General features: G+C 38.9%; 4 protein-coding genes across 6 annotated transcripts; 2 read left to right on the top strand and 2 right to left on the bottom strand.

Moving 5' to 3' along the window:
• Positions 1-8,485: 8,485 nt before the first annotated feature.
• Positions 8,486-107,336, top strand: AFF4 (AF4/FMR2 family member 4). 2 transcript variants are annotated; one of them, XM_030318027.1, is made up of 21 exons: positions 8,486-8,819; positions 42,246-42,372; positions 45,525-46,319; positions 48,074-48,118; positions 52,068-52,154; positions 76,215-76,251; positions 77,989-78,037; positions 80,404-80,458; positions 80,899-80,936; positions 81,579-81,741; positions 82,422-83,339; positions 87,757-87,845; positions 88,447-88,687; positions 93,754-93,848; positions 94,276-94,339; positions 94,457-94,593; positions 94,854-94,925; positions 96,037-96,130; positions 96,938-96,981; positions 98,177-98,397; positions 101,528-107,336. In XM_030318027.1, the coding sequence occupies exons 2-21, from the start codon at positions 42,250-42,252 to the stop codon at positions 101,653-101,655; spliced, it is 3,495 nt and encodes a 1,164-aa protein (XP_030173887.1). In that variant the 5' UTR covers positions 8,486-8,819; positions 42,246-42,249; the 3' UTR covers positions 101,656-107,336. The 2 variants fall into 2 exon arrangements, with proteins under 2 accessions (XP_030173887.1, XP_030173897.1); XM_030318037.1 differs by lacking the exon at positions 52,068-52,154.
• On the bottom strand, positions 98,316-110,292 carry LEAP2 (liver enriched antimicrobial peptide 2). Of its 2 annotated transcripts, none has more exons than XM_030318057.1 (3): positions 109,104-110,292; positions 108,747-108,886; positions 98,316-98,378 (listed from the first exon to the last, which is right to left on the bottom strand). In XM_030318057.1, the coding sequence occupies exons 1-3, from the start codon at positions 109,158-109,160 to the stop codon at positions 98,345-98,347; spliced, it is 231 nt and encodes a 76-aa protein (XP_030173917.1). In that variant the 5' UTR covers positions 109,161-110,292; the 3' UTR covers positions 98,316-98,344. The 2 variants fall into 2 exon arrangements, with proteins under 2 accessions (XP_030173917.1, XP_030173909.1); XM_030318049.1 differs by lacking the exon at positions 98,316-98,378 and adding an exon at positions 108,171-108,455 and having other exon boundaries at positions 109,104-110,273.
• A 4,122-nt stretch (positions 110,293-114,414) lies between these two features.
• On the bottom strand, positions 114,415-115,696 carry LOC115515844 (cytochrome b-c1 complex subunit 8). Its single transcript, XM_030318011.1, has 3 exons — positions 115,596-115,696; positions 115,282-115,449; positions 114,415-114,613 (listed from the first exon to the last, which is right to left on the bottom strand). Exons 2-3 carry the CDS (start codon positions 115,433-115,435, stop codon positions 114,519-114,521), a joined length of 249 nt encoding a protein of 82 aa, XP_030173871.1. The 5' UTR covers positions 115,436-115,449; positions 115,596-115,696; the 3' UTR covers positions 114,415-114,518.
• Positions 115,697-117,801: 2,105 nt separating this feature from the next.
• On the top strand, positions 117,802-121,311 carry GDF9 (growth differentiation factor 9). The gene is made up of 2 exons (XM_030317981.1): positions 117,802-118,380; positions 120,035-121,311. The coding sequence occupies exons 1-2, from the start codon at positions 117,987-117,989 to the stop codon at positions 120,997-120,999; spliced, it is 1,359 nt and encodes a 452-aa protein (XP_030173841.1). The 5' UTR covers positions 117,802-117,986; the 3' UTR covers positions 121,000-121,311.
• Positions 121,312-122,630: the final 1,319 nt, after the last annotated feature.

Below are 122,630 nucleotides of genomic sequence, written 5' to 3'. Positions count from 1 at the left end.
TTATTAAAGGATATTATAAATGATATGAATCAACATCCAGATGAAGAGATACATAGGGCAAGGTATGGGAAAAGGGCATAGAGCTTCCATGCCTTCTTCTGGTATGCCACTCTCCCCAATATCCAACCCAGAAGCTCTCAGAAACAGTCCTTTGAGGTTTTTATGGGGCCTTCATTGCATAGTCATGATTGATTAAGTCATTGGCCATTGGCTGATTGGCTGAGTGAGCGGTTGTGGGGTGGGGCTGACAGTTTCAACCTTCTAAATCACATAGTTGGTCCTCCTGGCAATCAGCCTCCATCCTTCAGTGAAGCCCAAAAGTTACCTCATTAATAAACAAAAGACACCTTTATCACTCTCAACACTTAGGGAATGCTAAGGGTTTTGGAAACTGTGAACCAGAGCTGTGGCTATATAACTATATATATAGGAAATGCATTTTGGTCATTCACATATTAATACATTTAAATTATAAACCACAATACCACACGTCTAATAAGCCATTACCTAATCCAAGTCTTAAAATTTCACGCTCATGTTTTATAGTTTTAGCTCTTACAATTAGGTCTGATTCATTTTGAGCTAATTTTTGTATATGGTGTGAAGTAGGGGTCCAAATTCATTCTTTTGTAAAAGGAAATGCAGTTGTCCCAGCAGCCTTTGTTGAAAAGACTATTTTTTTTAATTTGTGTTTTGTTTTAAGTTTATTTTTTTTATTTTGAGAGAGAACGAGTGGGGGAGGGGCAGAGAGAGAGGAAGAGAAAGAGAATCCCAACTCAGGGCTTGAACTCCTGAACCGTGACAATATGACCTGAGCTGAAGCCAAGAGTTGGACCTGAAGCCCTGAAGCCAAGAGTATAACCTGAAGATGAGTTAGATAAGATGTGTTACAGTTGATAGTACCAATATATGAGGAGCAGAAAAATCTCAGTTGAATAGATTTACAAACCTTTTGAAAATGTAAGGTGTTTAAAGCCTTGTGGCAAATATTTGAATTTATCATGTGTTATTGAATAAACAGTGTCAACAGTGATCTTTATTTGCTCTTCTGCACTTAAGCATCATAAATTCCAGGATTTTTTTTTTTTTTTTTTTTTTTTTGGAAATAAACCTGCATAACCTGACCTGCTGCTACGACACAGCAAATTGATGGCTTAGTAGTGGTAAAGTGTTGTTGTGATTGCTTGAGCTCAGGACACAGATGGAATTTTTCTTTAATTGATGTTAAGATAATAAAACATAAAGTTTAACATATTGAGGCGCCTGGGTGGCTCAGTCAGTTGAGTGTCCGACTCTTGGTTTCAGCTCAGGTCATGATCCCAGGGGTGTGGGCTCGAGTCCCATGTCAGGTTCCATGCTGAGCGTGGGGCCTGCCTAAGATTCTCTCCCTCTCTTCCTTTGCCCCTCTTCCCAGTTCATACACTCTCTCTCTAAAATAAAAAAGGTAAAAAAATTTAACATCTTAACCATTTTTAACTGCACATTTCAGTGGTGTTAAGTATATGCCCACTGTTGTGCAACCATTACCACCATCACCAGTATCCCTCTGCAAACCTCATTTTATCTTGCAAAACTGAAACTCTATACCCATTAAACAAAAAAATCCTCATTCTCCCCACCCCCCACCCCAGCCCCTGGCAACCACCATTCTACTTTCTGTCTCTATGACTTTAACTACTCTTGGTACTCACATAAGTGGAATGATACAATACTTGTCTTTTTTGTGATTGGCTTATTTCATTTAGCATAACATCCTCAAGGTTCATCCATGTTATAGCATGTGTCAGAGTTTTCTTCCTTTTTGAGGTTGAATAATATCCTGTTGTGTAAACATACCACATCTTGCTTATCCATTCATTCATCGATGGACACTTGGGCTGCTTCCACCTTTTGGCGATTGTGAATAATGTTGTGAGTTGCACGTTTTCATGAATGAGAACTGCCCTCGACCACCGTTGAACACAAAATAGTTTGGGAATTAGCTTTTACTGAAGACTCAGCAATGCTTCTTAATGAGTTCAACCTAAAATTACAAAGTAAATTGTTGATATGTGAAACTTCTTCCATAGTAAAGTTATTTCAGCAACAGTAACTTTTTTGGGGTACAAGTAATGTCAAATTGCTTCATACACTTCCTGTGCTGTCAGAGTTACAAGGAGAAGTAAAATGTGCATTAGCACACACGTTTGCCGCGTGTATCTTTTCTGAGCTCAAAGTGCATTCCCTACAGTGTTTTCTGGACTTCAGATGTAAAGGAAATTTTCATATTTCAAAATCCACTTAACCCTATGATTGAGACTCTCCTATTCAATCTTCAATTAGAGGTGATTGCTTCTCAACGTAATGATATATTCTAAGGCATAAATCAAGAGAAGAACCTAGTAAAAATCTATACATTTTTTCCAAGAAATGAATACTCTTGTTAATATCACATGCCAACAGATCGATATCAGCATTTAGCAGCACCTATCCGTGTGAAAAGATGTTTTCAAAAGTGAAATAGATAAAACTTCGTTACAGATCAGTATTAGCAGAAGAATATTTGAAAGCACTTTTTTAAAAGTTTATTTTGAAAGAGAGAGAGTGTTTGAATGTGAGTTGGGAGGGGCAGTGAGAGAGAGAGAGAGAGAGAGAGAGAGAGAGAGAGAATACCAAGCAGGCTTTGCACTGTCAGCACAGAGCCCAATGTGGGGCTTGAACTCATGAACCATATGATTATGACCTGAGCTAAAGTTGGTCACTTAACTGACTGAGCCACCCAGGTGCCCCTGAACATACTTTTTTTAAATGTAAGTTCCACACCCACCATGGGGCTTGAACTCGAGACCCCAGGATCAAGATTCACATGCTGTACTGATTGAGCCAGCCCGACACTCCTGAAAGCACTTTTGATGATAGGAAACTCTAACTTTGAATCCTAATCAAGAGAAATGTTATCCTCACTCCCTAGCAAAAAATTATTCTCATCAGTAGACTTGAATTACAAAACTTGCTCAATTACTATACTTTGAACTTCATCAAAAACATTTATGGAAAAAATTAAATCTATTGTTACATACTTACATAAGATCCTTGATTTTGCCGCTTGGCCTGCAAAGCCTAAACTATCAACTATCTCACCTTTATAGAAAAAGCTTGCCAACTCCAGAGAGAAAAGAAGGAGCTTAAAGATCAAGTCTTAGGGTACTTCTGCTTAGAAGTCAGGAAAAGGTAAAGGATCTCTTGCAAATGAGCCTGAAAAGCAGCAGCCAGGGGGGTAAGTGGGAAATTCTGCAAGTGAGGCATCTTAAAATATAAGAGAAGAAAATGTTTCAAACCAGAGAGAATGGTCAACTGTGTTAAATGCTACTAAGGTAAAGGCAAAGATTCAACTTTTGAAACTGGCAGTGTGGTCACTGTTGATGTTCTTGGTGAGTGGTTTCAGTGCATGGTAGTAGTGGACAAGACAGAAAGGAAAAGCTCCAGAAGATTAAATAGCACACCCAAAGTATTTAGCATTGTGCCTACCACATAGTATGTAGAGTAATTATCGAACCAGATATTGTTGTTGGTACCTCACCCATCTCCCCTCACCTCTACCATTTAAAAAAATTTTTTTAACGCTTATTCATTTTTGAGAGAGAGAGAGACAGAGCGCGAGTGGGGGAGGAGCAGAGAGAGAGACACACACACACGGGATCCAAAGCAGGCTCCAGGCTCTGAGCTGTCAGCACAGAGCCCGATGCGGGGCTCGAACCCACTGACCACGAGATCATGATCTGAGGTGAAGTCATCTTCAACATAACTACGATTCAGGAACATTTTAACCAAAAAGAATAATTGCAAGAAGCTTTATTGTTCATTTCAGGAACTTCTCAAAATCCCTTTTAAATGAACACAAAATTGCTCAACTTTTCAGTAGATGACATTATTTTCTAACTTTTTTTTTTCTCATAGTACTGAATCTTTTCTATTTTTGCAGTAGATGACTTTAGATGATGGCCTACACTGTGTGGTAAGCCAAATAGTGGCCCTCAGAAGATGTTCATGTACGAATCCCTGGAATCTTTGAATATGCCATGTTAAATGACAAAGGGAAGTAGGGTCAGATAGAATTAAACTGCTAATTCAGTTGACCTTAAAATAGGGAGATGATTTTGGATTATCTGAGTTGGCCCACAGCAATCACAGGCGTTCTCAAAATAGAAGAGGGAGACAGAATAGGAAGAGTGATGTGATTTAAGAAAGTACTCAACCAGCAATTGCTGACTTTGAAGCAATTTGAAGGGGAACAGGGGCACAAGCCAAGGGGTGTGGACATTCTCTAAAGGTTGGAAAAGGCAAAGAAAGGGATCACCTCCTAGAGCCTACAAAAAGAAGCAGTCTTGCCAATACCTTGGTCCTAACCCAACAAGACCTGTATCAGACTTCTGACTTACAAAATTATAAGATGATAAATTTGTGTTACTTTAAGTCCCTAAGTTTGTGGTTGTTTGTTATGGCAGCAATAATTAATATACTCTCCAAGACTCTTAAAAATCTTTGCTGTGTCCACTAATCCTAACCTATTAGATCATGATTCTCACCAAACTCGAATCAAGCCTCTGAACTGAAAAGCCCCCCAAACTGATAAATACCGCAACTTCCCTGCTCAGAATGTTACTGAATGTTACTGAGACTGTCGGGGTACTGGTCTCTCTTACCAGTAAATGATAAACTCAGCTTTGCCTTATCACCACCTTGTTTGGGTGGTATTTTTGGGGAAGAGCATTTAACAATTGTTTTATCCATGTGCCTAGAATAGTACCTGATATATGTAGGTGTTACGTATATGTAACATATACGTTACATGTTTGATACATAATGAATAAATTACGAGTTTCTAAAATAATATGGAATAATATTTGTGTAGATGAAATTGTGACTTGGTATTTCCTATACATAGATGTGACTTTCAGAAAATAATTTTAGGGATGCCTGGCTGGCTCAGTTAGTAGAGCATGTGACTCTTAATTTGAGGGTTGTGAGTTTGAGCTCCACATTTGGTGTAGAGAGTACTTAAAAATAAAATCTTTTTAAAAAACACATTAATTAAAAAAAAAGGATAAGTTTTAAAGTCTGAACGAAATCTTGCACATGGATGTTATCAGCTTTATTCATTATCATTAAAAAATGGAAACTCAAATGTCCAACTCATGCATGGTTAACCAAACTAGGTTATATCCATATAATAGATTACTACTTAGCAATAAATGGGAATAAATTACTAATACATGCAACAACAATGGTGAATCTCAAAGGCATTATGCTAAGTGAAAGAAGCCAGACTTAAAAGGCTACATACTGTATGGTTCCATTTATGTCATATTCTGGAAAAGGTAAAATTTTAGAGACAAGAAAGCATATGAGTGGTTGCCAGGAACCCAGGTTGAGGTGAGGGGTTCATTATAAAGGAGACCAAGAGAATGTTTTGGTGTAATGGAAATGTTCTATGTCCTGATTGTAGTGGTAGTTTATACAATTGTACACATTAAAAAATATGCATTTTCTTTCTTTAAAATTTTTAATGTTTTTTATTTTATTTTTTGAGAGACAGAGAGGGAGTGTGAGCAGGGAGGGGCAGAGAGAGAGGGAGACACAGAATCCTAAGAAGGCTCCAGGCTCTGAGCTGTCAGCAAGAGTCCGACATGGGACTCAAATCCACAAATGTGAGATCATGACCTGAGCTGAAGTTGAAAGCTCAAGTGACTGAGCCACCCAGACACCCTTGCATTTTCTTGTTTGTGAATTATAAAACACAGAAATCTACTCAGAATTGCTACTGAACAATATATGTTGAATACTTTGTTAAAATCTTGCATGTTAATAAAACAATCATACATTTCTGGGGTGCCTGGGTGGCTCAGTAGGTTAAGCATCTGACTTTGGCTCAGGTCATGATCTCACAGCTAGTGAGTTCAATCCCCGTGTCAGGCTCTATGCTGACAGCTCAGAACCTGGACCCTGCTTCAGATCTGTGTCTCCCTTGCTCTCTGCCCCTCCCCCACTCACACTCGGTCTCTCTCGAAACTAAAAATAAAATAAAATAAAACAATCATACATTTCTTTCATTTTTTTTTCTCTTATAGCTTTATGGTCAGTATTTTCTACTATTTCTTTATTCTGTGCAGTTGACTTACATTGTTCTGGAACATTAAAATAGAGACATTCACTTTGTTAAAATGGATGCATCTGATTAAATGACAAATAACATTTATTCCAAAATAAGTTAAGGAAACTTCTTGTAAAGTTTATTAAATATCAATTTGCATCTTCATACTTCTTTAATTACTGTGTAAAATGACAATCTTTCTTTTACTTCTCTCCATCCCCACTATCTTCCAATATAGCCTTGTAAATCTTCCAAGGCAAAACTTGAAAGAAAGCAAATAAAATTGGCACAACTTCTGCAGAGGACAATTTGACAGTATCTATCAAAGTTAAAAATACCTTTTGATCTAAAGGTTCCAGGGTAAGGATTTACGTATTAGTTGCCCATCGTATGGGGTAATTAGTTATCAGTTACGGCCTAGTTTGTAATAGCTTTGGCTTGGCAACAACCTAAATGCCCACTTATTGGGGACTGACTAAATAAATATTTGCATACAATGGAAATACTGCCGCTGGGAAGAATGAAGCAGTTCTTCATGCAGTGATAAGTGATGATGGCCAGAAGCAGAAAAATGTTCACCTTTAGCCCAGAAGGCTGACCTATAGCTTACATGGTTTTGATAAGGATCAAACATGCACTGACTCCTGCATTCTTAAAGCGTCTCATGAGTGCCTGTAAATCTCACCAACAGTTAATATTGAGGTGAATGTTAAGCACCAGAGAAATCTTCTGAAACTAGTTTTAGGAGTAGAAATTTGAGGAAGACATATATGATCTAATACTCCCTGCAGCTCCCCTCCCCCTTGAGCACTAAGCATGTAGCCACTGCCTTCATACAGCAAAGGTACGGCTCTTTCTGCCCACAGGTTCTGACCCCAGGTTGTAATAAAAGCACCTTCTTGCACCAAAAGCCTCTCAAGAATTCTTTGTTGGCTTGTGGCCCCACATCCATATGGAAGGATACCCAGGATATTTTAAGTGAGAAAAGGAAGGAACTTAACAGTATATACAATACATTATCTTTCCTGTAAAAAGTATGTTATCACTATATTTTCATGTTTATTTATAACATATCTTGGGAGGGATACACTAGAAAATGCCAAATGATTGCCTCCAGGACTACCATAGTTAAAGGGCAGGGATGGGAGGAGTAATTATTTTTCACTCTATTTCATCACAGTTCTTTTTGAGTTTTGCACTAATAATTTCCTCATCTATAGAGATACATAGATAATATCTATATAGATATAGAGAGTGAGGCTTAAAAATAATAGGTGGTCAGTTAAGAATTTTAAAAAGGAAAAATTATACTTTTATTGATGCTGAATTACCAGTGTTAAGGGCTGACAAAAACATTTTCATATGCACATTCCTTATAAGAGTTTATCATAAAGCTCCTCAAAAACCTTGCACCTTACCAAAAGCAATCTTTAACACGCTTTTTTCTAGATTAGTTGGTAGAAAGTAACCTCCCACCCCCTTCACGCTCCTCCCAGCTTCCTGAGGCTTCTGTACAGAAAGAAAACAAGTAAGAGGCAGGAGATTATAAAGTGTTCTTCCAATGGTGAACCAGAGGTAGTGTCTCTGAACAGTTACCAAACTGCGTTCCATGAGACCCTTTGAAAATCCTGTCTGGTCTATAACTATTATTTTACTCTCAATTAAATTATAGTTTGCCCTGACTGGCAGAATGTTAAGAGATGAAGGAAAGCGTTGAAAATGATATCCTGAAGAACAGTATTACTGGCAGAAAATGTTTGGATGGCGAACAGAAAGGGCTGGAGAGGCTTCATGGAAGAAGTTCAAGCGTGGTTCTAAGCATCCTCCTGCAATAAGTCCCTGGAGACTTCCTTTCTCCGCCGACCTGTTGAGGGCCGCTGGACTCCGGGCATCAACGTCAGCACCGGGAAGTCGGTCGAAGGGGCTTCGGGTTCGCCAGACCCTCGCCAGGGGCGCACGACCTGACCCCCCGCCCCTCACCTGAGTCCCAGAACCGGTAGACCCGGCTCGGCCCGTCCCCGGTAGCGGCTACGTGCACAGAAGGGTGTGCGCGTCGCGGATCTGCAGGCCGGGTCCTGCCCGGCGGCCCTGCCCTGTGCGGCCGCGGGGCCTAGGAGGTCGGGTCTAAGCCACCGGGGCCGGTGCTCCGCCCGTCCGGGGTCGTTCGACCCCCACAGCCGCGCACGTCACGGCCCCCGTGTCGCCTCCGGTCACCGCAGGCCCAGCAGGGCCCCGCTTTTCTGGCGGGGCGGGGCGCGGCGTCGCCACGTGACGCCTCGCCCCCGCCCGGCCCTGATCACATGGGTGGCACGGCCGCTGCGTCAGTCACCGTCCTGGCTGCGGGAGTCGAGCCGCCGTCGCCGCCGCCGCCAGCGGACGGGGCGGGGATCCCGGTGCCAGGTCTTCGTCGGCCCGCCCCTGCCGCCTCAGTCGGCCGTCCCGGGCTGGGCCCGACCGTCATGGAGCGGGGCGGGACCTCCGCCTGTTCCGTGTGAGGCGCGTCGCCGCCGCCCCCGCCTGCGCCTTTCCAGACCTGCCGAACCCCCGCCGCCGCCCGGAGCCCCTCGTCCTTGGCAGTCTGTCGCCGCCCCCGGGCGGGCTCGAATGCGCGTCCCGTGAAGGTGCAGGCCCGGCGCCGCCGCTGCCGCAGCTGGGAGATGGTTTGGGCCTAGCGGAGCAGGGATTGGAGGTGAGAGGGGCCGACTGACTGACGGAGGGCCGGGCCGGGCCTGGCCGCGGGGTGCGGGGTGGGGGTGGGGGAGACGGTGAACTGGGTCCGCCTTGGGGGCTCGGGAGACCCTCCAGGCCGGGGCTGCTCGATCCGGCTTCGCCCTTCTTCTTTCCGTTTCACCCCCACCCCCGGCCTGGAAAAAAAAAAAAAAAAAAAAAAAAAAAAAAAAACATAAGGCTAACCATCCTAACAAAAATTTCCAGAAATCCATCTTTTCACCGTTTCTCCTTTCCGCTTTCGTTTCTTAATCCATTCCAGCCCTCAGAAAATTTAGCGACAGATTCGTGATTTTTTAAATATCCTCTTCAGTTTCAAGTTATTTGTAGAGAAAATAGGCCTAGATTTCTGGCTATCATTACCCAACTAGTTCTCGCTTTCCTTCTCGCGATCCTGCGCACGTCTCTCTCCCCCTCTCTCTCTCTCTCTCTCGCTCTCGCTCTCTTTCTCCCTCTCCCTCTCCCTCTCTCTCTCTCGCTCTCTCCCCCCCCACCTCTGCAAAAAAAAAAAAAAAAGGAAAAAAATTTTCCACCTTCGGCTAGCGAAGGGGATTGACTAAAAATGGGAAGGTGGGGGTGTAATACTTGAATAGCCGCCCCCCCCCCGCCCCTAACTTCGCAGTCGGTCTGTTACCTAGTTATCCCGATAGCTCGGGTTTGGATATTGATGTTTAGGCCTTTCCTCCAGCTGCCTGTGCCCGGGGTTAATCTCGTAATTGACGTCAGTGCTTTGTTCCTTCCACTTTGCTGTTCCTTCCACTCTTTGAGGGTGGATCTTGGAGTATAGGAGTTTGAGGACTATCTTTACTGCTTTTTCTCTTACAGTGGTTATCATTTATAGGAAGTTGAAAGTACAAATCTGAAATGCTCGTGCATGGAGTTGCACTAAGACGAAGAGTTCCATTTAGGGTTCTTCTCGTAGTCAGTTGCCATTCAGAGTGGCTTTACAGAAATTTTAAACTAAGGCCAGTCTCTTTTTCAGTGACCGGTATGTCTTGAGGGAACCTAAGCAATAAGTGCCTGTGAATAAGATGTTTGCAAATGTGACATTTAAGATACATGTTGATTTTTAGGACTCATGTGTTTAAAAAGCTCAAAGCTTTGTTTCCATATTGATTCTGCAAAGCTTTGTGAAGTGCTTTTGTCATTTCACTGTACTTTGATTTATCAAAATTGAAATATTTATGTAAATTTTCTTAATTTGGCATTTGATAAGAGCCTTTGTGGCCTGCGAATCTGCCTGGATCTTCTTTGGTCATATGTGCATAAAGACGTGTTGGCAAGTGGCCACTTGTCTTTTAACAAAGCTGGCTTCTTTAAAATTTTCTGGTTTATTTTCCTTATCACTGCATTTTTCAGTGTCTAAACATTAAAAAAAATCCTCCAGAAGTTATTTTTAATGATCTTTTAGAGTCAATTTACCTGGGAGCAGTGATTTTTCTTTTTTTTAAAATATCAGCAGTTTCATTCAGTTTGTGGTGGCTTGTATGCTGATGACTTTAGGTTTTGTTAGCTCTGCAGGAACAGTAGGCAAATTCTACTTTAAATATAAGTTTGCATCAGGTGTGGACAAGATAGGAGGTCTGTGAATGACCCAACCTTTACTGTATGGTTAACACACACACACACACACACACACACACACTCACACTCACAAAGAGCTTAGCTGTATTAATTGGAAAGCACTCCACAGTTTTGGGGTGTAGAGATGATTGTACAGTGCTTTGGTAAAGCTCTGTAATTAAGAATTCCTAAAGATAGAATATTTTCATTCAGATTACTTTCTCTTTGTCATATGACATACATTCTCTGTGCTCTTGAATTGTATGCCTTTTGTAATAGCTGATATATTCTCCTTTTGTATTGTAATTTTCTGATAGGTCTCTTGTAGTGTGTTTAGAACAAGAGCTATGTTTTTATCTCTCCAGTATCATCAGTATTTTACACAGTTGTTAGATTGAATGTGAATGTGATATCCAATCTAAGTTTTCACAAAGGGATAATCTAAAGCAAACTGTATGAGCAAGTGATCAATATTTGAAGGGGAGAAAGTAACTATCAGCTACAGAAGATGACAGAAGGTGAAGGCTTCTAAAAGTTATGTATCTTACCTTTTTTGAAGAGCTAAGGTAAATGTCATGGTTTATGTGTACCTGAGAGGAACAAAGAAAACAGGTATTTCTTCTTTTGTGGCCATCTACTGGTTTAGAATGGAGTCCAAAATGTATGAGGGCTTTTCTTTGTAGTATTTTTCATAAAATCAAAGAAGTACTCTTACAGGTATTAAAGGCACACGTAGACAGTAACCCAGAAGTACAGTACATATTGTAAAAGTTGATGACTTAGGTTTTATTTTTTACTTTAGCTCTATTCTCCAGGTATTTTATTATGAAAACTTTTTTTAGGTAAACTGTACTCAAATTAAAAAAAAATTCTTTTTAACTTTCCTATGTCATGTAAAGGTTTCCCAGCTTTTGAACTCCCAGCCCTCATTATATTTTGCCCATTTCCTTTTTCATTTCCTCTGATAAGTTGGAACGATTATATTTGATTTCTGGGAGGGTGTGTGCCAGTGTCAGTAAGTGTGAAACGAGGTGTAGTCAGTGATTAAAGCTAACCAGACCTGTTACTTTGGTGCTTTTTCCTTTGGTTCAAGAAGGTACCACTACTTGTAACTTTTTATACTGAATATCTTGGTTGCTTGAAGTGATAACTCTAGTAAATGGAAGAGGACATGATAAACATGAGCGTTATGGAGTTTTGGCTGATCATCTGCATTCCTGTCTGTCTTGATGTTCATTTTCACTAGCATCACATCCTGAGAATTTTAATGGTATTGGCACACAGAAAATATTAGAACCAGTGAATTCATTTCCAAAATATTACAAAAACATTTTAATATTGAGACTACTTATTAATCCTGTTTTTTTTAATGTTTATTTTTGAGACAGAAAGAGAGAGTGAGAGTGCAGGGGAGGGGCAGAGAGAGAGGGAGACACAAAATCTGAAGCAAGCTGCAGGCTCTCGGCGATCAGCACAGAGCCCGATGCAGGGCTCAAACCTGTGAACCTTGAGATTGTGACCTGAGCTGAAGTTGGACCCCTAACCAACTGAGCCACCCAGACACCCCTTAATTCTCTCTCTCTTTTTTTTAAAGCTTATTTATTTTGAGAGAGAGGACTAGGGAGAGAGTGTGTGATGCAAGCACGCACACAAGCAGGAGAGGGGCAAAGAAAGAATCCCAAGCAGGCTCAGCCCTCCCAGAACAGAGCCCAATGCAGGGATCCATCCCATGAACCTGGAGATCATGACCTGAGCTGAAATCAGGAGTTGGGTGCCTAATCAACTGCGCCACCCAGCCTAATTCTGTTTTTGAACAAAGCAATTTTATTTAAAATCATCTTTCAAATGGCTAAAATACAAAACTCAAGAAACAACAAGTATTGGTGAAAATGTGGAGAAAAAGGAATCCTTATGCACTCTTGGTGGAATTTCAAACTGGTGCAGCCACCGTGGAAGACTGTTTACTTAAAAAATTGAAAATAGAACTACCCTGCAATCCAGTAATCACACTACTGGGTATTTACCCCAAAACTTTGAAAACACTAATTTTGAGGGATACATGCACCCCTGTGTTTATTGCAGCATTATTTGCAATAGCCAACTATGGAAGCACCTCAAGTGTCAATAGATAAATGGATAAAGAAGATTGGTATATAGATACAATGGAGTACTATTCAGCCATAAAAAAGAATGAAATCTTGCCATTTGCAACAGTATGGATGGATCTAGAGAACATGATGCTAAGTGAAATAAGCCAGAGAAAGACAGATAGCATATGATTTCACGCCTATGTGGAATTTAAGAAACAAAACAAACGAAGGAAAGAAAAAAGAGACAAACCAAAAAATAGACTCAACTACAGAGAACAAACAGATGGTTACCAGAAGGGAGGTGGGTGGCAGGAATGGGTGAAAAAGGTGAAGGACATTAGGAATGCACTTGAAAAAAATTTTTTTTTTTTAAATATAATTCCAGTATAGTTGACACAGTGCAATTGTCTTGATGAGCTCTAAGTAACGTATGGAACTGTTGGATCACTATATTGTACACCTGAAACTAATATAGCAGTGTATGTTAATGACACTGAAATTTAAAAAAAAGTAGATATAGTCAAAAAATTAAAAAAAAATGAAATTTACCTGCTTCATCATGTATATATTTTATTAAAAAATCTGTAACCTGAGGAATGTTCTGAGGGAAGGCAATTTTACCTCTTTCGTGGTGCCAAATGAACCATGGCGGTGGCTTTTAGGAGGGTAGACAAAGCTTATTATTGGGTACCGTTTTAAATTATTTTTATAATTTCCTAGGATAGGTAAAAAGAACCTTGGGCATTGTTTTTCCAGAGTTGTAGGTGTGTGGCAGGGGAAATCAGGGATTGACATCAATACATTGCTCTGGAAAGCCAGTATGGTTTGACTACCCAGATATTGTCATGATCTACCTTGGGACTGTGCTACTCGAGGCTACTTTAGGACTGAATGGGTCTCGCATGATTTTGTTAAGTTAGAGCTGGCTAGTGAGTTACAGTTTTTCACTTTGACTTTTTCTTTTCTTGTCATTATGGTAGCAACAGTTTTATGGAGAGGTGAGTATAGGCCAGTGCTTTGCATTGACAGGACTTCCCACCTCTTTGCAATTGTTTCCATTTCTTCCATCTGAAATAACACTTTTCCTCTCTTGTTCTCTACCCTGTTAAAATTTCACTGTCTGTTAAGGCACAGTGGAAGTACCATTGCCTTCCTAAAGTTTTCCATGATTCCTCTGGATACTCCAACTGGGACCTACCTTTTTTGAATCCCTGCATCACTTTGTATCTTCCTTACTTGTTATGTTAACTAGGGGACTGTACCCTGCTGAGTGACATCTGGCACCATGTATCAGGGAAGACATACTGGTAAAATAAGGACTGTGTAATACTATTTCCTTATATATCTCTAAAAAATAAGGATTAAAACAATAATCCAACTTTTCAGTAAAGAAGTTAATACTAATTTCTTAGTGTCATGATGTATTTAGTCAGTCTTCAGATTTCTCTGATTTTTGCACTTACTCATTTCTATACAATTGGTTTGATAAAGAAGCCATGTTTTTTGCCCTATGAGATTTCTCACAGTCTAAATAGTGCTGGATGCATCCCTGTGGTATTATATAGTATGTTCCTCAGTCCCTTGTTTTTTCTGTATATAGTAGTTACGTTTAGAAGCTTGATCCAATTGAAGCTTGACTTTTTATTTCATTTTTTTAATGTTTATTTATTTTGAAAGAAGGTGAGCCAGGAAGAGGGCAGATGCCTAACCAAGGCCACCCAGGCACCCCTTGAATTTTTATTTTTACTTTGTGTTTTTAAAATTTATTTTGAGAGATAGAGAGCGAATGCGTGAGGGGCAAAGAGAGAGGGAGAAAGAGAATCCCAAGCAGGCTCTGCACTGTCAGTGGGGCGGGGCTTGAACCCATGAATGGCAAGGTCATGACCTGAGCCTAAATCAAGAGTTGGATGCTTAACTGAGTCACCCAGGTGCCCCTGAATTTTTATTTTTATTTATTTATTTATTTTTAAAGTTTATTTTCAGAGAGAGAGAGAGAGAGAGAGAGAGAGAGGGAACAAGTTGAAGAGGGGCAGAGAGGGAGGGAGAGAGAACATCCCAAGCAGACTCCACACTATCAGTTCAGAGCCTGATGCAGGGCTCTTTCCCATGAACCATGAGATCATGACCTGAGTGGAAATCAAGAGTGGGAGGCTCAACCAACTGAGCCAACCAGGCACCCTCTGAATTTTTACTTTTAAATAAACTGTGTTCAAAATGGGGTTTGAACTCATGACCCCAAGATCGAGAGTTGCATGCTCTACTAACTGAATCAGTCAGGCACCCCAAGGCTTGAATTTTTTTTTAAATGGCAAGATTACTTCATGGGTAGTGTTGTGTACTTCCTCTGCAGTCTTTTTTTTTTTTTAATGTTTATTATTTTAAGAGAGAGACAGAGTGCAACCTGGGGAGGGGCAGAGAGAGGGAGACGCAGAATCTGAAGCAGGCTCCAGGCTCTGAGTTGTCAGTACAGAGCTCCACACAGGGCTTGAACTCAGGAGCTGTGAGATCATGACTTGAGCCTAAGTGAGATCCTTAGCAGACTGAGCCACCCAAGTGCCCTGTTTTGTTTTGTTTAATGTTTTTATTTTTGAGAGAGTGTGGAGAGCTCAAGCTGGGGAGGAGCAGAGAGAGGGGTATGGAGGATCTGGAGGGAAGCAGGCTCTGTGCTGACAGCAGAGAGCCCAGTATAGGACTTGAACTCACAAATAGTGAAATCATGACCTGAGCTGAAGTCCCACGTGCTACTAACTGAGCCACCCAGGTGCCCCTCCTCTGCACTCTTAAACTTTATGCCTGTCTTCTCATCCTGTTCGTGAAATTGCTCTTGCCAAGGCCGCCTGTGACTTCTTTATTGCCAAATTATATAGTTACTGCTTACTCCTTTATCTCTTTGTCTACTTACTTTTGTTAACCATTTTCTCCTTGATACTGTTTTCTTCCTGGACTCTTACGACTTTGTCCCTTTCTTCCTACCAGTTGCGTTCTTGCAGACTTAGTTCTCTGCTAATGCTTTGATATTGAAAGTTCTTGATTTTAGCCTTGGCCTTCGTTTTTTTTTGTTTTTTTTTTTTAATTTTTTTTTAATGTTTATTTATTTTTGACAGAGAGAGAGAGAGAGAGACAGAGCATGAGCGGGGGAGGGGCAGAGAACAAGGGAGACACAGAATCCCAAGCAAGCCCCAGGCTTCCAGCTGTCAGCTATCAGCACAAAGCTGGACGTGGGGCTCCAACTCACAGACCGCAAAATCATGACCTGAGCCGAAGTCAGACACTCAACCGACTGAGCCATCTAGGCACCCCCTAGCCTTGGGCTTTTGTTTTCACTCTTCTGGATGATCTCATCCATTTGTATAGCTTCAGCTACCATCTCTTAAGTGTTTTGTGGGAACCAGAACTCTTATTCAACTGAATACCTTCCTTCGGATTGTTTAGTAGGCACTTTGTTTTGGTTAGGCGAGTGACACATATCTAACTTAAACTAAAAAGAACTTGTTGAGAACATACCACATATCCCATGAATTGTAAGAAAGGCAATCAACCCACAAGAGGACAGCTAGAACTCAGGAGCAGCTGGATCCAGGGGCTGCAGATGTGGTTAGGAGTATCTCTTTATTACTCTCTAGATGTTCTTTCTCTATTCAATTTGCCCGTGGTGCAGATGAAATTTAACACTTAACTAATACCTTTTGAGTTTTAAATTTCATATCTGCTGCTATCAGAGAGAGGCTGCCTTGATTCTAAATCTCAATTCCAGGAAAAGGACTCATTTGGTGATATGTCCACCTGTGGAGCACAACTTTGGCTAGGGAGCTACATTGTAATAACATGTTCTAACTGGGGCACCTGGGTGGCTCAGTCATTTAAGCTTCCAACTCTTGGATTTGACTCTTGGTTTTAGCTCAGGTCATGATCTCATGGTTTGTAAGATTCTTTTTTCTCCCTCTCTGCCCATCCCCAGTACTCGTGCATGTGCACATGCGCATGCTGTTTCTGTCTCTCTCTGCCTCTCTCTCGTGTGTATGCATGCTCTCTCTCAAAATAAGTAAATAAACAAACAAAAAAACCCAATATGCTCTAACTGCAGCATTCCAGAGAGAAGTGGAGTAAAGGGCACTCTAAAACATAGTTGTCCCCCTCATTCATCCCATAGCTATTTAGTGCACACACAGTCCTACTTTTATATATGCATATATATGTGTATATATATATATATATATATTAATGTTTACTTATTTACATTGAGAGAGAGAGAGCACACATGCAAGCAGAGAGGGGCAGAGAGAGAGGGAGAGAGAGAATCTCAAACAGGCTTTGCATTGTCATTGCAGAGGCTGATGCAGGGCTCGATCTCATAAACCATGAGATCATGACCTCAGCTGGAATCGAGAGTTGGATCGTTAACTGACTGAGCCACCCAGGCGCCCCTGTTGAATATGTATTTTTTAACATAATATAGCTATCTGCATACAACAGCAGATACCCTCATCTCTTCAGTAGAGACAACCCAATTTCCATCCAAAGGCCCTTGTTCTCTGAGTCCAGATTCACACGGTGATATCCTTTGTTAATTGGTCTAGCTAGATCTGCTTTGTCACATATTTGAAAGTTGTGGGCTAAATACTAAATTTGATCATCCCTGAGATAACTGATACATAGTTGTGGAAAAACAACAAAAACACCAACAAAACTAAAACTGTTTGGTGTGGAGGAGAGAGGAAGGTAGCATTGTTCCAAAACTTACACCATACGTTGCTAGGCAAGTACAGTGTAAGGTAAATGGCAAAACCAGCAAGTATGTGGGCCTTCATCTGTTGACTTCCTTGCAAATGGAGTGAGTTCTTTGGTAAGCCAAATGAAAATTTTCAGTTCTGTCAACTAGGATTGTTTTCCTTGTCTGTTGTTTCAAGTTAAGGTTAACACTGAGAGGACATCTGGAAGGAGTTTTAAGGGAAGGCAGTTCTGTGTTGCCTTAGCATAAGGATCAGTAAGCTATGGTTAGTCGGCCCAGTGCTGCCTGCTTTTGTATGGCCTGTGAGCTAAAAATGTTTTTTATATTTTTAAATGGTGGGAAAAAAATATTGTGGCCTGTGAAAATTATAGGAAACTCAAATTCAGTGTCCGTAAATAAAGTTTTATTGGGACACAGACGACACACCCATTTGTTTCTGTGTTGTTTGTAGCTGCTTTTGCTGCTACAAAGGAGAGTGGAATAGCTGTGACCGTAGGGCCTGCAAAGCCTAAAATATTTACTCTGTGGCTTTGAAAAAGCTGGTCATCTCCTGTCTTAGCAGATCCCTGGTGGATAGCTGAGATTGAGTATTGTTTTAGGATTCAATGTTAGTTTACATGGTCCCTATTTACTGTGGTGGTAGTTAGGGTTTTTTGATTGTGGAATGTGTGTGTGCATGTGTATGAATAGATATAAATAAATTTTAAAAATACATAAAAAACAGATGTGGTCTGGGCATTGGCTTAGCTTAAGTTAGGGATTCAGACTTCACTGGTCACCTGTACCTTGAAGGTATGGTGAAGGGGGGCAAAAATTTCCAGAAAAGCTGGGGGAGAGGTAAGGCTGGAAGCTCATCAGATAGTTTCTGTGAGTGTTCATCATGTACGAATTAATTCTTCTACTGCTTCTCAGTCAATCCCCTCACCCCCAAATCCTGCTCTTTTCCTTGCCTTGGGTAACGTACCACTGTCATCGCCTTTTCATGAAACCTCCAAGTTGTCCTTGATTCCTCTGTTTTACTTCTCACATCTGGCTGGCCCCAAGAGTCTACTTCCTTAACATCTTTAAATTTAAATGCTTTCTCTATATTATCTGTATTCCTAGTATTACTGCCTTAATCCAGGTTTTCACTTTTCACTGAATTATTGCAGCAACCTTCTCGTTTGCTTCCTGACTTCCCTCTAAACTATAAATCTGATTTTGTCTCTTAAAACTTTTTAGTTGTGTTTCATTTTTTGTACTGTTCTTCTAACTAGGGATTCTTCTGTAACATCTGAAGCACTGCTTTGTAGCCAGCTACTCCCTTGGGAGTTTGTTGCTGTGTTTAGATGTTGTTTATTACTGTGTTTGTGCCAAGTTATAATGCATTGTACTAATGATTTTGTGGTGGTTCAGACAAGGAAAGAAGGTGAGTACAACTGGATCGTGTCATGGTAGGTTGTTAATTTAAGCAGGCCAAACCAGTAAGAACCCTGGCATAGTAGTTAGTGTCATGTCTTCACTGTGAGATGTATCTGGTGGATCCCATCTATGTAATTAATCAATATGAAAGAGTTTGTTTACAGTATAAGTGTTTTGTTCCAAATCTCAGCAGTCATTATATTACATACACATTTACTGTAGATTTCAGTTAAGTTACTTAAACCACAAATAAGATAGATTGCAAAAGTTAACAAGTGAGGACTCTTTATTTTATTCTTTTTTTTTTTTTTTAAGTTTATTTATTTATTTTGAGAGAGAAAGGGAGAGAGGAAGTCCAAGCAGAGTCCTTGTCAGTGCAGAGTCTGATGCTGGGCCTAATCTCACAAATGGTAAGATTATGACCTGAGCTGAGATCCAGTTGGACACTTAACCGACTGAGCCACCTGGGTGCCCCAGCAAGTGAGGACTCTTTAAAATTTTTTTTATTGTTTTTTATTTATTCTAGAGAGAGAAAGAGAGTGAGAGACACGGAGCAGGAATGGGGGGAGGGGCGGAGCGAGAGAGGGGCACAAAATCTGAAGCAGGCTCCAGGCTCTGACCTGTCAGCACAGAGCCCGACGCGAGGCTCAAATTCACAAGCTTGAGATCGTGAACTGAGCTGAAGTTGGACACCTAACCAACTGAGCTACCCAGGTGCCCCTATTATTATTATTTTTTTAATTTTTAAAATGTTTTAAAATTGATATTTAAGGACCTCTAGCTGGCATGGTAGTATATGGTTGTATTTCCCTAAACTAGCAACTATAAATACTTGGAATTATTATTTTTTTTTTTTTTATTTTTTTTTTCAACGTTTATTTATTTTTGGGACAGAGAGAGACAGAGCATGAACGGGGGAGGGGCAGAGAGTTACTTGGAATTATTAAATCCATTTAGTATAACATATTTATAAGCATTTCCTGTGTTAGTATTATCGAAGTCATATTGTAGAAGTGGTTTGTAAATATGAAACTAGACCTGAGATTACATATTTCTAGGATCGATTACAACATTGTTCGTGAATTATTATGAATACATCATAATCTTATATTAATGTTATTTTATTTAAAAAATGTTTTTAATGTTTATTTTTGAGAGAGAGAGCACAAGCAGGGGAGGGGCAGAGAGAAAGGGAGAATCTTGCAGAATCTGAAGCAGGCTTTAGGCTCTGAGCTGTTAGCACAGAGCCTCATACAGGATGTAAACCCAGGAACCTCAAGATCATGACCTGAGCTGAAGTAGGAGGCTTAGCTGACTGAGCCACCCAGGCGCCCCATGTTATGTTAATGTTACTTTAAATTTTATTTTGTATTTAATTTTTAAAGTTGTTTCTGTTTTACAGTTAGGGAAAACTTAAGAGCTATAAATATAATGAGTTCATACCTAATTTTATGTTTTAGTATTTTTTTAATGTAATAAAGTCGTCACTCAAGATCTGGGAGATTTCATTTTCTTTGCAGAGGTCTCTTTATATTTTCCAGATCTGATAAACAATCCCACAGGTCTGGTCTGATTTCATGTATCTCTCCAGTCTTAACTTTTATTTTGTACTCCCCCAACCCTATTTTCCACCTGTACTTGATACACCTGTATTCCCTGGTTGTGCTGTGCTCTCTCTTCTTGGCTGTTGCACTTTTTCTCTCTGCTTAGAACCAACCTCCCTCTTTTGCCTTCCTCCCTTTCCTTCCTCCTTCCCTACTGCCATCTTTCTCTAGTCTGGGTAGCTGCACCCAAATCTTGGAGATGAAGAGTACTTTTATTTATTTGTTTTTTTTTAAATATTTTTTTAACGTTTATTCATTTTTAAGAGACAGAAACAGAGCGCGAATGGGGGAGGGGCAGAGAGAGAGAGGGAGACACAATCTCAAGCAGGCGCCAGGCTCTGAGCTGTCAGCACAGAGCCTAACGCGGGGATCAAACCCATGAATGGCGAGATCATGACCTGAGCCAACATTGGACACTTAACCTTAAGACTGAGTCACCCAGGTGCCCCAGAGTACTTTTATTTTTAATATCCTTAGCATTAGTGCAGTGTCTGGCACAGTATATGCTCTGGTTAAGTAATTGGTGAATGAACTAGGAGTGTTAACATTGTACCTTATGTGTTGTATAGGTCTATACTGAAAGATAGTTTTTATTTATTTATTTTTTTTAATTTTTTTTTTAATTTTTTTTTAACGTTTATTTATTTTTGAGACAGAGAGAGACAGAGCATGAACGGGGGAGGGGCAGAGAGAGAGGGAGACACAGAATCGGAAGCAGGCTCCAGGCTCTGAGCCATCAGCCCAGAGCCCGACGCGGGGCTCGAACTCGTGGATGGCGAGATCGTGACCTGAGCTGAAGTCGGACGCTTAACCGACTGCGCCACCCAGGTGCCCCTGAAAGATAGTTTTTTTTTTTATATAAATTTTTTTTTCAACGTTTTTTATTTATTTTTGGGACAGAGAGAGACAGAGCATGAACGGGGGAGGGGCAGAGAGAGAGGGAGACACAGAATCGGAAACAGGCTCCAGGCTCTGAGCCATCAGCCCAGAGCCCGACGCGGGGCTCGAACTCACGGACCGTGAGATCGTGACCTGGCTGAAGTCGGACGCTTAACCGACTGCGCCACCCAGGCGCCCCGAAAGATAGTTTTTAAAATGACAATTGTAAAACCTTCAAAATTCCTTCTGACTTTTGTCTGACTGTTACAAGTCTGAATTAGAAAATATTTTGAAAGTATGTTTACTCTTCTTACTTACAGTTTGATCTTTCAAAGTAAATATTCTTTGTGCCATGATAAATAACCCGTAACTTCTAAGTTATTATTAAAGAGCAGTAGCCTTAAATGGCCTTAACCTTCTTAAAGCAGTATTCCTGTTTACATTTAACTGGAACCTTATTAACAGAATATAGAGTTAATAAAGTGGGTTAAGTTACCAACTCTTGATTGTAGCTCGGGTCATGATCTCACTGTCATGGGATTGAGCCCTGCATCAGGCTCTGTACTGAGCTTGGAGCCTGCTGAATCCCCTCTCTGTCTGTCTGTCTCTGCCCTTCTTCTGTTCAACTGCATGCTCTCTCTCTCTCAAAATAAATAAACTTAAAAAAAAAAAAAAAGAAACGGGGTACTTTGTTACCATCCGTTTTTTCACATATGCAAATGATGATGAAATTACTGAGAAATTCCTTTTAGTGTGCACTCCGAGGATCTTTTGCTGTATAATGTTGTTAAACTTTTGCTTAATGTGGTATATGCATTTTTAAGTAAAAAAATTGCTTTTATTTTGCAGTTTGGACTTGTATTCTTTTCTCTTGGCTTCCTCAGGTACTGCAAATGAAAGCAGTCTTACAGTGCTCTGTTGAACAGATAATTTCTTTTTGGATGTTGTAGACTGAAATACTCAGTTTTTACACCTTCCCACTTTGCCAAGTATGATTCTGAGATTTTACAGTCTAGCACTTACATTTGGTGAACATTTGAGAGTACAGGGTTTAAGTAAAAAATAGAAATTGATCATTTCTGTATGTTTTTTTTTCTTGAACATATGTTGTTTTACTTTTAGATAAACTCTTGTAGAAAAATTGCTTTAAAAGCAACAGAGTTCATTTAATATCACTATTAATGCCTTTATTGGATTGATAATATATTGAATACAGTATAAAGAAGACCTACTCTCTTATTGTTATCAGATATAACTGAAAGTCTTAGGAAATAGGAGACTATCTGTGGATAGAAAATGATGGGCCACATCATATTTTGAAACCCAACTTTTAGTGAGTATTACCACTGACTCTTAGGGCAATAACACTACAGTTGTGACCTTTATGAAACTCATCACGTGTTTTGAGTATGTCTCCTATGCCTGCCACTGTGTTAATCACCACAGGGGTTAAAGAGTAAGTGAAATGATGTTTATGTGGCTCTTACTCTCTAGAGACTTATAATAAGGAGGTGAGTAGGGAGAGTCCCTAGAATATCAGTAAATAATCCTAATGTAATGCAAGTCTTAAGTGCCAGATGAGATACAAAGAAATTCTTTGGAAAGTAAGTGATTTTAGTGACAGAGGAATCTTGGAGGGCTTTTTGGAGGAAGTGGGGTATGCAGTGAACTTTGAAATGGATGTGTTTAGAAATGGGGAGAAGGAAGGATATTCTAAGTAGAGGGACTAGTTTTTGAGTAAATATGTAGATCTGGACGTGTGTAGGTTATTTTTAGGCTCAGATAAACCCTGAAGGTTTTATAGAAATAGGTAAGAATTTAAAAAGCTGTGGACAGTTTTAAATCCTGGGATGAGAATTTAGGATTAGGATTTTCCATAGAGCTTGGAGTTTTTGATTTTTAAGCAGAAGAATGTTTTAAGTACTTCTGTTTCATAAAAATATGAAAGTAATTATCAACTCATATATTACAGAAGTTTCCAATAGGAGACCTTAGTGGGTTTTAGATATTGCATGCTTTGAAAGCAAGAAACTGAATCAAAAGATTTTTCTCCTTTTTTTTTTTAATTTTCAATTTTTTTTTAAAGTTTATTTTGAGAGAGACAGAAACAGCAGGAGACAGGCAGAGAGAGAGAGAGAGAGAGAGAGAGAGAGAGAGAGGATGAATCCCAAGCAGGCTCCATGCTGTCAGCACAGTCCTATTGCAGGGATCAAACTCACAAGCCATGAGATCACAATCCAAGCTGAAGCCAAGATTGGACGCTTAACCAACTGAGGCACCTAGGTGCCCCAAGATTGTTTTCTTTCTAAAAGGAACTGTAGGGGCGCCTGGGTGGCGCAGTCGGTTAAGCGTCCGACTTCAGCCAGGTCACGATCTCGCGGTCCGGGAGTTCGAGCCCCGCGTCAGGCTCTGGGCTGATGGCTCAGAGCCTGGAGCCTGTTTCCGATTCTGTGTCTCCCTCTCTCTCTGCCCCTCCCCTGTTCATGCTCTGTCTCTCTCTGTCCCAAAAATAAATAAACGTTGAAAAAAAAAAATTTAAAAGGAACTGTAAACTTTGACTTTTAACCATCGTTTCCACCCATTCATTCATCTTTAAAGATGAAAATAGACTTCTCAGTTTATTTGTCCATATGCTTTTAGAATTTGGTAGTAACTTTTTGAGAGAAGTTTAAACTAGTTAAATTTGGTTTACATATTTCTCAAGTATTAGTAAAAGCCCAAGAAATATAATTTTACTTGGTTTTGGTTCTGAAAATGGTTTTGGTGTGTAAAACTGTGCAGGACTACTGGGAGAAGGAGCATTTTAGGATTATTATTGAGAGAAATATCTAGAAGGAAGCAGCTGGTTATAAGTAATATGAATAGTCATATTCTTATGTTCACATTTAAGTGTTGAGCATACTTGTGTGTGTAATAAACATTTCTTGAATTCAGACTTAAAATTATCTAGATTTTTTAAAAAAAATCTTTAAGTAGGCACCACTCCCAGTGTGGGGTTTGAACTCACAACCCTGAGATGAAGAGTCGCATGTTTTACCAGTTGAGCCAGCCAGTTGCCCCTGTCTAGTATTTTAAAAAGAATACATTTATCAGTAACCCACTTGGAAAATACTGTTTCAAATGACTTCTTGAACAATTGAATGTGTGTGTAATGACATAATAAACATTGGTTGTGGTATTGTTTGACCTCTAAGATGAGGAAATAAAGTTTTGCTTTATTAGGAAAAGCTTCATAGAGAAAGTGAATTGAGTTATAGTCATAGAATCAGAGTTGTATAGCTTGGCAGATAAGTAAAGACATGTGTTTCAATTCTGATCTAAAATAATTAATGCATACGTTAAGTGTCTGCTAAATTAAAATGTTGCAGATGGTGTCTGATTTTAGTGTAATATGAGTCTTAATTATTCCAGTTTTGAAATACTGGGATTTTGTGATGTTAGGTGAAGAATCTCATGTTCTCTAAGTATTATTTTATAGTGAGATAATTGCTCCTTTCTAACCAGGCCCTGAAGTTCATTAGTTTACTTACTGAAGTGATTGTCCACTAGGTTATGTTCTAGGTATGCAAGGCTGAACAAAACAGACAACATTCTCTGATCATGACCTAGTGGGAGAGGAAATATTAATGAACATCAAAAGAAGTGTATACTTAATTATAATTAGGTACTCTGAGGGAAAATGGAATTGTCTACATGAATTTCCTAATGCTGAAAAAAGCACCACAAGTTCAAGAAGCTAAAAAAAGAAAAGATGATTGGTGGGCACTGGGAAGGGAGGTTATTCATAAGATATAAAATAAATCTGATGAGATAGGTGGGAGTCACGTCAAGTATGAAGTTACATCATTGCTTTGTAGGCCATTTCAGGACCTTAAAGTTTTTCCTAAGGTAAATGGAAAGCTTACTAAAATTTTTAAAGCAGGGGTTGGGTGATATGATCTGGTTTGTGTTTTAAAAAGATCACTTTGGAGGCACTTGGATGGTTTGGTGGTTGAGCTTCTGACTCTTTTTTCTTTTTTTTAATGTTATTTATTTATCTTGAGAGAGAAAGAAAGAGAGGGAAAGTGAGTGCGAGCTCATGATAGGACTCTCTGGGGAGATGGGGAGGGACAGAGAGAGAGGGAGAGAGAGAATCTCATAAACTATGAGATCATGACCTGAGCCAAAACCAAAGTTGGATGCTTAAATGACTGAGCCACCCGCGTGCCCCTTGAGCATCCCAGTCTTGATTTTGGCTTAGGTCATGATCCTAGGGTCATGGAATTGAGCTCCACGTTGGGCTCTGCTGAGTGTGGAGCCCACTCAAGATTCTCTCTGTTCCTCTGCCCCTCTCCCCCACTCATGTTCTCTCTCTCTCTCTCTCTCTCTCTCAAATTAAAAAAAAAGCTACTTCCTTTTCCTCTAAAAATAATTAGATCACTTTGCTGTATGAAATATGGATTAGAAAACAAGGGAACCAGGAATCCAACTGTAACATTTGTTCAAGGAGATAAAGTAATAGCTTGTTTTGACTAGTGGCTGAGCAGAAAGAAGTGAATAGATAAATTAAAAATATATTTTGGGAGGCTGTGGTTATGGGTTGGTTGTGGAGAGAGGTTAAAGGGAGGATTGAACAAGAGCAGTTGGTTGATAGGATGAGGATTACTGGAGCAGGAATTCCTGGCAGTAGGGAAAAACAGATTAAGGAATCAATTCGGGATGTATTTAAGATTGAGATCCCTCAAAGAACATGATCAACGAGGTTCTCTATCTCAAAGAGAAAAATTTGATAATGGTGCATATTTGGGTATTTGTATTGTAGGTATAGGTGGTTTTTTTGTTTTTTTAAGTTTGTTTATTTTAAGAGAAAGAGAGAGAGGGACAGAGAATCCCACGCAGGGTCTGCACTGTCAGCACGGAGCCTGACACTGGGTTCCATCCCACACACCTTGAGACCATGACTTAAGGTCAAGAGTCAGATGCTTAAACCACTGAGCTACCCAGGTGCCCCTGTGTACACATAGTATTTTAAGCCATGAGAATGTAAGGAGAGAATGTAGACTGAATCAGAATAAGACCCATGGCTGAGCACAGAGAAGCATCAACTTCTAAGAAGTCTGGTAGGTAAAATGGGAGGAGACCGAGGTGGTGGGAAAACTGTGAGGGCTGGAGTTGCAGAAACCAAAAGTATATTAAGGAGGAGGGAGCCTGTATGTTGATGTCCTGCATTTGACGTTGTGGTCAAAGTTGAGTGAGCTCCAGAGGTGTCCGGAGGGATTCCAGTATTTGCTGTAGTAACCTCATCAGCCTGCCAAGACAGTGAATATTCGACTTCCACTTGAAGTAAATCAGTTTAGATATAAGACATTTGCTGTATGACATCATAGGTGAAGAAACATACGATATATTTTGGAAATACTGATCTATTCATTAAATCTGACTGGGGACACACCTGCAACTAGAGGAACAGCTTGCGTGATCTGTGAAGATTTCTTTGATGCCTAGAATGTGTGTGATCACCTTTCAGGATTCAGTGTTTATAACAGATAACCTGGTGGTTTTGTACTGTAATGCCAATAGGGCATTTCAGAAGGTGGACACAAAAAAGAAGGAAGAACAGTTGAAGCTTCTCAAGGAGAAACATGGAATCAACACAGATGAACAAAATAAACATTTTCTGCATTTTCATGTTGGACTAAAACCTATAAATGACCACCGTCACCCTTTTTTTTTTGTTTTTAATTAATACTGAATGTTGTGGTTTCTTGAGATTCAAAATGACATGCTTGAAATTTTGATACATGTTATGTTGATACATGTTAGAATTATTATGTGAATAAACTTGCAGCTTTTTGTTAAAAAAATATATTAAGGAGCCATTAGTGGCTGGATGTGTTGAATGGTAGGTCAACTAAGATGATTAAGTGTCTGTTGGATTTAGTAATATGCAAATCACTAGTGATCTTGGCAAAGTGGAGTGTGGGAAGTTGAAAACAGAATGTTGGGAAGTTGGAAACAATAGAAGGTTGAATAGTGATTGGATATGTTTTGGAAAACAATTTGTCTGTATCTACTAAAATTGAAGATATCATGGGCTCCTGCGTGGCTCCATCAGTCAAGCATTTGACTCTTGGTTTTTGCTCAGGTCATGGTCTCACAGTTTGTGGGTTCAAGGCCTGCATTGGGCTTTTTACGATCAGCACAGAGTCTGCTTTGGATCTTCTATCTCGCTTGTGCACATGCTCTCTCAAAACTAAACAAACATTAAAAAAAAACAACATTGAAGATGCTTGCATCCTAGAAATTCCACTTGTAGGTGTCTATTCTAGAAAAGCTTTCACTCATTGGCATAAGAGAAATGCAGAAAAAAATGATCACTACAGCTCTGTGTTGGCAGAAAGAGGGGAAACTATCCATCAACTGGACAGTGGTAAGTTGTGTGAATAACACCTTGGTGAAAATAAATGTGCTATAGTAACATGTATCAACATGGATTAACCTCATAACATAATGCTGAGAATTAGAAAGCCTCAGTCTTTAGAATATACCCTTTTTAAATGTTGAAAAATATGCAAAACAGTGTTAAGGATATATACATAAGTTATAAAAATATAAAAGGAATTTATGGGAATGATTATCACCAAAATCAGAATAGTGGCTCTCACTTGTAAGGTGGAGTGAGTACAAGAGATGTGATCCAAGGATGGTATACAATAGCCTTTCACTCTATTGGCAATGCTGTATTTCCTGAGGTGGTTCATGACTAACACAAGTGTTTATTGCTTCTTACCCTATTTCAGGTAACTTTTTATGACATGAATGGTTGCAGAGGAAGTAGACAAACACCAAGAGTCCTTTTGAGAAGCTTGGCCATGAACGAAAATAGAGAAGAGAAAAGATAGAATGGTAGCTGGAGAGAAAGATGGGATCAAGGAAGCCTTTTTCTTTTTCTTTCTTTTTAAGTTTATTTGTTTTTAGAGTGGGAGAGCATGAGCAGGGGAGGGGTGGAGAGAGAAAATCCCAAGCAGGCTCTGCGCTGACAGTGCAGAGCCTGATGGAGGGCGCGAACTCACGAACTGACTCACGAACTGTGAGGTCAAGACCTGAGCTGAAATCAAGAGTCAGAGACTTAACCGATGGAGCCACCCAGGCACCCTGAGTCTGTTTCTTTTTTTGAAGAAGAATTTGATCTCAAGGTTCGTGAGTTCAACCCCTGTCAGGCTTTACACTGGCACCGTGGGATTGTAGCCTCTCTCTCTGCCCCTCCCCCACTTGGGTGCACGCTCCCTCCCTTTCTCTCTCTCTCTCTCTCTCTATCTCTCTCTTTCTCTCAAGTGTATATAAACTTTTTAAATAAAGGAAGAATATGCTTGGATGCTGGTAGAAAGGATTCATTAGAGAGGGAGAAGTTGAAGTTGCTAGAGAGAAGTCAGTAACTGATAAAGGTCTAGAACGTAGTAAAATGGACATACTTGTTCTTTAACAGAAAAGAGATACTTTTTTCTTTTTTACCCAGAGGAAATAAGAGAATGGATTCAGATGCTGGTAGTTTGAAAGTTCATGGTTGATTGATGAGAAAATTTCTGTCTCTTGTTTAATTTTCTGTTTTTAATCTCTGTTCACTAAGACAAGGCCATTTGTGGAATGCAAGTTAGGAGAGAGAGTCCTAGGACTCCATGAAAATACTTGTGAGAAGTAGGAAAGAACATTCATCTGTGAAAACTAGTAAGATTTTGGGAATCTTTGAGGGCCTAGTTGAGAGTGAGTTATGAAAAATGATTATAAGAAATTCTGCTTATGTATAAAGATACAACGAAGAAAGCACAACCAGAATGGAGTTATCTTTGCTTCCGTGTTTTTCATGGCAGTATTTTAAATCTAAAGGCTGTAGAAGTCTTATTTCTGACTGTGGGGCAAGATCCTTCTCTGCAAAATACTGTTTTGGGACCTGATGGTTTGTTACTATCGGCTTTGCTCTCCAGGTGTACAATATTTGTTTCCCTACCTTTTAGGAAATAACCTCTTCAGATTCTCACAGAAAAATCCTGCCAAAGGAGGCCAAGGGAGATTTCAGTACACATGAGGCTTTTTGCTTTAATACAGTGCATTGTGATAAAATTACAGTTTAATAGCATTTGTTGTAAACTGGATTCTAAAGTGATCATGCTCTTAGCTCTAGTCTCATTTAGATTTTTAGAGTTTAAATAATTTAATAATCTGGTAGTTGAACAGCTCCGTTTGTCAGCAGTATAGATGTTCTGAGACAATAATTGAAAAAAACATTGTAGGTTCTGAACATCATTTGAAAGAGGCAAGTTAAAGGTCACATTTTGCTTTTAATCTTTTTAAAATTTAAATTTGAAACGTTCTAAGACTGCATGTGTTTATTAAAATATTATAGAAGGTGGCTTTCTGCTTCATTGGGAATGCACGTTAAACCTTTTTTTTTTACTGTGTGCTTATTGTAATTTTTTTATTGTGGAAAAATATCCATAACATAAAAGTTATTAGTCATTTTAAGTGTGTAGCTCAATGGCATTGAGTATATTCACAGTATTGTGAAACCATCACCATTGTCTGTTTACAGGTCTTTTTCATCATCCCAAACAAAAACTGTATACTCATTAAACATAATTCCCATTCCTCCTTATCCCTAGCCCCTGGCAACCACAATTCTCCTTTCTCTTTCTGTGAATTTTCTGTGCACCTCATATAAGTGGGATCATATACTATTTGTCTTTTTGTGACTGTCCCATTTCACTTTGCGAAATATCCTTAAGGTTCATCCATGTTGTAGCATGTCAAAATTTCATTCTTTTTTAAGGCCAAATAATATTCCATTGCATATATGTACCACATTTTGTTTATCCACTCATCTTTTGAATGACACTTGTGTTGCTTCTACCTTTTGACTGTTGTGGATAATGGGGCTATGAGCATTGGTGTACCTGAGTCCCTGCTTTCAGTTCTTTTGGGTATAGACATAGTATAATTGCCGGATCACATGAAATTCTTTTATGCTTTTTGAGTAACCACCAAACTGTTTTCCACTCCATCTGCACCACTTTACATTTCCATCAGCAATGAATGCTCAAGCATTCTAATTTCTCAACTTTCTTAACAGCAGTTTTTGTTTGTTTGTTTGTTTGTTTGTTTTGGTAATAGCCATCCTAATGAGTGGTGAAGTGGTATCTCATTGTGGTTTTGATTTATGGTTCCCTAATGACTAATGATGTTGAGTGTCTTTTCATATATTGCTCATTTAAAATTTTTTAAAAATGTTTTTATTTATTTTTGAGAGTGAGAGAGAGGAAGACAGTGTGAACGGGAGAGGGTCAGAGAGAGACGGAGACACTGAGTCAGGCTTCAGGCTCCGAGCTGTCAGCACAGAGCCCAATACAGGGCTTGAACTCAAGGGCCATGAGATCATGACCTGAACCGAAGTTGGACGCTTAACTGACCGGGCCACCCAGGTGCCACTGTTGGTCATATTTTATTTCTCTTTTCTCTTTTAAAATTTTGTTTCCAGTGTAGGTAACAAAGTATTATTTATTGGCCATTTTAATATCTTCTTTGGAGAAATATTTAAGTCCTTTGCCCATTTTTCAGTTGAGTTGTCTTGGCACTCTTAATGAGAATCAGTTATAAATGTAATGTGTTTCTGGACTCTCAGTTCTATTTATTTGATTTATAGATTTGTAGTAAGTTTTGAAATTGGAAAGTGTGTGTGACTTCCAGCTTGCTCTTTTGCAAGATTGTTTTGTCTGTTCGGGATCCTTTATATTTCCATATGAATTTTAGAATCAGATTGTCAACTTCTGCAAAGAAGTCGGCTGGGGTATTGATAACTGTGTTGAATCTGTAGAGGAGTTTAGGGAGTATGTCCATCTTAATAGTTAAATCTTCCAATCCACAAATATGAGATGTCTTTCCATTTCTTTAGGTCTTCTTTCATTTCTTTCAATAACATTTTATAGTTTTCAGAGCATGTTTTCTTGTTTTTTGTTAAATTTATTTCTGAGTATTTTATTCCTAGTGACAATATTGCATGTGAGAAGAAAGTATATTCTATTATTGAGTGGAGTGTTTTATATGTATCTGTTAGGACTAGTTGGCTTATTGTATCGTGTTCAAGTTCATTGTATCAAATCCTGAGAGACTGTAATGTTTGTCCTTATTTATATTCTTTATCTCTTTAACACCAGATTATTTTAATGGTAGGAGACCTCAGTTGTTTGTGATAGGGAAAAGGCAGTTTAAGCAGAAAGTTGGAGGCCTCTGTTATTTAAGGAAATGCACTGGCCTACAGACCATCAGTAGTAAGTCCACAGATATAGAGGAACACTTGAGAAATGAGAGTAATCAAGGATCCTTTTCAAGCTGTTAATATTCCATTATTATTTTTTTAAAAAAATAATAGCATAAAATTCACTTAAAAAATTTTTTTTAACATTTATTCATCTTTGAGAGACAGAGAGAGACGGAGCGTGAATGGGGGAGGAGCAGAGAGAGAGGGAGACACAGAATCTGAAGCAGGGTCCAGGCTCTGAGCTGTCAGCACAGAGCCCAATGCGGGACCCGAACTCACTGATGAGATCGTGACCTGAGCCAAAGTCGGAAGCTTAACCGACTGAGCCACCAAGGCGCCCCATAAAATTCACTTTTTAAGGGTACAATTGAACAGTTTTTAAATCAGTTTATAGAATGTGCAGCCCTCATCACAGTTTAATTGTAGAACATTTCCATCACCCCAAAACGATCTCTTATGCTCACTTGGAGTCACCCTTCGTTTTTTGTTTTATCCTTTATTCTTGTGTAATGGTAAATGCTCAGATACATTCAAATGCTTCTCTCATCTAATTATTATCATCAGAGTAGTATGCGCATTTTATAAAAGATAAAAGTGAAATTTAGGGAGGTTACTGAACCTAAAATGTATGTCTAATATATAATCAGAAATAACAATCATTTATCTTTACGTATCTCATGTATTAAATTACCATGCCTCAACTGTTGATAGCTCAATTGAAGTTTGGAACTTAGATTACTTTAAGATATTTAAGAAATTAGTTAATAGGTAATTGCCTATGTTGGTTTTTGCTTACTAGACATTTTTGAGAATCTTTATTAGCAAGGATACCACTCTACATCTAGATTATCAAATAGTCCTTGCTTATAACTAAACGACAGATATCACTTGACAATTTGAGGTACTGTGCATTGGGAGATAAAGGGTCCTGTTGAAAATTGATAACCTTTGCCTTTCCCGTGATGATTATGGAAAAATAAGGGAGGACTTCTTTTTGGCCCCAAAATATTCATCCAGTAAATAGTTATTACATACATGCCTGAGTTATTCTTCATACTCTTCTGATATTGTTATTCTTTTTTTTTTTAATGTTTATTTATTTTCAGAAAGAGAGTGCAAGTGAGAGCACTCACGCTCACAAGCAGAGGAGGGCCAGAGAGCGGGGAGAGAGAGAATCCCAAGCAGGCTTCATACTGTCAGCACACAGCCCGACATGTAGGGCTTGATCTCATACTGTGAGAACAGGACCTGAACTGAAATGAAGAGTCAGACATTTAACACACTGAGCCACCCAGGTGCCCCTGAGATTGCTATTCTTAATCCGTCATTGCCCTTCTTTTTTCCCAAGAGGTCCTAAGAATCTTCAGAGAAATATGAATGTCTGAGAGGTGACCTCTTTCTAATTTGCATGGTTCCTCTCTAAATACGGTTTGACTTGACTGGGGCTGCTAGTGGTGGATGAGTCTTTTGTAACAAGTGAAGTGGGTGGCGGGGGCTGCCAGTCAAACTGTTTCCTTCCTTAAGTCCTCCAATCCTATGTTGTCCATAGTTGAACTCATTTTTGGTCTCTTTGGATACTGGATAAGTGAGAATTAAGATCTAGATAGCATAATATCTGTAGTATAGGAATTTAAAATTATTTATTTAGCTTAATTATAGTTACCCCACAGAAATAAAGAATGGAAAACTCCAGAGAGGCTGAGCATTTCCAGATCAAGATGAAAGAAGGAAGCAGAAACAAGTCCAGAGAGTACTGACAAATTTCTGCAACTGCAGTGCAGTTTATGTATTGTGAAGAGATTGAAAAGAGTTTAGGCATAACCTGCCAGTACAGTTTGGTGGTGATCTTGGAGGAGGAGGCAGAAGACTTGAAGCGGTACTCAGTAGAGTGAGGATGCACACGTCAGTGTAAGATTTAATCCTAACCGGGGCGCCTGGTGGCTCATGCGGTTAAGTGTGACACTTCAGCTCAGGTCATGATCTCATGGTTTGTGAGTTCGATCCCCGCATTGGGCTCTGTGTGGACAGCTCAGAGCCTGGAGCCTGCTTCGGATTCTGTGTCTCCTCTCTCTGTTCCTCCCCGACTCGCACTCTGTCTCTGTCTCTCTCTCTCTCTCTCTCTCAAAAATAAATAAAGATTAAAAAAAATTAAAAAAAAATGATTTAATCCTAACCTGGTATTCCTCAGTTAAGATATGTGACAAATTGAGAAAGCATTGTTATCACATAATTAAAAGACTGTCACTTTAATAGGAAAATGGACAAAAGACATGAATAGGCAGTTCACAAAAGAAGAAGTATAATGGCTAACACACAAAAAAGTACAACCTAGCTATCAGAGAAATTCGGTAGAATGCAGTTGACTGTAAGATGGCCAAGAACTGTCTATGTGTCGTTCTCCGTTTTATCCCTAGCTTCTAGCCCAGTGCCTAGCAATAATGGATAGGCTCATGTATTTTATGAATGAATGAAATAAACAAATGAAATTGGATTTTTTCCCTCTTAGATTGGTGACACAATTTAAAAAGACTCATGCCCTAGGATTGAGAATGGCATGATTAAACGGCAGTCTCATTATTTTGTTGGTAGGCAGTCCATTGATTCAGTCTTTTTTTTTTTATCTTTATTTATTTATTTATTTATTTTTTAATTTTTTTATTTAAAAAAAATTTTTTTTAACGTTTATTTATTTTTGAGACAGAGCATGAACGGGGGAGGGGCAGAGAGAGAGGGAGACACAGAATCGGAAACAGGCTCCAGGCTCTGAGCCATCAGCCCAGAGCCCGATGTGGGGCTCGAACCCACGGACTGCGAGATCGTGACCTGAGCTGAAGTCGGACACTTAACTGACTGAGCCACCCAGGCGCCCCTAATCTTTATTTATTTTTGAGAGGGAGACAGAATGTGAGCAGGAGCAGAGAGAGAGGGAGACACAGACTCCGAAGCAGGCTCCAGGCTCTGAGCTGTCAGCACAGCGCGATGCAGGGCTTGAACTCACAAGCCATGAGGTCGTGACCTGAGCCGAAGTCAGACCCTTGGCTGACTGAGTCACCCAGGCACCCCTAATTTTTTTTTTTAATTTTTAAAATATTTACTTATTATTGAGAAACAGACAGAGCATGAGCATGGGAGGAGCAGAGAGAGGGGGAGACACAGAATCCGAAGCAGGCTCCAGGCTCTGAGCTGTCAGCACAGAGCCTGACACAGGGCTCGAACTCACAAACTGCGAGATCATGACCTGAGTGGAAGTCGGACGCCTTACCCACTGAGCCACCCAGGTATCCCTTTTTTAAATTTTTTAATGTTTATTATTTATTTTTGAGAGCAAGAGAGCACACAAGCGGGGGAGGGGCAGAGAGAGAGGGAGAAACAGAATCTGAAGCAGGCTCTAGGCTCCGAGCTGTCAGCACAGAGCCCAATGCGGGGCTCAAACCCACAAACCTTGAGATCATGACCTGAGCCAAAGTTGGACACTTCACTGACTGAGCCACCCAGGCACCCCTGTTTGTTTGTTTGTTTGTTTGTTTTTGGTGTGTGTGTGTTTTAATGTTTTATTTTGGAGAGAGAGAGAGAGAGAGAGAGGGAATGAGTGGAGAGGGTAGAGAGAGGGGGACAGAGGATCTGAAGTGGGCTCTGCTCTGACAGCGGTGAGCCTGATGTGGGGCTCAAACTCATGGACCACAAGATCATGACCTGGGCTGAAGTTGGGTGCTCAACTGACTGGGCCACCCTGGTGTCCCCGATTCATTCATTTTGGAAAGCACTTTAGTGATATAAATTAAAAGCGATATAGCATGTACCCTCACAATAGTTTCACATACATACACATTCACTGTAATGTCTGAAATACTAAATTCTGGATATAGCCCAACAATCTCTCAGGGGATTTCTGGTTAAACAAATACTATACAGTCAATAAAAGAATGAAAATTCATATGTATTGATGTGGAACTATGTTCATTGTTTACTAAATAAGAATCGTGTGTGTAATAATTTCTTCATGTGTATGATTATATGTGGCTCCTCACAGTATTATTTCAGGAAAGTGAAATTGTTGATGACTTTTAATTTCTAATTTATATTAAGTTTTGAGCAAAGAGTATTTGAGCAACAGTATTGCTTTTGTAATTGGAGAAACAAAACCATTAAGGTTTATCTCTTTTGAAAAATGTGTAGGTGGAAGAATACTCCTTATTCATGTTTATATGAACAGCCAAAACATTTGCTGAGGACCAATAAAGAAGAGATAGCTAAATAGGAAGACATCCTATGTTTTATATATGAAAACTGTATATTCACATTTCAGTGTCCTGGTGTTTAGCTTGTGAGAATATTAGTTGTTACATTCTGATGTTAGTCGAGTTAGTTGAATCTAATTCTTATGGATATACTCAACACCTAACAATTCTAGTTTACCCTGAACAAAGAATGGTCAGTCATACTATACGTTGTGTCGCATCTATGTATTCTCACGAAGCAGCAATTATGGAAATTCCTCCAAGTTCATTGGCAAAGACCTGCCTCATTTGTTTATTATTAAAAAACTGTGGTTTAACTATTTAGTTAACCATTTTTCCTCTTCTTGGTCATTTCGTTATTTTCAATTGTTTTACCATTAACAGAAGTGCTTCACTAAACATCTTTGTAGCTTATGGCTGTACTGCTAATTCTGTGGGTTATATCCCCACAAGTAAGGTTGCTCAATTAAAGGGTTTATTTTTTCTGAGTTTGAAACATCACTTTACCATTTTAATGACTGTCATTTTAGAAAAATACTTGGCTCTTGTTAGTAAATAGAAGATTTTAAATAAAACATTCTTTTCTCATTGGATTGGATTTTTTAACTGTTAATATCCGATGTATCTTTGAGTTTATTTCTGGGTTTTGTTTTGCAGAGCATTTAGTTCATTTCTGTGTACTACAATGCTGTTTTGATAATGGTGATGACTTTATAGTAAGTTTTACTATCTACTGTGACAAATTCTTCTTGTTCTCTATCCAGTACTAAGTATATAATAGATGCTTCTTGTGTATTTATTAAGTTAATAAATAGATTTAATAAATAATAGATATTAATGTTTAATATTAATATTTTAATGTTTAATATTAATATCTTGTTTTAGGTTGGCACCCTTGTTACTTTAGGGGAACTGAAAGTTGGCATGTTCATAGTGTCCCCTGTTAGCCAAGAATGCTATTACACTTTCTCAAGTGTAATAAACAGTGACATAGAGGACGAGTTGAGGATATTTGGATGATCAGTTTGAACTTGGAAATATGAAGCAGGGGGGGCACATGTTAGACATGAGAGAAATACTTTTTTTTTTTATATTATATGAAATTTATTGTCAAATTAGTTTCCATACAACACCCAGTGCTCATCCCAAAAGATACCCTCTTCAAAGCCCATCACCTCCCCTACCCTCCGTCCCGCCCCCCATCAACCCTCAGTTTGTTCTCAGTTTTTAAGAGTCTCTTATGCTTTGGCTCTCTCTCCCACTCTAACCTCTTTTTTTTCTTTTTTTTCCCTTCCCCTCCCCCATGGGTTTCTGTTAAGTTTCTCAGGATCCACTAAGAGTGAAAACATATGGTATCTGTCTTTGAGAGAAATACTTTAATCTTTAGAGAAGAGACAGTTTGATAGTAAATTCCAAGGGTGAAAATGCTGGAAAGTACCCATAGTGCTCTCCTGTATAAACTTTATCACTCTTTTCCTTCTATCTTTTATTTTAAAAAATTTCAGGGGTGCCTGGGTGGCTTAGTCTGTTAAGTGTCCAACCCTTAATTTCAAGTCAGGTCATGATCTCATGGTTTGTAAGATTGAGCCCCTCATCAGGCTCTGCACTGACAGCGTAGAGCTTGCTTGGGATTCTCTCTCTCTCAAAATAAATAAACATTAAAGGAAATTTCAAACCTATATAATAAAGTATAACATATGTCTGTATTCCCTTGATCTAGATGTACCAGTTGTCAGTATTTTTACTGTAATTGCCAATCCTGCTCTACTGTTCAGTTCTTGTCTGTTTTTCCCTCCTGCCCTCCCTCCCTCCTTTCTTCCACCCTCCCTGTGTGTGTGCACGCTTGCATACACACATACACAAACTTTCTCTCACTCATTCACTCTCTACACATGCTAGATCTATATTTAGATGGGTGCTAAACCATTTTAGACTTGTAGACACGATGATGACATTTCACCCACATATGCTGTGTACGTCCTAAGAACCAAGGACATTCTCCTACATTACTAAATACAGTATTCATAGTTCAAAAACTGAACATTGATAGGATTATCTGAAATACTGTTCATACTCAAATTTCCCAATAATGTCCTTCACAACCATTTTTCTCTCCCCAGAACTAGTGTCTGGGAAATGAAGAATCACATACAGCCTTTAGTTGTTGTGTCTCCTTGAATATAGAAGAATATAAAAGTAACCCCAGCCTCTTTTTGTGTTTCTTTTCATGATACTGACATCTTTGAAGAGTCCAGGCCAATTTTGCAGAATTGTTCTCAACTTAAGTTTTGTCTGCTTGTTCCTGATTAGATTCAGGTTAAATTTTTAGCAGAAAGAATACCTAGGTAGTGATATGTCTTTAGTGCCTCATTTAGTGCCGCACATGATGTTATTTTATCCCATTATTGATAATGTTAACTCTGATTACTTGATTAAGGGTATTGTTTACTTCTCTATATTAAAAATGTTTTTTCCAATTAATGGTCTATGGGGTCATACCGAATATTCTATTCCCCCCAATTTTTTCCCCAGTGGTTTTAGCATCCACTGATCGTTGTTTTGTTTTTTTGAGAGAGAGCAAACATGCGTGTGCAAGCGGGGGCGGAGCAGAAGGAGTGGGAGAGAGAGAATCTTAAGCAGGGCTCAATCCCACAACTGTGAGATCGTAACCTGAGCCAAAATCAAGAGTGAGATGCACAACCTACTGAGCCAAGCAGGTGCGCACCTATTGGTGATTTTGGTCTCAATTATTACTTCACTGTTCACAAAAAAAGTGATTTTCTAATTCTTTTATTTCTTCTATATTGATTAGTTGACATTGTTCTATAAAGAAGGCATTTACTCCCTGCTTTATTTCTCGTTCTTTTATTTTTTGCTATTATTACTGTAGACTGAGGGATTCTTTTGTTGTTGTTGTTCATTTGCTTATATTCCATTTTTGTCTTTATTTTGATGCTCATGTTTCTAAATCTGACTGATGGGAGCACCTTCTGGCTGCTTCTCGTGCCCTTTTCATATGTCCCCATCTGTTTTTGTGCATTTTCTTGCTGTTAAAACAAGATATTTTAAGGTCTATTTGTACTTTATCTGCTGTAGCCTTGGAATGAGCTATTTCTCCAAGAAGTCTTGTTCCATTTTCGTAGGAAATGATATTAGAAATCAGAATTTGGGTACTGAAGGTGCTTCTTTTTTCTGGGATGTCAGTGCTCACAGACGCTTTCAGTGAACAGAGCTGGAGACACTCTCAATAGACAGGCAGGCAGGCAGGCAGGCAGATAGATATAGATACAGATTTTTAAAATAAAAGCCTGTGTTCATTGTAGTGCTACTAGTTCCTAGTCCTCAAAGGTTCTTTTTCTTTTTATTCCTTTCTATATTTATAATCTCTCTTCTTTCATAGTAACATGCCTGGATCCCTAGAAGTCACGGTATATTTACTCATTTGCTCAATCTTGAAACAATGAAATTGCTATACCATTATGCTATACCATAGAATGCTGTTTGAAATAAACATATCAACTTAACATAAGTACTTGATAGGTACTTAAGAACAGTTTACCTTAAGCAATTAAAAAATTTAGAGAACTCTCCTTTCTACTTGCTATTATGCTTTTAAAAATTATTTTATCTGGTAGTCCCACAGATTTTGTTTTGATGTAGCAATTTGCTAATTTTAACAATCCTTTTTCATTCTGGTAGTTGCAAATCTCCTGAGGGATATGCTATATAATAGTTTGCCTGTGCAGCAGAGATATACTTCTAATTGACTTATATTTAAATTTCATGTTAATTTTAAGGGAGCTCAGATTACTGGAATTATTGTTTGTGGGAAACTTTATCTTAGGCAGAGGTATTGATGTTCAAAAACACAGGAACAATTGTGGATCCAATAAATTAGATGTGAAAGTAAGGCTGATCAGAAAAAAATTTGAGGGAATCTGGGTGGCTCAGTCACTTAAGCGTCTGACTCTTGGTTTTGGTTCAGGTCATGATCTTGCGGTTTGTGTGTTTGAGCCGTACGTTGGACTCTGTGCTGACATCATGGAGCCTGCTAGCAATTCTCTCTCTCCCCCTCTCTTTCTGCCCCTTCCCTGCTTGCTCTCTCTGTCTCTCTCAAAATAAATAAACTTTAAAAAAAAGTTAAAAAAAATTAGAGAATAAGAGCTATAACTGGGATATTAGTTCTTATAAGCAATCATTTAATTTTGTTCTGCTTCTTGGCAGTCTTATTAAAAGGGAATATGCAGTTGGATGACTTACATTGTTTAAGAAAACATTTTTGTATTGGATTATTGGAGGACTTTTATTGTGGGAATCATATCTATTTGTGTAATAAATGTACAAGTGTTTTTTTGCATGATTATTTTAGCACTTTAATTAAATCATGGTTTAGGGAAGGCATTTCTTTTTTTAAAAAAATATTTCAGGAATCGAATTCAGGAAGTGTAAGGGAATTAGTATTTAACACATTCCCTAGACTCTTAGGATACAGATCACTTCATATGCTGTAGCACCATATGAAGAGGTGTAAAGGTTTATAGCATTGTCTCTGAAACCTGATTGTTAGTGATATACACTTATTAATTGGTTCAAGTGTATTGTAGAATAATATTATGTTCTTCGGTTTCGCTCTCTGAATACTGAAGTGTAGATGTTTTCTGGTATTTATTTATTTATTTATTTATTTTTTTCAACGTTTATTCATTTTTGGGACAGAGAGAGACAGAGCATGAACGGGGGAGGGGCAGAGAGAGAGGGAGACACAGAATCGGAAACAGGCTCCAGGCTCCGAGCCATCAGCCCAGAGCCTGACGCGGGGCTCGAACTCACGGACCGCGAGATCGTGACCTGGCTGAAGTCGGACGCTTAACCGACTGCGCCACCCAGGCGCCCCTCTGGTATTTATTAAAGAAAGAATCAAATACTTTTTGTGGTTCTGTATGGCACTAAGTACCAGGGGGACCAAAGAAAGCACATATTACTTCAGTACCTCAAAATGGCTTATATTCTTGTCTAAGTTTATTAGAATATTGTACACATAGAAACACCTTAATACACATTTCGAGCATTTAGAATATTTTTTTGAACATTAATTTGCTTTGATACTAAATTGTGCAAATCACAAAGTTTTATTTTTGAATGTTTACTTGCACTGTTCTGACCACTTATAAAAATCTTCAAGAATATATTGGTTTTGCTGTCCATTCTAATTTTACAATTATAATTTATTTCCCATCTTGATTTACTTCAATTTTCTGATTAGATTAGATTTATGAATTATAAGGCTAGAAAGGCTCTACACATACAATCTGGTTTTTCCCTTTGGTGTCTTCCAGGATTTCCCACTCCCTTTAAATAAAACCAGGATAGCTGATTTACTCTATCCCCAGGGAAGAATGTTGCAGAGTCTCTGGTAATACCTTGTTCCGGGGCTCAGCATCTTTTACGTTGTTAACCAAAAGTCCCTGCTGCTATAAATAACGACATTTAGTTAACTAAGCAAGCAAATGGCAAGAAACAAGGGAGAGGCAAATATCTCTGAAAGAGAACCTAAGAAACAACAGATAATATGTACCCATTTACAAAATTTTAATTCATCTTCTTTGTTTTGTTCCTAGTGAAAATACAAAATGCTGTAATCTTTATAGAAATGACCCCCTCATTTTCCCCTCCAGCCCAAAAGACTGACTCTTTTTCAGTACAATTTCGACTACTATTACTAACCCAAGTTATTTTTAGAGTCTATTGCTGAAAGCCTCAGTTTTGCCATTTATTGAGGTATTTTTTTTTTAACATTTAATTATTTTTGAGAGACAGAGACAGAGCGTGAGCAGGGGAGGGGCAGAGAGAGAGGGAAACATAGAATCTGAAGCAGGCTCCAGGCTCTGAGCTGTCAGCACAGAGCCCGATGTGGGGCTCGAACTCACAAATTGTGAGATCATGACCTGAGTTGAAGTTGGACGCTTAACCAACTTAGTCACCCAGTGCCCCTGCCATTTATTGAGGTATTAATTGAAATATTAATGTATTTAGAGCAGAAATGTCATTTTTTAGGGAATCTAGAGCAACAGCAAAGCGAGGTCAAACTGTCATAAGGATGGACACCAAGGAAGCTGTGTTTGAGACAAAAAGGAATCAAGATAAGGAGATGCAAAGTAGAGAAAAGCACTGGATACCTGGGGGAAGGGAGTGGTAGGTGGGAGTGGGTTGTGTGCCTCTAATGGCAAAGAATAGTTAGATTTCTGAAGAGGAAGCCATGAAAGGCTTATAGGAAATGCTAAGGATTTGGGTTTAAGTACTACCTTCCATAAGTTTTAGCTGACTTTTAGCTAGCTGAATCTTTAAAAATTGATGAGGTTAAATGTTTCAATGGGGTGGATCCTAATACTCTGGGCTAGTGTTTCCTGTCTCGATAGCTATGCAAGACACTTGGTATTAGTTGGTAAAACCATTACCAGTACCCAGCTTCAGCACTAATGCCTGTTATTACTTGGAACTTGAAAGGGAATCTCTGATTGAAGCTTTAAACTCACAAAGTGAGTACAGAACATTTAATTTTTCTTTTTGTAATACAAAGATTGTGTTTCTCTTCTTAGCAACATGAACCGTGAAGACCGAAATGTGCTGCGTATGAAAGAACGGGAAAGGCGGAATCAGGAAATTCAGCAGGGCGAAGACGCCTTCCCACCTAGCTCTCCTCTCTTTGCTGAGCCATACAAAGTTGTAAGTTGTCCTTTGAATGTTCCCCCCCGCCAGTAGTGTGACAGTTTTCCTTTGAAGAAAGTGTTTAAAATTGAATTTTTATAGTAGGAAAGAGTTACTAATATGTATACCATTTAACATTTTTTCCTTTCCTCTAAATCAGAATGTCCTTTTTGGGGATAAACTTGTCATTGGAGTATAACATGCAGAAAGGTGCACAAAACAAGTGTTTTAGCTGAAAGAATTTTCACAACATGAACACTCTTATATAATCAGTATCTAGATCAAAAAACAATATTGTTAGCATCCTAAAGTTGTCCTCAAACTCATACCTCCTTCCAGCTCCCCTTTGCTATCTCATAGTCTTAAATGTGGTCTGGATTAACTCAAGCATTTATCTCTATATTCTTGGCTTTACCACTAATCCTGGGCAGACATTTCACCTTTCTGAATTAAATTAATATTTTGTAAATGGATACGCATCATCTGCTGTTTCCTAGGTTCTTTGGGTATAACATCAATCAAAGACACTTATTTCAGATATTCTTTGTGTCTGTCTTGTTTCTTGCCATTTGCTTACTTAGTTAACTAAGTATCAATGACTATTAGTATGTTTGAATAAATGTGTTTTCACTATCAGTCTGGTTCCTTTTTCTGTTACCGTATACTAAGTTATCTTCCTTTTTTATGTGGTTAATTACCAGATTCCAATTTATGTTAAAAGCATGTTGTCAGAGACGTTCAATAAATTGAACCAATTGCTATTTTTATAGCTATCATCGTACTTGATTTGGGATTGTATAAAACAGTACATATCACTTCTGATTGACTCTAACATAGCTGTAGTGGCCATAAATGTCTCTAATACTTGATTTGCCTTTGGCTTTCATTTGATCTAGCCTTACATTTTTAAAGGCTTAGGCTATGTATGGTGGCTGTAATAGTATATATTGTCACAGTAATGACCATTGTGGGTTTGCAGTATGAGATTGAGAGTGTATTAAACTCTTTTTTCTGATGAAATATAAATATAACACATAGTTTGACTTTGTTCTTAAAACATTTGGTGTTTGTAGAAGCCATTTATGAGATCTGTAGAAGCCATTTTTTTAGTTTTTAAGGTTATACTGATATCATTTATATGAGTGTGACACAAAACCTGGGGTTTGGAATTAGAGATTAAAGACATTTTGGAAAAAACAAGAGATTGGTCCAGAATCTTCAAATCATACTACCATTTATTTTATAATTACAATGTAATGAATTGGATTTGATTCCTGATCTCGATGCTGTCTATATATTTGCCTTTCTTGTTTAATAGGGGTCAGACTGATTTTCACATAATCTAAAGTTATTATCAATTCATGCCAATCTCAAAATAAGTAGTAGTGGTTGATTTCTTCTTTAATGTAATCAGTAAGGTTACTCTCATTCTTGCGTATGAACGTGAATGAGTCCTAAAGCTTGTAGACATCTTGGACTTTATTATCTAAGAATGATTTTAGTATTAATTTTAAGTGTTTATGTATTTATTTTGAGAGAGAGAGAGAGAGCGCGTGCACCTGCAAGCAGAGTAGGGACAGAGAAAGAGGGGAAGAGAGATAATCTCAAGCAGGCTCCACACAGCACAGAGCCTGAGGTGGGGCTCGATCTCCTGAACTGAGAGATCATGACTTGAGCTGAAATCAAGAGTCGGATGCTCAACTGACTAAGCCACCCAGGTGTCCCTCCAAGAATGATTTTCAAAACTTAAAGTGTGTACCATTGACTTCAAAACTTGTGTTTGTTGGTCAGAATTAATAGAATTAATATTTGAAACTTTATCAATGGCTTTTCCATTCTTAATTTTTTTGTTGACTTTTGTTAGTCACAGTAACAGAAGAAATTAAAATTTTTAAAAATGTCAGTTGGATATAACTCATTTCATTAAATTTTTGTTTCTCTTTCTAACTGTAACATTGAACTCTTAAGTAATATAATGTTTTCCTAGGTTGCTAAAATAATGAGTGTTGGCTCAGCAGCTGACCTAGAACTGAATGACATAAAGGCACATTACTTTTCAAAAGATTTTTACTACTATTCCAATATATTTATTGGTGAAATGTGGATTTTTTTTCCCTTCTGGAATCTTTTCTTCATATTTCTCATTGTCCTTTATTTTTATTTATTTATTTATTTATTTATTTATTTTTATTTTTTTTCAATATATGAAATTTATTGTCAAATTGGTTTCTATACAACACCCAGTGCTCATCCCAAAAGGTGCCCACCTCAATACCCATCAGCCACCCTCCCCTCCCTCCCACCCCCCATCAACCCTCAGTTTGTTCTCAGTTTTTTTTGTTTGTTTGTTTGTTTTTTTAAAAATTTTTTTTCCAACGTTTATTTATTTTTGGGACAGAGAGAGACAGAGCATGAATGGGGGAGGGGCAGAGAGAGAGGGAGACACAGAATCGGAAGCAGGCTCCAGTCTCTGAGCCATCAGCCCAGAGCCTGACGCGGGGCTCGAACTCACGGACCGCGAGATCGTGACCCGGCTGAAGTCGGACGCTTAACCGACTGCGCCACCCAGGCGCCCCTGTTCTCAGTTTTTAAGAGTCTCTTATGCTTTGGCTTCCTCCCACTCTAACTTTTTTTTTTTTTTTTCCCTTCCCCTCCCCCATGGGTTTCTGTTAAGTTTCTCAGGATCCACCTAAGAGTGAAACCATATGGTATCTGTCTTTCTCTGTATGGCTTATTTCACTTAGCATCACACTCTCCACTTCCATCCACGTTGCTACAAAGGGCCATATTTCATTCTTTCTCATTGCCACGTAGTTCTCCATTGTGTATATAAACCACAATTTCTTTATCCATTCATCAGTTGATGGACATTTAGGCTCTTTCCATAATTTGGCTATTGTTGAGAGTGCTGCTATATCTCAATGTCCTTTAGAATATTTGTGTTTTAGCATGAATGTTTTTCACTTTCAGTGTTTTGGTTTTTTTTTTTTTTTTGTCACTATAAAAATTATATGTTTGGAGTTTGCTTTTGAGATGTTAACCTTAAGATATGACATGAGGTTTCTCTTTGAAAAATCCCTTTGCATTTGAAGTTTGGAAAGTCCGTTTAGAAGCATCTTGTATTTCTGGTTGTGCTAATTATATAATTTTATTTTGCAATTTTTTTGTAGACTAGCAAAGAAGATAAGCTATCAAGCCGTATTCAGAGTATGCTTGGAAATTACGATGAAATGAAGGATTTCATAGGAGACAGATCTATACCAAAGCTTGTTGCAATTCCCAAGCCTACAGTACCACCAACAGCAGATGAAAAATCGAATCCTAATTTCTTTGAACAGAGACATGGGACCTCTCATCAGAGTAGCAAATGGACTCCAGTAGGACCTGCTCCCAGTACTTCTCAGTCTCAGAAACGGTCCTCCGGCTTGCAGAGTGGACACAGTAGCCAGCGGACCAGTGCAGGCGGCAGTGGTGGCACTAATAGTAGTGGCCAGAGGCACGACCGTGACTCATACAGCAGTAGTGGGAGCAGCAGTCGGAAAAAAAGCCAGCATGGATCGGAACACTCCAAATCACGCTCTTCCAGCCCTGGAAAACCCCAGGCTGTTTCTTCATTAAGCTCCAGTCATTCCAGATCTCATGGGAATGATCACCATAGCAAGGAACATCAGCGTTCCAAATCACCTCGGGACCCTGATGCAAACTGGGATTCTCCTTCCCGTGTACCTTTTTCAAGTGGGCAACATTCGAATCAGTCTTTCCCACCTTCATTGATGTCAAAGTCCAGTTCAATGTTACAGAAACCCACTGCCTATGTGCGGCCCATGGATGGACAGGAGTCCATGGAACCAAAGCTGTCCTCTGAGCACTACAGTAGCCAATCCCATGGCAACAGCATGACCGAACTGAAGCCCAGTAGCAAAGCACATCTTACCAAGCTGAAAATACCTTCGCAACCATTGGATGTAAGTCACACATTTAAAACTTCTATTTATTTTTTAAATGTTTATTTGAGAGAGGGAGCAAGTGAGGGAGAGAGAATCCCAAGCAGGGTCCATGCTGTTAGCCCAGAGCCCGTTGCAGGGCTTGATCCCATGAACCGTGAGATCATGACCTGAGCTGAAATCAAGAATCAGATACTGAACTGACTGAATCACCCAGGCGCCCCTAGAGCTTTTACTGTTACGACTCTGTGAAGCAGTTTGTCTCTCTGTTGTTGTTGGGGTTTTTTTTTTAATGTTTATTTATTTTGAGACAGAGAGAGTATGAGCAGGAGAGGAACAGAGAGAGGGAGAGAGAGAGAGAGAGAGAGAGAGAGAGAGAGAGAGAGAGTGCCAAGCAGACGTTGCGCTGTTAGCACAGAGCCCAATGTGGGGTCAGTCTCAGGAACAATGAGATTGTGACCTGAGCCAAAATCAAGAATTAGACACTTAACTGACTGAACCACCCAGGCGCCCCTCTCTGTTTTAATGAGAAGGTGTATATAAGTTTAAAAAAAGACTTGTCATTGACTCTAAAGTGGATCCACAGACCTGTTAACTTCCCCTCTTGGGCAGTAGAGAAAATGCCATTCACTATTTTGAAATATTCAAATAACAGTTACAGAATAAAAGCACGATCTATGAGATCAATACCTTAGATTTCCTCCTTTTGATTGTATGAAATAATACATATTGTGTTTAAAAAAATTAACTTGTTTTCTCATTGTGATACTCATGAATGAGATGTGGGCAGTGGTTCATTGTAGGGAATGTTAAGATTTTTGAGGATCCATCCAGTTGGTAATGTTGTGTGGTTTGGTTTCCATGATCTTTTCTCTGGTTAAACTTAAAGGTTTGAGGCAGCTGCTCTAAATTCATAGTGGTGGTTTGAAATTTACAGCATTATAACTGTATACCAAGCATCAGAATAACCAAAGAAATTGAGCATTCGTTGTGAAATAGAAGTTTTATCTTTTAATGTAAATTTTAAAATAAAATTTTCAAAAGTAGTGTCAGTAACTGAAAGTCATAGTTTATAGCTTAAAACGTGGTTGAAGGGATCAAGGATAGGTAAGGTGCCATTTTGAGAACATTGAAACATTTTTCCTATGGACTTGGGAAACTGTTGTTCATGGCATGTGTCATCTAATCATTCCTTGCAAGAGAACAGTGAAGTGGTTGTTCTTTCTTCAGATGACATGATCCTTGGAGGTGGATTTGAGTTCACACTCTAGCTCTCTAATTCCTGATTGTGCTTTAGAATAAACAACTTTTCCATAATTTATGAAAAGCTATATAAAATGTCCATTCTGTCCCAGACAAGTATTCTTTCAGTAATAATTGGTTTTATTTTGTTTGAAATGATACATTTCAGTATCTTGGAATATTTTGTATATAAATAAACTTTAAATTTTTGATAAGTTTCTCACCTGAAAAATAACATTTAAAAATTTATTTCTAATCTAAGAAAGATAGGACTTTTTAAAACTTCTGAAAAATACAAAGTTCTTTACATCCTGTACAGTTGATGATTAAAATTTTTTAGAGCTTGAAAAATTGACATTAAAGGAACTTTGTCCAAAGGTTCTAATTAGTGTGGTGATTTAGAGTAGTGGGATCAATAAATATGTCTTTAAATTTAATTCACTTTCTAGCAATATTGTTAAATCTGTACAAAAATGATACAAATCTAATAATAAATGACTCCAAATTTAATGTGTGTTTCTTTTCCTCTTAAGGCATCTGCTTCTGGTGATGTGAGCTGTGTGGATGAAATTCTTAAAGTAAGTTGTTGATTTTTTTTTTTTTATAGTTTCAGTCTTTTTTATTTATGATGCTCTGCTATCTTTTTCTCTCTTCTCCCCAATATTTCTCAAAGGATGTGAAGCAGGAAATTGCTTACATGCGTAACCTCATTATGTCCTTAAAAAGTAGTTGACTCTATTTTGCTTATTTTCATACTTAGTTTCTGAATCATTTGGTTTGTTTACTGTCTGCCCTCAAAGAACTGGTTTTGTTTGTTTTTCATTTTTAAGTAAAGCAAATTCCAGGTTTAATACTTTGCCTTGAAAAGAGGAAGAAAGCAAATATAATTGCACTTTCTAAGGCTGATCAGTTAATTTAAGTGCTAAAAAACTCAGTAATTACCAGTCAAAACATTTCATTGAAAATACTTGCTTTGTAATTCTTCTGTACATACTGGTCAAATCCTACAATGAAAGACCTCTGAATATTGCTCATTTTGAGTGTTGAGTGGAATATGTTTAAAAGTGACACGTGACCAAAATGTGTATTCCTCTTTTGGGAAAAGAAAAAGTTGTCTGTCGGAAAAAGAGAAAGTCCAGGAAATTAATGAGTGACAGTGACTGCTTTTGGCTCAATAGAGAAAAACTGTTAAGTTACATATTACTTGTACTTTTTGCATAAGCTCCTGAGTTTTTGTGTCTATACGTGCATTTCACTGTGGATACTTATGAAAGACTACTTGCTTTGCTGCCTCCACTTTATTCTCTCCTTCCTTTCTTCAGCCCACTGCAGTCTTTGATATACTTCTATCATTCTGCTGAACCTGTTTGTCTAAGGTCATTATCTTCCCCTTCACTGGGGCTTTCATTTGAGTTCTCTGCTGTTTCTGCTGTTTTAAAGAATTTTTATTTTTTACTTCTGGAAACCTGATTCTTCCTTCCCTTGACTGTTACTATGCTTCACTGTTTTTATTTCCTTCCACCCTTGTCTCATTCTCTGCCTTTTGGAAACCTTTGTGTCTTCTCTTCTTTTATTTTTTAAATTAAAAATTAAAAAATTTTTTTATTTTAGAGAGAGAGTGGTAAAGGGGGTCTGGGGAGGAGGGAGGGAGGGAGGGAGGGAGGGAGGGAGAGAGAGAGAGAGAGAGAGAGAGAGAGAGAGAGAATGAATCCTTAGCATGGAGCCTGACATGGGGCTCGATTCCACAACCCTGGGATCATGACATGAGCCAAAATCAAGACTTGGATGCTCAACCAACTGAGTCACCCAGGTGCCCTTTTTATCTTTTAAATATGGGTCCTTTTTTCTAGCTTCTCCTTTTCTTTTTGCTCTGTCTTAATTTTCCTTTATTGTTAATGGCTTCAACTATTAGCAGTTCAGTCTTTATCTCCTGCTTAACCTCCCTTGGGTTGTGGTTTATGTCTCTTCCTTGCCTTGTAGCTGTGTGTCCATTTGCATTTCTCCCTGTTTTTTTTTAGATTCATCATGTCTAAAGGCGGATTTATTAGACTTCCTTCTATTAGTGGTACTACCATTCTCATGTGCTTATAAGTGTAAAATCTTCATTGTCTCTCATTTTCTGTTTAATCACAAAACTACATGTACGCTTTGAATACTCCTTGGAAATACCATTCCTTTATTTCCATTTCTGCCACCTTGAGCTTCAAAAATTGCAATATACAGTCCTTGCTTTGCCTTTCTGCCTTGAGTCTCCCTTCTCCTCTGTCATCTATATTGCTACCAGATTCTCTCTTTAATCCATTGTCTTCATAAGTTAATTTCCTTTTTAGAAGTTTTTAGTGAGTCTCTAAGCCCCATAGAAAGAATAGTGTCCAGCTTCAACATTCTAGACCTTCTATAGGCCGGTTCTAACCTCTTACGCTATTGATTCACCACTTTTGCCAAATTGGTTTCACTAAGGCATGTACTTACTTGCTCTTTTACCTTTTTAAAGTAAACTTGGTGAAATATGTTTCTCCTTAGTCTTCAGTCATATATAGATTATATTTTTTTCTTAGAATCCCAGTGAAATCCTTCTTTCCCCTATGTCAGACCATCAGATCACAAAAATAAGTCTTTCCTTTGAATCTCACATAGTGTGCATTTTTCAGTTGCCATGTATATAAAAAGTTTAACAGCATTTATCTTTTCTCTTGCATCCTCAAAAATGCATGATATAATACCTGGAAGAATCTTAGATTTCTTATATTTAATTACTCTTTGATGTTACTGACCATTTATTATACATTTTGTATATACAGGGCTTGGCACATGGCCTTGGGTTTAATAGGTGCTCTGACATTTAATGATGGAGTTACATAGATTTTCTGTTGAGAGTACTTTGGTATTTGAAGTGTAAAATGCACACTGAAAACCTAGAGTGCATGAGTTTCTGTTTCCTTTCCCTGTATGCAGTGTGTAAGGAACTTCTGGTCCTGACTGCCTTCATGTTTTCTTGATATTTGTAGTCCTCCTGTTTCTAGGAACTCCATCATGAACTTAAAGAAAAAACGTTTTAATCTAAAAATGATACATGTTTATTGTAAAATAAAAAAAGATTAATTCAAGGCTTACTAATTGAGCACCTGCCATTATCAAGCCCTTCGGATACAGTGGTGATAATAATGATAGTATTGCACCCTTTGAATTGATGTTCTAGAGTAGGATATTGGAAATAATCAACTATGTAATATTATTTGAGAACATGAAATGCCATTGAAAAATAAAGCGTTGTAAGAAGATAAAGAGCAATTACAGTGCAGGTGGCTGTTTTATGAGGTTCAGGTAGTATAGACTGTATCACATGCCCATGTCCCTTCCTCCTCCTGTCATTCTGTTGCCCACAGGTAGCCAGAGATTTTTTTTCATATATGAGCATTTACTAGCACATAGACTATGATTTGTATTTATCATTTAACAATATATTGTGGACATGATTTCATATCAGTAGTTAAAATTACTCATTTTACTGTCTGCTTGGTGTTCCATTGTATGACTGTCTGGTAATTATTTCTGTGCTGTTGGATATGTAGGTTGTTTCCATTTTTTAAGCATAGGCCCCTTGAACATGTATTTTTACCTAACGTATGTGGGTATAGCTACAGAGTAAATTCCTAAAAATTGTACCACTTTTAATTTATTGTATTTTCTCAGTCTGTCTGATGGCTTACTTTGAGCTATATGCCAGAAATAAAACACTCCCTCCTTATTCTAAATCTGATTATCTCTCTTTCCCCTGCTCTTCTAACATATACATTGTGATCTTATCCAAATCTCCACTTGAACATAGTTGGCATATGATTAAACAGAAGGCATTGAACAAAATCATACTTATGGCCTTGCTTGTCTGTCTTCCTTTTCATGTGCTTTTGATATCTCTCTTCTGATTTCCTCCACCTGACCAAAACTTCCTATCAGTCAATAGGTTCTGCAGCCAGACTTCCTAGGGTGCAACTGTGTGTCCATTACTTACTACGTGTGTGACTTTTAATGGACAATTTCTGTGCTTCAGTTTCATCCTACGCAGAGTCAGGGTAATAACAGTATCTACCTCCTAATATCATTGTGAGTATTAAATGAGGAACAGACAGGTAAAACAGCACAGTAGGTGGCCCATTACAGGCACACAGTGTTACCTCCTTTTCTTATTATTACCCCTGTCACAGCTCTCACAGCCGGCTCTTCCTCAGTAGCATTGTACTGTGTGCCTTGTGTTTGATCACAGGCTGACTTCTGTGACATTTCACAGGTTTCAGCATCCTAACTCCAAGCTTCTTGAAGCCAGGGAGTGTATATTATTTATCTTACTGTTTCCTACCCCCATAGTGCTTTGCACACAATTGTGCTTAATTAATACTTACCGATCAAATATGTATACTTTTGGAGGAGCTACCATGAAACCAGCATTTATAATATAAATCTGGTTTTTAGCTATGTAACTTTTATCCTTGAACTGGTTGAAAACAAACTGTAATAATTACATTTCAGGAGATGACGCATTCATGGCCTCCCCCTCTAACGGCTATTCATACACCATGCAAAACAGAACCTTCCAAATTTCCTTTTCCAACTAAGGTAAGTAAATAACATGTGTCTTTGATTCTGTTAGAAAACTCTCAATGGCTTCACTAAAATCATATGAATTCAAAATTGTCTTGCCATTCCCATTCTAGTGAGAGACAATAAATAAGTGAATAAATACATAAGTTCAGATAGTGATAATTGCTATGAAGAAAATAAAACAAGATAACGGAATCAAGAGCGACTTGGATTAAGAAGTTCTTGAAAAAGCTTTGGAGGCAATTGGGAAGAGAATTAAAAGGCATCAAAGTTTGTTGGAAACTGTTATGGTATTCTAAGCTGCAGGCGTTAAGGCTTCTCAGACTGTCTGAGGAACTCCTTTCCAAATTGGACGTAGCAACTGTAAATATGTGCTATGGATGGAGGTCCCTCAGACAACAGTTACAAGCTCATCTACAATCAGCAGATATGCTTTTTTTTTTTTTTTACATTAATTTATATTTACACGAACAATAAAAGAATATATTTTCCTTGTGGAAGTTTGATCAGGACCCCTGATAATAGCTTTCCCCAATTTTGCCTCCTCCATCTTACCGGAGCTACTTTCATACATACCTTTGCAAGTCTTTTCATATGCATTTACATACATATATATGTGATCATTACATGTAAGCACTTTCTCATGTACTTTATTTCTGCACCAGTTTATTGTTCTGTATTTTTAATCAGCAACAGGTCTGAAAGACCTTTCCATGTTATTATGTATCTTTATTGTATACTGATAATATATTATATATAGAGGTATTTTACTTCTTTTATTTGTATCCATGGTATAAATGTATCTTAGCTGAATTATTTTACTTTGGTATCTAAGTTGTTGCCAAGTTTTCATTTCTATAAACATTGCTTTAGTGGGTATCTTTTTCATGCCTTCTTGTGTGCATGAGGTTTTTTTTGGGTGAAAAGTAAGAAGTAGAATTATTGATTATATATTTAATATATATTCTTAAATTCCCTCCATATCAGTTGTACCAGTCAGTACTCTCACTTGTATTCCCTATTATTCCTCACATGCACATCACCATTTGTTATTTTAAGCACCAGTCTTTTGAGTGCAAGATGGTATTCCGTTTCCAAGATTACTCATGGGGTCCATCTCTTTACACATTTGTCATCCATGTGATTTCTGTGTGGATGAATTTACCTGTTCCTCTGCTCTTTGGCTTGCATCCTTCACTTAAAATATTTTAGGAGGATTTCTTTTTGTGTTTATTGTTTTGTGAATTCTGGATTTAATAATTTCTTCTATATGCTGTAAATGTATCTCCCAGTTAGAGTCTTTTTAAGTATTGTGGTCCGGAAGATGTTAATTTTGATGAATATGTAGAATTTTCTCTTTCACGAAGCTTTTATTTTTTAATGTCTTATTAAAGAAGCTTTCTCCTTTCCCGGGATCATAAGCACACCCTCATTTTTTGTTTTAACGTAATTGCAGTTTTTAATAATTAGAACATTTCCATCACTGCCAAGTCCCCTCACGTTTCTTTGCAATCTGCTTCACCCCCACCACTGGCCCTCACAATTACTGATATATTTCATGTCGCTACAGATAAGTTTTGCTTTTTCTAGAATTTCACATAAATGGAAGCCATGCAGTGTGTATTTCTTTTGCATATATGTTTGCCTTCTTTTGTTCAGCATGTATTTTTGGAATTTGTCCATGTTCATGAACATATCAGTAATTTGTTCTTTTTTATCCCTGAGTTTCTTTTTATTTGTGTTGTATGAAAATACCAGAATTTGTGTATCCATTTACCTGTTGATGAACATTTGGGTCTTTTCTAGATTTGTGCTATTAAGAATAGAGTATCTATAAATAGTGACTTACAAGTCTTTGTATGGACTTAAGTTTTCTCTTTTCTAGGGTAAATACTGGGATATATGGTAAAAAGTCAAATTGCTGAGTCATATGCTGAGTTCATATTAAGTTGATACTAACCTAATATTTTCCAAGGTGATTGTATCACGCTTTTACTTCACCCCACTCGCATCCCTCAGGAGTATATGATAGTTTGATTTGTTCTGCATCCTTGTGTGCATTTGGTATTGTCTATTGAGTTTTAGCCATTTTACTGGGCACGCAGAGGTATCTCCTACTAGTTTTAGTTTGTAATTTCCCTGATGGCTAATGATGTTGAACCTCTTTTTATGAGCTTATTGACTATTCTTTTGGAAGTGCTAGTTCAAATCTTTTGCCATGGGGGTGGGGGTGTGTGTGTGGGGGGGGGTGGCCCAGCTAGGTAGGGAGTGTTATTTGTAGTTTTCTTTAATGTCTGTATTTGATTTTGGTATCTGGGAGTGCTGGCTCTTTAAAAGGAACAGGGAAAAGTTCTCTTCATCTTTATATTCTGAACTGGTTTGTGGAATTTAGTATTAATTCTTCCTTGAATGTTTTAATACACTTCAACAGCGATGCCATCTGGGCCCATAGTGGTCTTTATTGGAAGGTATTAAATTATAATTTCAAAATTTTTATTAGATGTAAGAGCTATTCAGATGTACTGTTCCTTGTGTCAATTTTATAATTTCCATTTCCTCTAAGTACTCAAATTTGTTGACATAGAGTTATTTGTAAATAATATAAATATTCTTCTAATGCCTCTAGGATATCTAGTGGTCATTTTTTCCCTTTATTGGTGATTTGCATTTTCTCTCTTTTTTTCATTTTCCTTGATTAGACTAGCTAGGTTTATGAGTTTTACTGATCATTTCCAAGAACCATAGTTTACTTTTTTCAGTTTTCTATTTCTTTGTTTATTCCTTGTCTTCATTCTACTTATTGTGAGTTTCATTTACTTTTAACTTCTTTTTTTATTTTATTTTCTTTTTTAATTTAAATTACAGTTAAGTAACATACAGTGCAGTACTGGTTCCAGGAGTACTTTTCTTTTAACTTTTTCAGATGAAGGCTTATCTACTATCTATAATCTTAGATAGTAGATTGTAAAACCTTTCTTGTTTTCTCTAAAACTACAGTTTACCTCTGAGCCCTACTTTAGGTGTATCTCACAAATTGTGTTATATTGTTTGTATTATCATTCATTGCATAATATTTCTTTATTCCTGTGTGACTTCTTCCTTGATCCATGGGTTATTTAGAAGCATGTGGTTTTATTTTCAAATATTTGAGGATTTTCCACATACCCTTTGTTACTAATTTTCTAATTTATTTATGTTCTTGTTAGAGAATATATGCTATATAATACCAATTTTTAAAAATTTATTAAATGTTTTATGGCCATTATATGATCCTTCTTGGTGACCATTATGTATACTATATAGAATATGTTCTGTATATATCAGATCAAGTTAGTTGAGAGTGATTAGTCGTCTACATTTTTACTCACTTTCTATTCTATCAAGTAATGAAAGGAGAGTGTTGACATCTGCACCTGTATTTATGGATTTTTCTGTTTCCTCTTTGAGTTTTATCCATTTTGGGTTCATGTGTTTTGAAGCTTTGTTTATTAGGTATGTACACATTTAGGATTGCTATATCTTGCTGATAATTTGATCCCCCCTCTTTTTTTTTCCATCATGAGGTGTTGGTTTTTATATCTGGTATTAATACTTGTTCTGAAGTCTACTTTGTCTGAGATTCATATAGCCATTCATGCTTTCTTTTAATTTACTATTGACAAGGTAACGTTTTCTATTCTTTTATTTTTAATCTATTGGTGGCTTCATATTTATTTTTAAAATTTTTTTTTTCAACGTTTATTTATTTTTGGGACAGAGAGAGACAGAGCATGAACGGGGGAGGAGCAGAGAGAGAGGGAGACACAGAATCGGAAACAGGCTCCAGGCTCTGAGCCATCAGCCCAGAGCCTGACGCGGGGCTCGAACTCCCAGACCGCGAGATCGTGACCTGGCTGAAGTCGGACGCTTAACCGACTGCGCCACCCAGGCGCCCCATGGTGGCTTCATATTTAAATGACTTTCTTAAATGTTTATTTTGAGAGAGAGTGTGTGCACACACAAGTGTATATGTGCAGGGGAGGGGCAGAGAGAGAGAGAGAAAGAGGGAGAAAGAATCCCAGGCGGGCTCTGTGCTGATAGCAGTGTAAGGCTCCATCTCCTGAATCGTGAGATTATGACCTGAGCTGAAATCAAGAGTCAGATGCTTGACTGACTGAGCTACCCAGGCGCCCCTGAAGTGAGTTTCTTATAGTCAGCATATAATTTTGGGTCTTGGTTTTTTAGTTTTCTGGTCTCTAGCATTTAATCTTGGAGTGTTTAAACCATTTCCTTTTAATGTAGTAATTGATATTGATATTGTAGGGGTTTTTTTTTGTTTTGTTTTTTGTTTTTATGGTAGGGTTTAAATGTACCTGACAATGTTAAATGTACTATTTGCTATTTGTTTTCCATTTGTCCCAACAATTCTTTCCTTGTTCTTTTTTTGAGGTTCTTTTGGATTGAATAATTATTTTTAATATTCTATCTTGAATTATTTAATAGGTATACTTTTTTTTAATTATAAAATTAAAGCTTGAGTTTATCAAAAGACTTTGAACTTAATTTCATATTTCTGGCTTATGAATGCAAGTCCATTCATAATTTTTTTTTAGGTGACAGTTTTATTAAGGTACATAACATGCATACCATACAGTTACTTCATTTAAAACATACAGTTAACTGGTTTTTAGTATATTCATAGTTATGTAACTATAACCACAATTATTTTAGAACATTTTCATCACCACCAAAAGAAACCCTATACTACTTAGCAGTTACCCTTCTGTATCCTCCAGTCTCATACCCTAACCCCAAAGCAGTCACTACTCTACATTATTTCTCTATTCATTTGCCTCTTCTAGACATTTCATATAAATTGAAGTATACAATATGTGGTCTTTTATGACCAGATATTTTTACATCTGGCATGATTTGTTTATGTTATATATCATTATTTTGTTCCATTTTATGGCTAAATGTATATTTCATTTTATGGATATATCACATTTTGTTTATCTTTTTATCAGTTGTTTGGCATTTGGGTTGTTTTCAATTTTTGGCTATTATGAAAATTGCTGCTATAAACGTGAGTGTAGAAATGCTTGTGTAGACGTATGTTTTCAGTTGTTTTCACTTGGTTTTATATACCTAGGAGTAGAATTGCTGGGTTATATTGTAACCGTGTTTAATCTTTTGAGGAACTACCTCATGTTTTTCCAAAGTGGTTGCTACATTTTATATTTCCACCAGCAGTGTATGAGCCTTACAGTTTCTTCAAATCCTGGCCAAGTTGTTATTACCCTTCTAGCTATTTTAAGTGGGTGTGAAGTGGTTTGTCCTTGTGGTTTTGATATTAATTTCCCTGATGGCTAGTGATGTTGAGAATCTTTTTATGGGCTTCTAGGGCCTTTGTGTATCTTATCTGGAGAGATATCTGTTAGATATTTTGCTGATTTTTAATGTTTATTTATTTTTGAGAGAAAGATAGAGTGCAAGTGGGGGAGGTGCAGAGAGAGACAGAGACACAGAATCTGAAGCAGGCTCCAGGCTCTGAGCTGTCAGCACAGAGCACAATGCAGGGCTCGAACTGTTGAACTGTGAGATCATGACCTGAGTGAAGTTGGACTCTTAACCGACTGAGCCACCCAGGTGTCCCATATTTTGCTGATTTTTAAATTGGGTTGTCTTTTTATTATTCATCGGAGTTTTTTCTATATCTTAGAGTGTAGTCCCTTGTCAGATGTATGATTTGCAAAAGTGTTCTCCCATTCTGTGGGTTGTCTTTTTTGCTATCATGATGGTGTTTTTTAAAGCCCAAAAATCTTTTAATTTTGATGAAGTCCAGTTTATCTTTTGTTGTTTTTGTTTGTGTTTTTGATGTCATATCTAAGAAACCAGTGCACAGTTCAAAGTAATGAAGATTGACATCTATATTTTCTTATATGAATTTATAGTTTTACCTCTTATATTTAGGTTTTTGATCATTTCGAGTTAATTTTTATATTTGGTGTGAGATAAGTGTCCAACTTCATTATTTTGCATGTGCATATCCAGTTGTCCCTGCACCATTTGTTGAGAAGACTGTTCTTTGCCCATTGAATCACGTTGGCACCCTATGGAAAATAAATTGACCATAAATGTGAGGGATTTTTGTGTACTCTTGCGTTCTTTTTCACTGATCTGTCTGTTCTTATGGCAGTGTCACACTGTCTTGATTACTATAGTTGTGTAGTAAATTTTGAAATCAGGGAAGTGTGAGTTCTCTAGACCTGTGTATATGTGTGTGTGTGTGGTTGCTCAAGGGCTTACAACATCATACACAATTATTTTAAAACAGTATGTCATTTCACATACGGGTTAGTTGCCTTGCAACAGTTTAACTTCATTTCCCTCTTTTTTATTCTTTCTGCTTTTATAATACATGTTGCTTACCTATATGTTATAAACTTCACAAAACATTATTATTTCTTACATTTTAAACAGCTGAGTATGTTAAATGACTTTTTTAAGGATTAACGATATCAATATACAGCACATATTTTAAATTTAAATTTGATATTTTGACTTACATGTAAACCTGTGAAACCATCATCATAGTACAGTTAATAAATCAGTTACCCTCAAATGTTTCTCTTTAAATTTTTTTAATTTTAATTTTAGTTTATTTATTTGTTTAAAAAATGTTTATATTTATTTTTGAAAGAGGGAGTACACAAGCAGGGGAGGGATAGAGTGAGAGAGGGAGACACAGAATCCGAAGCTGGCTCCAGGCTCCAAGCTTTCAACACAAGAGTCTGACGCGGGGCTTGAACCCACGAGCCATGAGATCACGACCTGAGACAAAGTGGGTTGCTCAACTGACTGAGCCACCCACGCACCCCTAAATTTTTTTTTTTTTTAATTTTTTTTTTCAACGTTTATTTATTTTTGGGACAGAGAGAGACAGAGCATGAACGGAGGAGGGGCAGAGAGAGAGGGAGACACAGAATCGGAAACAGGCTCCAGGCTCTGAGCCATCAGCCCAGAGCCCGATGTGGGGCTCGAACTCACGGACCGCGAGATCGTGACCTGGCTGAAGTCGGACGCTTAACCGACTGCGCCACCCAGGCGCCCCTAAATTTTTTTTTTTTTAATTCCAGTATAATTAACATAGGATTATATTAGTTTCAGACGTACCATATGGTAATTCAACAATTCTTTACATTACTCAGTGCTCATTATGATAAGTCTACTCTTAATCCCTTTCACCTATTTCACCCATCCTCCTACCCATCCCACCTCTAGTAAGTATCTGTTCTCCATATTTAAGAGTCTGGGTTTTTTTTTGTCTGTCCCTTCTTTGTTCATTTGTTTTCTTAAATTACAAATATGAGTGAAATCATGTGGTATTTTATCTTTCTCTGACTGACTTTATTACCATTATACTCTCTAGATCCAGCCATGTTGTTCACATGGCAAGATTTCATTCTTTTTTATGGCTGTGTAATATTCCATTGTATGTATATACCATCTGTTCTTTATCCATTCATCTATTGATGGATACTTGGGCCACTTCCATGATTTGGCTGTTGGAAGTAATGCTGCAGTATACATAGGGGTGTGTGTATCTTTTTGAATTAATGTTTTTGTACTCTTTGGGTAAATACCCAGTAGTGTGATTACTGAATCGTAGGGTAGTTCTTTTTTTAATTTTTTGAGGAACCTTCATATTCTTCCCACAGTTGCTGCACCAGTTTGCATTCCCACCAACAGTACACAAGAGTTCCCTTTTCTCCATATCCTCACCATGTGTTTCTTGTGTTTTTCACTACCACCTCTGGGACTGGCTCCTGTCTACCCCAGGCATGCACACACATGGCGGCAGCTCAGTCTGGAGAAAGTCTTTTGAAACCTCCGATTTTTAGCTCCTAAGGCTGTTTGCAAAGTAAAACTGGTGCTCTCTGTATTTCTCTTTCCCCAGTCCCTAGTCTGGAGAGGTTTTTCTCTTGTCCTAACAGTGCTGCAATCCACAGCTTCTCTTTCTCTCCCTTTTTCTCTCCACTCAGGGGGATCCCTCCCCTCCATGCCCACATTGTTTTATCTCCCCCATTTCGCATATATGCACATCTGTCCCGCCAAGCTGTCTCCATCTACCTCTGGAGATTTTTCTGTCACTCCACAGACTGATTTCGTGGGTGTTCCAAGTGTTCTGACCTCAGTACTGCTGTGTTTGAGGGATGAGGGCAATCCTGGTCCCCCTCATTCTCTGCCATCTTAACTCTTGTGTTTTGGATTTTAGCCATTCTGACAGGTGTGAGATGATATCTCATTGTGGTTTTGGTTTGCATTTTACTGATGATGAATGATGTTGAGCATCTTTTCATGTGTCTGTGGGCTATCTGTATGTCTTCTTTGAAGAAATGTATGTTCCTGTCTTTTGTCCATTTTTTAATTGGATTATTTGCTTTTTGGTGTTGAGTTGTATAAGTTTTTTATATATTTTGGATACTAACCCCTTATTAGATATGTCATTTGCAGATATCTTCTCCCATTCAGTAGGTTGTCTTTTTGTTTTGTTGATTGCTTCCTCTGCTTTGCAGTTTTTTATTTTGATATAGTCCTAGTAGTTTATTTTTACTTTTGTTGCCCTTGCCTTAGGAGACATATCTAGAAAAATGTTGTGACTGACAGAGTCAGGGATATTACTGCCTGTGTTCTCTTCTTGGGTTTTTATGGTTTCAGGTCTCACATTTAGGGCTTTAATCCATTTTGAGTTTATTTAAAATACACAAAATTGGTGTGAAAGTGGTCCAATTTCATTCTTTTGCATGTAGCTGTCCAGTTTTGCCAGCACCATTTGTTGATGAGACTTTTTTCCCGTTGCATATTCTTGGATCCTTCATTGTAGGTTAATTAACCATATAATCATGGGTTTATTTCTGGGTTCTTTATTCTGTTCCATTGACCTATGTGCCTTTTTTTGTGCCAGTGCCACACTGTCTTGATTACTACAGCTTTGTAGTGTATCTTGAAACCTGGGGTTGTGATACCTCTAGTTTTGTTCTTTTTCAAGATTGTTGTGACTGTTTGGGGTCTTTTGTAGTTCCATACAAATTTTAGGATTATTTGTTTTAGTTCTGTGAAAAATGCTATCAGTATTTTGATAGGGATTGCATTCAATTTGTAGATTGCTTTGGATAGTATGGATATTTTAACAGTATTTGTTCTCTGAATCCGTGATCATGGAATATCTTACCATTTGTTGGTGTTGTCTTTCCTCAGTGTTTTGTAGTTTTCAGAGTACATGTCTTTCATCTCCTTGGTTAAATTTATTCCTAGGTATTTTATTATTTTTGGTGCAACCGTAAATGGAATTGTTTTCTTAATTTCTCTTCCTGCGACTTCATTATTAATGTATAGAAATGCAACAGATTTCTGTGTATTGATTTTGCATCCTGTGATCTTACTGAATTCATTTATCAGATCTAGTAGTTTTTTTGGTGGAGTCTTAGGGTTTTCTGTATATCATGTCATCCTGCAAATGATGAAAGTTTTAATTCTTCCTTACCAATTTGGATATGTTTTATTTCTTTTTCTTGTCTGATTGCTGTGGCTAGGACTTCTAGTATCTGTTGAATGAAAGTGGTGAGGGGGGACATCTCTGTCTTGTTCCTGATCTTAGAGGAAAAACTTTGTTTTTAAAAGTTACCATTGAGTATGGTAGCCAATTTGACAATAAATTTTATATTAAAAAAAAATAATAAAGGACCACAACACAGGTAAAAACAAACAAACAAACAAACAAAACTTACCATTGAGGGTGATGTTAGCTGTGGGTTTTTCCTATATGGCCATTATGTTGAGGTATGTCCCCCCTTAAACCTGCTTTGTAGAAGATATTTTAACTGTGCTTTTTATTTCTTTTTTTAAATGTTTATTTCTTTATCTTGAGAGAGAGAGTGACCACAAGTGAGCAAGGGGCAGAGAGAGAGGGAAGGGATTGAATCCCAAGCAGGCTTCCCTCTGTCAGTGCAGAGTCCAACATGGGGCTTGGTCTCATGAACCGTGAGATCATGACATGAGCCAAAATCAAGAGTTGGACACTTAACTCATTGAGCCACCCAGGCACCCCTGCAAGAAGATTTTTACCATGAATGGATGTTGTACTTTGTCAAATGCTTTTTCTGAATCTGTTGAAATGATCATATGGTTTTTATCCTTTGTTTTGTTGGTGCACCCCAAAGGTTTACTTATGATCCTTTACAATGTTCTCTTCCTTGTACTCTCTCTACCCTTCCCATCCCTAGTCAAACACTAATCTGATTTCTATCGCTATACATTAGTTTGCATTTTTGAGAATTGTACATAAATAGAATAATAATATATGTACTCTTTTTGGCTCTGGTTTCTTTCAGCACAGTTATTTTGAGATTCATCCATAGTATTGCATGTGAAAATCATTATTTTTTATTGCTAAGTAATGTTCACGTTTTATAATTTTACCATTTGTTTACCCATTCATCTACTGATGGACATTTGGGCTATTTCTGGGTTTTAGTTAAAAATAAAGCTGCTGTAAAAATTTGTGTACAAATCTTTATATGGGCACATGCTTTTATTTCTCATCAGTAAATACCTTTGAGTAGATGGTTAATATACATTTAACTTTTAAGAATAGCTCATATCGGGGCGCCTGGGTGGCGCAGTCGGTTAAGCGTCCGACTTCAGCCAGGTCACGATCTCGCGGTCCGTGAGTTCGAGCCCCGCGTCGGGCTCTGGGCTGATGGCTCAGAGCCTGGAGCCTGTTTCCGATTCTGTGTCTCCCTCTCTCTCTGCCCTTCCCCCGTTCATGCTCTGTCTCTCTCTGTCCCAAAAATAAATAAACGTTGAAAAAAAAAAAATTAAAAAAAAAAAAAAAAGAATAGCTCATAATGTTTTCCAAAATGATTGAACCATATTGTATTCCTACTAGCAATATATGAGAGTTTCAGTTGCTCCCCATATTTAACCAATGCTTGTTATGGCCAGTCTTTTTAAATTTTAGGCCTTGTAGTAATTGTGTAGGAGTGCCACCTCATTGTGGTTTTAATTTATATTTCTCTAGTGACAAATGATGTTGAGCATCTTTTCATGTACTTATTTGTCATTTGTATATCTTCCTTGGTGCACTTTAAAAAACTTTTGCCCGTCTTTTATTGGATGTTGTCCTCTTCTTAGTGAGTTTGAGAGTGTTTTCTATTTTCTGGCTTCAAGTCCATTATCGGATAAGAGATTTGTACATCCCTCCAACCCCAGTAAGTAGCTTCCTTTTTCATTCTCTTAACTATATCTTTTGAAGAGGAGAAGTTGCTAGTATGGATGAGTTCCAATTCATGAGTTTCTTAGTTTACAGATCATGTTTTTTGGTGTCTAAGAAATTTTCCCTAACCCACATTCTCCTATGTATTTTTTTAAACTTCTTATAGTTTTGGGCTTTACATTTAGGTCTGTGATTCATTTTAAAGTAATTTTTGTATATGGTACAGGTATGGATGAAAGTTTATTTTTTGTGTATAGCTGTCCATTTTCATCATCAGTGTTTAAAAAACTTGTTTCTCTGCGTGGAATTGCCTTAACACTTGCACTTGACTATATATGTGGTGCATTTCTGACTGTATTCTATTTCATTAATCTCTTTGTCTATCATGATATCAGTACCAACCTGTCTTGATTATCTGACATGAATAATATAAACGATAGTGATGTAAATCCTCCAATCATATTACCATTTTTCAAAATTATTTTGATTTTTCAAGGTCCTTTGCATTTTAGTATGAATTTTACAACCAACCTGTTATTTTCAGCATAAAAGCCTTCTAGGGTTTTGATAGAGATTACATTGGGTTTATGAATCAGTTGGGGAGAATTGCCATCTTAACAGTATTGAGTCTTCTGGCCCATAGCACTTATCTTCTTCTCTATTTACCTAGGTATAATTTAATTTGTCGTTATTTTATAGTTTTCAATATCTAGGTGTTCCACACTTTCTATCAGAGTTACCTCTAAGCATTTCATTTTTTAATGCTATTATAAATGGTATTTTGTTTAAAAATGTTCAATATATGTGGGGCCCCTGGGTGACTCAGTTGGCTGAGTATCTGACTCTTGGTTTTTGCTCAGGTCATGATCTCACAGTTTGTGGATTCGATCCTTGTGTCAGGCTCTGCGTTGACAGCAAGGAGCCTGCTTGTGGTTCTCTCTCTCCCCTTCTCTCTTTGCCCCTCCCCTGCTCATCTGTCTCTCTCAAAATAAACTTAAAAAAAATTTTTTTTAAGTTTATATACTTACTTGTCTTTTTTTTTTTTTTTTCAACGTTTATTTATTTTTGGGACAGAGAGAGACAGAGCATGAACGGGGGAGGGGCAGAGAGAGAGGGAGACACAGAATCGGAAACAGGCTCCAGGCTCTGAGCCATCAGCCCAGAGCCCGACGTGGGGCTCGAACTCACGGACCACGAGATCGTGACCTGGCTGAAGTCGGACGCTTAACCGACTGCGCCACCCAGGCGCCCCTTATTTGTCTTTTTTAATGTTTATTTTTGAGAGAGAGAGACAGAGCGTGAGCGGGGGAGGGGCAGAGAGAGACGAAGACAAAAAGTCTGAAGCAGGCTCTAGGCTCTAAGCTTTCAGCACAGAGCCCAAAGTGGGACTTGAACTCACAGACTGTGAGATCGTGACCTGAGCTGAAGTCGAATACTTAACTGACTGAGCCACCCAAGCACCCCAAAATAAATACACTTAAAACAAAAACTTGGAAATTTTTTTTCAGTATCTGCTTTTCCTGGCTAGTTTATAAAGATACATTTCATTTATTATTTTATTTTTTATATTGAAACCTTGATGAATGTATTTAGTTCTAGTAGCATTTTTGTAGCTACCATAGAATTTTTATTTAGACAATCATGTCATGTGTGAATAAAGGGTGTTGTTACAACTTTAGTTTCAAACCAGATGCCTCATTTCTTATTCTTGCTTTATTGTGCCGGCTAGAACCTTTAATAAAGTGTTGACTGGAAGTGGTTAGAGTAACTTTCTTGCCTTGTTTTTCATTATAGAGGGGAAAGTATTCAGTCTTTCATCATTAAGTATGATTTTAGCTGTGGAATTTTCACAGATGTCATTTATTAAATTGAGGAGGTTCCCTTCTATTCACATTTGCCTGAGTGTTCTTATCAGTAGTGAATTTTGGATTTTGTTGAATGCTTTCTTTGAATCTATTGATGTAATCATATGATTTTCCTTTTTGGTTTGTGATATGGTAAATTACATTGATTAATTTTAAAAATTTAAACCAGTATTGCCTTCCTGGTAGAAACTTCACTTGGTTATTATATATTACCTGTTTTATATGTCGATTTGATTTTCAAAACATTTTAAAAAGAATTTTTACAAAAAAAATTTACATCTATGTTTTTGGTCTGTCATTTTATTTTCTTATTATGTCTTTGCTGGGTTTTGGTATCAGAGTAATGCCAGCCTTATAGAATGAGATGGGACATAACTCCCTCCTCTATTTTCTGGAATAGTTTGTATAGAATTGGTATTATTTCTTCTTTACATGTTTGTTAGAATTCACCAGTGAAACCCTTTGAGTTTTGGGTTTTGTTTATAGTATAGTGTTTAACTCAATATTATATTTACTAATAGATTTAGGGCTATTCATATTATCTGTTTCTCTTGAATGTGTTTTGGTAGTTTGTATTTTTTCAAGCAACTTGTTCAGTTTATCTGTTGATTGTGAAAGTTGTTAAATTTATGGGTATAAAGTTTTTGATTTTTGATAATATTTCTTTATTATAATTTTTATATCTCTTATGATGCCACTTCTCTTATTCCTGTTATTGGTAATTTGATTCTCGTATTTTTCTTCTGGCTTGAGGTTTTTCAGTTGTATTGATCTTCTAAAAATCTGCTTTTTCTCCTTCATTGGTTTTGGTTTTTGTTGCATTGATTTCCATTGTCATCTGTATTACTTTCTTGTTCTGCTTTCATTTTATTTATACTTCTTTTAAAAAATATTCTTAAAGAGGATGCTAAGGTTATTGATGTGAGATCTTTCTTACTTTATAATACACGCTGTTAGTGCTATAAATTTCTCTCTGTGTAACATTTTATTTGCATCCCACAAATTCTGAAATGTGTTTTCAGTTTTATTCAGGTCAAAATGTGTTCTGATTTCCTTTTTGATTTCTTCTTTATTCCGTGGATTATTTTGAAGTGTCATTTTGTTTTTGAATATTTGGAGATTTTGCTGTATATTTTCTGTTACAGAATATATTCTGTTACTTGTGGCTTAATTCCATTTTGTGGCTTAATTCCATTTTGGTCAGAGAACGTGCTTTGTGTGACTGGAATCCTTTTACATTTATTATAACTTACTTCATGGCCCAGAGTATTACTTCTTTTAGCAAATGTTTGTGTACTTTGAATACATATTTTGCTGTTGTTCATTGAAGTGTTTTGTAAATGTCAACATCAAGTTGGTTTATAGTATTCAGTTTTCTATTTTCTTACTCATTTTAATTCTACTTGTTCTATCATTTATTGAGACTTATAGTTAATCTCCAATAAGTTTGAATTTATGATTTTGAATTTTCTCTTGTTTCTTTCTTCATATTTTTAAGAAGTTTTTTTTTTAGGTGCATAAACATTTGGGATTGTTATTAATTCTACATGAATGATAACCTTTATCGTTAGGAACTGACTCCTTTTAATTCTTACGATAATCTTTGCTATAAAATTTACTTTAATATTAATATAACCAGTGTAGCTTATTTTTTTAATAATTTTTTTTAACATTTATTTATTTTTGAGAGAAAGAGAGTGTGTGCGAAGGGGAGGGGCAGAGAGACAGAAGATCCAAAGCAGGCTCCATACTTTGAGTGCAGAGCCAGACACAGGGCTCAAACTCATAAACCCAGCGTGAGATCATTACCTGAGCCAAAATCAAGAGTCAGCCACTTAATCTACTACTGAGCCACCCGGGTGCCCCTGGAGGACTCCCTTGTAACTTTTTTTTTTAATTTTTTAAAATGTTTTTATTTATGTTTGAGACAGAGACAGAGCTTCAGCAGGGGAGGGGCAGAGAGAGAGGGAGGCACAGAATCTGAAGCAGGTTGCAGGCTCTGAACTGTCAGCACAGAGCCCGACACAGGGCTCGAACTCACGGAGTGTCAGATCATGACCTGAGCTGAAGTAGGACGCTTGACCGACTGAGCCACCCAGGCGCCCCTTAACGTTTCTTTTAATGCTTGTCTGCTTGTGATAGATGAATGCTTTCAGCTTTTGTGTATCTGACATTTTTATTTTACCTTTTTTCTTCAGGTATTTTTGCTGATTATAGAATGCTAGGTTATAACTGTTGTCCGTTGTCTTCTGATTGCATTGTATATGAGATATCATTTATTGCCTTTTTTCTTCCTTTGTATATAAGGTGTCTTTTTTTTCCTTCTGGCTGCTTTTAAGATTCTTTTTGTCTCTATCACTGATTTTAAGCTGTTCACTTTTGAGTTGTCTTGGGTCTTTTCATCTTTTTTTTTTGTGCTCGGGGGTGACTTTTAGCTTCTTGAAACTTTGGGTTTATAGTTTTTATTACATTTGGGAAATTTTTGCCATTATTTTCTCAAGATATTTCTCTGTACTCCCTCTTCCCCTTTTCTCCTTTACTTCTAGGACTCCATTTACATATATATTAGGCCTCTTGAAGTTGTTCCATAGCTCATGAATGCACTGTTCATTTTTTAAAATCTTTTATCTTTTGTTGTTTCATTTATGGGTAGTTTCTATTGTTAAATCTTCAGTTTCAGTAATCTTTTGTTCTGTAGTGTCCAATCTGTTGTTAATCCCATTTAACATATTTTTGATCTCAGACATTATGGCTTTCATGTCTATAGATTTGATGTTTATGTGTTTATTTGTCAAGCATATATTTATTAAGTTCTTACTATGTTCCAGGTAAGAGATTTGACAATGTATTTTTTTATTGCTGATATAAACACTTTTAGTTATGGATAAAGAAATTGTGGTTTATATACACAATGGAATACTACGTGGCAATGAGAAAGAATGAAATATGGCCTTTTGTAGCAACGTGGATGGAACTGGAGAGTGTGATGCTAAGTGAAATAAGCCATACAGAGAAAGACAGATACCACATAGTTTCACTCTTATGTGGATCTTGAGAAACTTAACAGAAACCCATGGGGGAGGGGAAGGGAAAAAAAAAAAAAAGAGGTTAGAGTGGGAGAGAGCCAAAGCATAAGAGACAGTTAAAAACTGAGAACAAACTGAGGGTTGATGGGGGGTGGGAGGGAGGGGAGGGTGGGTGATGGGTATTGAGGAGGGCACCTTTTGGGATGAGCACTGGGTGTTGTATGGAAACCAATTTGACAATAAATTTCATATATTGAAAAAAAAAATTAAAAAAAAATAAACACTTTTAGTTAGAAAGCTGAGGGTAAAAGAATGATTGCAGAGGCCCAAAAGATATTGGAGATGATGAACATATAAAAGAAGATTTTCTTTTGACACATTGTAAAAGGGAGCTGGGAAATGTGATGGTGCCAGGAAGGGTATAGTGATGTTGTCAGGTGAGTATTTTTATAAGATAAGGATTTTTTATATATCATATATATCATCTGTGCTGATCATGATGTTTTAGTAAAAAAGGAAAAACAAATGATACCTGGGAAAGACAGCTGGTAACCTTAAGAAGTCTCCATTAGAGAGGTTGAGATTCAGTGCTGTGATGGAGGATATTAGCTTTAGAATAGAGCACAATTAGGTCTTTCTTTATCATAGGAAGGAAAGCAGATTAGATGGGTGTAGTTGGAGATAGGTTGGTAGATTTTCCAATGATAGTTTGAAGCATACTAAAGCTTTTGACTGACCTTGCACATATTTACTGTATGTTTGAAACACTACCTGGTAGTATTATAGATAGTACTTCAGAGGTATAGCATTGAATCTTTTTTTTTTTTAAGTTTATTTTATTGATAGAGAGGATGTGAGCTGGGAGAGACAGAGAGGAGAGAGAATCTCAAGCAGGCTCTGCACTTTCAGCACGAGGTGGACACAGGGCTCGAACTTACGAACCATGAGATCATGACCTGGCCAAGATCAAGAGTCTGTCGCTCAACCGACTGAGCCACCCGGGTGTCCCTAGCATTGAATCATTTAGATGTTACCCTTGTTCTAACTAAGATTGGTATTTAACAAACGCAATTAGAATAGTATGTGCCAATGCCTAGAATAGTTCCTGGCATATATAGCCATTCAGTAAATGTTTGTTTACTGGATTTGGATATAAATATTCAGGTAATGTGTTTGAAATAACTTCAGTTAGCTACTTAGTGATGATTGCTTTGGTTGAGTTGCTTTTATAAGTCATGTTTTGCTTTTTTATAGTTAATCTCAGTCTCTGAATTTTTAATGAATACACCTTTGTGTGTAAAACAGTTTAAAGCTTCCTACATAACTTTAATAGGTATTCATTCTTTGTGTGTTAACCATATGAACTGGGTCCACCGAGAGGACAGAAAAGGGAGAAAGTTTTGATACTTAAGGAATTTGGAGATGGCATCCTAAGGATGATGGCACCAACTGGGCTTTAAAGGAGAAGTATAAGGGTGCTAGAAGCACAGGAAGGTAAGGAGCACCCAAGAGGGCGAATTTCACACTCATTAACAGATGTGAAAGAGCAGTTCACATGTGGCTAGTGGTAGAGGAGAAGTTGAGTTTAGGAACATATTTGGAGAGCTGATTTATTAAACCCTTATCATTCACTTAAACATCCTTGATCTGTGCCATTTAAAAACAGCACAACAAATAAATCCCTCTATTCCATGTTATTCTCCATCCAGTCCTCCTCTTTAGAGTTAAACTTACTTAAAAAGTGGTTCAAATTTGCTGTCTGTATGCTTTCCTTCACTTACTCCTCAACCTAGTCTGATCTTGCTTTTACACCTCACCGAAACCATTTTCATTATGACCACTAGTGGCCCATTTTGTAAATCCAGTTAATGTTCTTTATTTCTTTATTTTCATCAGGGTTCTCATAAGCATTAAATATTGTTTTAGCCTATGGGGCACCTGGATGGCTCAGTCGGTTAAGCGTCTGTCTTCGACTCAGGTCATGATCTCATGGTTGGTGGGTTCGAGTACCACGTTGGGCTCTGTGCTAACAGCTCAGAGCCTGGAGCCTGCTTCAGATTCTGTGTTTCCCTCTCTATCTACCCCTCCCCACCTCGTGCTTTGTCTTTCTCTGTCTCCCCAAAATAAATAAACTTAAAAAATTTTTTTAAATAAAAAAAATACTGTTTTAGCCTATTTCCTCCTTATCTCCCACTGTACGTTGCTCATCCAGAGTTACTTTGCTTCTCTGGTTTCTCCTTTTTCTCCTCTGTCTTTGTCTCTACCGTTAAGTTTTCCTGGCATTGTGCTTGGTGCTATACGAGAATACAAAAGAAGAAATGTGTTTTGCCTCAAGCTGCCCAATATTCCGTTGTGAAAACAAAATAATAAAAAGAATGAAAAAAATTACATATTAGTGTTTAAGTGCATGCACAGTTACACACTCCATTCTTAGACTTAGATTGTCTTCTCTTTGTACCCTGTTCCTCTTTACACAGGTGTTCCACATATTTTTATCTTCATGACAATTTTTATCTTAATTCCAGACTGTATTTGAATTCCAGATACATACATCTAGCTACATACCTGACACTTCTTAGATGTTGAGTTTCAGGTGCCTTTGAGACATCTTCCAGGGGGAACTTCTGATTCTCCCTGCTAGTTCAAACCAAAAGGAAAGTAAAGAGGAAACAAGCATGATCCTCTTCCTGTTTCCTGTCTTAGTGAAGCTAGGAATGCCTTGTTAGAATTATGCTTGGCACTTCCTTCCCTGTCAGACACTCTAAACTATCACCAAGTCGTAATGATTTTGCCTCTTTTAATGTATTTTAGTTCCATTCATTTTTCTCCATCTTGATTCTTGCCACTGTGGTAGGTCAGTGGTCTTCAGAGTGAAAAGCATTTCCTCCAACATTGTGTGTATATTGGAGATTGGGGACTGGGAGAAGGGGATGAAAATTTTATAGTTGTTTTTAGTCCTAAATTTCTCTATTTTTAAGTCTGCAAAAACAAAATCAAAGTAGTATTGCTTCTCTTGATCTCAATGGCAGTTGGTCACATTTTATTTCTGAGGTATTCCGAGAGAAGTCTAGGTTTTCTCATTATGGAAAAGTTGATAGACTTGCTCTCCTTTATTTGCTCTTACTGGCTCTAGTATATTACAGTTTTAAATGTGCATAGTTAAGGTGATTTACACGGTATATTAACTGGTTTTAATTCATCTAATCTTCACTAATGCACAAGTGGCTTAAAAGATATACCTGCAGTGAAAGTGCTGAGTGAAAATAACAGTGAGATGCATTTCTGAGCAAACAAGAACATGACAGAGCTGAGATTTATCTTCTTCTGGTATGAACTCTTTATCTGCCGCTGTACAAAGTAGAAACAAAGATGCCATAAACAGAAAAGAAGGGGGGTGCCTGGGTGGCTCAGTCGGTTAAGCGTCCGACTTCAGCTCAGGTCACGATCTCACGGTCCATGAGTTCGAGCTCCACGTGGGACTCTGGGCTGATGGCTCAGAGCCTGGAGCCTACTTCCGATTCTGTGTCTCCCTCTCTCTCTCTGCCCCTCCCCCGTTCATGCTCTGTCTCTCTCTGTCTCAAAAATAAATAAACGTTAAAAAAAATTTTTTTAATATAAAAAAAAAACAAAAGAAGGAAACATCGGATTATCAACAGTAGTTTGAATATGCATTTATATCATTAATCTTGCTTTTGAGTGTATAACATACCTTGAGATAGTTGCTAATGAAACTATGAAAGCATCATGGTTCATACTCACTGGTATTTTGAGTTGTGTAATAATTCAATTCAGTCCTTAAACATCCAGGTTTAGTAAAATTGTATTATAAACCTATTTTGAGGTTTCTCCCAGTGTTCTGTATCTTTGTCCAAAACCTTGGTCTTTCTGCTGTAGTTAAAAATGGCTGAAATCCAATAAAGAGCAAATCTACTAAAAGGCACTTCTTTGTCAGGAAACACTGTTGAGGCAGGCTTAGAAAGCAAAGCTTAAGATTCAAGAAATAAATATTAGAATAAATCATTCAGTGTACAAAGTTAGCTCTGTAGAGATGGGTGGAAGTGCCAGTGATTCTAGTCATCTTTTTGTTAGATTCTTTTCCAGTTATTTACTTGAAGAGCTACTTTTTTGTGCATCAAAGAAAGATATAACAGAGACAGTATAAATCCTAAAGTATAATGTAAATAATTTATCTCCCTCCCTCCTCCTTTTTAAATGGGGCATACAGTACTCCTGAATCTTTTACACTAACACAGAAGCTTGTATTTTTTGCACTAACAAAAAAATTCACTGGTTGTTTCATGACATAAGTTACGTCACATAAAAATGAGTTATACCCCTTCCCCCAGCCTCCTTCCTCAGCCTGCATCCCTCCCTCCTTCAAGTCCCCAGTTTAAAAAAAATTTTTTTTTTTTTTTTTTACATTTATTTATTTTTGAGAGACAGGACACAAGTCGGGGAGGGGCAGAGAGAGAATGAGACACAGAATCCAAAGCAGGCTCCAGGCTCTAACTGTCAGCACAGAGACTGACACGGGGCTCATTCACAAACCGTGAGATCATGACCTGGGCCGAAGTCGGATGCTCAACCGACTGAGCCACCCAGGCACCCCTCAGATTTTACTAAACAGATGTGGTTTATGTGTATTAAATGTTCTTTAATATAATCTATAAAGCCTGCGTACTATATGATATAGGTTTTCATGTCTTGAGTCTCATTTCTCTTGAGTCTCATTTCTCACTACCCTTCTGTACTTTTTCCTCTTGTGGACTGCCTTTAAGTCCTTTACACTACCAGTGCTCCCTATCTTTTCTGGCCTTTACATGCTGTTCTCTCTACCCTGTACACTTACCTTTCCCAGTTTACTTCCTACCTACACTTCACATCCCAACCTGAATGGTACTTGCTCAGAGAAGCCTTTGTTCATTTTCCTGACTAGATCTGTGTGTGTGTCTCTCTCTCTCTTTCTCCCTTTCTCACTCACATTCATTCACATGCTTTCTCTCTCCCACACACACACACACAATTATAAGCTCTTAAATAATACTGTGTATGTTATTTACCTTTCATTGCACTTCTTACAATTGCCATTTTCCCTTTATTTACATGAATAGTTGCAGAGATAGTCATTAACATTTTTCAGAAGAGTGTTAAGCTCCATGAGTAGAAGGCCTTTGTGTTTTTTTCCTCTTCACTTTGTTTTCCAGTACTTAGACATATGAATGGATATCGTGTGTGTCAAAGAGTTTGAGTTTAATCCCTAGGAAAAACAAAGAGCCATTGAAGGCCCTACGAAAAAAAGTAGTGATGACTCATACTAGGGTTTGGGCTTCAGAAAGGTTGACTGGAGACTATAGTTGAGTGAAGGAGAAAGATTAGAGCTAGAAAGTTCCATTAAATGGCCTTTGTAGATGAAAAAATGTGAGGACCTGAAGTCTTTGCAGCGTAGATGAAGATGAGATAGTGTGCATTTAGTAGATGTTATGGGGACAGAATCCACTAGACTTTGAAGATCAGTAGACTGACTATTGTCAGAGGTGTTAGGGAAAGGAGTGAGAGATTACTTGAAAGTTTGGGCTATTAACATTTAGGCTCTTTACCAGGTAAATGAGTATAAGATAATTGGCAATTGAAAGGGGTGGAGAATTATTTGTATCTGCAACATAATTCACAGGGGTGACCTTGGTCACTGCTCTATTGGCAGGTTTTTTAGTAGCTTTATTGAAATATAATCCACATGCCATGCTTTTCTCCCATTTAAAGTGTACAGTTAAATGGTTTTGAATATATTTACAGACTTATGCAGCCATCACAACGGTGAATTTTAGAGCATTTTGATCATCTCAAAAAGAAACACCCTGTTTATCTATTACCACTTCCCTCTGTCTCCTTCTCAGCCCTATGAAATCACTCATCTACTCTCTGTCTCTATAGATTTCCTTTTTTCTGAACATTTCGTGTAAATGGAATCATACCATATGTGGTCTTTTGCAAGATTCTTTAACTTAGGATAATGTTTTCAAGGTTCTTCCAAGTTATAGAATATATCAGTACTTCATTTCTATTTGTGGCCAAATATTCCATTGTATTGTTATATATCACATTTTACTTATAAACTCATCAGCTGATGAACATTTGAGTTGTTTTAAGCTTTGGGCTTTTGTGAATAATGGTGCTGTAAACATTTGTGTAGAAGTTTCTGGGGGGACATAATGTTTCTTTTCACTTGGTTATATACCTAGGAGTAGAATTGCAAGGTCAAATGGCAACTGTATGCTTCATCATTTAAGGAACTTCCAGAATGTTTTCCAAAGCTAGCTGAGCCAGTTTACATTCCTACTAGGCTTTCATTTTTCTCTGCATCCTTGTCGATACTTGCTGTTATCTGTTTTTGATCCTAGTCATCCTAGTAGGTGTGAAGTATTACCTCATTGTGTGTTTGATTTGCATTTTCCCCATGACAAACGATGTCAGACAACATGTTTTCATGTGTTTATTGACCATTTGTATGTGCTTATTAACCATTTTTATATCTTCCTTGTAGAATTGTCTATTCAGATGCTTTGCACATTTTTTTCATTGGGCTGTCTTTTTATCATTGAATTGTAAGAGCTTTTTATATATTGTAGATAGCAGTCTCTTATCAGATACATAATTGTTCATATTTTCTCCCATTCTGTGGGTTGTTTTTTTTATTTTCTTGATAGAGTTGTTCTTTGAAGTACAAAAGTTTTTAATTTTGCTGAAATCCAATTTCTCTATTTGTTTCTTTTGTGTTTTTGATGTTTTTGGTGTCATATGTAAGAGTTCTTTGCCAAATCCAAGGTCATTAAGATTTGGCTCTAAGTTTTCTAAGAGTTTTGTAGTTTGAGCTCTTACATTTAGTTCTTTGATCCATTTTGAGTTATTTTTTTTTATATTGGCTGAGGTAAGCATCCAACTTCATTTTTTTTGCTTATGGCTAGTCCGTTGTCCTAACACCATTTGCTGAAAAGACTGTCATTTCCCTTATAGATGGTCTTGGAATACTTGTTGAAAATCATTTGACCATAGGTGTAGGTTTACAGTATTATTTTTAACAACAAAACTGTATTTTAGCATTCATACTATGTGGATTTCTCTTTCACAGGTAACTCTGTCATTAAAGCAAGATTGTGCTCATTTTTAAGTGGGCTTTTAGGGATGTTTGTGTAATTTTAATACTATGTTGTGTTCCAAAGACTTAACCTAGAAAAATGCACAATTTCCATGTGTGAAAAAGGTTTTCTGATTATGAAAGTTGAGTTTGGAAAGGCATGTTTCTTTCACTGACAGTGAGATTTTGGCTTTCTTTTTACTGGTGCTTCCTGAGTGCCAGACATTGTACTAGTGTATGGCATACAAAGTGGTATATGACAGTCTTTTCCTCAAGTTGCTAATTGTGTGTAAAATACTGGGAGTGGGAAAAGGAAGGCAATATAGTGACATGTGAATGACCGTGTGAGGTTTTTAGTTCATAAAAGTGGTATCTTTTGACTCTATATAGGTTGTACAGCTGTTTTTACTCTAGTGTAGGTTTTTAGTATTACTTTTTTTTAATTAAACATTTTAAGACCAAGAATCTTAAATGGAAATAATTTGCTTTCCCGAAGCTCTAAATTATGATATGAGCACCATGGATGCTGCTGAAAAGAAATGAATAATAAAGGTAGACTGTTAGGTAGCTTGATGTTTTTTGTGTTCAGCTCTGGGAGAGTTCATTACTGACCAGAACAATTGCTGAGGCTGATCAGATGGGATCATTAAATTCTTTGTGTTTTTTCTTTTATGCATTCTTAGGAACTCAACAGGATCTTTCATTGAATTAGCTGGAATTGAATAGTTTAGTTTAAAGCATTTTTTACTAATGAACCCTTCTCTTAATATCACTATATAATTTTGTGTCCCTTAGGAATCTCAGCAGTCCAATTTTGGCCCTGGAGAACAAAGTGAGTATTTCTTTTCTTCTTGGTTTTCATGTTAAGCTGTTAATTGAACATTCATTTCTCATGGTCACATCATATATTGGTTTTATAATTCCTTCACGTGTCTTATCCCAGTTTTTATTATCTGATAGTTTGTAATGAGTTAAACTGAATCTTGGTATACTTAAAAAATGAAAAATTATAGAGGCGCCTGGGTGGCTCAGTCGTTGAGCACCCGGTTCTTGATTTCAGCTCAGGTCATGATCTCACAGTTCGTGGGATCGAACCCCACTTTAGGCTGTGTGCCGACAGCATGGATCCTGCTTAGATTCTCTCTCTCTCCCCCCTCTCTCTGTTCCTCCCCCCAAAATAAATCAACATTTTTTAAAATGAAGAATTATAGATCCTTGGAGATCAAATTGACTAAGTATTTCTTGAAGTAATAAGTTCAAAGTTCATGAATTCAGTTTGATGGACACCTGATAAACCCAAGAGCATTCCTCTCTCTTTCTCTATCTTTCATGAAGATAGTTGGTTCTGTGAGTGTTACACTATATGCAAGGGAAAGGGTCATTGTCACTTATTGTAGTTCTTCTCTGCCTACGTCTGTATTTATCCTTCCCGGGTCTTTAGGTCTGGGACGAACATCTTCTGTGTGTTACAGAATCCCCCTCTACCTCCTGTCTTTTTGTTTCTGAGAAGAACTTGAGGGGATGGTAGCCTTAGGGAATTTAAATGTGATCCCAAGAGATGATGGTTACGTGAATTAATGAGTGGTAAGGCCAGGAACTTTATGAATGTCTGGGCTTCCTCATATAGCGCTATAATAAAATAAATGGTTTTGCCAAGAACAGTAACTTCTTTAATAAGGTAGATTTACATTGGTAATCAGTTTTGGGATGTAAAAATGTGGAACTTTTTGATGCTTAGTTTGTTGTCTTTAAAGGTCTTAAAGCAAAGAGATGAAACTATGGAGAATATTCCTTTTTAACGTTAGCAAACTTTATTTGTATATCCACTTCTTGGTTTTACCTTAAACTATAGTTATAAGAATCTTTATCACTCTTTAAAGATATGAAGAAAATAGCCCTAGGCCAGAAAGTTTACATTTTCTCTCTTAACAACTTTTCAGAATGTCTCCTCCTTAGTTCTGTCCTCCTCCCCCTATAACTCAGTATTGGCACATGAGATCATAAGTTGCACATACTCTGTATTACCTATATTTTTCACTTAATTTATTTTAGAGCTGTGTCTATATCAGTATAAATTCTTGCTCATTCTTTTAACATTACCTCATTCTTTTTAACATTAAAATTGTGTATTTTATGATAATACCATTTATTTAACTATTCTCCTCTCGATAGATGTTTGTTTCCAGTTTTTGCTGTTACAAAACATATTATGATAAGCATCTGTGTTTCAGTGTGTGTTTATGTATTTTTCCAGATATACCTGTAAGGAAAAATTTTTTTCATTATAATTGCTACAAAAGTGGATATGTGCATTTACAGTATCAGTAAAGATAATATTGCCAGATTGCCTGCCAAAAAGATTGTATGGGTTTATAGTTGGACAAGCAGCATTGGAGCTTACCTGTTTCCACCAGTATCTTGTATTATTGGACTCTAAAGTGTTGCCAGTTTGGTGGAGGAAGAATTCTAAATGTTTTGATTTACATTTCTTTGAGGGTATACTGATACATATTTTACAATCTAAATAGCCACATTGTAGTTGCTAATTTCTGCATTCTCTTTGTTCTAGAAAGATACAATCCTTCTTCTAAAACTTCAAATGGACACCAGTCTAAATCGTAAGTTTATTGCTTAATAAGTTTATCCATTTTGCTAAAAGTCTATGTGTAGTGTCTGCATACCAGAATACTTAGAAATGTGTCCTTAATCTTTTAAGGAAGGGGTATGCAAATGTTTATGTAAAGGGCCAGATAGTGAAATATTTTAGGATTTAGGGGCTAGATGGCTTTTGTCCCAACTAACCAGCCCTGCCATTGTAGCATGAAAGCAAATATAGACTCTGGGTGTCGTTGTGTTCCAATAAAACTTTTTTACAAAACAAGTAGTAGTCTTTATTCGACTTGTGGGCCATAGTTTGCCTTCCCCTCCTCTGAGATTACAGATTTTTCTCATCTCTTAGAGATGTGTGTATTTGTGTTTGTGTGTAGGTTGATAGTTTTTAATAAAGAAGACCAAAAAATACAGGATTCTTCTTTGTAAGCCCTCCATTTAACTGCTAAATGTAGAATATTAAATCAGCATAGTTTGTACTATATTTGTTTTCCTACTTCTTTAGTAGAACCAGGAATATATATCAAAATGTAATCAGGCTAGTATATTGGGTGATAATAAATTCCATCTTCAAAAGTGAACTCCTGAATTCCTGAGACCACAAGTTAACTCCATGATTAAAACAAAATTCTAAAGAAATGGTGGCCACAGTGCTAGCTTTCTAAACTACAACATACAGTCTTGATAACCTCAGCCTCTTCAGCTGAACAGAGGAAGAACTGAGTGAGAATAACTTATGTGAAATGCAACAAGTCCCCCTCACTGTTAAAGAATTCAAATTATATTCATATTTATCATACTTATTCATATGCAAAGAATTGATAAGGGCCTACCATATATGTGTGTATTACTTGTTGCTGAGGGAGCGAAAGCATGCAGGACCTTGAGCAGTCTGGTAAAAGCTTTGACATATCCACATGTGTGAGCAGATTCATTGAGCTGCCATTATTAAATCATAAGGGCTAAGAGAATTCAGAGCAAGTACATTTCCTTATAGGATGTCATTCATAGACATGCACCAAGCCCTTGTCCAAAAGAAAACTCTTTTTTTCTGTCCCGCTTAACCAGGCCAGCCTTAAAACATTTTTCATAATTCTGTAATTATCTGGGTACTTTGTTTCAAGGTGGTCTCTTATATGATAATCTGAATTTGGGGTCAGATTTAGAAACTCAGGTGAAGTTTTTGAGGGGAAAGTATTAATAGTTACTGAAGTGAAAGAAGATTTCCTTCCCACTGATTGGAGAGTGTCATGAAATTTTAAGAAGAAAGGTAATGGAACTGCTGGTAATGAGATATTAAACATTTTTCTAGTCGTAGTTTTCCCTAAGCTTTGTATTAATTTTTGCTCTTCTGTAAAAAGGCAAGGAGTGTTTTGTGGGTCATTACTCAGATTTTTAATTTTAATTATGATTTTTTGGCCTTAAGGAAAAAAAATTTTAATGTTTATTTTTGAGAGAGAGAGAGAGAGAGAGAAACAGAGTGCAGGCGGGGGAGGGTGAGAGAGAGACACACACACAGAATCCGAAGCAGGCTCCAGGCTCTGAGCTGTTAGCACAGAGCCTACCGCAGGGCTCGAACCCACAAATGCGAGATCATGACCTGAGCCAAAGTCTGATGGTTAACTGAGCCACCCAGGAGCCTCTAGGCAATTTTAAATTTGTAATTTTACTTTGAAAAGTGAATTTCAGAAATTGTCAGTTCATGTTTTTTTAATTGATTTGAATTTTGATGAAGGAGGGTTTGGAACCTGGAATTTGTTTTTAATTCATACACTGTCATTTCTATTTTATAGGTAAGGTTTTTATCCAAAATTGTTACTTTTCCAGAGGGCATTCTTCTTTCATAGCAAGACATTTATGAACTAGCACTTTGACTTAGTGTTCTGGTTTTCACAGTTACCTAGTTGTATGAATCTCTTTGTGATACATGAGGGACAGTGAAAGAGAATTGGTGATATTTTCATTTTATCTTCCTTCTTTTTAGGAGTTATATCTCTCTAGTGGACTGTTGAGTATGAGTATGGTAATTTGATTTAATATGAATGAGTGTGTGTGTATGTAATTAGAGAAAAATAGAGAAAACAAGTAGAGAGAAGTTGTAGAATGTGGTTTATTTAATTAGAAAAGAAGGATATGCATTTTACTTATGGAAAAGTGAGAGCTTGTGAAAATGTTAAATTCCTACTTTTCTCACTTTGTACTCTGGATGTGAACCAAAACAGAGTAAAATTTACTGGTTCTTTTCTTTGTTTTTTAATTAAATCTTTGGCTACTACAGTGATTATTTCTAGAATGATTAGTAAATATTTAATACTCTGGTGTGCCATGATAAACTGTTACAAAAATACTAATTCTTTCTGCATTTTCCCTTTAGTATGTTAAAAGATGACTTAAAACTAAGCAGCAGTGAAGACAGCGATGGGGAGCAGGTATGTCTACTGCTTTATGAGTTTGCCAGTTTCATACACTGTGTTTTCATTGTATTTTATAAGAATTATGGTTGAATGATATATTTATGAGCCATTTATTTAAAAGAAGTTCCTTACTGCTTTCTGACAGTGTAATGTTGTTTTTCTGCTCTGTCTTTAAATCTCCATTTTTTTTAATTGGCTCTTCTTTAATAGTTATGGTGGATCAGAACTTACTCATGAAGCATAAGATTGTTGACAAGAACTATTAACAAATCTTTTCATCTTAGCCTGGTAATTAGTTATTCTTTAGGTAAAAACATTATGTCCTAAATGTTAGGTAAACATTGATGCATACATTAGAACTGCTAGTGTTCCTGTTAAGAGTTCAAATATTGTTCACATTAAGCAGATAGAATGTTGTTTATTCATTCACAGATTTCCTCTCGTTTTACTTTTAGGATTGTGATAAGACAATGCCAAGGAGTACACCAGGAAGGTATGCATCCTTTTATTTTGTTTTATTTGTAGAGGTGGGAATTACCTGATAGAATTGTAGTGTTATAATAATTGACCTTACATGGGCACCTGGGTGGCTCAGTCAGGTAAGCGACTGACTTCGGCTCAGGTCATGAGCTCGGCTCACAGTTCATGAGTTGGAACCCCGTGTCCAGCTCTGCGCTGACAGCTCAGAGCCTGGAGCCTGCTTCAGATTCTGTGTCTCCCTCTCTCTCTGTCCCTCCCCTGCTCACACTCTCCCTCTCTGTCTCTCTCAAAAATAAATAAACATTAAAAAAAAAATTGACCTTACACAGTAAATATTACTGTGGTGGTGATTGTACAGTCGTGTAAATTAACTAAATATCATCAGATTGTAAACTTAACATGAATGAATTCTGTGGTATGTAAATCATACCTCAAGAAAACCGTTTCTAAAAGGTAAGTACCAGTGGCTGAGCAGCATATTAGAAACTTTTTATGAAGTATTTATTTCATTTATAAATAAAGTTCTGGCTTCATAGAATTGTAACAGTATAACAGTAAACATTTTATAAAGTTGGTTTTCAGATTTGGATGTTTTCCTGTTGTCATTGTGGAAAAAAAACCCAACTTTCTCATTTATATGTTTTCTTTCTTTTAGTAACTCTGAACCTTCACACCATAATAGTGAAGGAGCAGATAACTCCAGGGATGATTCTAGCAGCCACAGTGGATCTGAAAGCAGCTCTGGATCTGACTCTGAGAGTGAAAGTAGTTCCAGTGACAGTGAGGCAAATGAGCCATCCCAGAGTGCATCTCCTGAGGTGAGAGGGAGACATGGGTACCACCTTCCATGGGTCTCTCATGGGCTCTGTTGATGGCCATTTAAGACTTGATTCAAATCTAGGTGGCTAGATTTGGCCACTGGGGGGCTCAGTCATTAAGTATTTGACTTTAGGTCACGTTATGATCTCAGGATTTCTCAGTTCAAGTCCTGTATCAGGTGAGCTCCAGCCCCACTTCGAGTGAGCCCAACCTCTCCCTCCCACCTCCCCGCCCCCTCTCTCTCTCAGCCCCTTGCTCACTTGTGCCCTCTGTCTTTCTTTTTTTTAAATTTTTTTTTCCTTTCAACGTTTTTATTTATTTTTGGGACAGAGAGAGACAGAGCATGAACGGGGGAGGGGCAGAGAGAGAGGGAGACACAGAATCAGAAACAGGCTCCAGGCTCCGAGCCATCAGCCCAGAGCCTGACGCGGGGCTCGAACTCACGGACCGCGAGATCGTGACCTGGCTGAAGTCGGACGCTTAACCGACTGCGCCACCCAGGCGCCCCCTTTTTTTTTTTTTTAATTTTTTTTTCCTTTCAACGTTTTTATTTATTTTTGGGACAGAGAGAGACAGAGCATGAACGGGGGAGGGGCAGAGAGAGAGTAGTTCAATCAAAAGTATGAAAAACAGATGGCTCTGTGCTCTTAGACATTGTATTTTTGTTTCTGTTTTTCAGCCTGAACCACCACCAACAAACAAATGGCAACTTGATAATTGGTTGAATAAAGTGAACCCACATAAAGTGTCACCAGCTTCTTCTGTGGACAGTAACATCCCCTCATCTCAAGGCTATAAAAAGGAAGGCCGAGAACAGGGCACCGGGAATAGCTACACTGATCCAGGGGGGCCTAAAGAAACAAGTTCTGCTACTCCTGGACGAGACTCCAAGACTGTCCAAAAGGGATCAGAAAGTGGGCGCGGGAGGCAGAAGTCCCCTGCACAGAGTGACAGTACAACACAGAGGAGAACTGTAGGCAAAAAACAACCCAAAAAGGCTGAGAAGGCAGCTGCTGAAGAGCCCCGGGGAGGCCTGAAGATAGAAAGTGAAACCCCTGTAGACATGGCTACCAGCATGCCTTCCAGCAGACACAAAGCAGCCACCAAAGGCTCAAGGAAACCCAATATAAAAAAGGAGTCCAAATCTTCCCCTCGACCTTCTGCAGAAAAAAAGAAATACAAGTCAACGAGTAAATCTTCCCAGAAATCAAGGGAAATCATAGAAACAGATACCTCATCCTCAGATTCGGATGAAAGCGAGAGCCTTCCTCCTTCCTCACAAACTCCTAAGTACCCTGAGAGTAACAGGACTCCCGTGAAACCCTCCTCAGTGGAGGAAGAAGATAGCTTTTTTCGGCAACGAATGTTCTCTCCTATGGAAGAGAAGGAACTTCTTTCACCCCTCAGTGAGCCTGATGACAGGTATCCACTTATTGTGAAGATTGACCTGAATCTCTTGACCAGAATACCAGGAAAGCCTTACAAAGAAACAGAGCCACCCAAGGGGGAAAAGAAAAATGTGCCAGAAAAGCACACAAGAGAGGCTCAGAAACAAGCCTCAGAAAAAGGTTCCAACAAAGGCAAGAGGAAACATAAGGTTTGTAAAGGGTTTTTGTTGTTTTGTTTTTAAACATCAGAACCTGAAATGCAGTGGAAATCTCGGTAAGCCAGAAAATACCTAGTTGAGTTATAGCTGTGAGAGAAAATAGAGGGGAAGCCCAAGACCCAAGTGAAGCTACAGACAGAACAGTCCTTCAGGACCACTGTGCCTCTGCCTGGCTCCTTTAATGAAGCAGGATAGTTTCTGATCAAGTAAGAAATGAGCCAGTGCTTCTGTTCAGAGTATGTACTGGCCAGCGTATAGATGAGAGTGAAGCAGGGATTGCAAACAGGCCTTCACAACATTGTTAAAATTTTGATTTTAAATGTCTTTAGTTGGGATATATATTTTCCAGGTTGTCACATTCTCTTTAAAAAAATTTTTTTTAAATGTTTATGTATATTTGAGAGAGAAAGAGAGCAGGGGAGGGGTAGAGAGAGAGGGAGACACAGAATCTGAAGCAGGCTCCCGGCTCTGAGCTGTCCACACAGAGCCCGAAGCAGAGCCCAAACTCCCAAACCACGAGATCATGACTTGAGCAGAAGTTGGACGCTTAACGAACTGAGCCACCCAGGTGCCCCCAGGCTGTCACATTCTGTAACACTCTCTTCTATCTTATACCCAGACCAAGTCACACTCTTTAAATTACTAATTCCAGATAAAAAAAATGGGCTCATCAATTTTGGACAAATTCTAAAGAATTTCACCAATCCTCTGTACATACCTGTGCCCCAGCTTTTTTTTTCCTTTTCGACCACCCATGTCTGCAGGTTTAAAACTAAGCACATCTGCTGGCACATGGCCAACTCTTGTCCTTAAAGTCTTTTGTGATAATTTGGATTTAGAGATGATGCTTAGTATATAATGTCAGCCTTTTTAAACTGAGGAAATGTGAAAACTCACAGAAGTCTTTGATTGGAGGATAATGACATATAATGAAAAGAGCTGAACAACTTATGAGTATAGACAGATTCTTTGGGGGAAAAAACCAGCTTGATCTTTCAGGTCTAGTGAGACATTTTTAGAGGAAAGAAAATCTTAATGATTTATATTAAAAAAATTTCTTTTGAATGTTTATTTATTTTTGAGAGAGAGAGGGAGACACAGTATTGGAAGTAGGTTCCAGGCTCTCAGCTGTCAGCGCAGAGCCCCACACGGGGCTGGAGCCCACACACAGTGAGATCATGACCTGAGCCAAAGTCAGACGCTCAACTGACTGAGCCACCCAGGCTCAGGTAGAGCCACCCAGTCTACCAGGTAGACTCAGAGCAAAACCCCAATCCCAGTTGACCGTGGCAGTCTCACATCAGAGGATAGAAAGAATAAAGCATTTTTTAAAATGAGTGAACTGGAGGTTTTTCCTCTGTTTTTTTTTTCTTAAAACCACAGTACAGAAGTGCAGATGATGATACATATTTGGACAAACTAGAATAATACCCTTTTTTTTAATCTTCAAAAGTATACGATTTATAAAAATATGAATTTCTAGAAAAATGAAGCTTACTATTTTCAGTGCTATAGCTAATGAGTTTCCATTATTATAGTATAGGGAAGCTTTTTAGACCAGTAAGTTTAGGGCTGCTGCCCCTGTAGAGCTGCAACCTCAGATTGCTGGACTTGGGATTTAATTCATAGAATTACATGAAATAAGAGCTTATAAATAAATGATGGACTCTGCTCTTTAGAAGACTAAGGTGCTTCTTATGGAACTAAAAAATGGTCCTTTTATGCTTAAAAAGTATTACATGTTATGAGATTTGATATAATATAGAGATAGAATATGTAATGTCCTTTTTACTCTTGTTTAAAATTCTACAATATATAACTTACAACAAAATCCCCTTCTTCTAAAAGAAATTCTCCATACTCCTCCCCTTCCCCACATCTCATTGGCATGTTATATTCCTCCCAAGTTTTGGTTTTTTGGTTGTTTTTTTTTTAAGAGAGCAGGGGAGGGGCAGAGAGAGGGGAAGAGCATCTTAAGCAGGCTTCATGCTCAGCACATAGCCCGACACGAGGCTCAATCTCATGACCCTGAGATCATAACCTGAGCTGAAGTCAGAAGTCAGATGCTGACTGAGCCACCTGGGAGCCCCCCAAGTTTTTTTATATCAATACCTGTAAGTCAGATTTTGATTTTATAAAATCAGAATCAAGTTAGGAAACTTAGTAATGGTTTTTTGAGTGTCCTGACTTTGGTAAAATTGTCAGGGGTAGTTTCTGAAGATAAATCAGATGGTACTGAGAGGAGTCCCAGCTAAGAGTAATGATGGATTTAGATTATTTTTCTCATGTTTTTTTGTTTGGTTTTGTTTTTTTTTAATTTTTGTTTTTAACATTTATTTATTTTTGAGACAGAGAGAGACAGAGCATGAACGGGGGAGGATCAGAGAGGGAGACACAGAATCTGAAACAGGCTCCAGGCTCTGAGCTGTCAGCACAGAGCCCGACACGGGGCTCGAACTCACGGACCGCGAGATCATGACCCGAGCCGAAGTCGGCCGCTCAACCGACTGAGCCACCCAGGCGCCCCTGTTTTGTTTTGTTTTTAATGTTTATTTATTTTTGATAGAGAGAGACACAGTGCAAGCGTGGGAGGGGCAGAGAGAGGGAGACACAGAATGCGAAGCAGGCTCCAGGCTCTTGAGCTGTCAACACAGAGCCCCATGCGGGGCTCGAACTTCTAGGCTGTGAGGTCATGATCTGGGCTGAAGCTGACTGCTCAACCGACTGACCCACCCAGATGCCCCTGGTTTTGTCTTGTTTTTAATGTTCATTTATTTTTGAGAGATAGCATGTGTGCGAGCAGGGGAGGAGGGGCAGAGAGAGAGAGAGAGACAGAGGATACGAAGCAGGCTCCACACTGACAACAGAGAGCCACACGTTGGGGCTCAAACTCATAAACAAGAGATCATGACCCAAGGCAAAGTTGGACACTTAACCAACTGAACCACCCAGGCACCCCCTCGTGTTTTTATGTGTCCACTTTCAATCTTTTGTGTAAGGGAACAGATTTCTTTGTTACAGTAGAATGTTTGCAATCTTGGGCCCTGATACTTGAAGCAGTAAGAAAATTTACAACCACTCAGGAAAGTAGCTTTGGTAATTATAGATAGGCTAATAACTTTTGTTTTAGCAAAAAGAGTCTTTTAAAATCATCAGGTTTGGCTATAGTAAAAAATATGGACAGTAGCAAGTATTGGCAGAGATGTGGAGGAGTTAGAATTTTATATGGTGCTGGTGGGAATATAAAATGATGTGTAGCCACTTTGGAACACAGTATCAGCAGTTCCTCAAAAAGTTAAAGGTAGTGTTACTTAATTTTTTTTAATTTTAATTTTTTAATGTTTATTTATTTTTGAGAGAGAGACAGAGTGCAAGCAGAAGAGGAGGAGGAGGAGGAGGAGGAGGAGAGAGAGAGAGAGGGAGAGATACAGAATCTGAAGCAGACTCCAGGCTCTGAACTGTCAGTACAGAGCCCGACGCGGGGCTTGAACCCACGAAATGTGAGATCATGACCCAAGCCAAAGTCGGATACTTAATCGGCTGGGCCACCCACGCACCCCAGTGTTACTTTATGACCCAAAAATTCCAAGAGTATATACCCAAGAGAAAGTATATACCCAAGAGAAAAGAAAACATGTCTACCCCCAAATTTATACTTGAATGTTCACAGGAGTATTGTTTGTATTAGCCAAGAAGTGGAGACAACTCAAATGGCCATTAAGTGATGAATGGGTAGATAAAATGTGGTATATGCATACAATGGAGTATATTCAGGTATGAAAACAAATGAAGTGCTGATACATGCTAAAGCATGGATGAACTTTAAAAATATACTAAGTGACAGGAGGCAGACACAAAAGACCACATATATGATTCCATTTATATAAAATGTCTACAATAGGCAAATCTATAAAGATGAAATACATAGATCAGCGATTATTAGAGTCTGGGAGTGAAGGGAATGGGGGGAATGCCTGCTATAGGGTAGAGGGGTCTTTGAGATGTTGAAAATGTTCTAGAATTATTTGTGGTAAGGTTGTACACTTCTGTGAATATACTAAAAGTCATTGAATTGTGTACTTTTAAAGAGTGGATTTTATTGTATGTGAGTTATATCTCAATTATAATTTCATTCTTCCTGCAAAATCATTAGGATAAAAAGATGTCATCTCAAGACTCTATAGGAAATGTATTTCAGTATTTGGGCTCTGTTTATCTAAATAGGAGACTTCTCCACCTTGAAACTCAGTTTATTTAGCATGGCTTACATGAATTTTTTCACTTCTTATTTCTTTTCTTTTTGAAACTTACCAGGGATGAACTATTTGAGGGTGACTTGTGCTGGAAACTGAAATTAGGTGAATAAAAATCAAATGTAGTAGTTGCTTTTTTCCTATTTTTCATCCAGAATGAAGATGATAACCGAGCCAATGACAGCAAGAAACCCAAAACAGAGGACAAGAATTCAGCAGGTCACAAGCCATCCAGCAACAGAGAGTATGTCCCCCAAACATGTTACATGTGTGTTAATATGTGCATGTCATTTGCTGTTGTGTACTTCCTGATGTGCTCTTAGAATGTTCCTTTTAGTAAGTATATGTCCTATCCATGCATATGTATACATATACCAGCTAGTGGGAGATTTTATTTTTAGCTAATTGGGTCAGAAAGTTTTTAAGATTCAGTCTGTTCTTTCTTTAGTAGAGTAGGGTTGAATATAGGCTAAGAATTAAACTAAAGTGTTACCACTTTCTGGCTAAATGACAAGCTTAACTGTAACTTGCAAGAGACCAATTTCTAACTTAGGAACTTATTAATATCTTCATCGTTCATCTTCTCATTTATGTAATCAGTATTTATTGAATACTTGCTGTGTGGCAGGCCAAGATTTAAGCGCTGGGTGTACAACCAGAGGGTGGAAAACACATGAGGTGGCCTGTCCTCATGAAATGTACACTTTTATTTTGTTTTATAGAAATCATGTGTTTTAATTAACTCAGGGAAAAATAAATTTGTCTTGAAAGCAGAGAGAAATAGAAAAAAATCCATCATAGCTACATGACTGTGGAGAAATAAGGGCATTTGTTTGGTTTGGCAGGTCAACTAAGCAAAATGCTGCAAAAGAAAAGGATTTGTTGCCTTCTCCTGCTGCACCCGTTCCTTCAAAAGATCCAAAAACAGAGCATGGCTCTCGGAAGAGGACTATTAGTCAGTCATCTTCTTTAAAGTCAAGTAATAACAGCAACAAGGAGAATAGTGGCAGCAGCAAAAACAGTTCCTCCACATCAAAGCAGAAGAAGACTGAAGGGAAGACTTCCAGTAGCTCTAAGGAGGTCAAGGTAAGCCACTAGAGGCCTGAGCCTTTTGGAAACCAATCCCATTGCCATAGGAATTCTCCAAGGTGACATTGTACTTTGAAAATCTTGTAAACTTCTCCTTAAACTTGTAGGCCTATGTGTTTTCATTTCAAAATGTCATAATCTTGATAATGAACGTATGCAGTGATCTCAGACCGTGAAAGCAATAAGTCACCTGCCAACATGCATATTAATTAAGACAAACGCTTAATTGGAAAAGTTGGTTTTGGAAGAAAGTAGCTGATTATGATCTAATTATAAATCACTCCATTTGCTATGATCGATTGTGTATAGTTTGTAATTGGCTTTGGATTTTTTAGAATTAGATTTTACAAGCAAGTTATATTACATAAAGTGATAAGGCAACTAATTTGGCTTTGATTCATGAAGGAAATTCTTTAGGTAAATTAGCATTGGAACTATTCCTAGAGCGTGATCATAACATAGGGCTTTTTTTTTTTTAAGTTTATTTTGAGAGAGAGAGAGTAAGTGCAAGTGGGGGAGGTGCAGAGAGAGAATCCCAAAGAGGCTCTGCACTGACAGTGGGGGCCCAGACCCATGAACCATGAGATCTTGACCTGAGCAGAGTCAGATGCTTAACCGACTGAGTCACCCAGGTGCCCAATAGGGGAATATTCTTAATGTTCATGGATGGAGAATTGGATCATAGAAGCTTTCTCAAGGCTATACCTTATTAGAATCTTACCCTTAGTTTTTTTACGAGGTTATTTGCATTACTTTCTGAACTGTTTTGATTGGGAGCAAACTCTGACAAAATTAAGAAAATACCTTGATTTTTTTTCTTAATGTTTATTTATTCTTGAGAGAGAGAGAAACAGAGTGTGAGCAGGGGAGGGGCAGAGAGAGTGGAAGACACAGAATCCAAAGCAGACTCCAGGCTCTGAGCTATCAGCACAGAGCCCGATGCAGAGCTCGAACTCACGAACTGCGAGATCATGACCTGAGCTGAAGTAGGATGCTCAACCGACTAAGCCACCCAGGCGCCCCCAAATACATAGATTTTTAAGAATATAGTTCACTGGATTGTTGTTTGTGACTTGAGTAGGCAAAGGTTTGAGAGCTGAAAAAATTGCATTAAAAGTAGTTACTCGTGCTTATTAAATGTAGTAGTTAAGTCTTTGAAATTGAGGTAATTTTAATTGTGAACAACATCTGAAATTGAGATATACAGAAGGCTTTTTCCGCAGTTGGACACCCTTCTGTAATGGTTTAGAGTATAAGTCCTAGTGTCCTTAAGGGACCTGACTGTCCTCTTGACCTCCTTCACCGTCCCACTTCTGTGTCAACTTGCTGACTGGCTCTTTTTCTATTTTCCATCCTTTAGCTGTAGGATTTGAGGTCTGTATGCTTATTTCTTGAAACCTCTTACCTCTCTCTTTTTAAATGTACTCTTTAAGTGAGCTCACCCACTCATATGGCTTTTGTGATCTCATAGGTAAAAACTCTTATGTCTTCCTTGTTGGTTTGTCAGGTCCTTGAAAGCAGGGATTTGTATCTTATTTTGTGTTTTCTCCATTGTTTAACTTACTGGGTAATCAGGAAATATTTGTTGGATCAAGTGTAGTTATTTGGTATTCTGTTGTTGGTGACAAAATATAAAATATAGGCCCTGACCATTTTGATTCCAACACCTTAGGGCATTTTTAACAGTTATTAAAATCGTTAATGTTAGTCTTGGCAATTTCCAATTTAGGCAATTATATATGGGTTTATTAAAGAACACTCTATAGGCACATCTGGAGGACTCACTCGGTTAAGCTTCTGACTTCAGCTCAGGTGATGATCTCATGGTTCGTGGGTTCAAGCCCTGCATCGGGCTCTGTGCTGACAACTCATAGCCTGGAGCCTGCTTTGGATTCTGTGTCTCCCTCTCTCTATGCCCTTCCTCTGTCTGTGCTCTCTTTCAATGTCAAAAATAAATAAACATTAAAAAAATTTTTTTTAATAAAAAGAATCTGGGGGCGCCTGGGTGGCGCAGTCGGTTAAGCGTCCGACTTCAGCCAGGTCACGATCTCACGGTCCGTGAGTTCGAGCCCCGCGTCGGGCTCTGGGCTGATGGCTCAGAGCCTGGAGCCTGTTTCCGATTCTGTGCCTCCCTCTCTCTGCCCCTCCCCCGTTCATGCTCTCTCTCTGTCCCAAAAATAAATAAACGTGGAAAAAAAAAAAAAAATTTAAAAAATAAAAAGAATCTGTAATTTAGTTAGAAAATGTACTTTTTCTTGTTATCACTTTAAGAATAGATAATATGGAAAAACAAAATTACATATAATTTTTGTGTTTCTACATACTTGCTCCTGTTATCAAATATTTGAAATATGTTGGCATAAAGTTGTTGATTACAATCTCTTATGCTTTTGGTATTTGTAACATCTCTTATATTTCTCTTTTGTTCTTGATATTAGTTCTCTATGCCATTTCTTTTTTTTTTTCCCCTTGATTAGTGTCATCAGAGGCTTATTAGTTTTACTTGTCTTTTCAAAAAAGAGCCTTTGTTTTTGTTGATTCTCTGTGGTTTACTTTTTATTTCTATTTTGTTAATTTTTAGTCTATGATTTCCTTTCTTTTTGTTTTGCTGTTTTGTTTACTGAGGGTTTTTTTTTTTTTAAGTTTATTTATTTTGTGAGAGAGAGCACAAGCAGAGGAGCAGAGAGAGAGAGGGAAAGAGAGAATCCCAAGCAGGCCCTCCTCCCCCTGTCAGCTCGGAGCCCAGTGCTGGGCTCGAACTCATGAACCGTGAGATCAAGACCTGAGCCGAAACCAAGAGTTAGATGCTTTATTGACTGAGCTACCCAGGCTCCCTCTGTTTACTTTTTTTTTTTTTTTAATATTTATTTTTGAGAGAGAGAGACACACACAGACAGAGTATGTGTGGGGGAGGGGCAGAGAGAGAGGGAGACACAGAATCTGAAGCAGGCTCCAGGCTCTGAGCTGTCAGCACAGAGCCTGACATGGGGCTTGATCTCACGGACTGCGAGATCATAACCTGAGCCAAAGTCAGACTCTTAACCAACTGAGCCACTCAGGTGCCCCTCTGTTCACTGACTTTTAAAGATGGAAACTTAGCTCATTAATTTTTAAATTAAGTTTAAGCCTTTTTTCTTTCTCTAACATAAGCAGTTAAGCTATATATTTTCCTTTAACTACTGTATATGTGCATCCTAGAAGATATGGAATGATTTTATAACTCAGTTTAAAATTTTTTCTAATTTCCAGTGTGATTTCATCTTTGACACTAGAGTTCTTTAAAAGTGGATTAATCAATGTCCAAACATATGGAGATTTGCTGATTATCATCTGGTTAGTGTTGCTACATTAATTGCATTGGGGCTGGAAAATTGTCTGCATGGTAGCAGTCTTTTGAAATTTGTTAAGATCTGCTTTATGAGAGGGATGCCCGGGGGGCTCAGTTGGCTAAACGTCTGACTTCAGCTTAATTCATGATCTTAAAGTTCGTGAGTTTGAGCCCTGTTTCAGGCTCTCTGCTGTTAGGGTGGAGCCTGCCTCAGATCTCTCTCCCTCTCTTTCTGCCCCTGTCCTACTTGCACACTTGCTCTCTCTCTTTCAAAAATGTAAACATTAAAAAAAAAAGATTTGCTTTATGAGAGTATAGTATATGGTAGATTTTTGTACTGTTCTGTATTTACTAGAAAAGAATGTCTATTCTGCATATATTGTGGACAAGGAATCTGTGTAATTCACATTGATTAATCCTGTTTTCAGACCTTCTTTATGTTGATATTTTGGTCATTTTGTCCTCTTGTTCCTTTTTCCACAAACTTACAAGATTTGTTTATTTCTTCTAGTTCTGCCAGGTTTTTTGAGTTGAGATACATCATCATATATCATCATCACCATAATGATTATTTTAATTCTTTGAGGTGCATGCTGTATTGGGTAGAACTGAAAAGTTATTATCATTTAAGAAAAAAGAAATGGTTAGGTTACATGGTTCATTTTCAGTAGATTTTTAAGCACAAGCGGTAAAATTATATATTAATTGGGTTTACTAATGTTGGAACATTCATCCATTTGTAGGATAAATTCTACTTATTTATCTACTTATCTATCTACTTATTAACTTATTATGTTTTATTATGGAAAAATGTGTATAGGGAAGTAGTTGGGAAGACAGGATCAAAGGCCCCGCATAAAGGGCTATATTGATAGAGGGTAGAATAAAGTTAAGAAGCCTAGACTTGTAAAATGGGACTGCTTCAGGGGCGCCTGGTGGCTCAGTCGTTTAAGCATCTTACTCTTGATTTCGGCTCAGTTCATGATCTCAGGGTCATAAGTTCGAGCCCTTTGTGGGCTCTGCACTGACAGTACAGAGATCCTGCTTGGGATTCTCTGTCTCCCCCTCTCTCTGCCCCTCCCCTGCTCACGCACACCACTCTGTCTCTCCCTCTCCCTCTCTCTCAAAATATAACTAAAATAAACATAAAAAAAGACTCTGAAAAATAAATAAAATAAAATGTGACAGATCTGGATTCCGGGAATGCCACTTAAAAGCTGTTTGAACTTGGGTGAGTTACCCTCCTTGACACTGCTTTTTATTCTGTCCCAGTAGCAATACACATTCCATAAGGTTGTTGAAATCTTAATGACTGGCCTAAGTACTTAGTGCCTGGTAAGTAGTAAGCACATAGTAAATGTTAGATGATATTATTGCTGTTTTCAGTGACCAGTAATTATCAGTAAATTTTGTCTTAAGCACTACTACTATTTTGATAGTAGGTTTGTGTCTTCCTTATGTTTCAACAAGTGTCTAGTTCAGTCATTGCCTGGTAATAGTAGACTTTGCTATTAGAATGAATGTTTTTGTTTATATAAAGTGGACCCATTCTGTTAAAAAGGACTTTTACATTGTGAAATTGTAAATGATTATAACAAAGAAATTAATTACTGACAGCAGTGGAATTTTTTGTACTTGTTACTAGTGGCACAAGAAATACTTCCAGTTTAACTTTAATCACCTCAGAATTTTCAACATACGTATTTTTTCAACATTATATATTTTTTTTGGTTAGGAAAAGGCTCCAAATAGCTCTTCTAACTGTCCTTCCTCTACACCAACTCCTGATGCCTCTAAGCCTCGGAGAACGAAGCTTGCCTTTGACGACAGGTGAGATAAATGTTTCTTATGCTTTGGAGAAATCATTCCAGTCAGCGTGTAAGAAACTTGTTTAAAATCCTATCAGTGACCAGAAGAATTCATACTTGTGTTGTAATCCACAGAACATTTAGATTTTGATTCGAAAGGCATCTGTTCATTCTGAATCTTTCAAACAACTTGGGTAAATTAGTATCTAATACTAGGGAGCTTGATTTCTGTTTCCCTAAGTAGAAAATCTGCCATGAGTTGGCCAAAATGATTCATGCTCCTAACCCAAGAAAAGCATTTGTCAGAAAAACCTGAATTGGATGTTTAGTAGTAGGTCATGTTCTTTACTTGGGGACATGAAAACTGAGGGATGCTAGAGACTAAAATGGAAAGTATTATCTTACAAAAATATTTACTGTTTCATTTACTATAAAAATTTACATTGCAGAAATTATTCAGCAGACCATTATTTACAGGAAGCAAAAAAGCTGAAGCACAATGCAGATGCATTGGTATGTAAACATTCTCACATTTATTTAAGTTAATCAAATTAACTTAAATCTTCATTTGTGGTTTGCTCTCATAGTACATCAGTGTATTTCTCATTACCTTTATTCTCCTTTCTTCAGTCTGATAGGTTTGAGAAAGCTGTATACTATCTTGATGCTGTGGTATCTTTCATTGAATGTGGGAATGCATTAGAGAAAAATGCTCAGGAATCCAAATCCCCATTCCCTATGTATTCAGAGACAGTGGAGCTCATCAAGTAAGTGGGAAAATTTGCTGCCACGTCATTGGCAATAGTATTTCTTTGGTTCATCTTGGAAGGGGCTGATGTAGCTGTATACGGTAAAGCTAAAGAGGATGCTTAATCCTTTATTGTTCTTGGATACAGAGAATTAGATACTTCAGGGGGTATTTTTGCCTTTATTGAAGTTGGGTTCTAATGTTCTGAGGACCAAGGAAGTCATTAGATAAAGGGGAATATTATGTTTTGTGTCATCTGTTTGTTGTTTTAACTCACAGGTACACTATGAAGCTAAAGAATTACTTGGCACCTGATGCTACAGCTGCAGATAAAAGGCTCACAGTACTTTGGTAGGTGTTGGGTTCCAACCTCTGCTAGATGACAGGCGGTTCCAGAGAAAATTATGCTGTTATGCCCTTCGGAAAGTTATCCTTGAATCGACCTTTTGTAACCCACTCATAAATCTCAATGGGTAAAGTAGAAAATAACTCAAAATCCCTACGGAAAGATTTAACTTGTTGTCAGTCTCTGATCCATTGCCCTCCTGGCAAATCCTTGGTAGAGTAGAACTCTCCTTGTCTCACATCGTCCCTTTTCCAGGCGCTTCTTTTGGTATCCTCTCTTGTTACTCAACATATCATATACCTTTCCTTAGGGAGCAAATGTTTAGCTTGCTCAGAATAAAGAATGTGGCTTGTTGGCTTGCTCCCAGGGAGGTATTACCAATTTGTTTGTTAAAAGCATTTACTTTACCTGGCACTGGGCTTAATAGCTAGGAATGTAGTGTGGATAAAAGTCTTTGTCATGGAGTCTGGTGTCTAGTGTCAGGAGACGGAAATTAAATAATCACACAAGTATATGAATTCAGTACTTGGAAAGAAAAGTATATATAAGAGAATAGGGTGTAGGGACACGTTATCTTCAGGTAGAGGGGACATGTGCAAGAGGTGTGTGGTGGAAGGAAACAGGAAACTATCAAGGAACTAAAAAGACCAGTGAGAAGTGAAAGTGACTAGAGCGGTAGGCATTGGTGACCGTGCAGGGCTTTGGTCAGCCATAGTAAGGCTTACCTGCGTTGCAGCAGAATTGTACTATGCATAGTGGAGTTCCCTGGTTTTTGTTGTTTAGTATGAGATATTTATAATTTGATCTAGAGATTCTGCTCCTCAGTGATTTTTTTAATGCATGTGTTGCAATGACAATTGGTGTCTCATGGGTGAGGTTTTGATTTTTGAATGTCAGCAAACAGGAGACTAGTCCTCAGTCTCTTCCCCTCCTTGAGGTGTGTACCATAAAGAGCGCATCTTCCAGTTTTGCCTCAGGGTTAGTGTCGTTGACACTTATGCCATGGTCTGTTCACATTAGCCAGTCCTGCGCTCTTGCACGATACAAAAGTTGTCTGTGCAGATATAGCCAGAGTCTGCTGTGCTGGTAAATAAGCTGCCCTTTTCCATTGGCCAGCCTGCGATGCCAGTCTTTGCTGTACCTGAGGCTGTTCAAACTGAAGAAGGAAAATGCTCTGAAGTACTCAAAGACACTGACAGAGCACCTGAAGGTAAGTGTGAAAAAGAGGATGGTCCATGTTCTAGGACACAAAATTTGTAAAGTCTCCTATCCCAACCCCAAAAGTGCCTTCATGTCTTGCCTGCCACAGCAAGGGTAGAGCTACTTACTGTCAGTGAACTTTCAAATAGGTTTGAGATTTCTTAAAAAGTTTTTAAATCTACATATATCTGATTGTAGAACCTATGTAGCCATATGCAATAGCACTTACTAATAGTTCAGGGGATGTAGCCTCTTTTTATAATGAAACCTAATTTATACATTGCAAATGGTATTCTGTTTTACTGCCACCCCTCCTTACACTGTTACATTTGTTTCCTAAACTGTCTATGTTTTTTCCTGCCAGCACCACATAAATCTTCTTAAAATCCTGCCCTGGTTCTGAGTTGGAACCCTTCAGTAGCTTACTGTTGCTTTCAAGGTCAGGTCCAAGCTTCTTACCCTGACCTCAAAGTCATCGAGGTCTCTTTCTCATTCCTTATCTAAACCTCTGCTCCAGAGAAACTGTGGGTTACATCCATTCACTTTCATGCAGCCTTTGCATATAGTATGACTACCCCTCTTCTCTGAGTATTCTCTCTAAGTCTTTCAGAACCCCCAGCTCTCACCTAAGTATTGTCTTTCTGTTGCACATTTACACACACATACATTCTCTTGCTCTTACATTTTAGGTTCTTAAATTTGTAAAGATTCTTAAGGTCAGTTCTGGCCCAGTGCTTTTGAATATCTGTAGTACTTCAGAAGTTGTGTGTTTTGTTTGTTTTTTTTTTTAATTAAATACATTTTATTTTTTCCACAGAATTCTTACAATAATTCTCAAGCACCATCACCTGGCTTGGGAAGGTAGGTAAATTTTATTCTATAAAGTATTTTTTGTGACACAATTATTTATTTTTGTTTGTAAAAGTGGAATGGGTGGTAAGGTCTAATTTCCAAAAATGGAAAGATGACAATTCTTTAAAAATTACAACTACTTCTAATAAAGTATTTTTTAAAGTTTTCATTTTTCTGTTTATTTTTACTAAGTTGAAAATATGATAATGAGCATAATCTTAGAAAGAGTAGAGAAGGGAGTATTTCACCTGGAGAAATCTTGAGTTTTTTTAATAGCACCTCAGTCCTTCTCATAGTTTAATTTCCACACCTACTTGGGTTTTTATCACGATGGGATTATTGTGGCTTTTCCTCCCTTCCTGTGTCACCCCCACCAAAAGGAGGCAAATTGCCATGAAAGCTTTTTTTGTGTGTAAGTTTACTTAGTTATTATTTTTATCTTAACTGACTTTCTGTCTTTGCCCTTGTGTATTTTCTTAATCACATTTCTAGTGCTAAAAGTGAAGATAAAAATATTCTTAACAAATAGCTCCCCCCCCCAACTTTTGTTTGATTTTCCTTTTTTTTTTTAAACGGTCTTTGGCATTTCCACAAATTTTAGTACTGCTGAAATGTACCTGTCAGAGTTCAACATGTGTTTCCTGAGAAAGATTTAATTGACAGGAAGCTTGAAATAATTGCAGTTGATTGAGAAATCTGTACCTCTTTGTCAGCTTTGAATAACTTGTTTAAACTAGGAAAATACCTGAAATGGAGTTCAAAATAAGATGTTCCTATCTACTACCACAATTTTCTTGTGTTAAATTGCAAATTCCACCCAACTTTCTATAAAACAACTAGAAAAGTACCTATTACGTGCCAGAATAGATGGAAAGTGTGTTGAGCTGGGAGTGAGGTGATCTAACTTCTAAGTCTTTGAAGTGCTACTAACAAGGTGTGTGAACTCCTCCCTTCTTTTCCATCAAAAGGTGGGACTTATTATTTATTACATTTATTAAAACAAAGAGTCTAGATAGGATGATTCACCATGGGCTTTAGTGAGCTAAGTACTTACTTAGAAGGAATTGTACTTCTCTGGGAACTCTTCTAGTTTAAAAGAATCTTTAAATTTTAAAAGCTTTCATGGAAGAAGAGCCAGTAGAACATTGGTTTCATCACATTCACCATATTCATACGAATAAGTTTCCTGTTTCTCTGTGTGTAGCAAAGCTGTTGGGATGCCTTCCCCTGTATCTCCAAAGCTGTCGCCAGGCAATTCAGGAAATTATTCTTCTGGGGCCAGTAGTGCTTCAGCAAGTGGTTCTTCGGTGACCATTCCACAGAGGATCCACCAGATGGCAGCCAGCTATGTTCAGGTTACGTCCAACTTCCTCTATGCCACCGAAATTTGGGACCAAGCCGAGCAGCTTTCCAAAGAGCAAAAAGGTAGGAAGGTCAATGGAGAGACTTTGAAGGTTGAAATTGTCAAAAAGAGCTTTTATGATCCAGTTAAATAAGTGTCTGATCTGCATTTAGTTTATTATGCAATCGAGAGTTGATGATAATGACCATTGCTTACCAATCATACTGAATGTACTGAATTTGGTGAAAAAATACCTTTCACTGTACTGGTGACACAGACTAAACTAAACACAGTTTTTGGTCTAAGACAAATAGGCCTTTGTTTTGGCACATTAAGGACAGCGCCAGTTATAAAAGTAATAAAAATATATGCTGTTAGGATGGGTGACAGTAAGTTTGACTTAGGCGTAGGATTACATGCAGACATTTTGTACACAGGAGATAGTTAATATGTAAGAAAGCACATTTGGCAGCTCGTGGCTGGCCCAGTCACAGGAGCATGCGATTCTTGGTCTTCAGGGTCATGAGTTTGAGCCCTGTGTTGGGTGTAGAAATTACTAAAAGAAAAATAAATAAAACTTTAAAAAAAAACACATTCATACTGGATTTTTAGGTCTATTGAAAAACTTACATGGTAAAAGAGACTATAAAATAAATTATTTTCTAGCATTATTCAGTTTTAGGTTATTTGAGACTTTGTACCTTATTTTTGTTATGTCCCAAACTAAGAACATTGAGAATTATAACATATTTAAAGGTCCTAGGGAAGAATCACCATATTGTACCCTGAAATTAATATAACAGTGTATGTTAACTATACTGGATTTTAAATTTAAGAAATAATAATAAAATACTAGGGAAAAGTACTATATAAACACCATAATATTTTCATAGCTTTTATTAGCAAATATGGCAAGTGTGGCAACTATTCAGGTAGATCCTTTGTAGACCAACACTCCCATCAGTCAGTCAAGTGTCTTTCTGTCACAATGCATTTAAATATTTATTATATAAACAGGTAATCAGATGAAGATGAACGATTCCTATCCCTAAAGAGGGATAATGGGAAGAGAAAGGTAGAAGAGGAACCCCAGCATCAAACATGAAGTTGTGTTTCTTAAAATCCAATTTTTTCTTAAAATTTTAAATACTGTCAGTGTTGCTCAGGAAAGGTTACAAAGCCAAAATTCTTATTAAGTCACTCCTGCTTTACTTTACATTTTTTCTCTCTGATAACAATTTTCCAGCTTCATTTTTCCTTTTTTAAATCCTCTTCTTTCATTTTTACTTTTTTGCTTGGTACTTTTAAAATATTGACTAAAGGAAAGAGGATGATATAATGAACCCCTGTGCACCTTGCACTCAACTTCAGCTTTACCAATACAGTATTTTGCTAATCTTACTCCATCTCTTTCTGACTCCTGCTTTTCTTTGCCCCTGGAGTATTTTAAAGCAAACAACAGATATTATAACATTTCACCCCAACATACTTTGGTATATGCATCCTTGAGTGATAAGGACTTTTCAAAAACATGATCACCGTGATCACTTTAACCCGGTCATCAAAATTAATAGTACTTCCTTTCTGTCACCTAATACCTAGTCTACCATCCAGTTTCCCTTTTGTTGCAAATATGCGGGTTTTGGGTTTTTTTTTTTAAAGACAGCTCCATTTGTTTCCAACAGAGTCCACACACCCATTGATCAGTCTCCCTCCTCTATTTTTTGGTGTTTTTGGAGGTGGGGCACTGTGCCATTTATGTTGAAGACAAAATGACACATATTCTGGATTTGACTGATTCCTTCTTCATGGTATCATTTAGCTTGCTCCTCTGTCCCCCATATTTCCTTCATACTGATTAGTTACATCTTGAGACTTGATTAGATTCAAGTTCATTATTTTAGATAATACTTCATAGGTGGTGCTCTTGATTTCCTATTATAGCATATTACAGCATGAGGTATGTAATTAATGGTTATCTCTTGTTTAGTGTTATTAGGATTTGACCATTGATTGAATTCAGGTGGTTTTAGCCTCAGTTTGATGTAAGATTCCCTATTAAACTTTAACTTTTTTTTTTTTAATTTGCTTTAATGTTTGTTCATTTTTGAGAGAGAGACAGAGTGTGAGTGGGGGAAGGGCAAAGAGAAAGGGAGACACAGAAACCGAAGCAGGCTCCAGGCTCTCAGCTTTCAGCACAGAGCCCAGCACGGGGCTCAAACTCACGAACCATGAGATCATGACTTGAGCTGAAGTTGGATGCTTAACCAACTGAGCCACCCAGGCGCCCCTCAAACTTTAACTTCTGTTTTAACATCCATTGATGGTTATTATCTATATCCATTATTCCATTAGGAAATAGGAATCTGTCTTCTGATATTCCTTCTGCATTTTTTAGGTGGCATTCTATAAAGAAGACCCTTTTTTCCTCACTGTTTGATTGTGTCTTGTGTTGAGTAGGGCCAAGTCTTCATCATGAGAATGACTCCATTTTCTCTGCACATGTAAAAACTCTTTACCATCTGAGTCCTGCATCCTTCTCTGTCTTCTCCCAAAATTGCATCGGGATCAGATGTTAGGGCACTTTCGTTCCGTCCTCCTCTGCACCCACCTCACATCCACATCAACCTGTATTTGTTCACATAGGAAGAATCCTTTCATTTCCATCCCTTACATTTTTAAACTATACTGTCTGAAACATGGGATTTAGTTTATCACTGTTGCATGGTATATGATTGCAGCAGAAAGTTTGGATACAGGCTGTCATAAATATCTAACCTCACAGGAGCTCTTACGGGGAAACATGCACAGAACATCGTCCTTTTTTGTACCACTTGCTTGTTACACAAAAACGGTAAACAGAGACTGTTTTGAGTACATCGTAGCACTAGGTCCCCATTTTAGTAGTGTATACTGCATACTAGCAATTGATAATTTCCATTAGTGGAATTCTGCTTTTATGTATAACACTTAATGCCTAACCATACAGTCTGTTGGAAACGTTTCATGACTTAGAGAAAATAATGTAGCTTGAAAGACAGAGACCATGGGATGGATGGTTTGTTCTAAAACGTGGATGGTCATCATTTTAATGCAGGTGGGAATCTTTTTTTTGACTTCCTATGAATACTGTTTTACAGTCTAGACCAAACTTTTAAAGCAGTGATTGGGGAGAGCATGTGTATCATTTAATGACTCTTTTTGGTTTTCTAGAATTCTTTGCTGAACTGGATAAAGTGATGGGCCCTCTCATCTTTAATGCAAGCATCATGACAGACCTGGTTCGATATACCCGGCAGGGACTGCACTGGCTTCGCCAGGATGCCAAGTTGATATCTTGAACTGAACACATTCTCGTTGCCTCTGATTTTCTCCACAACACTGTGTCACATCACGAAGGAAAACTGCCATAACATGCCACCTAGTCGACACTAAGAATGAGGAATGGTTTTTTCCTCCCTGGTTCATGTGTTGTTGTTATTTATAACCCAAAGCCATGATGTCAGTTGACCCCTTTAATATTCCCAATATGGAAAATTATTTAAATGTTTTTAAATCTGCAGCACATTGCTAAGACGGTTTCGGTGATCTGTAATAAGATTGAAATTCCAGCTGCAATTCATAACTAATCAATTGAAATCCTATTTATTTTAATTTTTTTTAAGTTCCCAGATTGGGGCTAGTTTAAAACTTAATTATTTCTGCTTATGAATTTACTCTGTTGAAAATTTAGCCTAAGTTTAATGTAGGCGTTTTTATTTATATACTTTTGGGAGCTTTGTTACCTAATGTCTTTTTGTGGTAGCTCTTCTAAGAGTAAGAGTTGGTTCATCTAAAACGTGGACGTGTTCTTTCTGTACCTACTACCTGATATTATTTTAAATTGTAACTACAGTTTTCTTGCAGAATTTATACTTAGTATTAAGGATATTCTTCTACACATGAAAATCATTTAAATATGAGAAGATGACATTCTCCAGAGAGAAGATGAAATGTGTCTGATTCGGTATGCATTACTTCCGGAACTGTGAATGTGTGTTAATAACACTATAGCAATCACAAGGTGACTATAGCTTGCATTTAATGCATTACAAAAGAGGGCAGGTAAACTTTCTAGGAGACGGATGTCGTGTGAAGGGTTTCATAAAAGGACAATCTTGAACTTCATGGATTTTGCTAAAACCATGTGTTCTTTTTTGTTGCTAATAACTTGACGGTTTTGAAACAGAGTTAAGTTACTGAGGGACAAACAATGATCCAGCTCCCGGGGATGTTGCCTGTATCTCTTTCGGTGATGGTGTTTGAAGGGTTAAATCTCTCTTCAGAATTCTTATTTGTAAAATGTTTTTGCCACACTAGATTGTGATGCTCTCATGGGAGCATGCAGTGACTAATGCAGGAATGGGCTGGAGCTTTGCTGTGTGTGCTTTTGCTGTACAACTTATAGTTTATAATGCCTGAGGTAGAGATGACGTTCTCCTTTTAGACTTGTCTTGTATTGACTGCCTTTGTATTATGAGGGCCCCCTCACCAATGATTTGTGTTTCCAATGGGATCAGAAAATTCACACTAGAAAAGTATCTAATTTAGTTCAATGTTAGCTCTCTTGGGAAGGGGAGGGGAACAGGGGTAGAGCTTAAGAAGCCAGCTCTGTAAGAGTTGTGTATCAGAGTACCTTCCCTGTAAGGTGCATATAGGCGTTAAAAGCGAGAAACGTACCGTCTGTCATGCCCCTTTCGTGCCCCTATCATGTCTGGTGTGCCTTAAATCTTACCTTTGAATGAAACCTTTATGGATTGTTTACAGATGAAGTTTTACGCTAGGACCAGATCACCCATGTGGTTGGTCTTCAGCAGTAATAATGTTAAATTCTCTTTACTTTTTAATCTTCCTTTAGGGTCACATAAAGATTAATTATTTCAGAAAAGCTAATGCTTTGGTACATGACTTAGTCTAACCTGTTGGGTAATGCTGCTTCAAAAAATAGTTTATCCTTTCCCCATTCCAAAAATGAATCCATCCAATCAGAAAAAAGGATTGCCCTGCTATTTACAGATGATTGCTAAGGTTTGAAGTGGGAAAGACGGGATAGAAAATCTCGCAAGCCCAGTGGTGCAGTGAGTCCTCTGTGTTTGAGTCTTTTTTACACTCATTTCTGAAGCTAGTGAACCCTCATTGTCCTGTGGTTCAAATTTATAGAGCGTTTTAACTGTTTTGTACCTCGGGTTGTTTTTGCATGTCGCTGAAGATCGGAATCTAGAAATTTGGTTGAATTTAACTTTTTTCCCTTAGAGAAGTTGCCTCTGAAATCTTTCTGACTTCATCTTAGTATGTTTTAGGAACAGTTTTCCTTGAGAGGACGACTTCTCAGTGATCTAGGGTAGTTATTGAGAAACTCACCCCTGTTAATCAAGTGGTTGTATGTCCTGTCCTTCTCTGATTGCTCTTACTCTGATTCCTTAATTTGCAGTGATGTCTTAGAAAGGGATTAAGTGTCCTCTGAGCGTTTATACTTTTCAGCAACAGCAGCCAGCTGGGTACCTCTGAATTCCAGTGTGTTCTAATCTCTTGTGTGTCCTGAAAGGCAGCAGGAGTGTTTCTGGGGTCACACTGATACTTGGTTAAAATATAGTTTCCTGCATGTTTTCTGGTGCTGCTCTAAGTTAATTCTCTCTCTGTAAAACTGTTCATTCTTAGAGAATGAATTTTTCAAGCTTTTCATCGTGGAGGGATTTTTCCCACCAGGTGGTAATGGGCAGTGGATCAAAATCGTATCCTAAATAATTGAATTTTTAATGTAATAGTCTGTGGAAACACCACTCCCTTCCCTCTGTGTCCATCTCCTCCAAAGTTGTCTGTGTCTTCATCCGCTCCAGCACAGACTTTGGACTCCTTTATAGGCCACCGTTCCTCCTTCCTCAATAGGTGTCTTCACTGTTCTGTAACCATTTAAACCTGAATTTGACAAGTGGCTAAAAACTTACTTCGTCTGAGACTTGTACTTAATATATAGTTAATTATAGAAGTAGCAACTATTTAAAAAAACTCTATTGACTGCTCTTTAAGACCACACTTGTATGCCAGGAGGCAGCAGCCTACACCATTGGACTCTTCACAGGCATCCAGTGGACAGTGGATGAAGTTGTCACATGGTAGTTTTGCCCAGCCTGGGCTGGGCTGTGGGGAACACTCCCCTCCAGGTGATTCAAGCTTCCACAGTCCAGCCCGGGGCCAGTCTGGCTGGGGAGCATTCAGCCCATTTCTTGCCTCAGGGCCACCTTTTCCTGGGCAAGTAGCCAAGAACTAACTTTATAAGAAATGAGTACTTCAGATCAATCTTCAGCTATAGTTGCTGAAGAGTGGAGAAGCTTGACCATCACGAATTTAATTCTCCAACGTAAAAGCAGTGTAGAGTAATGTGTGCACGTGCCCACAACATGCCTGTGCTCCGGGTAGCTCTCGCACTGGTGGATCCATAGGCATCTGGGCTGCGCTTTGCATTCACTTGTGGCTTTATTAGATTCACTGTTGTTGTTGTTTTTAATTGTTGTTTTTTTCATTTTCTTAAAGAAAGGTTTAATCAGCTAGATCAGACAAGCATCATTTTGTACTTAATGACAGAAACTTTGGGAAATTATATTCACTGAGTGAGCTTGCATTGTGAAGCAAGAGCCTACAAAAGGCACCTGTTCTAAACGAAAGTTCTGGTTCTGGAGGCTCGCAGCACTCTGGAGTTTCAGAGCAGCCAGTGGTTGCTCCAGTCAGTGATGCCTGATTGTGTAGAGGAGAGGTACACTGTGCACTCTTCCTAGGCGTAAGGGTATGCAACTTTGGATTTTAAAATTATGTACACATACACACTTTATATATATGTATGTATGTATGAAAACATGAAATTAGTTTGTCAAAAATGTGTGTGTTTAGTACTTTAGCTTAGTGCAACTATTTCCACATTATTTATTAAATTGATCTAAGACACTTTCTTGTTGACACCTTGAATATTAATGTTCAAGGGTGCAATGTGTATTCCTTTTAGATTGTTAAAGCTTAATTACTATGATTTGTAGTAAATTAACTTTGAGAATATATTTGAGCCCTTCTGTAGTATAATAAGGGCTCTTACAGGGTGGGAAGGATTTTAATTTTCCAGTTGCTAATTGAACAAAATGGCCTCATTATGTATTTTGAATTATAGGAGTTTGCCTCTGGGTCCCAGGAACATCTGATGGGAATGACTGTTTCAGGCAGATTGTGATGATTTTTTTTAAACCTAAGTAAATCCAGAAGCAAAGCATTTCATGTTCATGTAGACTCCTAAACTCATATTCCCTAGTTATGTGGAACACAGATTTCATTTCAGTTTTCATGTATTTACATGTTGGAGAGGCAGACTTTTTTTCCAATAATAAATAACATTGCACATCTAAGGTTGCTATTCAGTAAAATAAATAGAGATAAGTGTCAAATTATTTGGAATATGTAGTGACAAGAGGCCAGTGTTTTTTGTGAGCTTGTCTTTGACATACTCCGTAACGGAGAAATTCAGTTTAGACATCGAGACCCTAGAACCAGGCTGGCAAGTGACAGGAAGGAAGTTAGTAGTAGTACGTAAAGCAGATGCTGATTCTGTTCAGTTGAACTATATGGTTAATTAAAGTCACTGCTCTAGAAAAGCAACAGAAGAATATCTAAATCTCTTCTTTTTGATGGAATCTGGTTACAGAATATGGCATTAGAGTTAAGTCTAAACCGAGTCTTACAGATCTTTAAGCATCCTAAAATAGCAGCCTAAAGTAATCATCACATAATGAAGTTGACTTTCGGAATGTCATCATTGACCTCTCCTTGCCACCATTGCTCAGCTAAGCATAAATTGCCATTCTTAAAAAGAAGCAAACAAAAAAGCTTCCTAAATGAGCATGGAAAAAAAGCTCCCACCCAGAAATTCTAGTAATATGCAGTTTTTGACCTGTTACTGTTTCCACGTGGGGTTTCTTTTCAGCTTTCAACCACTGGAATTTTCTACTGGCTATGTTTCTCTCTGGAAAATATGTTTGGAAATGCTGCCTTTCAAATCAATGCCATGGTTATCCATACTGTTGAGTTTGTTGTTACTGTTCAAGAAGTGTCCCCCTTTTAAAACTTTATGCACACACCTGGCAAATCACTGACATGAGCGTTCAACAGTACTGGGGTTTGGGTGGGGGGGGCGGGGCTCACCAACAGAGCTGGCCCGGATGGCAGTGCCTAAAAAGGCACTACTTTTGAGGACCAGATGTGAGGTAGGTTGGTTAGCACGGTTATGAAAATTTCTATCTAGCCTCCGTTTTGAATGGTTTTAAGAAATTTTGTATATGGAGGATGGAAATGCTTATATATTTATTGAATCCTTTTATCTTATTTGACATTAAAATTATTTGGTGAATAACGGTTTGATATTTGGGGAGGGTTTTGGAGGGGAAGCAATGCCGCTGATAAAAAGCCTTGTTGATTTTGCAGAAAGGTACTGTTAGTGTCTGATAGGATGCCTTTGTTTTGTACATGATCCAAATCTTTGTTTTACATTTCTTTTATCCAAAATATTTAAGCATCTGACATTTTCAACCAAAATTTCAATTATATACTGTGATTTTTATTTGTTGCAATACATTAAAATTTCAGAGGTACTTTGGGGCTCAAAAGCTAGGATTTCTAAGTATGTGCATTTCACATAATAAAGCTGTTAATGGTGAGCAAAGTATTATATACTAACTAGATTTTTCCACATCTGTATAGTATATTATATGTATTTTGTGGTATTGAGATTATAGAAAGTTTAGAGTGTCAAACATGCGTTTAATGTGTATTTTTAAACAAATTTATGGCAATTAAAATATTTGGAGACAAGGGTATCACATTTCAATTTGTAAAGATCTTTTTAACTCTACTGTGTCATTAAGATGCTTTGTATAATGCCAAACCATAGCTGGAGAAACTAAGTTTAATAAATATCAAATAGATTTTCTGTATTAAAGTTTATAAACACTGTGCTCTTTAAACTTCTTCAACTCTTACTCTGCCTTTTCATGTAATTTCTCTTTTTTTTTTTTTTTTTTCAATGTTTATTTATTTTTGGGACAGAGAGAGACAGAGCATGAACGGGGGAGGGGCAGAGAGAGAGGGAGACACAGAATCAGAAACAGGCTCCAGGCTCCGAGCCATCAGCCCAGAGCCTGACGCGGGGCTCGAACTCACGGACCGCGAGATCGTGACCTGGCTGAAGTCGGACGCTTAACCGACTGCGCCACCCAGGCGCCCCTGTAATTTCTCTTTTGTAGCTTAGTGTCTACTGCTTCTCTGCTTGAAGAGTCTGGTCCCCTAGTCCGGCTCTCCTTTTCTGATGACAGAAATTCTGAACTTGCTGGCCATGCATCCTTTGCGTAGATCACAGTTCACCCTGCTCCAGTAGAACTCAGAAAAGTCTTTTCTGCTGTTCTTGGGGGCTTGGGTTTTATTGTTTTATTAAACTAGATTTTTTTCTTCCAGTTCTGCCTCCTTTTCAGTCATAGACAGACTTGGTCCCATCGTCGGGCAGTAAGTGCCGACACTGCCCATGTCTGAGGCCTTGCTGAAGAGTTCTGACCTGGAGCGAAGGGCTGGGATCCAGGACCACAGCTTGTGAACTTGCCAAGGCTGATCCTCTGGCTCTTACGAAACTTTTCTCTTGCAGCCTGCCATTGTGTTCTTTATTTCTTACATGTTCACTTTCACTGTCCTTTCCAGATTGAGTAGTCTGTTACTAGGCAATGTTGGGTTTTTCTGTAGCATACAAAATGAATCCTTTTTCCCCTCAAAAACTTGAATTTGAGACTGAAAATTTCAGTTTGAGACGTTTAATAGTATACATAGAAAAATAAACTCTAAATTGACAAGTTTAGTTAAGCTTATCTACATAACATTCTAAGAAGAAACGGAGACCAGTTTAAAGCATATATCTGTCTTTAAATATTAAAAACACAAAACTGCTTCACTTAAGTGTCTCCAGCCAAAATGCAGTTCATCAATATTCCATAGAATGGAGCATTGTGTAGGTGAATGCTGTCCTCTTTTCCCCCGGTGTGTACGTCATTCCTGGGCCACACTTAGGGAACAGCGTCTTTTTCTTAAGGAAAAGAAAAGGTGGTTTTTAAGACAAAGGTTTAGCAGTGCCCAGAGACATGTCTTCTGTGTTTCCTTCCTCTCCTGGCTCTATCTAACCTCAGGATAGACTGCAGAAAGGAAAGGCACCACCTTTCATGCTAACTTTGTTGAGCTGTTCTTGGTTCTCAAGTCCTGAGGGATTCTCCATGGAGCTCCCGGCTACAGCCCAGGCAGTCGCCTCTCCCAGTTTTATTCTTAGATCTGCGTGTGTGCTCTTCTGTCCTCTGCCCTTCTCCCAAGTTTTTGGAGTTACCTGCACAGCCTCGTGATACACTCAGAATCGTCTCTGCAAGAGGATCCGATGGGCCTGAGGGAAACCCCTCTCCAAAATGGAGTCATTCTCCGTGGCCTTCTCTTTGTTGAACTCGGTTCCAGCATGGGGGAGCCATCTACCTGTAGGGCAAAGACCAGTAAAGCTCAGGCGTGGAAGAGGTGACCCCTTTCTGTACACCTTGGGAGAATGCTCACCGCCAGGATGCTGTAGACTCAGAGCAGAGGGACTTTTCCTCAAGGGCTGAGTCTGGTTCTCAAGTTCGGCCTACAATCCCCCGCCCCCCCCGCCACACCCACCCCTCCACACCACCACAATCCCTGTACACCCACTTCTTACCTGGTCCAACAGCAGCAAGCAGATCATGAGCACCGCAAAGAGTTTGAGATGCCACATCTTGACAGAGGGAGGCTGTTGGAGCCTGAAATCGGGGGGCAGTTCCCACTTCCTTTTATAGACTGAAATTCACCACTTTTATGGTTGCCAGGTGAGATGGGGGCAAAGTTTATATTTGCAACCACGGTCGATGTAATAAGTTAATGTCTACCAGAGGAATGTGCTCAAGGCCTGCCTTTCAGGCACGTTGTATTTACTGATCCCTCATTTGGACTTTGAGTGATTATGTTACTGGCTTGGACGCTATTACCCATTTTACCAAAAGCACCACCCTCTCCTTCCCTTTGAAAGCCACGTGAAGCCACTGAGGGAAACCAGGCACCTAGCCACATTTTGATTCCAAAATAGCTCAGTGAGGTCACCGTAATCAAAATAAAATTCTAATAGTGAGGTCTTCAGAAATAGTGTTGACCCCTTTTCAGACTTGTCTAGGAAAGAAGCACCAGTCTATCATGTTGCAGGCAATTGGATAAGGCCCTTAGCTCCCTTCTTTGGGAAGTTGCTTCAGCACATGTGATCTAACAGTGGCCCCAGATCCCCCTTTTGTACAGATGGACTCTTATCCAGTTATCTGCTCCGGATCATCCCACTAGAAGAATGGACCCAGCTGTGGCAAGTTCAAAGTCTGGCCTACCTGCCTTTTCCCAGGGGAAGGGCAATCAAGACTGATGTGGGACTTACTTGAACTATGGGTGAATAGAATGAATGAGTATAGGTGGTTTTGTTTTTAAAAATATGAATGAGTTCTTAGCAGGGGTCCTAAATCAGTGGGATTGATTGATGGTGGTGACGTATGACAGCAATCCTGGAATTACAGGCTTTCTGCCCAGTAGGTGACTGGGATCATCTGCAGAGCATAGCCTTCTAGCAGCCTCAGGGGAGCAGGCCTAGGGCTGAGATATTGCCAAAGCACAAAACGTCCATCAGCTTCCGTAGGAACAGCTGCAGATTGCTAGAACAAGAAAGTGCGTGTACCTAAGTCATGAGGTGTTATGGGTACTCCTCAAATGACATGGGCATTTTGATAAATGTGGGGGAAAGAGCTGTAACTTATGAGTAAGATTGATAGGACTTCAGATCCCTCCTATGACCTGGAAGGTTAAGCCAAGACAGATGTAACAAGATTCCTTGGTGTCTCCCTAAAAACTTGGCTGATACGGGGTCCCTGGGTGGCTTAGTCGGTTGGGCAACCGACTTCAGCTCAGGTCATGATCGCACAGGTCGTGAGTTTGAGCCCTGCATTGGGCTCTGTGCCGACCGCTCAGAGCCTGGAGCCTGCTTCGGATTCTGTCTCCCCACTTCTTTGTCCGTCCCCTGCTCACACATTGTCTCTGTCTCTCTCAAAAATAAATATTAAAAAAAAAAAAAAAGCTTGGCTGATACCTCTTTCCAAGGCCCTTATCATCAGGATGGGTATTTGGTTTGAGGTTGCCTGTTCTGCAAGGTAAAGTGGAGGAGAGGCAGAACAGCAGAAGATAGGACAGCATAGATGCCAATCGTCTTATTGAGGGAGCAGAGGGTGGGAAGATGGACCTCAGAACTGGAGCTAGGGGAGTGGGGTGTGGCCACAGATCTGACGGTCCTGGTCCCAGTCCACTGATGACCGTGCAGCCAGGCCCCGAGGGAGACACCACTACTTGCACTTTAGGAACTTGAAGAAACAGACTAGCTGGTTGCTCCTTCCCCTTAGGCCTGAGCTTGGATGTTGAATCAGCCCAGGTAGGGGCTTAACCAGGAACCTCTGTGGAGTGGGGAAGAAGCTATGTGATGACCTAGTGAACATTGGGTAAGAACACAAATCTGATTAGATAAGCAAAAGACTGACAACGTGATGTCCTAGAGACAGGTCTGTGGCCTCCGTGCCAGCCTCCCCTTAAAGAGCATGATCTGCCAAATGGGATTTGGAAACTGCTAGTTCCAAACATGGTTTCTCCTCATCTTTCATTTCTGCCTTCCTCTACTCCAAGCAAAATCAAACTAGCCAATTCCCCAGGCAAGGAAAAAGCCTGAGGGTCCATTGTGTACAGGGGGATAAAGTCTTATGTATCATAATGAGTGTGACACCACTGCAGAAGCCTTTGGGATTCAAGCCTCAATCTTGTTTGCCACCTCCCCTCCCAAGAGGAAAGTCCCATCAGTTCACTGCCCATGGAACTTTTCCCGGTTAGGAAAAGTATTCCAAAATGTGCCTACATTACCTCTGTAGTTGTTTAAGTTAAACATGGAGCAAAAATCAAAGTTTGAAAAGGAAAGTGGCATCTGGACAGCATGAAGCTGAAGTGACAGCCATTGTCCACAACCATCCCATAGCCCTTGAATAGCTGTGAATGCCTATTCCTGAAATAAATAAAAATAATCAATGGGCTCTGTACAGTCAAGTATTTGCTGAATGAATAAGCATACAACTACATCTTCCTCCAGCAGAAAGGTCTAAGCAGCCTTTAACAATCTCAGCCATAAAGAGAAAACAATGCTTGGCTGGGAGGCAGGAGCCTGGGGTCTGGGTTAACTGACCAGTGGTCAGTCCTTTCCCTTTGAGCTTCAGTCTCTTGTTCTCTCGGTGAGATGGGAGGAGATCTGAGACCTCTCAGCCACTGACATTTGGGGGGGTTCAAATGATTAATTTACAAGAAGAAAATGAGAAGCATGTTGGATAGCTTATAGCTCGGTAACTCTGATTACAATTCCCAGGGATTTTCTGCTGCTGAGGTAAATGCCGAGGATGAAATGAGAGAAAGAGGGTGTAGCTACATGAGCAGTTTGAAACACATTCCAGATGGAGAGGAGACCATTAGGGCTTGGCCGTAACTGGAGACTTTTTTGCTGTCCCTGAGCAGGACATGTCTAATAAAAAATGAAAGACTCTGAAATGGAAAAACTTTTCCAGGTAAAACTTCAACAAAGGGTCAAAGTGTATTTGCTTTTTTGCTGGCTGGAACTGGCACAGACTTCTGGCCCTGCACTAGGTAGGCCTGCATCTCGAGGACTTTGTTGGCAAAGCGGAGTTCACTTCGCTGCATTCTACAGCCCAGAGATAAGAGCCCTTGTGGGGGCGGGGCAGTGCTGAGGAAAAGAAGGGCTAGATGAGTTAAGTGGTTGTGCCCTGGAAGCAGAGGACTAAGCCACAGCCAGGGCTGGAGGCTCCAAGTGGGTGGGTTATAGGCATTAAGGCCCACGGCAGTGGTCCCCTTCTTCCTTAAGAGACTTTAAAAGTTCTTTTCTTTACAGTTCTCTGCAGATAGAATGGTCTCCAAAATAATCCCAGGTCCCAGTATAGTAGCACTGAGCTATGATAACTCAACACATCCCCACACACACCCCTTTAACCCACCGTCCCCATCACCCTGCTACACAGGGTTCCATGCCCCCCCAGCTTAGAGAAGGAAGAAGCCCTTTGGTGAGAGACAGCCTTCTGGCAGCCTTTAATAATTTTATTCAAAGCAGAACTTCAGTAAAAGATTGTAGCAGGGTCTTCTCAGAGCATTCCTGGGATAAAAAGGATTCAGACCCAGACTCAGGGCCTGGTCTGTGCTGAAAAAGGGTTAAGTTTACTTTTAAGCTGTTATCTTTAAAGCAGTCAAGGAACCAAGAAGAAATAACATCTTGGGGTAAAATGGAGCCAAAAAGATGGGAGTGGGTAGCCATCTCCCCAAGGAAGTTTGAGGCTAGTCAGAGGGAAGAGGACAGGTTACTGGCCCATCAAGGCAGTGGCCCTCCCCTGGTGCCTGAACCTGTTGAAACTAAATAAAGTGAAGGAGGGGTACATTGACACCTTCAGGTCCACAGCTGCATCAGATTGTCAATAGTCTAGGACCCAAATACACAGCAAGTCCCAGGAACAAATTTGGACAGAGCCCAGGAAAACTGGACGTTTGGTGAGGCAATTTTCATCACATAGCTGTCCTTTGTTAAGCCTGCCAGACACCTGCTTAGCTCTCATCTCACCATTACAACCCTATGGCTTTATATTAACACATTATTTTACTGGCAAAAAGTTCAAAGCTCAGGGATGCAGATTTCTTGCTTGTATCATACAGTGAAGAAACACAGGTTAAAGGGTATGCGCCCCAGTTCACTAGACTCAGAGGTTCTTTATCCTGCCACACAATCCAATTTCTATTAGCGTTTTTTGTTTCTAAGTATTTTAATTCTGGTTCCTAAAAGGCAAGAATAATTGTTAGAATAAAAGAGGGGCAACTGAGTGGCTCAGCAGGTTAAACATCCGACTTTAGCTCAGGTCATGATCTCACAGTTTATGATTTCAAGCCCCGCACTGGGCTCTGTGCTGACAGCTCAGAGGCTGGAGCCTGCTTTGGATTCGGTGTCTCCCCCTCTCTCTTTCTCCCTACCCCCTCACACTCTGTCTCGCTCTAAAATAAACATTTTTAAAAAATAATAAAAAGAAAAGAAGGAGAAAAAATACAGCCTGGGCCAGAAGCTGAACTACACTGGGAAAGTTGCTGCTCTGGACCAGCAGGAAGTGTCCTAAGAAGTGAGAAAGTTTCTAGAAATGGAGCAGGGAACCAGAAGCATGTAAACTACCCATACCTACCTCTACCATCTCCTGGTGAAGGGAAAAGGGCCTTTCTACTAAAAAGAGAATTCAAAGGCTCTAGAACAAGAGTAAACTTTTCAATAAAAGGCCAGAGAGTATTTTAAGCTTTCTGGGCCATATGTGATTAAAACCATTAGCAGCCTGGTACAAGAACAGGCAATTTGCTGACACCAGCTCTAGGGGCCAAGTGGTGATCTCACCCCTGCTTTTATAGCTGACTTCCCCTCTGGCTAAGGAAGGCCTGTCTTGGGAGGAAAGGCAGTCTAGCATGGCTTTAGAAGCCTTAGTGTCAGAATCTACCATCATTGGTTGTGTCATTTAGTCAAATTACTTACTCTCATTGTGCATGTGTCCTCATCTGCAAAATGTGTGCAATAATGATAATTAAAAAAAAAAAAAGGCAGGTGTGAGGTTTAAAGGCACATGAAGGGCTGAGTATGTGACACACCGTAATTACAGTAGTGACCAGATCTTACTGTTATTACGGGAGCAGACCCCTGGCAACCCACGGTTCACAAATGATCTTCAGGAACAGCTGCAGCTACTTTCTCGTAGATTACAGAACAAGCACTGAGTCAGATCCTTCACCAAACTCACTAGAGAAACTGTTTAGGACTCATGCCAGGAAGGGGAGTTCACGAACTTGAATATTAGCAGTCACATCCAGGACTTGCTTACAGAAATGGAAAATGACAACGGTGCAGTCCATAAGAAGTTTATTATGTCTTCAAGACAGTACAGTGTCGACTCCTCTCCCAGAGAAGGGCTTTCAGACGAAGGGAACCATTATCCAGATGAGTGGCTCATTTGTCATTTTCATAAGCAGCCGGATTCTTCCTCTTGGATTTCTCAAACTCTTGGGTCCCCCAGGTATAGACAAGATAAAACCCTACAAACGCTTTAAAAATCAAAAGCGAGAGTAAGCAGTGCACCCATATAAGACACTGGGGTCCCAGTCTTCTTTTCTGACTCACTGCAGGTTCTGCCCTCCTGTCTCTAGTTTCCAAGAAGCCACTTTTAAACCAGATGATGAAGGAAGGTTATATCACACACTCATTTTACAGGCGACCAAAATAAAGGGCCAGCCCAGGAAAATTTGTCACCAGACCTCCCCTATCTCTTGCACATTTTAAATATTTTAATGAGATAATGAAGATAATTCACAGAAACTATGCACATAACGATGCACGTAACAGAAACACGTAAGTGAACACTTCTGTGGTTTTTAGCAAATTCACAATGTTGTGCTAATTTTCATCACTACCTGATGCGGATGTAACACAAACAGTTCCTCGCTACTTAGTGGGTAAAGATGACCTCAGAGGGAGGAGCTGAAATCACACAGGTGACCTTGCACGGGTCGTTTAAGTCGTCTGTGACTCAGTTTACTCATCGGTTAAGATAAGCAGGACGATATACTAGCACGAGGGCTTTCAGGAACACTCAGTGAGAAACCGGGCGTATCCCAAGTTGCGGAGTGCCTGCCCTACCGACAGTGCTCAAGGAAGGGACCCGCTGTTGGGGTGTGATGGAAGTCCAGCCCCCCTACCCGGCCAAGGCACTCACGCGGCAGGACGCGAAGGATGCACGCCCGCGTGCGGCGCAGCACGTTGGGGATGCCCTTGCTGAAGTAGTGCGGGAAGGCGCGCTGCTCGAAGGGTGACAAGCTGTAGGTGATCACATGCCGCATCCGCGTCAGATGCCCAAACTCGCGGCCCATGGTCGTGACGGCGCCTGCAACACCGAGGGTCGACAGGCGCTTGCCTCAGTCTCCGGACGCGCCGCTTCCACCCAAGAGGTCCTCCCCGGCGCCCCCCATCCTTCCCGGCCCAGGCGCCGCCTCCACCCTCCCAGGGGCCACCACGACCGCACGACCGGACCTCACTCCCGCGCGGGGGTCACCTCGCCCTCCACAGCCTCGGGAACCACCAGCCTCCTTCCGTCACTTCCGCTAAGTGGAAGCAGCTCCGGGAGACCCTGAAGTCACTTCCGGGGAATACCATTTTCCTGCCGTCTCCAGGGGGAGGCACCGTTGCTCCCCCTTCTGGAGAAGAGTGGCCGGGTCGGGTGGCCCCGTGGATTGGCGGGGCCAAGCGCCGGCTGCGGACTCCGCGGCGGCCTTTGGGGTCCGTGGACTACCCGCCGACTATCTCAGCCCCTTGCCTCTCCGTGCGACGGCCGGGGCCGAGGGGAACTGAGGTGGAGAGAAAGGGGCCAGCCGGCGTCAAAGGCGCTCCCGCCGAGGACCTATGGGTCCTGCGCCTGTGGAGGGCGCCCTGACGCCCGCCGTGGAGCTTCCCTACGTGACTGTGTGCGCTCTGGTCCGGCCGCTAAAGGGGTTCGGTTCTTTTCAGACCATCGGTGACGAGAATCAGAATCAGTACCAGGAGCTTGCATCCGGGGCTTTTCTCGGCTGCCGCGGTTATAGAATGCACTGGCGGGGCGTAGACTTTCCCTGGGTAGAATAAACACGTTTCCTCAGGTCGCGCCCCAGGAGTCTTCAAGAAGTGGGCAAGCCGTTGATAACCGGCTGTTGATGGCGGTAGGAGGACAGAGGTCACCCCCGCAGCCGCCAGCTTCTCTCCGGAAGCGCTTTCTAAGGCGGGATGCAGGGCGTCTTGTACCTGTTTAGTTCATGGAATTGCCAGCCGTGTGTGTAGTAGGAGTAAGCTGTCATTCAAAGTTTAGGTGTGTTTTATGCGACCCTGCTTACCAGTCATGGGCCGGGAAGGCTTGGCATAGGCAATGAACTTAAAATTTAGAAACAAAATTTGAAACAGTTTCATCAACCTAGGTGCTGCACAGACTGGTTCTCTATCTGTACCAGGAGTGTGGGTTGATTTCCTTCCAGTGTGATCTCATGGGTGGCGCTGGATATGCATCCGTTTCAGCCTCTTGTGGTGCACCTTCGTCCCATTTCTTTAAAACATCATTTCTCACCTAGTCTCAGCTCCAAGGCAAGAACATACGTACTTACATAACAAGAACAAAAACACCTCTCAAATTCTACCAGCATTTGAGTAACAAAAAACAACCTGCAAATATCTCTAAACCTTTCAACCTACATAGGTACAGATGAATATGTAGTTGAAAGTAAAGAATCAAGGTATTATATTCTAAAATTAGTCAAGGTCTGGGGCGCCTGGGTGGCTCAGTCGGTTAAGTGGCTGACTTCAGCTCAGGTCATGATCTCACGATTGTTCTTCGTGAGTTGGAGCCCCACAATGGGCTCTGTGCTGACAGCTCAGAGCCTGGAGCCCGCTTTGGATTCTGTGTCTCTGTCTCTCTCTGCCCCTCCCCTGCTCATGCTCTGTCTCAAAAATTAGCATAAAAAGTTTTTTTAAAGGAGTCAAGGTTAAAGGTGATGTCCATTTTAAAGCATATTGCAGCATTCCAAGTACATATTCTATATGAAGTTCCCTAAGAGAATTGGGCCATCCAATAGTTCTCTGTTCTCTGGGATTTCCATGCCAATTGTGACTTTTTTTCTCTCCAAATCCACATGCAGTAAGTAATTATTCTAAGCACCTGGGAGCCAGAGAGGTGATGAGAGTGAAGGAAGAGCAAGAGTGAACCCAATACCATAAATTGAATACCAACAGGTTTTCGTATCATCATGAATAATTAGCTTTTTTCCGTGCTTTGGAAGTTTCAGCAAGCACCTAGGGAACATTTTAAGAATCGTAATCTCAAAAAAGGGATGGTTTGGGGGCGCCTGTGTGGTTCAGCCGGTTAAGCGTGGGATTTCCACTCAGTTCACGATCTCAAGGTTCGTGGGTTTAGGCCCTGCTGCTCCACGCTCTCAAGGCAGAGCCTGCTCTGGATCTTCTGTCTCCGTCACTCTCTGCCCCTCCCCCGCTCCTCCCCCCTCAAAAATAAACATTAAAAAAAAGTTAAAAATTTTTAAGGGGGAGTTTTAAGGTCATTTCTCAATTTCTGTTGGTCTTTCAGCTTGCATAGGTAGTCCACCTACGCAATGCTAACTTAAGAGGTTTTAAATGAATGCCAGAACAAAAAGGAGAGGAAAGCTAAATCACCAGATACATCAGTATCTAATGAGCACAAATTGGATAGATAGGATGTTATCAGATGTTTGATTCACAGCTGATAAGAATTATCTTCAGGTACCCATCCTTGAGGTCTGATTACAGAATTGACCCTAGCCCACCCACACACCTAAAATTTATTTAAGAGACCAACCTAAACTCTTCCTGGCTTTTAGGAAGAAGACTGGTATGGGGAAATGTATTCCTTGCTAGTTCTTCCAGGCCATGGCGCTTCTCAGCGACTTTTTCCTTTGGTTTTTCTGCTTTTCCTGGCTGTGTTTTCCTATTAGTCTTTGTTCTCGGGCTTCTACAGAAGTTCAGATTGCAGCGGGTGCTGAATGGGAAGCTAAGGCTGAACCTTGGTCCTTGGTGCAGCCTCTAGATGAAAAAGACAGATTGGGCTTCCTTCCTCCTCTCTTCAAGGTTCTGTATAATGGGCAAGGTGACGCCCCTAGGCTGCAGCCAGACTCCAGAGCTTTGCGTTACATGAAGAGACTTTATAAGTCCTTTGCTACCAAGGAGGGGATCCCTAAATCCAACAGAAGTCCTCTCTACAACACTGTTCGGCTCTTCACATCTTATGCCCAGCACAAGCAGGCTCCTGGGGACCAGGTGACAGGTGTGTAGGAGTGGCTTGGTGAATGGGTGGTGGAAAGATGATAAATTAGTTTGCGTTTCGGTTAAAGAAACAGATTGGGTTTGTTCTTTGAATTGCAGTTTACTCTGCATAATATTCAATAACCGAAATCAAATGTGGTACTTGATCTTACGGTTTTAACATCTTCATGGATTAAGGGGTGGTGAGTCTCCTAGGATAGATAGGGTAGAGTTAGAGGGGACTTAATAGCTCTAAAGACTGAGGAGTGTTTTGTTGGAACTCAGCATCTTGTCCAAGGTCACAAAGTCAAGACTGGAAACCCGGTGTCTTGACCTCTCTTTGTTCTTCCCCTTTTACCACTGCTAACCTGGAAATGTGTCTAAAATATCCCCTAGCTATTTACTGCATTAATTGGGATGTTTTCCCCTTGTTTGTTGCTGTCTGTGAGAGGAAAGCTGGAGTCTCCATTAGGAACAGTAGGTCCTCACAACAAAGTGTTAGTCAACAGTCTGACTCAGCACCTTGGTATTGTGTGTGAAAAAGAAGTGCTTTAAAAAAAAATCAAAAAACAAAAACCTAAATTCACTACCTCATGACCAAAACTGTGCTGACCCAACAAGTCAGGTGGGGCTGTTTAAAATATTTTCTTCTTCCTTGATGGTTTTTTATAGTGCTTTTAGAGCCTCGATTATCAATCTCAAGTGTTCGAATTACATGATTAAATTTTCTTCATTGATCCTGTTCATTGGGCTTAGAAAGTCTTCTTAGCAAGCTTGGTGGGGTTTTTTTTGTTGTTTTTTTTCAATATATGAAGTTTATTGTCAAATTGGTTTCCATACAATACCCAGTGCTCATCCCAAAAGGTGCCCCCCCTCAATACCCATCACCCACCCTCCCCTCCCTCCCACCCCCCATCAACCCTCAGTTTGTTTCTCCATTTTTAAGAGTCTCTTATGCTTTGGCTCTGTTCCACTCTAACCTCTGTTTTTTTTTTTCCTTCCCCTCCCTCATGGGTTTCTGTTAAGTTTCTCAGGATCCACATAAGAGTGAAACCATATGGTATCTGTTTTTCTCTGTATGGCTTATTTCACTTAGCATCACACTCTCCAGTTCCATCCATGTTGCTACAAATGGCCATATTTCGTTCTTATTGCCACATAGTACTCCATTGTGTATATAAACCACAATTTTTTTATCCATCATTTGATGGACATTTAGGCTCTTTCCATAATTTGGCTATTGTTGAGAGTGCTGCTATAAACATTAGGGTACAAGTGCCCCTCTGCATCAGTACTCCTGTATCCCTTAGGAAGCTTGGTGTTTTTATGACCGCTTTCTCTCCAGGCACTCGCCAAGAGAAAAATATTTATTAGCTTCTGTATGTTTGGAGCAAATGATTGAGGTTGTGAAATGGAACGATAGTTGTTGTTATTCACCACCAAAGCTGTTGTGATTTTGTGATGATAAAATACCTGCTTGTAGTTGCTGGCAGTTAGTTATGGAAGAAAGCTCTCACCCGCATTTTCTCTGTAACCCCCCCTCCCTCACTTGTTGAGGCTGGATGAAGAGAGGAAGAGAAGGGAGAAAACACTATGATCAAGAATTAATGCTGTGATTTGACTTGCTATTTCGTTTTTGTATTCAAGCACAATTCGTGGGTTGTTTTTCTTCTCAGGAACCGTACCATCCGTGGACCTGCTATTTCACCTGGATCGTGTTACTGCCGTTGAACACTTCATCAAGTCAGTCTTGCTATTTACTTTCAGCAACCCCATTTCTTTTTCTTCTGCTGTGAAATGTGTGTGCAACCTGGTGATGAAGGAGCCCGAGGCTTCTCGCGGGAACCTCCATAGAACTCCATCCTCATTGACCTTTGACTCCCAGTTTGAATTTAGAAAGAAATACAGATGGATTGAGGTGGATGTGACGGCTCCTCTTCAGCCTCTAGTGGCCTCCAACCAAAGAAACATTCACATGTCTGTAAATTTGACCTGTGTGAAAGCCCAGCTGCAGCCCCCTTCAGCACGTGACAGTCCCTTTAACGTGACTCTTCTGGTGCCCCCCTCACTGCTTTTATATCTGAACGACACGAGTGCCCAGGCTCATCACAGGTGGTATTCCCTTCACTATAAAAGGAGGCCTTCCCAAGGTGCTGGCCAGAAGAGAGGGCTGTCTGCCTGTCCCCAGGGAGAAGAGTCAGCTGAGGCTGTACGACCTTCCCGTCATCGGAGAGGTCAGGAGACTATCGGCTTGGAACCTCAGAAGCCTCTGGTTCCAGCTTCTTTCAATCTGAGCGAATACTTCAAACAGTTTCTTTTTCCCCAAAACGAGTGTGAGCTCCATGACTTTAGACTTAGTTTTAGTCAGCTGAAGTGGGACAGCTGGATCGTGGCCCCGCACAGATACAACCCTCGATACTGTAAAGGGGACTGTCCAAGGGCACTTGGACATCGGTATGGCTCGCCAGTTCACACCATGGTGCAGAATATCATCCATGAGAAGCTCGACTCCTCAGTGCCAAGACCCTCCTGTGTGCCTGCCAAATACAGTCCTCTCAGTGTTCTGACCATTGAGCCAGATGGCTCAATCGCTTACAAAGAATATGAAGATATGATAGCCACTAAGTGCACCTGTCGTTGATACTGGGTTCTCTAAACTAAAACCTGGAGCCTCTTCGGCAAAGAAATGCCGTGCACCTCTCTGTGCCTTCAGGAGAAAGTTCCACGTGTCAAATCTCAGTGTAGTATGTCTTGTATAAGGGGGAGCCTGTGTAGATGAGCACATTCTGTGGCATCTATCCGTGGAAAGTGGTAACATCTTCCTGTTTAATTTCCGGGTGTAAATGAACTGTAATTATTTTGGAGGACCCTAAATTTCTTTCCCATGAATGATTTTTTTTTTCTTGACATTGGTATCAGAGTGCAGTAGTTGTAGTTAATGGAAGAATAAACCCCTCTCAGTGGCATAATTTTCTGTGTGTGCTTTTTTCTTTTTTTTTTTTTTAAGGATTGATTTTAAATGGCTCTTGGGGAGGGAGAAGTGTATCTACAAGCTAATCTTAACTTTTTATCTTTTACAGAGTAAGAGGTTAGCTTATCTTACTGGGACTAGAGAGTAAGCATGTAACCCATGACTGTTGGATCAGTGTGATGGATGCGCAATATGTAATTCAGCTCATTAGGCATATAAATAGGGTGGTTCACCTCAAACAAGATAACATTTGTCCAATTTGTTGAAAGGAAATTGCCTTGCAGATTTTTATGAGAAAATGTAAAGATTTTTAACTATTTGTTCCCTTAAATATTTAAAATCTCTGACCTTCCGGAATGAAGTCAAGGAGTGTTTTTTTCCTTTTTGCTCTAAGCTTGGTTTTGCAGATTTCCCTCAGCTGTCATCACTGCACCCCCACAAATTTTTTCCAGGTGGATTTGGGACTTTTGCCACTAACCTCACCTGGCAGTGATTAGGTTACATTACAGAGCAAGCCTTGTTTGGATATGTGGGTTTTCAATAAATCTACCTTGAGGGAGCCCTGGAGATCCATAGTTAGGGCTGTTGGAGTGATTTCTGTTGCAGCATTTCTAACCCCCCTAATCTACCAACCAAAGTAAATCCTAAATGCAGGATGTATTATCATTCGTAGAGATGATCTTTTCTTAGTGATTAGTGCTTAGCCTCTAAGGAAGCCAGCTGAGATTTTGATGGGGATTGTATTGAATCTGTAGATCAGTTTGAGGAGTATTGACCTCTTAATAATGTTAAGCCTTGTAATCCATGAGCATGGGAGGCGTTTGCTTTGATTTAGGTCTTTCTGTACTTGGGAGAGTGTACGTTTTGAACCTGTTACGTTTAAATTCTTTTCTGTTTTACTTATTTACATATTGAGAGAGCAAGTGAGAGTGGGAGGGGGACAGAGGATCTGAAACAGGCTTTGCAGTGACAGCAGAGAGCCCGATGTATGGCTTGAACTCATGAACTGTGAGATCATGATCTGAGCTGAAGTCGGTCCCTTAACCGATTCAGCCACTAGGGCACCCCTAAGGTTAGACTGTAGGTATTCTTGATGTGATTGGGAATGGAACGGTTACATTTATCTTCCTGGTGTGCTATTGCATTCATCTCGCAAGCCTGCACATACATAAATGCTCTTACTTGCTCAAGATTTCTTCATCTGAATAATATTTTTAAAAAATATTTAATGAAAGCTTTTTTTTAAGAAGCAGACTGGGGGCATCTGGGTAGCTCCGTTGGTTGGGTGTCTGACTTCACCT

Source organism: Lynx canadensis, chromosome A1 (genome assembly GCF_007474595.2).
Source record: "Lynx canadensis isolate LIC74 chromosome A1, mLynCan4.pri.v2, whole genome shotgun sequence".
NCBI classification, from domain to species: Eukaryota; Metazoa; Chordata; class Mammalia; order Carnivora; family Felidae; genus Lynx; species Lynx canadensis.
The sequence above is the reverse complement of the archived record's forward strand: the minus strand, read 5'-3'. Positions and strand labels throughout refer to the sequence as shown.

Coding starts and splice junctions, on each gene's coding strand:
- AFF4 (XM_030318027.1), top strand. CDS start 42,250: ATGAACCGTGAAGACCGAAATGTGCTGCGTATGAAAGAACGGGAAAGG. Junction 52,155..76,214: donor AATTTCCTTTTCCAACTAAG/GTAAGTAAATAA, acceptor TGTGTCCCTTAG/GAATCTCAGCAGTCCAATTT. Junction 80,937..81,578: donor CCAAGGAGTACACCAGGAAG/GTATGCATCCTT, acceptor TCTTTCTTTTAG/TAACTCTGAACCTTCACACC.
- LEAP2 (XM_030318049.1), bottom strand. CDS start 109,160: ATGTGGCATCTCAAACTCTTTGCGGTGCTCATGATCTGCTTGCTGCTG. Junction 108,887..109,103: donor GCTTGCTGCTGTTGGACCAG/GTAAGAAGTGGG, acceptor TTTGCCCTACAG/GTAGATGGCTCCCCCATGCT. Junction 108,456..108,746: donor TGTATCACGAGGCTGTGCAG/GTAACTCCAAAA, acceptor CTTTTCCTTAAG/AAAAAGACGCTGTTCCCTAA.
- LOC115515844 (XM_030318011.1), bottom strand. CDS start 115,435: ATGGGCCGCGAGTTTGGGCATCTGACGCGGATGCGGCATGTGATCACC. Junction 114,614..115,281: donor CATCCTTCGCGTCCTGCCGC/GTGAGTGCCTTG, acceptor TGATTTTTAAAG/CGTTTGTAGGGTTTTATCTT.
- GDF9 (XM_030317981.1), top strand. CDS start 117,987: ATGGCGCTTCTCAGCGACTTTTTCCTTTGGTTTTTCTGCTTTTCCTGG. Junction 118,381..120,034: donor TCCTGGGGACCAGGTGACAG/GTGTGTAGGAGT, acceptor TTTTCTTCTCAG/GAACCGTACCATCCGTGGAC.